At 44.0% G+C, this 144,179-nt stretch overlaps 2 protein-coding genes across 2 annotated transcripts; one reads left to right on the top strand and one right to left on the bottom strand.

Annotated features, from left to right (window-relative positions):
- Nucleotides 1-61,037: 61,037 nt before the first annotated feature.
- TSPAN2 (tetraspanin 2) lies at nucleotides 61,038-118,282 on the top strand. The gene is made up of 8 exons (XM_043575927.1): nucleotides 61,038-61,174; nucleotides 76,839-76,941; nucleotides 88,932-89,029; nucleotides 90,332-90,406; nucleotides 91,664-91,762; nucleotides 93,021-93,092; nucleotides 112,929-113,012; nucleotides 115,753-118,282. The coding sequence occupies exons 1-8, from the start codon at nucleotides 61,106-61,108 to the stop codon at nucleotides 115,816-115,818; spliced, it is 666 nt and encodes a 221-aa protein (XP_043431862.1). The 5' UTR covers nucleotides 61,038-61,105; the 3' UTR covers nucleotides 115,819-118,282.
- A 14,675-nt stretch (nucleotides 118,283-132,957) lies between these two features.
- Nucleotides 132,958-135,818, bottom strand: TSHB (thyroid stimulating hormone subunit beta). Its single transcript, XM_043573417.1, has 2 exons — nucleotides 133,710-135,818; nucleotides 132,958-133,295 (listed from the first exon to the last, which is right to left on the bottom strand). Exons 1-2 carry the CDS (start codon nucleotides 133,869-133,871, stop codon nucleotides 133,041-133,043), a joined length of 417 nt encoding a protein of 138 aa, XP_043429352.1. The 5' UTR covers nucleotides 133,872-135,818; the 3' UTR covers nucleotides 132,958-133,040.
- Between the last annotated feature and the right edge of the window lie 8,361 nt (nucleotides 135,819-144,179).

The raw sequence follows: 144,179 nt of genomic DNA, 5'->3' as shown, positions 1-144,179 counted from the left end.
CACACCTGTGAAATACTGGGAATGATTCTGATACAAATGGGGAAGGAAAGGCTACACCCAGTGGGAAAAAAACAAAAACCAAAACCAAAACAAAACACCAGGAGATGCAATTCAGAGATGGGGGTCTTGAGGTCCTAGAGCAGACACAGCAAGAATCCATGAGAAAGCTAGCCTTCAAGTCTTGACTTCTTCCTCCGAAAAAGCAAGGAAGAACAAAACTATGGGGAAAGACACACAGAAATTTTGAGATGGGAAGGAAGAAAAGTCTCAGTCATCTCTGAAGGAAGGACACGGAGCCATCTACAAAGACTGAAGAAGTAGAAATACTGTAGAAGGTTTAAAGAGAGAAGAAAGGATTGGGAAGAACTAGATTCCTTGAGGAAGCTTTGGTGATTCAGTAATGATTTTTTACATAATAGATAGCAAGGACCAGAGGATGACTAATGTGCATAATTTGGAGGAAAATGAAAGAGCACGCTCACTTCACTCTCCTCTCTCTATGAGCCATTCCTAGTGGGAGGAGGAAGGTCTCTGTTGGAGAAAGTTGCAGGAACAGTATCCGGGGAAAAGGCCACTTTCTGCTGTGATAAGGAGGCAGAAAGAAGGCTTTAAGAAAAGGTGAGGGAGGAGCTTGTCCTCAACAATACAAGGGTTCTCCTGGACTCAGTAGAAGAGTCCCATAGAAGCAAAGCAAAGGGGCCCTGGGTAGGCCTGGGACTGACCTGGATAGAAAAAGAGGAGGACAGGAGGCACTGCCTGAGGAGGTGAAGGCTGAAGATGGGCTGCAGATTCCCTATTGTAATGGGAGGACAGAGCAGATACCAGATACATTCACTGAATTAACTTGTCCCCATAATCTGAGTTAAATATTGATCCATCATCAACGTCCTTGGCTCCTCTAAGAGCAGGTCCAAGAAGAGGGCTGACAGTGCATGCCCCTCGCAGGGAGGCCTGCCTCTGAGATCTAGTTCAGGTCTCAGGAGAGCATTGAAACTGTCCAGACTCAAAATGTTTCAAGTCCTATATCTATTATTTACAACATCCCCACACATCTCATACAGGTACCTGCCTGTACTTAAACTGATAGGGAGGAAAGATCCCTAGGCTGAGGGTTTAGAGACCTGAGTCCTTGTCCCAGCTCCAGCCTGACAAGCTATGTGACCTGAAAAAGCTATTCACCTCTGACACCATTTGTAGAGTGGAGGGGGGCTGAACCAGATGTTCCCTCAACTCCTTTCCAGCTCCAACATTCTAGGAGCCCGAAAACACGCAAACCTAAACCAGGTCTAGGAATCATGTGGTTTCGTTTTTGGAAATTTAGCTTAAAAAAGAAAAAAAAAAAGGAAAAAGTTTTAGCCCTTATCTGTAAACCTCCTGGAGACTTTCTATCCATTGGTAGGATTCCCTGTGGGAGATGTTTTGAAATAGTGGACATTCCATGAAATGAAATTCTGGGGATTCATCTGCAATAGGGGCTGAAAATTTTCTGAGTGAGCTTTCCCAAATGTATGAGAAATCTTTATCCAATTGGATATGGGGCAGATTCTCCTCTGAAGCATCCTGTTTGCATTGTCAAGGCAGGGTTTGGTAGGAAAAAAGCACTGAGGCCCAGATATCTTGCCACTTACTCATAAAGCTGTAGGGGAAGATGCACTGACAATGATTGGTGAATCACGTCTGGGTCATCTCATGTCTAAGGTTTTAAAGCATCTCCAAGTATTGCCACACACACATCCACACACACCTCACACCACCAGAACCATAAGGCGGATTGTGAAAGAGCTTCCATCACATGGCAGAAGTGAAAGTGGGACTTTCTCCTGACCTCCAGCATCCCTGAGGAATGCTCTCTCTCGCCACCACTTAACTTCTCTGATGGAAACCCTGAGGTCATTTAGTTCCATCTTACATCTTGGAAACTCAGGATAACCCAATAGATGTCCCAACTCATATCCCCAAACTTTACATGAAAGAAGGGATGAAAAACAGACGTGGAAACTTCTTTTGATTTCCAAATGCAGGAATTTTGATTACCCTGGCCAGGCCCTTGGGACTCTGTTTACTTTTTCACAATATATTACCCGTAAAAATCAAAACACCCTTTACAATGGTACACTGCATTTTTTTTAAATATTTTATCCTTTTTTTTTCAATCATTCAACAAATACATATTTAGCACTGTGCTAGGTGCTGGGAGGGAACTCAGTATTGAAACTATGAATTAACTACAACGCAGTGAAATAAATTCTACAATAGTGGCATCTGAAAAGGGGTTTGTAACTAATTCTGCCTCAGGGCAGGGAAGCTGAGGAAGGCGAGTCTTAAACAGTGAGTAAGAATTTGAAGATGAGTCAGAACTAGCCAGGTGATGAATGAGACTGAAGGGCATTCAAGGCAAGAGAAATAGGGGGAAGAAAAAAAAAAAGACACAGAAGTGTGAGCCTACCTGAGCAGTGTTTGGAGACCTCCTACTAGTCTAATGTGGCTAAAGTGTAGGGTTCAAAGCAAGAACACAAAGGGATACAGAGGAAGATAAGCAGGTTTAGGCCAGCCTGTGAAGGAACAACAACAGACTAAGGGCTATGGTCTTCACTTTTTTAGGTAACAAAGAGACAAAGATAATACTGATCATGATCGAACTGTATATTAGAAAGGTCATTCTGATAGCAAGGAAGACAATGGATTGGGAGGGAGAGAATAAAGAGAAAGATCAAGATCTACTATAATAGCTAGCAGAGAAATGATAAATGTACAACATACCACATTTTACTGTCACTCGTTTTTGTCTCCTTCCCCAACCCCACATACAGATAAATCCCTGTGGATACCACGTCCTATTCGCGTTGTATCCCAGCCCAGAACACAATGCCTGGCATACATAGTGTAGGCAGGCAATAAATGCCATCCATAGATGAATGGATGAATGGGGACTTAAAGTAGGCAGCAACAGTGTGGATGTACAGAAAAGGACATATTCAAGAAATATTTTCTGGGGAAGATTCTAAAGAATTTGGTCTGAGGAAAATGGAAAAAATCCAAAGTTTCCATGTTGTCTGACTAATAAGGTCTTTAAGATTTTTTAAAATATAGGAGCCTGAGTAGATTGAGAGAGAAAGGCAATGAGTTAAGAACATGTTGAGTTAGGGGCACCTGGGTGGCTCAGTCGGTTGGGCATCCAGCTTCCACTCAGGTCATGATCCGGTGGTTCGTGGGTTCAAGCCCCGCGTTGGGCTCTGTGCTGACATCTCAGAGCCTGGAGCCTGCTTCAGATTCTGTGTCTCCCTGTCTCTCTGCCCCTCCCCTGCTCACACTCTGTCTCTCTCTGTCTCTCAAAAATAAATAAATGTAAAAAAAAAAAAACAACATGTTGAGTTGGAGGTATCTGTGGGCCAGGGTCCTAAAGTTCAGTAGACATTTGTAAATATACATCAGGACATGAGAAGAATTCATTGGCTGATTTATACTCATGACCACTCATAGACGCAGGTGAACCAAACTCTTAAAAATCTAGGTTTTTTTAAAGGTGTGCTGAAAACTTTGTTTCCAAAGAAAAAAGTAACTAAGAAAATGAAAAGTGTCTTCAAAGATCCCTGGTTCATTACTCATGAAACAAAAGCAAAGACGAGAGAAGCCAGAGGTAATCTTCCACCCTTTCATCTCTGAATTGGTCATAATAAAGTCCTCATATCTTCAGAATCCCAAGGGAAAGGTTCCCATGAACAGCAGTAGTCATCCAAACATTAGTTAGCTGGATTACTGCAGAGCATAAAAAACAATGAATGTTTCAGCAGAAAAGTCTAAGATTCTTCCCTTTGTTTTCTTCTCACGCACTGCCACTGAGAATTCTCAGATAGGAAATGCTTTCTTCAAGGCATGAACATGATAGAAACCTAAGGCTATATGGTACCTGGAATGTGCATTGAATAAAGAGTTGGAAGAAATGGATTTACTCCCTTCTCCACCACTAATTGGCCACGTGACCTTAGGCAAGTCTCTTTATCCTTCTGAATCACAGCTTCCTCACCTGTAAAATGAGTCCAGTCTTGATTTTCTCTCTGTGTGTGTGTGTGTGTGTGTGTGTGTATTTTCTTAAACATTTACTACCGATCTCGATCCTTCCATATGTGTTCATCATTAACTCAGCCCTACGTCCCTAGAGTTTTACACGTCCAACTCCAACTATTCAGGGTCTCAAGATGAACCCAGATGACCATTCCACTGAAAGAATCAGTGTATGCCAAGGCACTTCTCGATTACCATCCTTGGGTGTATTACACTGCCCCCAAGAAGCCCTAAAAATATGCACCTTCTAGTGGTTGAACTGGTGCAAATGTTGGTACCTGGAAATGAAGTGCTACCATAATAAAAACGTAAGATGTAGGAGCGGTGTGGAAACCACTCAATGGGCAGAGCTGGAATGGTTGTAAGGACGTTAGGAGAGCAGTACTGAAAGCCTAAATTACCTTGAACACACTTTGAGGAGGTAGCTGGTAAGGTGTTAAAGGAAAATGAGGAAAATCTTGTTGGAAGATTGAGACGGGGGGGGCGGGGGGAGATCCTTGTTATTCGTGGCAGAAAGTTTAGCAGCACTCTCTCCTGCAGTCAGTCATATGAAGGGGGATTTAGCTAAGAAGCTTTCCAGCCACAGTGTTGAAGGTGCCATTGGCTTCTTGTTACTGCTCATGTTAAAATGTGAGAGGTGACAGACGAGCTAAAGGGGACTGTTAAACCAAAAGAAGATGGGAATTGCTGATTCTGAAGATTCTGAGGCTCCCCAAATGGGAAACAATAGTAAACTTAAGAAATTGCTCCCACGCAAAGATCAAATCCAGGACATGCTCAGGAAACAATGTTCCAAAGGTAAAGCCAAGAATATGTCTGTAAAATCCTTTGTTAAGACCTCAGAAAGTTAAAAGGTGGATCTTCAGGGTTACATTCAGACAGACAAAAGGCCCTCTAAAGAGTTTAAAGATTTGCCTCACAGCACCTATAAATAAAATAATATGGATCCTCAGAAGCTTACGGGCTTTGTCCCTCATCCATCTTAGCAGAAGTCCAAAGTAGAGAGGATTTATCTCAAAGAGATTTGTAGGTGTGGATTTGTTGAATGGAGCAAACCTCAATGAGATTCACAGGAGGACCACAAAGTTTGAGAGAATTTTATGACCAGAAATACTGCCAGGTTGAACTGAAAGTGACAAAAATAGTATAAAATAAAAAAGAAGCCTTTGAACCCCCAAACTTCTACAAACAAGAAACAGGCTGAGAAAACCACTCAGCTGCAAACACATGGTAAGTTCCACGAAAAGAGAAGGATGATTCCAAAGGAGGACTAAGAGCCCAGAGAACAGAACCAAAAACTATGGAAAGTCATTTCCAGGCAGGCGTAGTGCTGAGTCCTAATCAAGAAACTTACAACATTTGTCTGGCTAGATTTCAGGGTGACTATGAACCAGTGTCTCCTTTGTGCCTCACTTGCCCCCTTTTTGAACAGGAATGTCTAGATAGGCTATCCTCTGCTGTGCCAACATTGTATGTTGTGAGGACAAGACACAGCCAACTTGGTTCCATCATGCACTGGTCTACAGATTGAGAGGAATTATGCTCATGAAGCTGTATTTAAGGGAATTATATCCAAGAACCTGGATCTGCTTCAGAAGATTAGATTCTGAACTTGGAGCTAATGCTATAATGGGATGAAACTTCTGTGGCCCTGGGGAAGGGATGAGTGTATTTTGTATGTGTAAGGCAGATGGGTTACCAGGGACTAGAGGACAGACTGTGGTAGGCAGAGTCCAAGATGGGTCTTGCATGATGAGCTGCACTTCCTGGTATTCACATCCCATGTTGTTCCCCTTGCACATTGCACAAAGGTTTGTCTGTGTGACCAATGACACGTGGCAGAAGTGATAGGATATTCTCTTGCTCTCTCAGATCATTCACTCAGGGGAAATTCAACTGCCATGTCATACACAATTTTATACAGAGGCCTATGTGGTAAGGAACTGACACTTCCTGCCAAGAGCCACTTGAGTGACCTTAGAAAATCATCTAGCCCCAGTTGAACCTTTGGATGACTGTAGCCTTAGCCAAGAGTTGACCGTAACTCATGATAGATTCTGAGCCATAATTACTCAACTAGGTCACTCCTGGATTTCTGACCCTCAGAAACAGTGCTTGTTTTTTTAATATGCTAAATTTGGGGGCAATCTGTTATACAACAATTGATAACTAATAAGGCCAATATATAAAAATCTGTTGTATTTCTTCTGTGTGGCTGGAAAGCAAATGGAAAATGAAATTTTTGAAATTTGATTCACAGTGGCATCAAAAAACATAATATATACTCAGGGATAAATCTGAAAACCTATGTAGAATATACATTGCTGAAAGAAAGTAATGAAGATCTAAGTAAATGGAGAGATATACCATGTTCATATCTGGGAAGAGTCAATATTTTTAAGATGTCAGTTTTTCTCAATTGATCTATATATCCAAAGTCCTTAAAAATTTCTTTGTAGTGGGGCGCCTGGGTGGCTCAGTCAGTTAAGCGTCCGACTTCGGCTCAGGTCATGATCTCGCGGTCCGTGAGTTCAAGCCCCGCGTCGGGCTCTGTGATGACAGCTCAGAGCCTGGAGCCTGTTTCAGATTCTGTGTCTCCCTCTCTCTGACCCTCCCCTGTTCATGCTCTGTCTCTCTCTGTTTCAAAAATAAATAAACGTTAAAAAAAAATTTTTTTTAATTTCTTTGTAGAAACTTATAAGCTGATTATAAAATTTATATGGAGACATTAGATAGCCAAAACATTCTTGAAAAAGAACAGACATGGAGAACTTATTCTACCTGATTTCAAGACTTATTATAATCAAGACAATGTGGAAATGGCATGAAGATAGACAAATAGATCAATGGACTAAACAGAGTCAAAAAATAGACCCATACTATATAGTCAGTTAGTATTTTACCAAGGTGTCAAAGCAAATGAATGGTGAGTGGAAAGTTGTTTTTTTTTTTAATGATGCTGGAAAAATTGCCTTTCCATGTCCGAAAAAAGAACCCATATGCAAAAATTAATTTTATATGGATATACCTAAGTGTAAAGCGAAAGCTGCAAAGCTTTTGGAGGACAAGATAGAAAGAAATATTTACAATATTTAGGTTTCTTAGACAGGACCCAGAAAACAGTAACCATAAAAGACAAAAACTGGAAGCGAAATTTTAGCAAAATTTAAAACCTTTGTTCATCAAAAGACACTGTGAAGAAAATGAAAAGCAAGACACAGACTGGAAGAAAAATTTCTAATATGTATATCTGACAAAAGACTTATAACAATAATATATAGGAACACATGGGGTGCCTAGGTGGCTCAGTGGGTCAAGTGTCCAACTCCTTTAATTTCAGCTCAGGTTATGATTTCACAGTTCATGAGTTTGAGCCCTGTATTGGGCTCTGTGCTGACAAGCGTGGAGCCTGTTTGGGATTCTCTGTCTCCCTCTCTCTCTGTCACTCCCCCACCCACTCTCTATCTTCTTCAAAACAAATAAATAAACATGTTTAAAGAATATATAGGAGTAGCGCGCCTGGGTGGCTCAGTCAGTTAAGCGTCCGACTTTGGCTCAGGTCATGATCTCATGGTTCATGAGTTCAAGCCTCACGTCAGGCTCTGTGCTGACAGCTCAGAGCCTGGAGCCTGCTTTGGGTTCTGTGTCTCCCTGTCTCTCTGTTCCTCCCCCTGCTCATGCTTTTCTCTCTCTCTCTCTCTCTCTCTCTCTCAAAAATAAAAAAACATTAAAAAAAAAGAATATATAGGAGTATATTTTCAACACACAACTCAACAATAAAAAGACAATCCATTTTTCTTTAAATGGGCAGGAGACTTGACAAATGACGATACATAAATGGCCAGCAAGTTCATGAAAAGATGCTCAAGATCATGAGTCATCAGAGAAATAAAATTAAAACCATAATAAGTTACAAATATATCCATTGGAGTGACTACAATTAAAATTGAATGGCAATACCAAATATTGGTGAAGATGTGTAGTAAGTGGAACTTCAAACATTGCTGATGGGACTGCCAAATGGCACATGCACTTTGGAACTAAGTCTAGCAGTTTCTCATAAAGTTAAACATAAACCTACCCTAAGACCCAGGTACTCCTCTTCTAGTATTTCCCCAACAGAAATGAAAACATATATTCACACAAAGACTTAAACAAGAATGTTCAGATCAGCTTTATTCATAATACCCCAAAACTAAAAATAGCCTAAATTTTCACCAACAGGAAAAAGGAAAATCAAATTGTGGTATGTCCATTCAGTGGAATACTACTTAGCAATATAAAAGAGAAAGAACTACTGGAACACACACCAATGTAGGTGAACCTCAAAATATATACTGAGTTAAAGAATCTGGATACAACAGAGTACATACTGTTTTATCCCACTTACATACCTTTTGAACAGGCAAAAGTAATCTACAGTGAAAGAAACATGAATAATAGAATAGTAGTTACCTCTGGTGGGGGAGGAGGGAAGGATTGACTCAAAGGGAGAAAGGGGGTCTCTCAGGGGTGAAAGAAGTGTTCCATATCTTGGGTTATACTGGGACATACAATTGTCAGAATCCATCTAACCATATGCTGAAAACCTATGCATTTTACTGTTTATAAATTAAACCTCAATTTTAAAAAGGGAATGTGATTTATTAAGCCATTAAACATATCAGATATCTGGAAATTATTCTAATGACAACTCTGTGAACCTTTCACAGAGAAGAAAATGTAAATCATCACTGAGATAAACTGAAGAAGACTTAAATAAATGAAAAGATATTCCATGTTCACAGCTTGGAAGAACCATGTAAAGTTATCAATTCTCCGTAACGGATCTTTAAATTCAACACAGTTCCAATAAAAATTCCAGTATGATAAAGGAAATTTTCAACTTATAACATTTGTGGGGCCTGTTCCTAGGCTCCCAGGGAAGCCATGCCTTCACATTTACCAAGGTCAAAATGATTCAGCAAAACCTCAAAGCATGGGCTCTATTTATGCCCCAAGAACACATTATACATCTGCTTCATTAATAAAAAAGAATCACTCTGAACACAAAAGATAAGAAAAAGTAAGAAACTTCCCTGGTTCCTATCAGATTAAAGGCATAGAGCCCTGCATATACTAGAAACTAAAGATAGGGTTTACAACTTCTGACATGTTCTTTGTCTAATAACCTGCAACTTTTTATTAAAAAAAATGTATATAACCCTACCCCAAATGTTCCCTTGCCAGAGTACTTTCTTCTTTGTGAAGATTGTATATCCTGGGTAGCTGTCCTAACTCAGTCTTGAATAAAGCTCTCATCCTTTTTTTTAGAAATTCTAAAAGTTTTGTCCATTTTGCATCAACAAGTAGGCTTTCTTTTTTCTTTCTTTCTTTCTTTCTTTCTTTCTTTCTTTCTTTCTTTCTTTCTTTCTTTTTTTGTGGAACTTAATAAGCTAATTCTAAAATAAGTATGGAAACTCAAAGGCCAAAAATAGCCAAGACACCCTTGACAGAGACAAAGAGGGAGGACATTTTTTCCAGATATCAAACTTATTCTAAAACCACAAAATTAAGAAAATGATTTTTGAGTAGGAATAAACAAACAGACCAATGGAATAACATAGCAATTTCAGAAATTCACACAAGAAAAACCACTTGATTTGTGACAAAAGTGATACTTCAGATAAGTGGGGAAAGTATGATATTTTTCTTTCTTTTTTTTTTTTAATTTTTTTTAATGTTTATTTATTTTTGAGACAGAGAGAGACAGAGCATGAACGGGGGAGGGTCAGAGAGAGGGAGACACAGGATCCGAAACAGGCTCCAGGCTCTGAGCTGTCAGCACAGAGCCCGACGCGGGGCTCGAACCCACGAACTGTGAGATCATGACCTGAGCCGAAGTCGGCCGCTTAACCGACTGAGCCACCCAGGCGCCCCTGATATTTTTCATAAATGGTGCTGAATTGATTGGATATTCATATGAAAAAAAAACTGAACTCCACATCACACCATACACAAAAATCCATTCCAAGAAGAATGTAGCTTTAAATGGAAAAGGCAACATCAAGTTTCTAGACATTAATATACAGAATATTTTCGTGACTGTGAGGGATATATTTCTTAAACAGGAGGTTAAAATGCATCAATCTTAAAGAAAAAGATTGATAAAATGGGATACATTAAAATTAAGAACATCTGTTCACCAAAAGACACAATTTAGAGACTAGAAAGGCAAGTCAAAAAGTAAAACAAGGTATCAGCAACTTAGGTAACTGAAAAGGTTTGCATTCAGAAAAAATATAAAGAATTCCTATATGTTAATAAGAAAAAGATATAGAGCCCAATAGAAAAATGTGAAAGAGATCTGAACAAGCACTCTACAAAATATAATACCCAAATGGCCAATAAATAGAAAAAGTTGTTCAACTTCATCAGTCCTCAAGAAAATGCAAAATAAATGAAAATGTAAAAATTTTAAGTTAAATAAAAAGAAAATGCGAAATAAAACACTAGCACTCTACATTGCCACCAGCATAGCTAACGTTTAAGAAATTAAAAATAATTAGTGTTGGTACAAATTTAGAACAACACAATTTCTCATTTGCATAAATTGGCATAGCCACTCGGGAAAACAGTTTGACATTAAGCAATAAAGGTAAAGACACTGCTATCCTATAACCCAGGCATAGATCCAACAGAAATGCATGCATCTGGGCACCAAGAGACATGGTCAAGAATGTTCACGGTAACTTTCTTTGTCATAGCGAAAACTGAAAACAACCCAAATGTCCATCAACAGTCAATACGTACAGGTAAATTACAGTGTATGTATACAATGTAGCATCATACAGCCACAAAACTTATAAACTCCAGGTACCTTTAACAACATAAATGAGCCACAGAAGGCCCCAGGCACAAAAGAAAAATTAGGGTGTAGTTCTAGTCAGATAATCTTTGAAACAGGCAAAAGTAAACTTTTTTTTTTTTAATTTTTTTTTCAACATTTATTTATTTTTGGGACAGAGAGAGACAGAGCATGAACGGGGGAGGGGCAGAGAGAGGGAGACACAGAATCGGAAGCAGGCTCCAGGCTCTGAGCCATCAGCCCAGAGCCTGACGCGGGGCTCAAACTCACGGACCGTGAGATCGTGACCTGGCTGAAGTCGGACGCTTAACCGACTGCGCCACCCAGGCGCCCCGGCAAAAGTAAACTTAAAGCATTAGACATCAATGGTTAATTTCAAGGAAGTTTCCAGTGTGCAAACAGAACAGTTTGTTTGGTGGTAACAGTGTTCTTTTTCTTGACCTGGTGGGGGTTACACAGGTATTTGCTTTGTTATAATTTATGGTGCACACTTATTGCTTTTTAAAATATATATGTAGTATATATATTGTATATATATATATATATATATATATATATATATATTTGTGTTATATTTCTTAATAAAGAAGTTAAAATAAAATTAATTAAAGTACCTGTAAGCACACAGTAAGCACACAGAAAATAGTTTCTACTACTATCCTCCCAGGACCCCTGTCACCCCTGAGCTAATACACAGACTTTGTTCTCCCAAAACAAAAAGCTGTCGCAGGCAAATATTGACCTTCCTCTCCCTCTCCGTTTGGGACCGGGTTCTAGATGATGGAAGGGGCCCAGAGGCAGATTCCTTCATTGTTCCAGCAGGCCCAAACTAAGGGGTGGGGGGCAGAGGGGGGCTCACAAGCGTCCTCACAAGCCTCTGCCTTCTGTTCCACAACTCTGTAAACTGGGCAACCAACCTGGAGGATGACTTAGCTCTGCTGGTAAAGCCGAAGATGCACATCTCCAGTGACCCCACAATTCCACTTCTAAGTATGTATCTCGGAGGATCTCTTGCCCAGTACCCAGGTACAAAGGTATGTCACGTGGCATTATTTGTCGTCGCAAAAACAAAAAAAAAAAAGAGAGAGAGAGAAAATATAAAAACACAAAACCTGGAACCACCTACATATCCACCAATCTAGGCACAGATCTATAAATCACAGAGCAGTCGCGGAGTGAGCAGTTGTTTCAGTGAGTGAACTGGATCTAATTTATTAACGGGAATAAATCTCAAAAATATATAGTGGAGTAAAAAAGGCAAGTTGTAGTAGGATGCCATTTATACACGTTGAAGCATTTCAAGAGGAGGCATGTTGCTTATGAAGATGTAGCAAAATTACAGAGAGAGGGAAAGAAAGTGGCCACTTATGAAAGGTCCTGGGACTTGGGGAAGATGGCTAGAGCTGAATCTCTAACGTTTTATTTCTTTCAATAAGTATCTGAAACAAACACGGGAAAATATTCACAATCTCTTAGATCTGATGGTGGGCGTATTGAGTGTCTATTGCATTATTGTGCAGTATCATGTTTGAAATATTGTCTAACTTAAGAAAAATGATGGATGTAGCTCACCACTCTGAAAACATTCTCCAGGCTCCTGCCTCCTTCACAAAGGATAAATTGTCTGATTCTGCCAGATTTTTCTGCTTCTTCAAGAAGCAAATGGAAATTTATGATGAACGAAAGTTGGCAGGAGGGTCGTCGACTCTCCTCCAGGCGGTTCCTGACACAGAAGCGTCTCTGACCCAGGCAGACCCCCCTCCACCCTGCTCTACACCCTGGGACGCTGACCTGTAAAGACAACCGGTCCCTGCCTTCTGGCTTCCGATGGCGCTTGGTAAACAGGAGGCAGAAACTGAGATGGCTAGACAGAAAGGAAAAAAAGGACTGGGTACTCACTCCCATCCTTACTTCTGTAGGCCTACCGGTTGGAAGCTGCCGTCTGTCTCTATTGAAGGCCGTATTTCCTAAATGTGGGCCTCTCCTGGGCTCTGCCATGGCTCTCACTAGGTTGCACCCACCCCCCACTTTCCCCTCTCTTCTTCTGACCTGGTGAGGGAGGCAATGGCTCCCTGCCAGCACCAGCCCCGGTGGCTTCACCATCCCTTTGATTTCCCTTCATTCTGACCACTTCTTTATAAACAGTCCCCTCCTTCAGCTCTCCTTCATTTCCCAGTTGGATGTGCCTTCTCTTCCCTACGGGCACCCTGACCTCACAGAGCACAAGTGAAACACGGGAAGCATGAAGGACCGTGAGAGGCCAAGCCTCACAGAAAGCTGCAGACATAAGGCTCATACCTGAGCAAAGGCTTGAAAGAGGGCCAGAAATTTGTCAGTTGGTCAAAGAATTATGACAGGGGTCGGGGAAGATGACAAAAGCAGCAAGAGTGAGGGAACAGCTTCGGGAAAGGCCTTATATATTAGGTTGACCACATGGAATTGCCAATATTAGACCATTTTTTGACATACCAAATCAAAAAGGCAATTTCATGTGGTTCAACCTTATAATAGGATTCAAGCGATGATGACCTCAATGATGGTCAGACTGTGATGAATATGGCACCCCCTTGTTGGGGGCCTACAGGAGCAGGAAGAATGAAAACTGACCCTGCCCCTACAAGGGTAGATGTCAGGAAGGGTGCAGATAACATTAATCTGAAGAGGGTGAAAATCATCTTTGCAAAGAGAGATAAAGTGTGCTCTCTGTGTTTTATTTTTTATTCAAACAGAACCTCTTTGTGTTCTCCTTATATCTGCATCTGCAGTCAAGTTCTTACAAAGAAGGTAAATGCATACAGGCTTCCACATCTTGAGCCATAGCCCTGAGACCAGATAGGCCCTTAATATTCTGCCGTCTCATTTCAAAGATTAAAAAAAATAATGAGGCACCAGAGTTAAGAGTCTTGCTCACTACCATACAACTATGTGATCGTCCAGTTGGTTGTCTTGATAATGGAAAACTTCCAGAAGGAATGCGTTTGGGAAGATTCCAATGACACACTTCTACGGAGAGGGGGTGAAGGTCATTACAGGGAAGAGTCAAACCCTGCCAGAGGTGAAGGAATACAACGTTGTCTGGGGAAAGAGGCAGCTAAGAGCCAATTAGCTTGGCTGGAAGAGCAAAGAATGCATATGGCGGATGATTTTATTAATCTTATCCTTGGACCCAAATTAATTTTTTTCCTAGACTTGTCAGGCTGACCAAATTTATTAACCTTTATAAACCTTCCCCACTTTGGGCTTTGGGAAGAATTAAAAGACGTATGATACATTTTTCCTGAGCTCGTTCCCAGGCCCATAGTGCTGCTCTTCAGAACTAATATTTTGACATTTAATAAGCCAGAGAAATTAGATGTTAGGCCATGTAGTTGACATTAGCCAATTAAAAAAATAATAAATGCTGGCAATATTTCAAGTTGGAGTTGTATTCATCTCATTATTTCTTTCCTGACATTTGAGTTAATATATACTCTGGAATGAGATTTTCAGAAGCCTGTGTTGAGGCTGAGAGCAGCCTTTCTGTATTCCACAGTTTGGCAACCTTAACTAGCCAAAGTCCCAGGCTTTATCTGAACATCCAGCATGGCGTAGTGCCTGGGCGTTTTGTTTTGTTTCGTTTTGTTTTGTTTTTATGAAGGCTTCCCATCCACCCTGAAGCGCCAAACAGAGCTTGAACTCACAACCCTGAGACCAATACCTGAGCTGAGATCAAGAGTCAGTGGTTTAACAAACTAAGCCCCAGGTGCCCCATGTCTGGGCCTTTTGAAGCGTTGCCCAGACCATTATAAGCAAGAACTGTAGTGGAACTTTGTGCTTTGAGAGTAAAGAAAGAATAAGGCGAACTCTTAGAGGAGCAGGGGGCAGGGATAGGGGCTGGTGGCTAAGTCCTACTCTACGCTGAGGAACTTGCAGACATACCTGTCTTGGTGGACAGCTACAAACATCGGCATTATTCCAAACCAGGAAGAAATGCAGATGAAAGTCCTCCAGGAGGATGTCACTTGTGTGCCTCCGTCTGTTAGCTCAACATAAACTGGCAGGCCTGTTGTGCTTATTATCTCTAGGACTTATATTTATAAATAAGCTACTGAGTTACTTATTTCAGAACTGAATCACCAATCATCTCCCCATTCCTAAGCCTTTGGGCTTAGCAGAGCTAGAAAATGACCACAAGTCAATAACACAATAAGAGAATTCTCCTCTAGAAGGGACCGTGGTGGTGATCTAGGTTTTAATTCTCACCCTGAAAATGAGGAAACACAGGCTCAGAGATAGGGAATGACTTGCTCAAGGTCCTATAACCAGTAAGTACAGTACTGTGCTTGGTAAGTATGGTACTGTGCTTGGTAACTAAGTACAGTACTGCACCTGGTAAGTATAGTATTGCACTTGGTTGCAAGTGCATGGACTACGATCTTATAGTGCCTAGAAAGTTCTTAATCCTTTTCTTTTATACAAATATTTGCCCCTCCTTTGTTCAGTGATTTGTTTTATGGCTTTGTACCTGGCTTTGTGATTACTTGGGGGTCTATGAGTGCACATATTAAGCGCTCAGTCAATACTTATTTAACTGGACTATATACGGGAAGCCATTCTAGGATGAGCGCACGGAAGAAGAGAAAATGTGGGGAGAGTAATAGGAAAGATAACCATGCTAGTGCACGCATCACAACATAATTTGGTCCTAAAAGAAAATCGTGGTGGTCATGATAGGAATAAAAATCATAGAAAAAAAAAGGTGGAATTCATTTCAGAGTAAAATTGGATGTCAGGAGAGGAATGATAAGAAAATTATATTTTACACATTTCAGATGTGAGGTACCAACTAGGCACACATTTGGAGAAGTCCCACAAACAGGGGGAAATGATTTAAGCAGTAGAAGCAAAGCTTGCCTTTCTGGAAGTTAGCACATCTCTCTGCTAAAATTCTCCTGCTGCTTTGAAATATGTGAATAGATCAAGAAATGGCAAAGATAGCAGAAATAGAGAAAATGAATAGGAAAAGACCAGCAGCCCGTGCAGGCTGCCCCAGACGCAAGGCCAACCTTTGCCCTTTGGCCCAGCCAATATTCTTTCTACCCATCATTCCAAACGCCTCATCTCCTCCAGGAAGCCCTCTTGTTTTGATAAGATGAGAACCACTAGCTTACCTGCCACTTTTCTTAGATTTGGGCATATCAGTCATCCCCATGTTACTATTAGTGGTATACTTGGGCACTTCATGCTAAATGATGTGATCTGGTGATATTGATGGTTACTACAGCAGCCACGTGCACAGTTCCCCTCCTTTAATTGTCCGTCCTCCCACTGTTGCCCCTGCTCCCAACGCCTTTCCCCTCCAGGCTCCTTGAAGCCCTCAAACTGACCCGTATCCCTGATAAGTTCCAGCGAAGAACGAGTTTCATAAAACAAAATTTAAAAAACTGATTTATGTCACACAGGAGAAACCTGCTTAAAATAGACTTTGGCTTTGCAAATATTCTGCATATGTTAGAACCTATATTCCCTGAATGTGGCAAAGATCTCCATTTGATAAACCTCGAACTCAATCTCATTTTAAATATTTGTAAAATTTCCACTAGAACATGCAACAATGACTGGTGGCAATGATGATCAAAATAGAAGCAAGGAAATTGGATAAAAACAGCAGACCACTAAGGCCACCCAAGTGGGGAAGCCAAACCACAGAGGAGCAGGAAACTTCAGGGACACAGCCCTCCGGGAAAACCTTCAGCTTCCTCTTCTCCAGAACAAAAATGTACTCATACGGTGGTTTATCTTATCATGAAAGGGGTGCCCGGCCCGAATACTGGAAGGGCAGGGGCTTTGTACCACGATCTACCACAAACAACCAGCAGTATGTTGGAATTCATCATACGTGGTCTTCTAGATCACTCAAACCTACAAAAACTTCACCAACAACATCCCATGACTGGGTCTTGATGAGGAAGAGCTTGAAATCTGAAATTCTCAAAGCCCGTGACTTGAGGAGGTGTCTTCCCATGCACTTAGCATTTCCTTGTTGATACAACACATCTTCGGTATACCAGAGTGTAACGAGCAATTTCACCATCTCAACCATTCCTTGGTTTGGAGCTGATATGAAGTCAAGGAGAGTTCCCCCACAGGACATTTCCCACCACCGCAGCTAACAATAGCATCTTGTCTCCGAAGGCAGCCCCTCCAGTAAGAGCCCAGGCCAGACCCCACCACACCCAGTAATGGGAACTTTGCGGACAAATGCTTCTCATCTGAACCCAATCAGTTTATAGGGCATTATACAGACCTACGAATGTATTCCATATGCGCTCCGTCTCTGAAATCCCGAGGCCTCGGCCCCAAACCAAAATCAGATTACTACCATTGTTGTTGTTATTTAACATTTGTTCTTTTTTACAAGTGCAAAGTGCAGCCCAATCATTTCATTAGTGTCTTATCATCTGGAGCCCAGCCCCTGTTCACTGCGGAGACTGGCAAAAGAGGTGAGCTGGAGAAATGTATTGGCCTTGTTGTAGCCTTAGTACTATTTCCCCACCCTACCCATCCGCCCACCATTACCTTCCAAAGGAAGGGCAGAAGCATGCCTGCGCTGCTCCAATCAAACATTAGCAGCTTTCCCAATGCACTAAAAAAATGTGAACATTGACAGACTTTTCTCAATTGTAGGCATTTCTCCCATAAATTTTTGTTCTGCCTTGCTGCCTGTTACCACTTGCCTATTAGCCAGAGCTAGCGTAAGACAAAATAAATGAATGAGCAGAAACTATTAATGAGAAACTCCAAAACAAATACCCTTGCATCCTTCAACAGCTTGCTTTCTTGTGGCCCTGGCTGCTGGTGTTTGTGGTTTAATACGATCATGTTTGCTGGGGGAAATCACCCCTTAATCATTTGAAGGAATTCGAGAGATCATATTTTATGGCATTCAGAAAAAAAAAAAAAAAAAAAACGGATAGACTCTATAACAAGACATGGGTGGAAGGGGAGTGTGAGCCTGGTCTGGTTCCCACCCAGGGCAAGCTCTTCAGTTGAACAGATCTCTTCCAGCTACGGTTTCCACATCAGTAAAATGGAAACAGAACCTTCTGAGGACTAAATGTAACCGTGTATTAATGTGCCTTGTGCGAGGTAGGCACTCAATAAATGTTAGTGATTGTTATTATCAGGATAAATGAATGTGCATTTTATTTTTTTTTTTTTAATTTTTTTTTTCAACGTTTTTATTTTTTTTTTTGGGACAGAGAGAGACAGAGCATGAACGGGGGAGGGGCAGAGAGAGAGGGAGACACAGAATCGGAAACAGGCTCCAGGCTCTGAGCCATCAGCCCAGAGCCCGACGCGGGGCTCGAACTCCCGGACTGCGAGATCGTGACCTGGCTGAAGTCGGACGCCTAACCGACTGCGCCACCCAGGCGCCCCTGAATGTGCATTTTAAATATGCGTAGCCCGGGGCGCCCGGGTGGCTCAGTCGATTTGGGCATCCAACTTCAGCTCAGGTCACGATCTCATGGTTTGTGGGTTTGAGCCCCACGTCGGGCTCTGTGCTGACAGCTCAGAGCCTGGAGCCTGCTTCGGATTCTGTGTCTCCCTCTCTCTGGCCCTCCCCCACTCACACTCTGTCTCACTCTCTCTCTCAAAAAATAAATAAGCATTAAAAAAAATTTTTTAACAAAAAAATTAAATATGCCTAGCCCAATTCCTCACACTTGCAAAGTGATCCTCAAATGCCACTCCTTTCCCTTCCCCACAGCCATAGGGCTGTCACCCCACAGCTGCTCTGCCCTCAGACCTCCCTAAGCTCTGGGAAATGCTTTACACCACTTGGTTTCCAGGCTGGTATGTGAGCCCAGAACCACCAACTCACAACAGCCACAAACAGCACCCCCGCCCCCCGGCAAAGAGCCCCAGGGAGCTGAGGCTCCAGCACACGTGAAGCCAGAGGGACAGAAAGTGTCTGCACACCTACAACCAAAGGGCTCCTGCTGTTTTCCTCAAAAGAGAGCCCAGAGCTTTCTCACATGTGGTCCACCCAGGCCCCAGGATCATCCTCTCACAGCTTTGCCTGGACCAGACCCAGGAGTCTGCCACTCCTGGAGTTTTAATCAAATGCAAAAAAAAAAAAAAAAAAAAAGTAAATAGTTCTCCCTTAAACAAAGAACAAGTACCATGCAGAAAGAGCTAACCCCTTGGAAATGCACAGCCCGGTGCTTCATCACAAGGTGTTAATCAGTTGGCAGAAGGGCACAGATGGAAATGGCTCTTCTCGAAGAGAAAAAAAGCTGGCTGGGCAGGAGTGCGGGCCCCCAGCCCCCTCCCCAAAGTGGTTCCATATTTGGCTTCCTTAAGATGAATCTAATTGTTTAAACAAGATTAAACAAGCATGGAATTTGGGAGGGAGAAGGAAGAAATTTAAAAAAAAAAAAAAAAGCGAGAGAATTTTTCTTATCAAAAGACCCAAAACAAATCTAAACTGTAAAAACAGCTTTAGCTCTTAGCAGCTAAAAAAAAACCAAACCAAACAAAAACAAAAACAAAAACAAAACTTCTAGGCTGAAAGTGTCAGTGTCCAAGGGAAATTAATTTCCTGGGGTCAGCATATTACAGAAGAATTACAAAGGCACAATGAACCCCGAGCCACCACGTTCCCTTTGCTTTAGAAAAAAAAAGACAAAGAAACACATAGAAAGCTTCCTAGCTCTAACATATTTCTACTTGGAACACCAGCTTCGGCCACTATAAAATAAGAAAACCATGTGCTGGGAGAGCCCTGAAAACTTCATAATAGAGCCCCACAAAAGGATTCAGGGTCAGACTCTTGATTCATACATGCATCAATTTCGTCATCCCACAGACATTTTCTGGACATCTACTCTGTGCTGGGTACCATGCTAGGCATTGGGGGCTATAACCAGGCACCACATGGAAATGATGCCTTCCTTCAAGAAGCTTCAAGACTCATGGGGCAGAAGACTTATAAACCTGCCATACTGAGCGCTGTGCTAACAGAAGTAATACAATTGATTCTGCCCAGAGGGGTCACTGAGGTAACATACTGCTTCAGATAAGAGGTGACCTCTACCCTGGACCTGAAAGAAAGAGTAAGGGTTCTTTAGGAAGAAGAGTATCAGGAGCTTTTTAAATGACACAACAGAGGTGTCCCTAGGCATGCTGTGTGCTGGGGTCCTCCCTGGGGAGGAAAGACGGCTGTGTCCAGACTGCCAAAGCTTTATCTACTATTCTCCAGAGCTCCAACTTTCCCCTGTGCATATTGGAGCTTCTCAGAAGGTAGAATGACATCATGAAGAGAACACTGGATTAAGAGCCAAGAAACCAAAGGCATTTCCCAGCTGTGTGACCTTGGGTAAGGGACTGTCCCACTCTGATCCCCAGTTGCCTTCTCCGTCAGTTGAGAGAATTGAGAGAAATAAAAAAAAATTTTTTTAATTTCATGAGAGGCAAGGGAAACAAATTAAGGACGGAAACAAATTAAGGACGGACAGTACATTGTCAGTCTGACCACTGGGAAGGCCCCCACATCCGTAGGCCTTTTGATTAGTGTCATCCCGACCATGTACATCCAGATATGTGCATTCCCACTCAATCGCACCTCTCTAAGGCGCCCTCCATTTGCTCACCAAACACTGACAGGATTAAGATGCTTCTGGGATCCAAAGCCCCAGTACGATAAAGCCAAAGTCCCTTAGCAAGGAAGAGAAAGACCTTTATAACCCCACAGTCTGACACCATGAACTTTGTAACTAGAAGTTCCAGCCTGGACGGGGCCTCTGCTTCCCTGGCCCCAAGGCCCCCAGTACATCATGTGGCCTCACATATCTGCTCCTTGGCCCATGGGACTTCATCTGTCTGGAATGCCCTTTCCCTACCTTTGCTCACTTGGTAAACCCTTGTTCACTCTTTAAAACTGGCTCAAGAATGATCTCCCCAGCAAAGCTTTTTGTCCTGCTCATCACCCCACCTTGTGCATACTTCTATCCATGCCCAGGACACTGAATGCAGCCACTGGCTTACGTGACTCTCCCCCCACAGAAGATGAACTCCTCTAGAACAAGGGTTGTGAGGAAATGCAAATCAAAACCACAGTGAGACACCACCTCACGCCGGTCAGAATGGCTGCTATCAAAAAGGTAGGGAATAATTAGTGTCGGTGAGGATATGGAGAGAAACTTCATGCATGTTGGTGGGAATATAAATTGGTGCGGCCACCATGGAAGACAGTATGGAGGTTCCTCAAAAATTTACATATAGAACCACCGGGGTGCCTGGATGGCTCAGTCAGTTAAGCATCTGACTCTTGATTTCGGCTCAATTCATGATCTCATGGTTCATGAGTTCAAGCCCTGCATCAGGCTCTGCACTGACAGCGCAAAGCCTGCTTGGGATGCTCGCTCTCTCTCTCTCTTAAAAATAAATAAGTAAACATTCTTTAAAATAAATATAGAATGATATATGATCCAGTAATTCTATGACTGTTTACCCAAAGAAAGTAAAAACATTAATTCAGATATGTGTGCCCCTATGTTCATAGCAGTAGTATTTACAATAGCCAAGAAACAGAAGCAATCCAAGTGCCGATCAACAGATGAATGGAGAAAGAAGATATTACATATACATATACATATACATATACATATACATACATATACATACATACATACACACACGATGGACTACTACTCAGCCATAAAAAAGAGTGAGATCTTGCCATTTTCAACAACAAGGATGGACCTAGAATATATTCTACTAAGTGAAATAAGTCAGAAAAAGACAAACACTATATGATTTCACTTGTATATGGGATATAAAACAAACAAAAGACAGGAACAGACTTATCAATACACAGAACAAATTAGTGGTTGCCAGAGGCGGGGGGGGGGGGGGGCATGGATGAAATAGGTGAAGAAGTTCAAGCTTCCAGTCGTAAAATAAGTAAGTCAAGGAGATGAAAGGCACAGCATAGGGACTATAGCCAACAATATTGTAATAACGTTGTATGGTGACGGACGGTGATTACACTTATCGTGGGGAGCACTGTGTAATGTACAGAAATGTCGAATCACTATGTTGTGCCCCTGAAAGTAATATACCACTGCATATCAACTATACTTCAATAATAACTTTTTTTAATAACTAAAATATTTTAAAGAAGGGAATGAGGACTGTATCTCAGTGACACACCCCTAGCTCCTAGGGCTGTCCTAGGAGCTAGAATGCATGCAGCAGACCTCTGTAGAGCTGATCACTTGCCTTTTATTTAACTGTTGTGATTGCATGCACAATAACACATGGTGATCCTTCAACGGTCTTTTGGGAACCGGGGTCTCTTAGAGCTAAATTAGAAACCAGAAAAAAACCGCCCAGCATAGCTTGGAGGCCCATCATCTCCATATATATTTCCACATACATATGTCAAGTATAAACTCCACATCAGAGTGGGGGAGGACAGGTAGGAAGGTGGGTCCCCCCACACTTGCCCAGCGATTCGTCATTTTCATGTCACTGTCATTTCCTAGAAGCTACTGCAACGTTCCCCACCCTCACCCCAGCAGAACACCTCTCTGCAGCACCCTGAAGTGCTGCTCATCCCAATTCAGCACGTCCCACCACATCATGAGGGAGCCTATCCTATTCTTGACCGATTATTAGAAAATGCTTGCTCTTGTCACCCATATAATAATCACAGACTTTCCTGCGCTCCAGTCGCAATAACATCGTATTGGAGTGAGACAGTCCAACAACCAACAATAGGTGAAGATACAATTCTAAACTGGCCTGGAATTTCTCAAAGATTTTATTAAAAGGCCATCAAGTAATCAACGACCATGTCTCACGGTCCTCTTTCTACATAATTCTCTTTCGATCTCCTACTCAGTGCAGAAACCCCCCAAACCCTCCCTTTGAACCATTCCCAGCAAGCCTGCCCGTGGACCTCAGCGCCCCTCCCCCAACTAACTGCCTTCTGATTGTACAACTCTCGTGGATAATGTTAGCTTCCCTAGCTCTCTTACTTTCTGTTGTTTTCTCTCCTACCCACCACCCAGATTCTGCACTACAAAAGAAGGCCCAGAAGCTTCCTTGATTTTGAAAACACTTGTTTTCTATTCCTCTGTAACATGTTGGTGGAAACAGAAGCACCCCCACGCCGGGAAGCTATCACATGTTCCCTACCTCTTTTCTTCTCCTGTCTACACAGCCCCCATGTCCCCATCGGACCCCCAAATGGCACAACCCCCAGAGCCTCCACCATTCTGATCACCCTCCTTTTGATACTATCCTTAAATAATCCCCATTGCCTTTAAAAAGAGGGGCTCGGAACAGAACGCAGTAATTGAAGTGGGCTTTCACAACGCAGAGCGCGGTGGAACTTTTCATGAAGAAGAAACTCCCTCAGTGAAGCTAAAGAATGCATTGCTTTCTCAACATCTTCTACGAATCCAAAGTACCGCCTGGTTCAAACCTGGATACTAACTGTCAGAGGTGGGCACAACTCTCCAGACGGCAGGCGTGCCGCGGCTGGTCCGTGGAGGCACGTGCGCCCTAGCACATCAGTGAGGATGGAGCACTGCGAAAGGCCGCCCTGTGGGTGACTGGAGGGGCTCTGAGAGCGTCCTGCCCACCCCCCCAAAATATGGCCACCACCAGGGCACCCACCATGTTACTCAAAGGCCTTGAAAGCAATTGTTAGGATGCAGCCACGTCACCAGGAGGATGCCCCCCTCCAACTTGTTACAATTAGGGTCTTAGCTGGGGTTACAGAAGATGCTACTGGCTACCGCCAAAGGAAGGAAGGACAGGTCCCCAATCTGCCACAGGTGAGGGTCGTCTACATCCAGGGGAGCAGGAGGTAAGGAAGGGTAGTACGCAAAATAAAGGATACATGTGACAGGAGTGACTGGAGGCTGGTAAGGGGCTGGCCCGAGCCCAGAGCCCCCGGGCCGATGGCACTCACCAAGACGCGCTGAGGCCATACTGCAGAGCCGAGCGGGGCCGGCGAGGCCGTCGGAGGCGGAGCCACACCCGCCCGGCTCCCAGCGAAGCGCACGGCGAGAGTGCCCTCTAGCGGGGGGAAGTAGCGCTCGCCACCCCTCAGGTCTGCGCGCCGCAGCGTGGATCTGACCTCCGTCACCTCCTCTCATCATTCATTCCGCAAACACTGCTTGCACCTCCGCTACGCGCTGAACACCACGGTAGACAGGCGAGCGGGACGTAATCACTCCCTCGAGAGGGCTTCGGGCTGGTTGGGGAAGCTGGACAAGTCGTGGTAGCTGAGTGTGTGTCGAGGCCATGGCCACGCAGAGGCAGAAGTGGGGGCACAGGAAGGGCTTCGCCAGAGAGGCGATCCTCGGGCTGTGACGTTTGCCAGATAAGTGAGTGGGAAACAGGCCTTCCAGACAGGATAGCACGGACTGGAGGTGTTCCAGTACCCCCCCCCCCGGGAGAAACAGAAGGTGGGGGCCACGGCCAGAGAAGAAGCTGGAGGGGGGGGTCAGATAATGGAGGGCTTGGCCTTCATCCCAAAGGTGATAGAAGCCAGAGCGACATCAGTCAATTTTACAGATTTGAAAGGATTTCTCTGGTAAAGGGGGCAGACGTTGAACGTCGAGCAAAAAACGAAAACAAAAAAACCAGGGCATAACTGAGGATGAAAATGGCACGGAAGAGGAGATGGGAAGGAAGGGAATCTACAGGAATTGGTTAGACGGGGTGCGGAGGGTAAAGGAAGCAGGTTAGCATGACCGTGACGTCATCTGTCAGACCCGAAACGAAAAGGAGCCGATCGGGAAGAAAGAAGGTGAGCTCAGTTCTGAACACCTAGAATTGGATGTGTCTGGAAATTCCGGAAGGTAGCTGTCAATTGCCTGGTTTAGTCTGGAGCTCCGGGAACTGATTTGGGGGTTGGCACTGGAAGGGAGTATGTCTGCAGGTGCACAGTCAACCCGAAGAGAGGAAGGACCTGAGGGCAGATCCTTAGGGAAGCTAACTTGTAAGAAGCACGCGGAGGAAAAGCTGCCCCGCCCCACCACCAGGAGACCAAGAGGAAGGACTGAAGTTGAAGGAGAACCAGAAAGGACTGAAGCCATGGGAGAGACAGCTTCAAGAGGCGTGCGATCAGTCTCCACCAATGACCACCAGGACCACAGGTCTTGTTGAAGAGTACCTGAAGCTGAGAGAGGGAGTGTGGTCTCACACTTGGCTTCCTGATCATTTCGATTTGCATTCTGAAAACATCAGTCTTGCCTCCTGCTACCACTCAGCATCCAGGAATACCCAGGTAAAATATTTCCAAGAGGATGCAAACCCTTGGCTTGATAACACCCCTCACAGGACCACCAGAATTCAATGAGATCATTTACATCGAGCACCTAGAAAATTGCCCCGCCTAGTAGTCACTCAAAGCTAGTTCCATCCCCCCCATACGCACTTGGATAAAACAATTAGGAAAATAAATCTAACAGAATACAGACCCACATTGGATTAGCTGGTGTCTAGGCCAACCAGGACATGACTCCCACTCCTGAACAGGGTAAGCGAGAGTGGGCTCAGCTCGGGTAGACGAACATCCACCAAGTGGGCATTGTGGTCAGATAGGGTCAGAAATTGGGTCCTGAGATTTAGATCCATTAGTGACCTCAATGGTGGTATGAGGTAAGTGTTACAATTATTCCCTTTTTATACATCAGGACATTAAATTTAAAGATTATGTAATTCTCCAAATGCCACACATTCTTTCTCATGGACTGGGGTCTGTTTTTAAACGATGTCACTTCCAATGTCCTTTTTGAAGATTTAGGAGGACCAGAGAGGAGCACGCGCGCGCAGACACACACACACACGTACACATGCACGTGCACACTGTCCTGGACAGCAGCCCCTCTGAGCAGGAGCCCAATTTTTTCTCAGCTCTGCAGCGAGCTCATTGCCTGGTCCTTAAACTCCTCCCATTCCTCGGTTTCTCCATCTGGAAATGGGATGAAACAGTCCTATGCCTCCCGCTTCCCCCCAGGGAGTGGCCCTGATGAGATCATGTCTGGATTCTTGGCTTGGACAGAGGGAAGGCCGGTCCTCCTCCTAACTTCCAGGGGATGTGCACATCCAGAAGTGCAGACCAATGTCACATGGCTGCCTGATCACACTGCTCCCTTCTGAGGCCTAGAACGAATGGGAATGAAGGGGGTTGACGATGAGGCTCCACAACAGCAGCAAGGAAATAAAAGCTCAATTTCAATGATAAACCTTCAAAAGGAAAGGTGCTAGGCCAACTGGCTGGGTCTCAGCCAAATTCTAGTAAGATCTGTAAATCATTGTATGGATCTTTGTACCCAGGTTCTTTACTCTGCCTTATCCCTGCTTCTGATTTTAATCTCACCCCAAGTCCAGGTTCTGAATCCAAACACAGAAGCCGGGACATCTTTATTAGACATAAAGATAGCTCTTGATGAGGTTCCTCTGAAATATCTCACACCTGGAGTTGATCAGTCTCACACTTTCTTCCTCACTCATCAATCTTTCTTCTCCCACCTCACAGTCTCACTGCCCTCCTCCTTGTCTGCTGCACACACGCACACACACACACACAGGCACACACGTGAGCACGCACACACACACACAGAAACACATACCTCTAGCCACTCCAAGGAGTCCAAAGGAGTGAACCACCCTAAGGGCATCTCAGCACCTCAGCCTGCGGAAACAACACTCATGTGCCTGGAATGTTCCCTGGCCACCTCTTCACCAAGCCTATCCCTTTCTCCAATCCATCTGCTCCTGAAGGCCCACTTCCTCTGGAAGGTCTTAGATTAATCACATAAGCAGTTTCCCCTGCCCCACCCTGCATCAATCTGTCTTAAAGTGGTTCCCGCAAGCTACTTTCTTACCTCAATTATTCACTCATCGCTTTTTCTGACCTCCAGAATGCACTTAACCTTTAGGTGTAACTGATGTATATTCTCTACTGGCGAGTTACATAACTTTCTGATGCCTTCCCATGGTCATGTGTGCATCCATATTCATATGTCAGCATCGCAGGGTGGGAGAGCTCTCTGTGCAGCACCAGATGGACACTAATAAGGAATCTGTGAAGATGACAACAACAATGACCACATTCAACAACTATCGATTGAGCTGCTCCTATCTGCTCGTCAGTATGCTAATTGTGTTGGGGTTGGGACTGTGATAGAGCCAGTAGAAACTATAAAGCAAAATCCTTACAAGGAGAACATAATACCAATCCTCGGATGTCTTTGTTCCCATTTTACAGATGGAGAAATCGAGGCTCAGACATGGTCACAGTTTGCCAGAGGTCCCACAGCACAGAGTGCCCCAGCAGGGACTCCTGAGCCCAGCCCCAAGGTTCAGGGAAGCAAAGAAAGCTTTCAACTTGCCAACACGAACACAAACCCCCATGGGCAACGAACCGCAGGTGGTGGGGGCCAAAAGGGTATGTAGAGACGACACATATTCAAGGTATTTGAAGAACTACAGTGAAGAGCAGTCCGCCACAGTGGAGGGTCTCAGGACAGCCGAGAGAAACACTGCCCACTGAGCTGCCGCCCTTCTGGCCACATGTCCCCTGCTCTGGGACACCATCACACTGCTGGGACACAGAGAACAGCGTTAGCATTCCCCAGTAAATCATTTGCTGGGCACAAGTATGAGGAAATAGTTTGACTTTAAATGACATCTACATCCTGAAGGAAACTAAAATTAGCAGTTTCTCCTGCCATGACCCATTTGTTCTTCCAACTGGACTATCCGGCCAGGGAGCCTTGCTTGCCTTGCTGATCCTGTCCATGCCCCATCACGGCTCCCCCGCCCCACACTTACAGCTTCCGGATCGCGACCAAGTCTGTAAATGTGTGTATATTCATGCACGTGTGTGCATGCATGTGTACGCGTGTTCGTATGTGCACGTGTGGACGTCCACTGAACTTCATTCTCCAGCTTGCTAGGAAGCTAGCTAGTGAGGCTAATGTATCTGTTGTTTGCATGAAGACTGAAACTGACCAGTGCTTCCTCTCATCATGGGGTTTTTTTTGACAGCTACATGGATGCAAGAACCCAGGAAAGCCAAGCATCAGGGGAGGAGCGGCACCCTGGGGTCGGTCCTGGATCTGCAGCAGCCCTCAACGGCAGAGTTTGTATCTCTTCCAGCTCATGGGCCACCACTGACATGATTTGGCCTCCTTCTGTGCCTTCCTGTCATTTCTCACCACCGAGTGGCTCCTGGTTACCTCTGCTCTTTGCAGCTGTTCCCCACCTCACAGCTTCTGCTTCTCAGAGCGTCTTTTTTTTTTTTAATGTCTATTTATTCTTGAGACAGAGACAGAGCATGAACAGGGAAGGGGCAGAGAGAGAGGGAGACACAGAATCTGAAACAGGCTCCAGGCTCTGAGCTGTCAGCACAGAGCCCGACGCGGGGCTTGAACCCACGAACTTTGAGATCATGACCTGAGCCGAAGTCAGACACAACTGACTGAGCCACCCAGGCGCCCCTCAGAATGTCTTGCATGTGTCCATCCTGGCCACTCTCCAGCCCCACGTCGTGATCTTGCAGCTTTGGCTCTCACGGCTAGCCCATTCTTCAGCATTTACTGGCTCAGAGCAGTTAGAGGGGAATCTCACTTGGCCTGGCTCATCATTTCAAACAAACCAAGGTATGGACAGGGGTAGGGGTTAGTTGCATTTAAGGCAGATGCCCTGTGTGATTGGGACCAGCTTTGTGTAAAAATGAAAGCCTTGAGCTATTTCCCAGAGCAAGGAGTTCCCAGAGCAAGGCCAGAAGAGCAACACAGTGATGGCCATGTCCAGTGCACTCAGACTCAGGTGACCCACAGCCAGACCCTTTGTCCTTCTCACCCAGGACTCCCCAGAAGCCTCTCAGCCCCCACACTGGGCCAGGATTCAAACCCTGGCTTTGAATTTTTTTTTCTCTCTGAGCCTTTAGATTATTCTCTGGTGCTTCCACTTGTCCATGTTCATTGTCTAGTTGACTCATCAACCGAACTGCAAAATCCTCAAGGCCAGGGAGGATCTCACCTTTCCTGCATATGACAAAGCACTGAATATAACATGCCATGCAGGCCAGAGGCATGAATGAATGAACACATTAATTTAGGGAGAGAAAAAAGACTGGCCAGATAACTTTCTAAAGCCAGTTAGCCTGGAGCTCCCTGGACAATGGCATGTTCCACTGGCCTGCTCTGGCCTTAGGCCCCTGCTCTGCTTCCCTGGGACCCTCAGGCTGCAGGCAACTGAGCCCTCACCTACCCCAGACACCCAAGCCTACAGGGTCCAAGGAAAAGGCTCCCTTGCCTTTCAGATCATGCTTAAAGCCCACGTGAAAAATTAGCCATCTAATTTGATTACTGGAACTCAGGCAAGTCCAGAAAGAAAAGGGCACAAGAAAAGAACGTCCGGTGGGGTGTGGGGACGAGTTGGGGGCAACGAGAAGGCCACCCTGGGGAGTCTTCAGCTCAGCCCACAAGCTAGGCCTGGTCTTGTTGCCACCCCAGCTGTGCACCCTCGGGAAGCCTCTCATCAGCAGTGCCGTTCGCCTCATTAGTCCTTCCTGCCTCCCAGGAGTGGCAGAGGGGGTGACTGGGGAAGTCAGGTGCAATCATAAATGTCAGATGTTCCTCTTAGCGTCACTGTCATCATCGTGAGGCAGATAATTGAGCCTGGTGTGGCCCTGAGTTCCTCCCACTCTGCCATCTAGGACAGACACACTCATCCAGACATACATGTGGGAAACACAGACAGTGGGGAGAAATCAAAACAAGATGCAAACACTCGTGTGCATGTGTATATATCGTGTATCAAATGAAGCTACGTGGCTGTTTTTTTTTTAAATGCAGGATCGTTTACAGTGTGAAGCCCGTACCTACTCCGAGCACCCAACTGACTTGAAGAGAAGAGGGGGAGTAATAGCAAACCACCATCCGAGTTTCAGGTGCCCTGTGTGCAAGGCTCCATTTATTTCTCAGAGCAGCCTTGATATTATTAGCTTCTCTCTTGCAGAGAAGGAAACCGAGTGTGTGGGAGAAGCGAGGCTTGAACCCAGGTCTGTTGGGCTGCAAAGCTGGCACCTGTCTACTCCAATGACTCCCCCGTAGAATCTCAGGTCAGGAAGCTCAGAGATTTTCCTGGCCAACCACCCTTCAGAGCAGTCAGTGAAAACCCCAGCAGGTTCCTCTGATGACAGTCAGCTCGCTGTGTCCTGGAGCAGCACAGACCACACTCGTGGACGCCTAGGGACCATTAGAAACATGGCTGTCCACCAGTACGGCACAGGGGCCACCTTCACCCGCAGGGAAAGGACAATGCTGTGGTCTTCCTCCACACTCTGTACAAAGGGACACGCATCAGTCCCCGGAGAAACCTTAACCATTTGATTTTCATGACTCCCAAGCAGCATGTTCTGTTTTATGAATGACCCTTGTTTTATTTCTAATTTTTTTTAACGTTTATTTATTTTTGAGACAGAGAGAGACAGAGCATGAACGGGGGAGGGGCAGAGAGAGAGGGAGACACAGAATCAGAAGCAGGCTCCAGGCTCTGAGCCATCAGCCCAGAACCCGACGCGGGGCTCGAACTCACAGACCGCGAGATCGTGACCTGAGCTGAAGTCGGATGCTTAACCGACTGAGCCACCCAGGCGCCCCATGAATGACCCTTGTTTTAAAGAATGAGAACACCAGTGATATAAACACTTAAAGAAAAAAAAAAAAACACCCAGGAAGGGAGGGACTCATGACCCAGTGTTACAGGATCTAATAGTCTCCCCAACAGCCAAAGGGGGGTTGGTTGGTGACTTGTGAATCAGTCTCCACGTCGGGGCCTTGGTGAAACACCCACATTCACAAACTGGCCCTTTTCATAGATCCTAGAGCCAAAGCCCTGCTCTTCTCCCCTCAGAATCAGGCATCTTGGGGCGGGAATGTGAGCCTAGTGGTGAGGAAGGTGCAAAGTCAGAGTCCAAGAGGAAGTTGGAAAGTTCAGACAAAGGAGCTTCTAAGGGGCAGCTGGAGGCACTTCACGCTGAGGCCCCAGGACTCTCGATCCAGACATGGCCCTGTGTGTTGTGTGTTCCTGATGTTTATCATCAGCAAATCCATTTTCATGGAGTGGGCTTGGTTTTGCTCAATCAACCAGCACCTCATACTTTTCAAATATGTGGAAAATAATGAAAATGGCTTTAATAACTGGGATGACTTTTTTTTCCCCACAGCTTCCCCTCAAAAAGATGTCTGGAACCCACAGAGAATGATGGTCAGATAGGAAACAAGTGGGGACCCATTCAGGACCAAGATGCAGGACAGCCGGTCCCCTCTCAGGATTTGGCAGGCCCACTCGGGCCCCCGGCCTGCTCCCCTCAAGTGACCCAGGCAGAGGAACTTTCCATCAAGACAGGACCTGACTCAACCTCTCCCAAACAAACCAGACACCAGCCACCAAACTGCCAGCACAAGAGTTTCCATAATGAGAAGCTTCCAGGAAAGCCCATAAAACCTTTACTGTAAATTCAATAAACTGGATTTCCAACATGGTGGTGGGGCTGGGGAAGCCTGGAGCCACACACCGCCCTCCACCCCCTCCACCATCCCTGCACACACAGAAGTAGGCCATTCCTGCTCTGACTGGGATGCTGCCCCACCCTTCTGTCCACCAGTCCCCCAGTCTGCTTCTCCATGCTTGCCCGCACCAGCCGCAGCACCAGAGCAGCTCGGGCCAGGCACGTGGAGGAACCACCCAGTAGAACATCCAAACAATGCTCAGCCACTCACGGTGTAAAACTCCTGCCCCTGGACTCCCTCGAGCACACCCGGGTGCGTCAAGGACTTAGCTCCGTGACACCTGTCAGAGCCCTGTGCCCACCTTTCCTGTGCCCCATACCATTAGCCCTGTCAAGAAGCCAGCCATCTGAGACCATAAAAAGGACATACAGTCCCCAAATCACTGAATCTAAATCCAAATGACACCTGGCCCAGGATGACCAAGTGACAGCCTCTCCCCCTGTTCTGCTCGAAAACCTCTCCCTTCACCATGATTCTCAGATGGGTGCCTCACACCACCCCCACACTGAGACCCCGATTTTCCTTTCCACACAGCTTTCACCCCAACCCAGCCTCACCCTGCCATCCCACGGGTCAGGCAAGAGATCTAACACTTGCGGAGTGGTGTGGGCAACCGGGCCAGGGCTCTGGGTGGACAGGCAGAGGCAAAAGCGGGCCTCGAGCCTCCAGCTCTGTGCTCAGCCCGCTTCACCAGGGCCAAGTGGGTACCAGGAAGGGTCACGGCAGAGTCTGTGTGGGACCAGTGACTGAATGGACTGGGGAGGTGATGGCTGCATTGGCAGGGGCTAGCCAGCGTGGGTTTGAAGCGTGGGTTTGATCGGGAAATTTAGCGCCTCAAAGCTTGATAATGGGAAGGAGCTCAGACTTCAGAGACTATCCCACTCCACACTTAACGTTGGGCAGATGAGGAAACTGAGGCACGGAGAGATTAAAGTGACTTGCCCAAGGTCACACATTCATTCTTTCACACAATCAAGAGGCCACCTATGGGCCAGGCACAGTGCCACAAAGGTCAGGCTCCTGACCCCAAAGCCCTCACCCCCCAGCACCTCCCACTTCTGAGATAATGCAGCAGGGACCCATAGGGTGTCTAAGGTGCAAGACTTAGGGGCAGCACACGCATGGTCTAGGAGAAAGGACACTGGACTCACGGGAGACTGAGGTCTATGTGGCCCTAAGCAGACACCTCCCCTCCTGAACCTGAGTCTCTCTTTTGTACAACAGACCCAGTAGTATCCTGGGTCTATACCTCACCTCCTCACTCACAGCAAGTGTCAAATGAGATCATGTGTAAAGCGGTGAATCACTGCATAAGGTAGGAAGTGAGGATTGGTCACAGAGAGTAGGTTTAGCACTGGGAGGCCAAGCAGTCCCAGCATCCTTGAGAAAATAGATGCATGTTCCAGGTCCCCACTGAGCATCTGGGGACCAGAGCAGGTATCCTGACTCACCCACCCACTGAACCCCTGCCGTCCGAGGCAGCCCCTCAGGAGGCAACAACTTCCCAGCATGACCCATGTCCCCCCTTGCCTCCAAGCGCAGGCAGAAAGTGAAAGGCACACTGTGCATTTTTCCCCCTTCGGGTGATAGGGTTTCACATTCCTTCCCTGCCTCTTCGCAAGAGGACCGCGGAATCTCCGGCTGCAAGCCCGTCTAGGAGACTTCCCGCCCCCGCTCTGCAGACACTTGGGGTGTGGATATTTTCCACATTTTTTTAAGCTGCTTTTTTGGGAAACTATTTTCCTCCAGCCCTGGACCAAGGACAAACGAGTCAGCGCTTGCAGTTGTGAGCGCAGAGGGCAGCCAGGCATTTGCCTGAAGGCCTGTACTTTTCCATGAATGGAGGAGACAGGGCAGCAGCCGGGGCGGTCGTCCTCCCGGGCAGCTGCCTGAGTGGCCTAGCACCCTGGGGGTTTTCCCAGTTGGTTTGGGGGAGGTTACTCTAACCTGATCCAGCTGTGGCCGAGGCTCCGATGGGCACGAGGATTCAGACTGTCAGGCCTGCTCTCCAAGCAGGAGGTGGTCCTGCCTCCCCCAACCAACTTTCTCTCCCTGCTGGACCTGCACGGTCCTCCCTGAGCCTGGGGTTCTGGCATTCGTCTATCTGCCTTCCAAACACCTACCCCTTGTTTGCACGTCTTAAATACCCACAGCGTTAGGGCTGGGTTCGGCCTCACCAGTAACCTGGGGTCATACCTCAGCCGGGCCCAATCCCCGAGTCAGATGGAGAGCGGGCACTTCTGCCACCAACAAAACAGGATGATAACAGAGTGCTCTTGGGCGACACAGTCCGTATGCAGAAGAGGTTAAACACATGGGAGTGTTTAACACATGGTTAAACCTTGTTTAACCACAACCTAAGGTTTGACATCCTTAGGTTCACTGGCTCCGCCACCTTTCCGGCTGTTGTTACATCTCTGAATGTCAGTTTCCTCAACAGTCAAAGGACTGATGCGACTTACCTCAGAGAAGTGTAGGTTGGAATAATTAACATGACACATATAAAAAGTACTTGCCACCATGCCTAGTACAAAACCGTGACATCCTGTAATTATGAGCAGGTGGGGTAGGCCGAGGTATGTGATGGGTAGCATCCTCTCACACCAGAATCGTGACCTAGGGAGCGCGGAAGAGAGGCCCGCAGAGCAGCACAGGACAATCTCCCACGTTATGAGTCGCACGGGACAGCTGGGTCTTTGTGGAGAAGGCCTGCAGCGAAAGAAAAGGTGTTGGCTCTCTACCTGTTCCCTGGAGAGCTCGGGGAGACTCAAATCTTCAGGGAGCTCACAGGTGTCTCTAAAGTGGAGCCCTAACCCCATGGCCCAGACCCTGACCCTGTCTTCCTGCTGGGAACACCACAGGCTTCTCTCCAGCCCCCAGCCAGCCCCTCAGGTTCTCGTCTGCTGGACCAAAACCACCAGGTGACATTCTCTGTTTCTTAAGGGCTGGTTGACAAAACAATGTGTATAGGGTGATCGTTCCAACTGGGCTACAGTTAGAATACAAACATTCATCGATGATTGGAAAGCTACGTGCCAAGGTAGGGGCGCCTGGGTGGCTCAGTCGGTTGGGCGTCCGACTTCAGCTCAGGTCACGATCTCGCAGTCTGTGAGTTTGAGCCCCACGTTGGGCTCTGGGCTGATGGCTCAGAGCCTGGAGCCTGCTTCTGATTCTGTCTCTCTCTCTCTCTCTCTGCCCCTCCCCCGTTCATGCTCTGTCTCTCTCTGTCTCAAAAATAAATAAACTTTAAAAAAAAAATAAAACTATGTGCCAAGGTTAACAGCAATTACCTCTTGTCTTCAGGCAGTGGGATTAAAGGTGATTTTTATTTTCCACTCTGTGCTTTTCTGTGCATTCCAAATGAACAATGTGTGGGTTTTACAGCCATAAAATGTAATTCGTGTATTTTTCAAAAATAATAAAATTCATCACTGGCTTTTCTGGGTTTTTTTTTAAGTTTTTAATTAAATTTCAGTTAGTTAACCCATGGTGTAATATCAGTTGCAGGTGTATGAAACAGTGATTTGGTGCTTCCCTACATCACCCTGTGCTCATCACAGCAAGAGCACTCCTAATCCCCCTCACGTATTACACCCCTCCCCACCCACCGGCTTGTTCTCTGTAATTAAGAGTCTATTTCTTAGTTTGTCTCTCTCTCTCTCTTTTTCCCTATGACCATTCGTTTTGCTTCCTAAATTCCACATATGAGTGAAATCATATGGTATTTGTCTTTGACTGACTTATTTTGCTTAGCATTATCCTCTTTGGATCCATCCGTATCGTTGCAAATGGCAAGATTTCGTTCTTTTTACAGCACAGTAATATTCCATCGTATATATACACACCACATCTTCTTTATCCATTCATGTCAGTGGACACTTGGGCTGTTTCCATAATTTGGCTATGGTCAACAATGCTAGTATAAGCATCAGGGTGCACATATACCTTTGCATTAGTATTCTTTGGGTTAATGCCTAGTAGTACAATTGCGGGATCATAGGGTAGTTCTATTTTTAACTTTTTGAGGAACCTGCATACTGTTTTCCAGAGTGGCTGCACCAGTTTGCACTCCCACCAACAGTGTAAGAGGGTTCCCCTTCCTCTGCATCCTCACCAACACCTGTTGTTTCTAGTGTTGTTGACGTTAGCCACTCTGACAGGTGTGAGGTGGTATCTGATTGTGGTTTTGATTTGTATTTCCCTGGTGATGAGTGGCATTGAACATCTTTTCATGTGTCTGTTGGCTATCTGGATGTCTTCTTCAGAAAAATGTCTATTCGTGCCTTCTACCCACTTTTTTAATTGGAGTACTCATTTTTGGGGTGTCGAGATTTATAAGTTCTTTATCTATTTTGGATCTAACCCTTTATTAGATATATCATTTGCAAATATCTTCTCCCATTCTGTAGGTTACCTTTTAGTTTTGTTGATTGTTTCCTTCACTGTGCAGAAGCCTTTTTATTTTGATAAATTCCTAACAGTTTATTTTTGCTTTTGTTTCCCTTGCCTGGGGAGACATATCTAGTAATTTCACTATGGCTGATGTCAAAGGGGTTACTACCTGTGTTCTCCTCTAGGATTTTAATGGTTTCCTGTCTCACATTTAGGTTTTTCATCCATTTTGAATGTATTTTTGTGTATGGTGTAAGAAAGTGGCCCAATTTCATTTTTTTGCATGTTGCTGTCCAGTTTTCTCAACATCATTTGCTAAAGATGCTGTCTTTTTTCCATTGGATGTTCTTTCCTGCTTTGTCGAAGATTAGTTGACCCTATGGTTGCGGGTCCATCTCTGAGTTTTCTATTCTGTTCTATTGACCTGTGTGTCTATTTTTGTGCCGGGACCATACTGTTTTGATCACTACTGTTTTGTAATGCATCTTGAAGTCCAGAATTGTGATGCTCCCAGCTTTGTTTTCCTTCTTCAAGGTTGCTTTGGCTATTTGGGGTCTTTTGTGGTTCCATCAAAATTTTAGGATTGTTTGTTCTAGCTCTGTGAAAAATGCTGTTGGTATTTTGATAGCGATTGCATTAAATATGTAGATTGCTTTCTGTAGTATAGACATTTTAACAACATTTGTTCTTCCAATCCATGAGCATGGGGTGTCTTTCCATTTCTTTGTGTCAATCAATTTCTTCCATCAGCGTTTCATAGTTTTCAGAGTACAGGTCTTTCACCTTTTTGGTCAGGTTTATTCCTAGGTACTTTATTATTTTTGGTGTAATTGCAAATGGGATCAATTCCTTAATTTCTCTTTCTGATATTTCATTACTGGTGTATAGAAATGTAACAGATTCCTGTGTATTGATGTTGTATCCTATGACTTTACTAGCTTTTCTACCTGTACATTACATCATGCACTCTCCTGCTTAAATCTTTTCAATAGTTTGTCATGACAGAATAAAATTTAAACTCCTTTTCCATGGCCTACAAGGCTGGACAGGACCCGGACTCTCTTCCGAGCCCCAGCCCAACCTCCTGTGGATCCTGTCCTCATTTTCCGGTTCCAACCTCAGGGGCCTCCTCCCGGGTAAGAATCACAGCTCTACCATTCACTGGCTGTGTGACCTTGGTCAGCTTCCTTAACCCTCTCTAGCCCTGGTTTCCAATTCTGAAAAGGAAAAAACAAAAACAAAAAAACCATAATACCAGTAACTACCTCACAGCATTGTTGTGAGAACTAACTTTTTTTTTTTACATTTTTAATGTTTATTTTTGAGAGAGAGAGACAGAGCATGAGTGGGAGGGGGCAGAGAGAGAGGGAGACACAGAATCCCAAGCGGGCTCCAGCCTCCGAGCTGTCAGCACAGAGCCCGATGTGGGGCTCGAACTCATAGACCACGAGATCCTGACCTCGGCCGAAGTCAAATACTCAACTGACGTACTTTGAGCCACCTAGGTGCCCCAAGGACTAATTTTAAGAACGCCTGGCACATAGTAAGCACCAGGTGTTTTTATTATTATCATTTTCTCCATTGCAGCAGCTCACATGGTCTTCCCCTGCCCAGATGCTCTCCATTCCATTCTTCACCTGGCTGACTCCTTTCCCCTCTTGGTCTTGGTTTATGTGTCCCTCCCCCAGAGATACCTTTCTGCTCACCTGCTCCCAAACCTGCCCCTCCTATTATTCTCTCATAACATCTTACCCTTTTTCTTCAGCACATTGATCAGAATTTATAATTACATAATTATATGTTGGCTAATTTCATGTAATGCTTGCCTCTCACCAGACTATGAAGCTTCATGACGGTTGGCATCATGGTGAGTTTATCCATCTATGAATAGCCAGAGCTTATAAAAGCCAGGCACACAGCAGGTACTCAATAGACGTTGGCTGAAAGAATGAATACAATGAATAAATGAATACTTGCCTTCAGGCCTCTCTGATGGACCTCAAAGGTTTACTTTTTTATTTAGAAATGCATTCGTACTTTGGTGCTCACTTTCAATCTGCATGCTGAAACATGGCTACGTGACATTCCTTAGTCACAAGGTGGATGTGTTCTCCCTAACCTTGTGAGGACAAGTGACAGAAGCCCAGCTGAAATGAGGCCAGGCCAAAAGGGAAAGTTATTGGGAGGATGCTGGAGTCACGTAACCAAAGGAAGGCTGCACACCACACCCAGGGGGGGCCAGCCTCAGGGGTGGCCGGCCGGGTCGCCATCCACTGTCTGCCCTGCTTTTCGCTGCCTGCTGCTTCATTCTCTCGCTGACTGCACGTCCCTCATGGGTGGCCTAGCGGCTGAGGGCCCAAAAGTTTCAAAACCTTTGGCTCCTACTACTAATTCCAGCTTGGAAACATTCTGAGGAATAACTACCAGGCCTGGCTTGGTCAGATGATCATCCAGGTGGTCAGAGCCAGGGTCTTATTCTCTGACAAGCACGGAGGGGTCAGGTGTTGACTTCTAGATCAGCCAGCCAGATCCTGGGCCTGAGACAGGGCCACCCGGACTCACCTCCGCTTGTCCCCAGAGAAGGAAGAATGGCTCTGAGTCGAGCAGCGCTCCCATGGATCTACCACAGTGAGGTATTCATGTCTCCAGAGAGCCCTTGTATATCAGGACTGCTCCCAGGAAGTGGCTCTGGGCTGCTCCCACAATGCTGTTGACTCTCTGACTGACTAAAACTTAGACTATTCTTTTCCCCTTTTTTATTTTGTGTATTTATTTTTTTCTTTTTGTGTATTCATTTTATATTATTTGTCGTTTTTATTATAATAACTTATATTAACATATAATAAACATCTGATTTGTGGGCCCACCCAGGGTTGCCATCTCGTACAACTCTGGAAATACCACTCACACTATGATTTGGAGTGGTTCAAAATCTGGTTAGTAGATGACCCTGCCTACCACCCAACCCAAGAGCTAGAGCATTAAGCCAAGTACACACATGTTCCTTCCTATTCCACCTTTCTGCCTCTTCTTTCCTAAAGAGCTAACATAACCTTCTTGTGTAATACACTTGAATATGTTTGCCGTGGCAGATTGTATTTTCCAAAGATGACCTCAACAATATTTCCCACTCACAAGCTGTTCTTACAAAGTGAGTTCGATACTTCTCCCATCAAAGTGGGGGGTCCATGTCCTCTCCTTGAACCTGGGCAGATCTTTGGGACTGCCTCGATCAGGAGAGTATGACACAAGCTGTGTTGTGTGACTTCACACAATGCTGTGGGCTTTGTCTTGCTCTGCTCAGTGCAGTCCAAACAAGCCCATGCTGAGTGATGGCCTAGAGGGTTCTTCAAACCACACAGAGAAAGGGAGACACTCAGCCACCTCGCATCCCCACCATCTCAGCGCCAGCCACCAGACGGCAACCTCACCAGAGACCCTGAGACAGAACTGCCAAGCCGCACCCTTTCTGCATCCAGAAGAGACAGAAAATGATTGTGATTTTAAGGCACTATGTTCGGGAGCAATTTTTTATGCAGCAGTGTTTAACCAGAACAGAGCTGGGTACCTGGAAGTGGGGTGCTGATCTCACAAAGCTAATTTTGCTCAGCAGTGGCTTTTTAACTGGGAAGTGGCTGGGGGTTGGAAGAACCTTGAAGATACTGTTTTCTGCGAAGCCTGATTGCCTCTAGAAGTCTGGCAGTGAGGGCTTAAAGGAAAACGCTACGGGCGCTGGGAGAAAGGGCACTGTTTGTCTGCTGTGGCACAAATTTTGGTAATACGTTCACCTGCAGTAGCATGGAAACTAGGACACATACCTAACGAGCTTGATGATCTGCAATTTCCAGGCAGAATATTGGTGGTGCCATCTGGCTGCTGCTCATTCCCAGCGATTAAATGTGAATGGAGAGAAAGGAAGTAAAGGATGAACTGCACATATAATGGAGCATTTGAAAATAAAACTTCCTCACTCCCAAACTCTCCACGGCCAATAATTCTCATAATAAGAAATGCATCAGGGGTGCCTGGGTGGCTCAGTCGGATAAGCAGCTAACTCTTACTTTCAGCTCAGGTCATGATCTCAGCGTTGATGGGTTTGAGCCCCACGTTGGGCTCTGTGCTAACAGCTCTGAGCCTGCTTGAGACTCTCTCTCTCCCTCTTTCTCTGTTCCTCCCCCACAAGCATTCATGATTTCTCTCTCTCTCTCTCTCTCTCTCTCTCTCTCTCTCTCTCTCAAAATAAGTGAGCAAATATTAAAAAAGGAGGAGGAGGAGGAGGAGGAGGAGGAGGAGAAGGAGAAAGAAATGCATCAAATCCAGGAGGAGGCTGTAAGGTCCTTTGTCAAAACTTCAGGAAGGAGCAAGATGGTGCCATGAGACCAGTGTCTCTCCACCAGGGGCTTTTTTGTCCCCCAAGGCACATATGACAATGCTTAGAAACATTTTTGGTTGTCACAACTGGGGGATGCCACTCGCCTTGACTGGGTCGCAGCCAAGGATATCACTGCACCCCCCTCCAATGCACAGGACCAGCCACCATAACAAAGGATTCTTTGGCCCAAAACATCAATGCTGCTGAGTTTGAGAAACCCACCATAGACAGAAGAAAGAGCTTCTAAGGTTAATTTTTTTGAAGTATCGTTGACACACATTGTCACATTAGCTTCAGGTGCCCAGTGTAGTGATCGGACAATCTATACCTGATTGGACAATCTATGCATTTATACCCACAAGTGCAGCAACAAGGATACTTTTTTTCATCCCACCAAACTTTCAGACCCTCCCACTGTACTAGGCACTGGAGATACAACAGAGAGTGTAAGCGGGAGACTTACACTGCCCTCAGGAGACTAGCACTCAAGTTGGGTAAGAAAAAAAGACAAAAAACAAAAACCAAAAAAAAACGCTCTAAAGACTATAATAGGAGAAGAAATCCAATATTGGTGAGAGTGACAACGGTCATATGCTTGGCCTCACACTGCCCTCACTGTCACCCATGAGTTTGGGTGTATTGTATCTTCATTTTCATTCATCTCAAAGCAGTTTTGTGATTTCTTCTTGGACCCACTGGTTACTTAATAGTATGTTACTCTATTTCCATTTATTTATAAATTTCCCAACTTGGCCTCTGTGATTGACTTCTGATTTAATTCCATTATGGTCAGACAACAGATTTTATATTATTTCAATTGTATTAAGTTCATTGAATTTTGATTATTTCCAAGAGCCAAATTATGGAAGCAGCCCAAGTGTCCACTGACAGATGAATGGACAGAGAGGATACATATACGTATACAATGGAATATTATTTAGCCATAAAAAGAATGAATTTGCAATGTCATTTGCAATGACATGGATGGATCTAAAGAGTATTATGCTAAACAAAGTAAGTCAGTCAGAGAAAGACAAATACCATACGATTTCACTCACATATGGAATTTAAGAAACAAACAAAAATAAACAAAGAAAAAAAAGAGAGAGAGAATCAAACCAAGAAACAGACTCTTAACTATACAGAAAAAACTGATGGTTACTGGGGGTGAGGTGGGAGATGGGCTAAATTGGTGATAGGGATTAAGGAGTGCACTTGTTGTGATGAGCATTGGTTGTATGGGAGTGTTGAATCACTATATTGTACACCTGTTAATATAATACTGTATGCTAATTATACTGGAAATAAAATAAAATAAAATAAAATAAAATAAAATAAAATAAAAATTTGTTGACTATGATTTTTTGGTCTTATTTTTATTTTTTTTTTAATTTTTTTTTAAACATTTATTTATTTTTGAGACAGAGAGAGACAGAGCATGAACAGGGGAGGGGCAGAGAGAGAGGGAGACACAGAATCTGAAACAGGCTCCAGGCTCTGAGCTGTCAGCACAGAGCCCGACGCGGGGCTCGAACTCACGGACCGCGAGATCGTGACCTGAGCTGAAGTCGGCCGCTTAACCGACTGAGCCACCCAGGCGCCTCAGGTCTTATTTTTAAATTAAAACCATATTACTTTATGGTCTTATGATCTATCCTGGAGAATATACTGTGTGAACTTGAGAAGAATGTGAATTCTGCTATTATTAGGTGTAGTGTTCTACAGATGTCTGTGAGATCATGTGGATCTATAGACTCTCCAAGTCCCTTCAAATCTTTCTCAAATGTCACTTTCTCAATGAGATGTACCCTGACCTACTCCATTTAAATTGAAACTTACCCCGCCAACCTTGCCAACCTGCTCCATCGCCCTTACCTTCCTCTATATCTCCCTTGATACTAGACAACTAGCTAATTATTACTTTTATCGTTCATTGTCCCTCTCCCCCCAGAAGAATGTAAGCCACGGCAAAAACTGCCATTTTTATCTTTGTGTTCACTGTTACAGCCTAAACACCTAAAAAAAGGACCTCGTGCAAAGTAGGGTTGAAGGAGTTTTATTGAATAAATGAGTACCTGGATCTTTTCCAATTCCCTGTATTAACAGACTTCGTAATTGTTGCCAATTAAACAGATAAGTGTTAACCCACCATTGCCTTAATTTATTTTTCCTTGATAACTAAAAATGTTGACTACCTCTTCATGTGTGCATTAGCCATAGGTATTTCCTTTTCTGTGAAACCCCTATTCATGTGACTTCTCTATTTTTCTCTTGAGTTGTTTGTTCTGTTTGTATTGAATTGTAGGAATTCTATATAATCTTGATACCACTCTCTTGCAAGTATATGCACCCCAAGTATCTTCTCCCAGTATGCAACTTCTCGTTAAGATGTCTAATAAATGGAAATTCTTTATTTTAATCTAATCAATGGTGTCGTAAATTCTTTTTACGTCTTATTTAAAAATAAACTATTCTTCTCACACCAGAGCATCAGGGCTGAGGGCCAGTCATTTCTAAAATTTTCTTTTTAATTAAAAGCTTACTTTATTGACCACAGAGGGGTCCCATGCGTGAAACTCAAGATGTTACAAAGGACTCCGGTCGGGCCCCTCCAAAGAGACAAGCCCACGCACTCCCAAACCCAGGCCCCCCCTCTCTCATTTAGCATCATCTTCTCCCCTCTAGCAATGAAGCGAGAGACAACGCCATTAATCACTCTCTACGAGCTGCCAGGTGGGCAAGAGGTGGGGGAAAGTGGGAAAGAGCCCAAGGGAAGGGGCTGCAGTTGAAAAATACCAACCAGCACAGTAGCCCTCCCCCTGCCAGAGGAACTGGGCAAGTCCCAACACAGGATTCTAGGGGGGGGGGGGCACTTAGGGATTTGAAACATAGCAAAAAAAAAAAAAGATGATAATAAAGGAGGGTGGGGGGTAACACACTAAGGAAAGCTCAGGAGAAAGCGGGAGAGGCTATGCTTCTACAGAAAGAGGTACCCTTTCAGATGGGCCCCATTGAGGCAGAGGACAGTTGGGGTGACCTCCATGCCTGTAAGAGAACCAGCATCGGGGTGATCTGCACATTGGCACAGGTTCCTGAAAATGAGTGGACATCACAGGCAGAGGGGAAAGAGGGAATGGGGTTGTCTGAGTCCAAAGGCTATCAGTACTGCTCAGACCTGGACGTTGTCACTCACCCACCACAGGTTTCCAGAGGCTTCCTCAACTTCCCACCTAAGGATAACAGTCATTTTTCCTGCAGGGAGGAGAAAAGGAGAAATTTCAAAACGTAAGCACCAGAAAATGCCCCTGTCCATCTTCCTAAGATTAGCCGAGCGATCAGTGTATAACCTGCAGGGATTCTCAGAGTCCTGAGTTGCCCACGACCGATGAGTCACTAAATCTTATTTGAAGTGTTCAGACTTTGCCTCCAGTGAATATTTGGCTTTGACACCTTCTGTCATCTCTGCTGAGAAGAGAAGCAATCACCAGTCAGCGCTGCCAGAGCCTGGGCCTCGGGTAAACCTCCCCCGCTCAGGTCAGCCTCCTCGGACTCCCCGTCCCCAGCACCCCAGTGAGACAGCCTCGTGCTGTGCACCGGACCGAGAGCCACCAGAGCCAGATCCTGGTCGAGCTACTTCCTCTCGTCCATATAAAGAGATTTTGAAATGAAGCACAAGCCAAGAAATTGAAAGGTCACCAGGCAAAGAACAAAGACTGGGCCTGATATTTATCCTACACCAGCTGCCACAGACGAGTGTAAAGGGAAGCTGTGAGCCCTGCCAAAATGACATGAGGCACCTAGAGGATGCTCGCTTAGCTCAGAGCTGTATCTCCCAGCCGGCGGGCATCACCAGACCTGTGATGGGGGGGCCTCTCCCCTCCAGGCTTCCCTGCTGCTCACCAGCCCACGACCGTTTCAGGAAAAGTGGTCCCTCGAGCAGGCAGAACGCGTGTGGGCTTAGCTCCGATGGGTAACTCTGCAGGAAAGGGAGCCCCACACCGAAATTGCTCACAATGAGCCAAGCCCTCAGACCCTAGCTGGAGATCCTGTACACATAGCAGGGCTAACCTGGAGCCTCTCAAGGGTGGGAGTGGGAGACAGGGGCACAAGTCCTTTCTCCAGGGAATCCCCCCGTCTAAGGAAGACATCATGGGTGACAAGTCTCTTAATCTAAAGGTTGAGATGAAGCCCCTGCTGTCAGGAGCGGAGCCTCCCCCAGAAAGTTCCCAAGCCCCTAGAGGACCCCGATGGGGCAGACAAGAACAGAGTTGCGAGACTTGGCCAATAAAAATACAAGGCATCCAGTTAAACTTCAATTTCAGATAAACAGGGGATCTTTTTTTAGTATAAGTATGTCCATGCAATATATAGGCCACACTTAAACTAAAAAAAAAAAAAAAAAGATTCCTTGCCTATTCAAAATTTAAATTTAACCGGACACTGCGTATTTTATCTGGCAACTCTAGAACAGAAGCAAGTCACAAGGCCCATACCTAAGTCTACGTATGTGGCGACAAGCCAGCAGGTAGAAACTAACCAGCCACAGGGTCGTAATGCTGTGAGGACAGAAAAGAAAGGGTGGCTCAGAGTCAGTAGGGTGCTGCTGGGTCTGTGGGCTGCCCGGGAAGGCGTCAGACTCCGACCCGTCACCACGGGCGGCTGCCGGCTGCGTCCCTGCGCGGTCGGCTGCTCGGGACCCAGAGAAAGAAGGCCAGGCAGGGGCCTTGCACGCAGCTGTGTCCGCTCAAGCCAGAGACGAGGCCAAGCACACTGGGAGAGAGATCGTGGGCGGGCCCCGGGGGAAAGAGCGCCAAGATCTGGGGGAATGCAGCTGAGTGCCCAAGGGACAGTGTGTGCTTTCAAAATGAAGAATGATGGGAAGTCTTCTACATCGCCAGGAAAGAAGCCTCCAGGAGACGGCTGCTGCAAGGGGTGCTGGTATCACGGGAACCTGACAATGGGGGAAGCTGGAGAACAGGAAACGGGCACCATCCAGAGCTGACACCACAGAGCCCGAAGGTCTGAGCTCCCTGAGATGCTAGGCGACCAAGTCCCTGGGATCCCGGCCCCAGGAAGCCCCCAGGCAGGTGTCTGCACCCACACCCACAGCTCCCCAGCACCCACCGCGTGGGGCCCACACAGTGAGGCAGAAAAGCAGTTCACCCAGGCAAGAGCTAGTTTGAAATATCTAACCTCTGTTCTCCATTAATCAGTTAACTCGGCATGCCTCCATCTAAGGAGGCCAGGGGTCCCGTCTTGTCAGAGAGGACCCAGGTGCAACCTTCAGAAAGGCAGAGGTAGTTAGAGCAACCTCAGCTCCCAGGGCTGAGGCCTGAGAATCACCAATACTAAACAGTTAACAGACCAGATGCTAATGTCCAGGGAGCTGCCTGGCACTCACCAGCCCAGCCTTCCTCCTCCTCTCCTCCTCCTTGGTGTTGGGCACCAGGCTCCTGGCTCCTGGTGCACTCCGGTGAGGAGGGCTGAGAACGTCTAGAATGTCCCCAGAACATCTGGAGTCAGGCCATCTCTCCCCACCACTGGAAATGCCACCTAGGGCTGCCTCCTTTGAGGAGCTTTGAGAAGGATTGCTACTGTTATTACTACTTACCAATCACTAACTGCATACTAGACAACACTAAGAACTTTATTTCCTTCCTCGAAGAATGCACAACCTGCAAAATGGGCACTGTTGATGCTATTTCACAGATGAGGACCTGACAGCCACGGTCGTCAACCAATCTAGACAGTTAACACTCAGGGGTGGAGAAGACCAGTGAGACAAAATCCTCAGACTTGGGAACTGATCATCAGGGCTAAAACCCCCAATTCTTGAGAGAACACTGTCCAGACAGAAGATGCTAAGGGCAGGCTCCAAGTCCTTGCAACACCCATCGCTGACAGCAGGGGGCGACAATGTCTGTGAAAAGCTACTTGCCACAGAAAATGTAGGCCCAGTTGGTGCAGAGGAATACAGATACCAAATGGAAGAAGGGGGAATGATCCCCTGATCCCCATGGGTCCCAGGAAAGAAACTTGAAACAGCTGGCCTGTGCTGCAGGCCCAGATTTAGAGAGTGCTAGATTCCAGGGTTACTGAGACTTCTCATAAGCTTCCCCACAGCTCAGCAAATGCTCCACAGAGAAAACCAGCCTTGCCTTTGGGGCCCCTCTGGTTTCTCTGTCCTGCCAGCCTATCGAGATGGCCACAACCTCTGTGGTTTCCCTTTCCTTCAGTAGAGTCTCAGCCCACTCAGGTCAAGTACATGCCTGTGCTCAGACCAGGCAGATGCCCCCGGGGAAGAAAATGAGGCAGGATCAGCGGGCCAAAAGGTTCTTTTCTAGATTAATCGTTCCCGCTCATGGCTTCCAAGGCTCTCCACTGTCTCTCGCAGATGTTTTGTACAATGCATCCAGTTTTCTTCCAGTTACTGCAATAGTTGTGGTGGCCTGTTGTAACTCTCTCTCCTACCCGGAAGCAGATGTCCAAGTTCTCTCTCTCTCTCTCTCTCTCTCTCTCTCTCAGCCACCGCTCCCTCAATTGTGAAATGATGATGACGGTGTGAACTTTAAATGAACAGAAAGTATGTCATGGTGGGCACTTGGCAGAGTATGACCCGGGGTCAGCCATCTGAGAGATTTGCAGGGGAGAGGCCCTATAGGTCCTGGGGAAGGGCACTAGCTTTGGAGTCCATGGGCTCAGCTCCCCAATTTATAAGCTGTGTGACCTTGAGTAAGTGGCTAAAGCTCTCCTAGCTTTTGTTTTCTCCTCAGCCAAATGAGGGAAACTAATGTCCACCTCACATTCTTGTACACAGTAAATGAAGCCCTTAGCTCTGCATGTGCTGCTCTCGGTGGGCATTCAGCGGGAAACAGTAGTATATCTCGTTTCACTTACTAGGTGAAGTAAGGGCAGGCAGATGAAGGCATTCTAGTATCTGGAGAGTGCCTAGAAAAGACTAAATATTATCACGTATATCAGAAAGATATAAGGCAATGATAAACATTTCTCACATTTTGTATCCATTTAGCAATTGTTCTAAGTGCTTTGACATTATCTCTTCATGTTCTCACCACCACCAGGCATTGTATAGTAGGACAGATATTATTATCCCCATCTTAAAGATGAGGAAACTACGCTTCGATGAGATTAATTGAATTAGCTACTCAAGCACAGAACCATAAAAGAATTAGTGTTCACATTCCTAATCGATGCCTTCAAGGATATAATAATCCTACCATCAAATGGGTCTCTCGAGGAGAATATAATCAGGTGGTATAAGGTGAACATTAGGCAGGGGTATGATAGAAGGTCAAAGAAAGGAGAGCTGCGGGAAAGCTTGCTAGCAAAGACTGTGTTTATGTGTGTGATGAAACCACTCCGGCCATCATTGCCCAGTGCAGACCAGAGCCCTAAAGAGAACAGATGAAGCCAAGAAATCCTGATAAGTGGGAGACTGGAAGCAAATTCATACCTCGGGTGGTCTGGCAAGGTCAGATTGCATGTTTTTTATGTATTCATTCCACAAAAATGTTTTGGACTCTTATCGCCTAGCAAGTGCCACGTTAGACACTAAAATACAGTCAGGGACAAATGTATAGTTCCTGTCCTCATGGAGCTTATGGTCTAGCGAAGGAGATAAACAATGATAAAAATATATGATTACACAATGCATGTTATGATGAGAAAGTATCACGTATGTTGAGAGCCCCTACCAGGCAAGGGTTGGTAAGGGCACTCAAAAAGCCAACTCCAAGAGCCCCGCAGGCAGAAGGCAGCTTGGGAGATCCCCACACAGGAGTGCACGGAACACTCAAAGAAGGAGAGAAGGTGAGGGGGGCCCAAGAGAGAGTGCTCCCCAAGAAGGCAGGCAGAGAGGCCCCCAGAGCGGTGTGGGCTTGGCCTGCAGGCCACTCTGGGAGCTGGGTTTTGCTCTCATAGAAATGTGAAGCCCCCAGAGCTGTAAGCAGTGGGGCGAGCTACAAGAGACAGAGAAAAGGGAGCAGAGGGTGGCCTCTTCGGGGTTCTTTGATCATAAACAACAGCAACGGAGTCTGGCTTGCTTCAGAAAAAGCTAATTTATTGGAAGCAGATGCTGCGGCATCAAAGGCAAGGCTGAACCACAGGGCCTTGAAAAGGACGGGAACAAAGGAAGTGCCACGGATCCCAGAAGCAGGGATTATAGACAGTCACCACTGTCCCAAAGTAGCTGCCCGACCGCTTTCCAGCTCTTAGGCTATGTTGCTCACATTCCGATTCCCCAGGGACAGACTGACAAGCTCAGCTTGGGTCACAGCCTCACTTCTTGGCCACAACACACAACACCTACCCTGACAGACTCAACAAGACAGCTTCCAAGGGGAGGGGTGTTCCTCCAAAGAAAAATAGCAGAGGAACTGGGGTGACATTCCCAAAGAACTGAGAAGGGGGTTCTGGACAAAAAAAAAATGAGGTGTCTACTACAGATCCTGAAAAAACAGCTGAAGGATCATTAAGGACAAAGTGCATTTTCCCGGGGTTTTGCCTAGGAAACAAAGTCAGGCAGCATCCTGTCAAGGAGTGGGCCGGCAGAGGAGGTTTGGGAGATGGGAGGTTGAGAAAGAAGGTACCAGATGGCACCTCATATCAGGTTGCACGCCACAGAGTCCTCCCCTGGCCTCATTCGCTGACTCATCCATAGCCTTCAGAGAGATAAGGTAACCAACCACTAAGTAAATAAGCCACCAAGCTAGTGAGAAGTGACAGAGGAAACCGAAAAGAAATGTATTCATTCCACCAACAGTTATGTATAAATACATTCATCTAAGGAAGAAGAAGGCTGACTGAAGCATCCCCCTGCTTTGGGAGGATGAAGGAAGGGGTAAGTGATAACCCATCGATGAGATTCCGGACGTCAGAAGAGAAAGCCAGGAAAATAAGCTGACAGACTACAGGCAGGAAGCAGCCAGAGCCCTGCCAGAGTCACTTCTCCGGCTCCTGAAGATCTATCCCTTAGAATAGCACTGTAGGTTCCTTCCTGGACAGGCAACTTCCTTCACCGTATGCTAATTCAATGCTTCATTTCTTACAGGAAGAATATTTCAATGTGGGTTGCAGTGTCTTAAGAAATCCACAGTGCCTCGAAGAATGTAGACATCGCAAACAAAAGAACTGAAGATTAAAAAAGTGCACAGAGCTGGACTTGGGGGGTGGGGGATGCGGATGGAAAGCCTTTGCTTGCCTCCTTGCAACTTTGTTTCACTGGAATAGAACTCAAGATTCTCTGCGCAATTTCAAGGCGTCAGCCTGACAGTTTCCGAAGGTCTTACTCCCCCTCCCCCTTCCCCACCCCCAGCTTTTTCACGCAAGACTTCTTTCCTTGCGCTGAGATGAAAATTTTTGGTGCAAAGAAGAGTGGCGTTGACTCTAAGGAAAGGAGCTCAGACATGGAACTGCGACGTGTAATGTGTCAAAGCTTCAAAACGCCCCTGCCAGAACCCAGGGATGTCTGTTTGCAGAGAGGCAGTGGGGAAAATTGCGGCCACTTCCAGCTGCACGTGTTGCTTCCACGTGAAGCAAGCTGATGAATTTACAATAAGAACTTGAGCAAATATAGGAACGTGTGAAGGAAAAGCAGCAGCATGTTCCTTAAAGAGGAAACTCTTACTACTACCGCGTTACAATACTTTCCTTACTGGTCTCTGCCACCTAGATCACTTTTTCCACCTTAGTCCATTTCACACCCGCTCTCAGATGGATCTACCAAAGCCCCACCCTAAACACTTAGCGTGCCTACCCTCCTAAATCATTCTAAACTGAGCCCAATCTCCCTGCATTTTTCCTTGATGATTTTTGTCATGTCTGTGCACCATCCAAGTTATTACTTCCTTCTTTCTTTAACGATTTTTTAATTTATTTTGAGAAGGGAGAGGGGCAGAGAGAGGGAGCGAGAGAGAATCCCTAGCAGGCTCCGCACTGTCAGCACGGAGCCCGACACAGGGCTCGATCTCACCAACCACGAGATCGTGACCTGAACTGAAATCAAGAGTCAGGCGTTTCACCAACTGAGTCACCCGGCCGCCCCCAAATTACTGCTTCCTGAATATTAAGTTGCCTCATTTTCTTCACTTTGCCTCATCGTGAGGAATATTATCATTACCGTTTAAATATTTCCAAGGTGCGTTAATATAAATGCCTAAGTGATAAACTCTACAATGGCCATCACATGCCACCAAAGACCATCGCATGCATCCCCTAGCGGCACCGCACTGTCCTGGGCTGCTCCTAAGCACCCTTCATTCACACCCCCTGCACTCAGGCCGAAGCGGGCAATTGGCCGTTTCCCCCACACGCATCACTTGCTCTGATGTTTGTCCCACCATCTAACTCTACCTCTCTCATCACACTAATCATTCAAGCCCCAGCCCTCCACAGCCACCCCCCTCTTGAGATTTTCCCAGACTCCCACAGCCTGAAAGGATCTTGGCCCCCTGAGCTCTCTCGCTGCACTTGGAGCACCTAGGACTTCTCACTTCGGACTCTAGGTTGGCCTCTTCGAAATACGACATTTTGGTAGACACCTTTTCTTTTAGAACATCCACAGGCTTCCTTAGACCAGAGGTCATATAAGCTGATGAATTTACAATAGACCAGAGGTTTGTCAGTGTATTTTTAGGCTTCTTCTTCTTTTTTTTTTTTTAATTTTTTTGTTTTAATGTTTATTTATTCTTTGAGAGAGAAAGAGAGCATGAGCAGGGAGGGGCAGAGAGAGACACAGAATCTGAAACAGGCTCCAGGCTCTGAGCTGTCAGCACAGAGCCAGACATGGAGCTCAAACTCACAAACTGCGAGATCATGACCTGAGCCAAAGTTGGATGCTTAACCAAGGGGGCCACCTGCCAAGGCGATAGGGTAGCCCGTGGCTACCAGAACTGGGTTCTAGTTCTATGCACGTCCTGCAAAGACAGTGTGATGGTTAATTTCATTGTGTCAACCAGACCAGGAACAGGGTACCCACACATTTGGCCAAACATTATCCTGAGTATGTCTTGAGGGTGTTCTGTAAGGAATTAACATTTCAGTTGGCAGACTGAGTAAAGCAGATTACCCCCCTAATGCGGGTGGGCCTCATCCAAGCAGTTGAAGATCTGACTAGAACAAAAGGCTGGAGTAAGAGAGACCTCCTCTCACCTGCCTGCCTTGAGCTGAGACACCGGTCTTTCCTCGCCTTCAGATTTCACCTGAAAAATCAGCTCTGTTTCCATCTTAAGCCTGCCAGCTTTCAGAATGGAACTACATCATTGACTTTGCGACTGCAGACTACAGATCCTGAGACTTGTCAACCTCCACAATCACGCAGGCCGATTCCTTATAATATATATAGATGTACATCCCTTTGTTCTGCTTTAGAATGTAAAGGTTCTAAAGATTTTGTTCCCCGTCTTTGAGGTCCCTGTCAAAATTTAGAAGCAACAAGAAAAGTCACATTAAAATTATGCCAGATTAGGGGCATCTGGGTGGCTCAGTCTGTGGAGCATCTGACTCTTGATTTCAGCTCAGGTCACGATTCCATGGTCGTGAGATCAACCTGCACAGGGCTTCATGCTGAGTGTGAGCCTGCTTAAGATTCTCAATCTCTCTCTCTCTCTCTCTCTCTCTCTCTCTCTCTCTCAAAAAAAAAAAAAAACATTATGCCAGATTATTATTCTGTAATTTTAAAAAATTTTCCCTAATTCAGGTGATGAAAATGGGGATCATCTATGAGATACGATAAATATTCGGACTCATAAATTAGACCTGAATGGGTTATGTTCTCTCCTTTCCCGACCCCCTAGAAAAGTGAAAACAAAAATGAGTAGGCTATTCCAACAGGGCCCTATGGAAACAATCAATTATCCTTTGTGTTTGCCCCCTCCTCCTGTGTCACGGTCCCTTCTCTTGCACTATACATGTCTACACAAGCAGGTGTGCATGGCTTCCTCTCACCAGCAAACACCAGGAGCTAAAAAATGATGAAAGGAAGCTACTACTGCCTGAATGCTGGAGATAAAACATTGAAAGCAGAGAGCCCAGCAACCTGTGACCATGGAGATGAGTTGTAATCAGCAAACCAAGGCCTCGCCTTCCATCTTTCTCTGGGCATCCAAGAAACGGTTGGTTTAGAAACCCTGAGCCCACACGCTATTTTCCAGCAACAACCACATAGCAACAGAATTAATACATCACAAACTCAGCAGTCAAACACTGCTCACGACCTGCTTATCAAAACCAAAGTTTAGATAGCAGGTACACCACAGTTCTTTTTCCAACACTAGGGCAGACTTGATGCCCCGAAGTACTTCCTCCACTGAAACTAAAGCACAGGATAAAATATATAAGCATCTTTTTAAAAACAGGTTGCTTAGCTCGCACAAAAGAAAAAGAGTCGACAAAGGCCAAAATGAAGTGAATTCAAGAACCCTGGGAAATAAAGATGCCAAGACCATCTCTGGCCCCGAGTTTCTGTTTCAACAGCTGCAAAGTCTCAAAGTTGATGAAGTAAAGCATGAAATCCCACTAAGGTAAAGAGTGTATGAGGATACCCTTACCCAAACCTGCTGTCCCTTCCCAAGGGCTGCACTCTCAAGGTAGGACTAGAGAGGAAATAAACCCATCATAAGAAAGGGGCAACAAGGAAATGGACATGTTTGTTTTGTTTTGTTTTGTTTTTAATTTTTTTTTTCAACGTTTATTTTTATTTTTGGGACAGAGAGAGACAGAGCATGAACGGGGGAGAGGCAGAGAGAGAGGGAGACACAGAATCGGAAACAGGCTCCAGGCTCTGAGCCATCAGCCCAGAGCCCGACGCAGGGCTCGAACTCCCGGACCGCGAGATCGTGACCTGGCTGAAGTCGGACGCTTAACCGACTGCGCCACTCAGGCGCCCCGGAAATGGACATGTTTTGATCTTGGGGGGGGGGGGGCTCCAGGTGGAATCTCCCCTGGGAACTTGTAAAGCCAGCCTTGAAATGGGTTTGCTGTCTGAATTAATACTCTGCGGTGGTGCCTTGAGATGATTGATTTGCAGACGTCAAAGTAAACCCTCGCCGGAGAAACAAAACCTCAACTCAGGACACAAGGCATTTCCACAATTTTCCATGGGAAATGAGCAGCTTACGGTAAGAAAAGAGAAAGAAATCACACAACACACAAGGAAACAAGACACTAAAACAAATAGGCAGAGAGTTCCACAGGTAGCAAAATCAGATCACAGAGAGTTCAAGGACTGAGATTAGGCAACACAGAATGCAAGCTTTTTCGATGCCAACGTCCCTTGCCTGCTTTCTCCCGTCTCCGTACGTAAACCCCCGTCAGTGTTCTGTCTCTCCGCACCTTTCTACTTCTTCCGAGTCTCTACTCTTGCTTTTCATCTTTTTCGACCTCTCTTTCTCCACAGGCACTGGAAGGACACAAAGCACTACTACGAACATGTCCAAATCTTTCCACGAAGGAAGAAAGGAAAGAGAAAAGAAAATTCGTCCCCCCCACGCCACCACTTTTCCTCTACCACTCTTGTAGGTGGGCTTCCTGAAGAGCAGCTACAGTGACTCCCCCACTGCCCAGTCACCCCTAAACTGCAGCCCAGCTTCCACATGCCCCCCCCTACCACTCTAATGAAACAGCCCTTACCCTGATGTCCTGAGTTACCACATCACCAAATGCAATCAACTTTTATCTTACCTGCTCCTGCTGAGGTATGTGCACTTTGACTAAGTCCTTCCTTTCAGAAACTTTCTTCCTTCTCCAGCCTCTATGACATCACTTTCTTCTGATTTTTCTCTCACCTCTCTGGTCATGTCCGACTAGTCTCCTTTGAGTGTTACGTCTCCTCTGCTCCCTTCTTAAAATGTAGCTGTTTTAAAGTTTTCATTCTTGGGGTGCCTGGGTGGCCTAGTCAGTTGAGCATTTGACTCTTGATTTTGGCTTAGGTCATGATCCCAGGGTCGTGGGATCGGAGCTCCGCTCAGCGTGGAGCCTGCTTAAGATTCTCTCTCTCCCTCTGCCCCCCTCCCCCACTTGTGCACTCTCTCTCAAAAAAAATAAATAAAAATAAAAATAAAATAAAGTTTCCATTCTCAACACTTTTCACATCCTCCCTGGCCATATCATCCACTCTCAGGGCTCAAAACAGCAGTCCATCTCTGGGACACGCATAACCTGGCAATATAAGACATCTTTCCAGAAGACGTTCCAACATGAATAGTTTCAAGAGGATCCATTTCCAGATCCTCAATTGCCATGTGTTTTCCTTCCTAGAATCAATCTGCCTGAGAATATGTGACACCTTGATGACAGGCGTCTTCCTTCATAAGTTCCTTCTTGCTCATCCTAAATCTGATAAGGGCACATTTCTTCAGAGTTTATGTAAAAATCTCTGGGCCAGCAACTTGAAAAGTTGCTGTAGGAAAGAACAACCTGATGGCTGCCAGAGGGGAAGGGGTTGGGGGATAGGTAAAATGGGTGAAGGGGAGTGGGAGGTATAGGCTTCCAGTTATGGAATGAATAAGTCACAGCATGAAAGGTACAGCAGAGGGAATATAGTCAGTCAATGGTATTGTAATAACGTTGTATGGTGACAGACAGTAGCTACACTTGCGGTGAGCATGGCATCATGGTTACACTTGTCACATCACTATGTTGTACACCTGAAAGCAATATAAGATTGTGTGTCGACTAAACTTCAATTAAAAAAAAATGCCATAGGTACTGAGACTACCTACAAGGACTATAATATAGTGAATGATTATAATATGGGTAATAAATGCTCTTGTAAGTTAGAAGGGTTCCAATCCTGCTTTCAATAAAATTGAACAGGGGCTCCTGGGTGGCTCAGTCAGCTCAGGTCATGATCTTGTGGTTCGTTGGTTTGAGCCCCCTGTGGGGCTTTGTGATTACAGCTCAGAGCCTGGAGCCTGCTTCAGATTCTGTGTCTCCCTCCCTCTCTCTCTCTCTGCCTGTCCCCCGTTCATGCTCTATCTCTCTCAAAAATAAATAAACATTAAAAAATAAAATAAAAATATTGGGGCACCTGGGTGGCTCAGTCGGTTAAGCATCCGACTCTTGATTTCGTCTCAGGTCATGATCTCACAGTTTGTGAGTTCAAGCCCTTCACTGGGCTCTGCACTGACAGTGTGGAGCCTGTTTGATATTCTCTCTCTCTCTCCCTCTCTCTCTGCCCTGCTCTCTCTCTCTCTCTCAAAAGTAAATAAACATCTAAAAAAGTAAAATAATGGGGTGCCTGGGTGGCTCGGTCGGTTAAGCGGCCGACTTCGGCTCAGGTCATGATCTCGCGGTCTGTGAGTTCGAGCCCGGCGTCGGGCTCTGTGCTGACCGCTCAGAGCCTGGAGCCTGTTTCCGATTCTGTGTCTCCCTCTCTCTGACCCTCCCCTGTTCATGCTCTGTCTCTGTCTGTCTCAAAAATAAACATTAAAAAAAAAAAAAAACCTCTTCATTTCAAATAAATAAATAAATAAATAAATAAAATAAAAAATAAAAAAGTAAAATAATAATAAAATAAATAAAATTGAAGAAAGACCAAATGGAGTTGTCAGCATATTGATCATTTGATGATAGTTTTTGATGATACATCTATATGTGAATTGGGGCTTATAATTCAGAAGGGGGTTGAAGAACTAATTGGCGGTTGCTATAACAACTTCTTCCATCCTCATTCACTTATTTACCCAACCAGTGTTTCTCAGCATTAATATCAAAGCAAGGAAAAATACTAAGACAATTTATGCTGAGCCCTGTGTTGTTCTAGCAATAAGGAATATTCATCCGTGGATAGGTAAACTAGTAGGAGAAAAATCCCAGCCCCCCCCCCCAACCTCATTAAAAGATGCGGTTCCAGTAATACTTTACGTTTGTGCTTAATGACTGTGTATTTAAACTATAATTGTGTGTTAATCAGTAATCAATTGTGTACTAAGAATAATTAATGATAGCTCAAGCGAGAATAAATTAATTAACACTTAGAGCCTTAGGGTCTCAGGAGGCAAAATTCCTTTTAATAAACATATAGTAATATTTGCTCAGACAAGTATAAAAGCACATTCAAGACAAATCTTTCAAGCATAAAAATTACTTTAGGATTACATCGCATGGAAAGATAGAATGGAAATACAAGTTCAAGGAGAAAAAGGAAAGTTGTGAAACCTTTACTCTGTTGAAGATGAGCTTGTTTACACATTTTTAAATGGATGATGAATATGTAAAAATATTGAATCTTTATGTTGTATACTTGAAACTCATATAATGTATGTCAATTGCACCTCAATAAAAATTTATCTTGAATTAAGTCTTCTGAATTAATTTAAAAATTGAGAGATTGTCATGCACTAGACCTGATGAAACATTTCATATTGTCATTTCAAGTGTTAAACCTGAGACATAAAAAGAAATGGGTGATGGTCGGTAGCAAATGACACTGGCACTAAGTTTCTAGTGGATGCATTAAAATGAGGGATGTGACCGTTTTTTATGTAGATATTTAAAATACATGAGAAATGACATCTTTTGCAAATATTCTAACTTATAATAAAGAAATTTATATGTCAACTTAAAAATATGTGAGGGTATGGGACACCTGGGTGGCTCAGTCTGTTAGGCGTCCGACTTCAGGTCAGGTCATGATCTCACAGTTCGTGAGTTCGAGCCCTGCGTCAGGCTCTGTGCTGACAGCTCAGAGCCTGGAACCTGCTTCGGATTCTGTGTCTCCTTCTCTCTCTGCTCCTCCCCTACTCGCGCTCTGTCTCTCTCTCTCAAAAGTAAATAAACATTTAAAATACTAATAAAATTTTGGGGCGCCTGGGTGGCACAGTCGGTTAAGCGCCCGACTTCAGCCAGGTCACGATCTCGCGGTCCGTGAGTTCGAGCCCCGCGTCAGGCTCTGGGCTGATGGCTCAGAGCCTGGAGCCTGTTTCCGATTCTGTGTCTCCCTCTCTCTCTGCCCCACCCCCGTTCATGCTCTGTCTCTCTCTGTCCCAAAAATAAATAAACGTTGAAAAAAAAATTAAAAAAAAATAAATAAATAACATACTAATAAAATTTTAAAAATGTGAGGGTAAATACTGTAAAATTCCATTTATATGATGTTACAGAAGAGGGAAAATTAATCTATCATGAAAAAATCAGAACAGCGGTTGCCTCTGGAAGGGACGGGGGCACAGACTGACTGCAAAAGAGTTCAAGGGAACTCTTTGTTATAAAAGCAAAAGCATTTGTCAAATATCATCGAATGGGGTACTTAAAAATGTGTACATTTCACTGAGGCTAATTTTACTTCAAGCAAAAAAGAAAAACTACTAATATAGGTAGTGTCATGCATGCCAAAAAATTTAGAGGTGAAATGTATTGGTGTCAAACATGTATTTGGAAATGTACAAAAAATAAAATGGATTGAAAATGGACAGATGTAGAGATAAGTAATGTAACTAAAGCAAAATGTTTATGGGAGAATCTAGGTGGTGTGTGTATGTTGCTCACTGCTCAAGTATTTCAACTTTTCTGTATGTTGAAAATATTCACAGTAAAATATTGGGCAAAGTGCACAAATGAGAATATTTTTTTCATAATTCTTTGAGGGACATGTGGGCAAAAGTTTGAGACCATTGGTTTCCATTATCACCATTTGCTAATGAATCTCTAACTTCAACAGCCTGAACCTCTAACTTCAACAGCCCAAACCTCTCTCCAGAATCCCAATAATCTTTCCATCTTCTCCTGGACCACTCCATCTTCTCCTGGACCACTCCATCTGGATTTCCCATCAGATCTAAAACTCAACAAATCCAAATATGAATTTACTGTCTTCCTGTGTCAGTTAGAAATATCATCAAGTGACAGAATGTAACAAACAAAACGAGGGCGATTTTTCTTACATAACAAGAGATCTGGAGGTGGACGGCTGCTGGCGTTGGCTCAGCAACTCAACGATCTCCTGGCAGGTCTGCCATTCACTTGGCCTTTCCTCATAGCCACAAAGTGTTCTACTGTTCCAGGCATCATGTCTGAGTTCAAGATAGGAAAAAGGGGAAGGAAGCAATGCCAGTGACAATTGAACTTTTATTAGCACAACTTCAGATTTTCCAGAAGCCTCCAGCAGCCTTCCACATAAATACCATTAATCAGAACTGCAAAGGAAACCAGGAGGCAGGTACCCAGCTTCCCTGTCCTCTAAATTGGATGTAGGATTGGGTGACAGGAAAGCCCAGCTACAGTATATATAACATTCTCCCCCAAACCTGTTCCACCTCCTATACTCCCTCTCTGAATTAATGGTCCCTGGACCTGATTAATTACCCAAGTAAGGAGGCCAGGAATCATCCTTACCTTTCTTTCCTCTCTACTCCTCATATTCACAGTCTGGATCTTTTCTCAGTCTTTGAGTCTCTCTCAGATCTGAGCCTCCTTCCTATATCCACTGCCACTGTCTTGGTTCAAGTTCTCATTTCTTCCCTGAACTGCTTAGTCTCAAGTCTTAACTTTAAACCATCTTCCATGTGGCCCCAGCTTGACCATTCTAAAAATAGACATCTAACCATCTTATCGCCTGCCTAGATCTTGTCTGTGGCTTTGCATGACACCTAGTTTAAAAGCTAACTTCCTGAGTATGTCATGTATTGTAGCCCCCCATTTTCATATAATAATGGATTCTTGCAAATGTGTTATCAGTCAGGGTGCCCCAGTCCTGTCAAGGGTCAGCTCCCCTAAGACACAACTTTATAGATGGGGAGGGGGGAGCTGGGAAAGTCGATATTCAAAATCTAAACCTGTTTTGCTAGGTAGGGAGCCATCTGTCTCTAATACATGTGAGCTAAAATCGTGGTATGAAGGAATAATACATTTACATGTTATTAGAAGGGTTCTGTTCTCAAGAGTTTTGAATATATCATCTCTAAATGCATTTTGTCTTAGAGACTTAAAATTCAACAATATATTTAAAATATAATATCGTTGCCATTCATTCAGTTCAGATTTATTGAATGCCCACTGAGTACGAGACCCTACCCTTTAGTTCTTTTCCTTCATAATAGAGCGGAAATAAGAGACCTAGAACAGTGTTTGATGGAAGCTATTTGCCTCTTTCTGCATACCTAATGACTCACATCTTTGTCTCTATTGCACTATTTGAGACTTATTACCAGAATCAGCACTTTTATTTTTCTGGCTTCTTACTCATTTCCATAAATAAAATTCACTATTCAAACAAATGTCCAAAGACACAGATGGAGGCAAAGATGGCAACATGGTAGAAACCGGTTGATTGATAAGAGTGTGATGTGGTGATAGCTTAGCTTTAGAGAGTACTTACTCTGTGCCAGGCACTGTTCTAGGCACTTTACAAAGAGTAACTGAATCCTCACAACTCTACGAAGCAGGTGCTATGATCTCCATGTTGCAAATGAAGAAACTGGGATACTTTTGGACCTTTGTCAGCTGAGAGCTATGCCCACCACCTCCCAGATTCACCTCCTGTCTGTTCCACTTGAGCTAACTACATTTCTAGTAGTTGGAGGTCGTGTGTGTGGGGGGAGGGACTTTGGTCTCTCCAGCCCTGTGGTTTTGTACATGCTGTCCCATCTGCCCGGAAGGCTCTTCCTTTGTGCTCACCTCATTCTTGGGAGACCAGGTCAGGCCCACTCTCCTCTGTAAAGTCTTCCCTGTCTAATGAGGTGAGGTCCAGATCTGCTGGCCAGCACCTTGCCCAACCTCCCCATCTTGCTGTAACTATGTGCTTACAGATGTCTCTCTACCACCAGAGAAGATACTGCCAGGCCTGGCTGTCTCATTGTTGAGTCCCTGGGGCTTGCTACTATGCCTAGCCTATAATTGGCACTTCAAGTTTTGCTGAATTGATGCACAGGATTCCTGGATTTTACACTTTCTTGTCGCCCCCATACCGTCTGGCACCACATATTGCAGACTCTTAGTCAATGGGAGCGGGAGCCTGGTTTCCCTGCCAGCAGCCTAACTTAATAAAACAGCAACACAAAACCCGCCCCCCCCTTTTTCTCCCGTGTCCCCATCACAATTAATACCCCAGGATCTGAATTCCTTTCGAAGCCCTCCCACCAGTCGAATCCAGCGGGACCCGAGGGGTCTGACTGACTCCCCCGCTCAGTGCAGAAGGGGCAGGGTGGGGAGCCATCAGGGCGCAGGGTAACCGCATCCCGCGCCTTCTGCCAGTTCTTGCCTATTAAGGTAAGAGTTCTCGGAGGAGTGCGGGAGCGACCGAAGCGGGGGGATCCCCAGAAGGGGCCCCGCGGCCGGTGCGCTCGCCCGGCGCCGGGGGGAGCACAGCCCGGGTACTGCCAGCTTCAGGGAGGCCCCGGGTCCTACTTTTCTCTTCTGCCCGAGGCCACCTTCCTAGGTTTCCACAGCCACCGGGGCCGCGTCCTCATTCTCAACCGTCACCGCAGGCCTCAAATGAGTCTCTGCACAGGGCGCTGATTAAATGGGTCTCCGGTCCCCAGCGGACGCTCCTACCCGTCAGATGCCCGCAGAAGCACCGAGAGCGCTGCGCCCGCGGGGCCCCGCAACCGAGGGACGATCCCGCGCAGCGGGGGCACAGCGGAGGACGCGTCCTTCCGGCCTTCGGCTCTCCGCCCCCTCTGCGCCCCCACCCCACGCCAGTCTCTCGGGGTCCCCTAGGGCCCGCTCCAGCCCCGCGCCGGGCGCAGGCCCCGCCCCGCCGCCCCGCCCCCCCGCAGGCCCCGCCCACGGCCCCTCGCGCTCCGCCCCCTCCCCGCCGGCTCCCGCCGCTCCCGGCGCTCCGAGCGCGGGCCTGGGGACTCGGGATCCCGCCGCCGGGGCCGCAGCATGGGGCGCTTCCGCGGGGGCCTGCGATGCATCAAGTACCTGCTGCTCGGCTTCAACCTGCTCTTCTGGGTGAGACCCGGAGCCCGGAGGGCCGGGCAGGGGAGGGGCCGGGCGGGGGCGCGGGGCCAGGGTCCCCGGGGAGCTGGCCTTTGCGGCGTCCGAGCCGGGCTCCTGAAGGCTGGGTGTTCAAACAGGCGGAGGTGTGGAAGAGGCAGACAAAGAGGGAGGGGGGAATAAAAGGGGAGGGATGGAGGGGAAGGAAGCACAGAGGGAGGGAGAGGTTGAGCAACAAGAAACGGTGAGAAGGGGGGGGACACCTTGTGGATCTTACCTTTGAGGAACCTCTGCCTCAGCTGGTGACTCCAGATGCGGGGACACCAGCCCCTCCTCACCTCACCTCCTGAGGAGTGGGTCCCCCCAGCCTTCAGGGCACTCACCCCTTCTTGCTCTCCCTTTCTACCGCAGCGGGGGCCTGGCCAGGGAGCTGGAAGAGAACCCCCCCCCCCTCCGGGCCCAGGAGGGGGCTGCCGGGGGTGGTGCCCCAAAGGGCGTGTGTGGAGACACCACCTGGCGAGGACGGTTTTGTTTAGGAAATTGGGGGTAGGAGTGAAAATGGTATGGGGGGGGTCGTCCTTATTCTGGGTGTTAGAAGAGGGTACCACGGACTGGGAGGGGGTGGTGGTGCTCTTCTGCGAAGCGTATGGACGGAAGAGAGGGGCTTGCAAAGGGCATCGGCATCTCCCCACAACCCCTCGCCCGCAGCCTCTGCTAAATACCACAGATGATCTCATTCAACTTTGCATTGAACCAGCATTCCCCGGATTAGTGGTTCACAGAGAGATAGGGCCATGCCCCTGGTCTCCTATATTATTGGAACGGGTCAGGGCCAGACCATCCCTAGATCCCCGGCTATCCTGTCTCAGGCCCTGGAGGACAAGGTCTAAAAATTGTTTTCTCTGCACGTTCCTGCTTGGGCTTTCTCAAGAAACTGTCAGTCAGTATAACTGCTCAGTTAGACCCTGGGGGAAAATAAAAATCTTGTTTTGGGTGAACAGGTTCTTAAAGCTGGGGTGGTGGGTTGGGGGGGGGGGGGTGAGCAGCAGTGGCCTGGGTGCTTTGAAACAGCCAGGAAGGAAGAGGATGGTGATTGTCCTATGGGCTCTGGGGAGTCGGTCTTCCCATGGCTGCAACTAATTAATTATTGAGTGATGGGCTCTGCTCATGTCTGCCAACCCATTAGCCCAGATGGCTGGGTGACTTCAGCAACTGCAGCCTCTCAGAAGACAAGTTACCAGGCTCAGCATCCTGCAGCAGGGGAAGGTGTGAAGGAGGCACCCCAAAGACAGCCCCTGAATTTTAAAAATACACATGGTTTTTGTATCCCAGGCATTTACACTCAGCCTACTGTAGGGAGGGACATTTCTAAAGGCCCTTTATGTTGTGCTTTTTAATAGTGTGGCTTAATTTCAAAAGCTGTTAATTATAGATGTCATGCTTGGGTGACACCCTTCGCTCTCGCTGCTTACAAATTCAAAACAAGTTTCATATCAGCCTTAGAAGGAATTCTCGGGCTGGGCTCAGTGCTTACTTAGTGCCTGATGTTATGCCAGCCCTTCCAGGGATAAGAGGAAGCATTTCTTGAATGTTTTCTGTGTGTCAGGGACAGTGCTAAGCACATTGCATTCATTATTACACCTAATCCTCACAACAGTCCTCACGTGTATAATATTGCTATCCCCATTTTTACAGTTGAAGAAAGAGGCTCAAATAGTTGACTTGCCCAAGGTCAAATAGCTAGTGAGTGGCAGAGGCAGGACTCGAACTCCTAAACACTGTGGTACATCACACTCCTAAGCAGGGGTTCTCAGAGAGTGGTTCCTAGACCAGCAGCATCAGCATTTCCTTAGAACTTGTCAGAAATGCACTTTCTCAGCTCCATTCTAGGCCTGCTGAAGCAGGAACTCTGGGGGAGGGACCCAGCAATCTATTTTAGCAAGCCTTCTAGGTAATTCTGATGCATGCTTGAGTTTGAGAACCACTGTTAAACAATTATTAAATAAGTATTATAAAGCTCATTTATCACATATAAATATAAATTAATATGTATAATTTGTCAATATAAAATGCTGTTCCCTAAGTTTGCTAATGTTGTTAAGGAAACAAGCCCAATGCATATAGAACAACAAGTTAATAAGTATATAATCAAGCGAAAAGTTCACACTTCTGGCCATAAGCACAGTAAAGAAGGGAAGTAGGAACGAAGTGATGTTTGAGCGTCTACCATGTGTTAGCTACTGGGGTTAGTCGTGACCTTTTATATGTATGATCTAATTAAGGAGTTCAGAGAAAGGATCACAGCAATAGTGAGGAGTCAGGACTCTTGTCCTGAAGAATAGGGTGCTTAAGCTGAACCCCGAAGGACTGTTGAATGAAGGTAGGCAAGGCAAGGGAGCGATGCCACCATCCAGTCTGACAAAGCGGTCAGGCTTGAGTGCAGAGATCCCAGGCAGAGTGTGCTTGAGTAAGCTATTCTCATCTCTAAGAGTCTGTTTTCTCGTCCATACTATTGAGGTAACGGGGTTGTCAGGAGGATTAAAAGGAAATGTGTAAAGCGCCTGACCTCCTCTTCCTATGAGTCTAGTACGTAGTAAGTGCTCAAAAAGCGTTGTTATTAGTGCAGACAGGAAGCATTCGATAAAAATTAGCTCTCTTTCCCGAGTCCCGTGATTTGGGGGAATAGCCTGTCTGTTTGCCAAATGGCTTGCAGCTTGTCTTTGTTTTAGGATAACTACATGTTATCTTCTCAATTCGTACTCACGAATTTGGAGCGCTAGAACTCGGAGTGCTCAGAGAGCAGGAGTTTTTTGTTTGTTTTGTTTTTATGTCTTGTTCACAGTTGCACCTCCAGTGCCTAGAACAGAACCCAGCACGCAGGAGCCGCTCGATGAATAGTCTGTAGAATGAATTCATGAATCTGCAGGTTAGAGGACGTGGTACAAATAACCTTTCCAGTTTGCACAGATAATCAATGATCGACTTTATCTGGATGACTGAGCCTATCTCTTCCCGCTCATTACCTGCTAATTTGTTCTCTCTTGGGCAGATTGAGCCCAGGACAGGGGCAGGGATGGGTGCGGGTGGTATGGGGTCTTCCTCTCTCCCAACTCCATGGGAGGGTGGGGACTGTGGGTCTCGGAGCAGCAGCAGTTACAAGAGGCCTTCCCAGGTCCTCTACACGCACAACCACAGGGAAACGGCCAGCTGAAACCAGTACATAATGATTTAGGGGAAAATGAGTGTTTGGGATAAATTATCTAGATGTCTACCTTCACTGTAACTGAGGGAACCTGATTCCAGAAAAGCCCCACCCTCGTTTCTGAAGTTGGAGGGGCTTGTGGGGAGGTTGGGGAATGGGCAGAGGGTGGGGGCCAGTTTTCCTGGAAGGCTGGGCTTTAACTGTGATATTCAAGTGTAATATTGCCACACACTGTTGGATGTTTGGGTGGCTGCCCCTCTGAGATAGAAGGTCCCCCTCGGGGACTACACTGTCTTTCCTATCAGGCCTTCAACAGAAGGCAGGCGAGGAGGTAGGGGTGGGTGTGTTCTGTGATCTGCAATTTGACAAATCAATTTGCAGCCTCCTCTGGCAGTTTGGTTTAAGTAAGCCTCCCCAGGCTGTGCTCCTGATTTTATAAACATTCAGCTAGATCCTGCCAGAGCCAGCACAGCACTGCCTGGCCCAGGGCCGCTGACTGTATTCACCACTGAATTTTTAAAAACAGAAGTACAGCCTAGCCATGAACCCCACCAAATTCATGTCTGTTATCATGGTCGATGTCTAACATGGAACCCCTCCCAACATCTGTCATGTCTAAATTCGGACACTGCAATCAGATAGCACAGTATATTCCCATGCCTTTCACTGAAATCACCTTTATTTTTTTCTTCTGTTGCATAGCAATATAAACAAAACACCACAGTCCACCACACTGCATATGTTGGTTTCAAGAAAAACCTGGGCGCTGTTTATTCCTTGGTTTATTGTTGTACGCTCAGCGTTTTCCTATCATTGTGCTATACCGAGCAACTTGGTGTTAGCGACCGACAGGAAGCAGGACTGCTCATTGTTGAAAGTCACATGCCATATATGGCTTGTCTGAAGTTTCTCTCCTTTCCTTCTCACCACTATTCATGCAGCGTTGGGGTTTCAGTCGGTGATGTCTAGCAGGTGCTGTTGGGAAAGACTGTGTCCCGTGGGCTGGGGAGTAAAACATATTTGACCCTACTGAAGCTTACACAGGTTGCCTCCTCCACTTTGTCAAATTGAATTCAAACAGCGACTTCAGAGCTACCACCTGTTCAGAACACTGGTTTAGAAAAATACCTGAAGAAAGTATTCTTTGGCGTCCACCCAAAAGCTAGACCACCCCAGAAGGCAGACAGGAATTTCCTTGGCCTTCTTGTAGGATAGTCTTTGTTTCTGATTTCTGTCTGGGGGGGAAGATAGCAGTGGAGGCCAGCCTCCCCTAACGTGGACAAGAGGGGCCTAGCGTTGCTGGAGGGGGCAAGGAGTCTATGACAGGGCCAGTGCGTGGAGGCTAGAGGTATAGTGCCAGTAGTCGGGTAGACCTCGGACAGGTCCAGGCAGTATGGTCATTCAAATCCAGGAACTCAAAGCCAGGAAGGTGGATACTGGCATCACACTGCCTGGGGTTGTTCTTGCCTGTATTATTTACTAACTAGGGGACCTTGGACAAGTTGTTCAACCTCTTTGAGCCTCAGTTTTCTCGTCTATAAAATAGACATAATTGAGTACCAACATCCATCTGTGATTTTTGTGCAGATAAAATGAGTTACTATAGGCAAAATAGTAAGTATAGTACGTGTGCATAGGTAACACTCAATAACGTAAGCTATTAGCAGCAGTCATATTTAAGCATTAGAAGTACAAGTAGAAACCAGAATCCAAGAGGTTCATAAAGGTAAAGAGAAGTGACAGATAGGTGGCCTAGGTCCAACCTGACCAACTAAAAGGGCAAGAGTTTCATAGCTTCCGAAAGGCACGGAGTCCAAAGGTCAGATGTCCTCCTCTGTAGTTACTCAGGAGACATATGCTGACGACCTACTGTGTGCCCGGCACCCTGCCAAGTGCTTGGGCATTCAAAAATGATTAAGACACAGTCCTTGACCTTGAGACGCTCATGCCTCTATGTTAGCACTCCATTTTCCCTTTCACTGTGGCTTATTTCCTCTCTAGTGTCTTTGCTCCTCGAGGGCAGTGACTGTTTCTTGCTGGGATCCTCCTTTGTCTCTCCGCACCTAGAAGAGGTTCAGCGGTCACTGGCAAAGCTCTGGCCAACAGGACTACGTTCACTGATGGCAGCACAAGAGCTGCCTGTTTGTGCCCTGCTCTCCCTCTCTACTACCAAGGGGAAGGCTTTGAGAAGCGATGGGAAAGCCTTTGGTGATTGCCGCCCCTCTAACTTCAGTGTGTCTGCGAATCATTGGAAGATCTTGTCCAAATATCCACTTTGCTCAGTAGGTCTGCATCTCTAACAAGCCTCCCAGTGATGCTGATGCTGCTGGTCTAGGGAATACACTTTGGTTTAGATGTGGCCTGAAGAGGTCAAAGACCTCCTGGTGGTTGTCATTTCTGAACGGGGCAGAGAGTACCCTTTGTTTTGGCTTCCTTATGGCATTTCTCTTAAAAGACTTTTTTTTTTTTTTTCACATTAAGACTTGATGGTTTCTGGAATTACCCAGTGACCCTGTGTCCATTGTTCACTTCATTTCACTGTGCAATTCTAGAACATGCATGCAATATCCTTATGTCTCCAACCATGTGTGACAAAAAAGAACATAACCTCCATCCCCTACGTTAATATTGACCATTAGCATCACAACAGGGCTGTTCTCCTGAAGTAAGTGATGCTGTACTGACCACTGAGGCAAATCACATCATGGTTGCTAAAGAATTCAGAGAAGGAATTGAGGAAGAAGCAGGTAAAATGAGAATATCCGGTTGGCTGAGAGCATATCTTACAGATGAGTAAGGGTTACCTTGGCCGGCCTTTTTCATCCTTTTTGGATTTAATTGGACACAAAAATAATAATGCTAATTAACATTCATATGATGTTTTAGTTTACAAAATGCTTTCACATGCCTTGTCCCATTTGATCACAAATTGCAGCGGGCCCATGACAAAATGTAATTATCCCCATTTTACAGATGTGGAAGCCGAGAGTCAGGTCCAGTATATGAGAGGCCGGAGAGAGGTTGAGAACATGACTGATCAGTTTAAGACAGAGGAAAAGCAAGATGGGAATCGAGAAAGGGTATATATGTATCAAGAGACAGTTTTTAAACTTAATTTAAATTAATTAAACTTAATTTAAACTTAATATATGTATCAAGAGACAGTTTTTAAACTTAAATTATTGAGGAAGAATAGTAAGCATTATATAAATGTAAGCTGTGTGCCGCTGCTTTCCTGAGCGCATTTTCTACATCAGCTCCTTAAATCCTCACTCCAATCTCCGAAATAGCAGCTCTTGTTACCCCTAGTTTGCACAGGAGGAGACAGAGGTGCAGACACTTTAAGAGACTTGGCGGGGACTCCGAGCCAGCCAGCGACAGAGCTAGGTTTCCGTGTGTGGCCCCAGACTCTCTGGTGTCAACCACTCTAAGTCTGCAGACCAGCAGGAGAGAAGGTTGGAGCTGTGATGAACGTGTGCATTCCAATATGGTGACCGTGCTACTAACCATATGTGGCGACTCAGATTTAAATTAGTTAGTATTAAAAGAGACTTAATATTCAGCTCCCCAGTCACAGTAGCCCCATGTCAAGTGCTTGATAACCATAGGGGGCTAGTGGCTACAATACTGGACAGCACAGAGAGGGAACATCTATATTCACATCACTGGGAAAAGTTCTATTGGATAGCTCTAGCCTAAGTATAGTTATTCTTTCTCTCTACACCATTTTTTCTGTTTATCTCTCATTAGGTCTTATAAAACTAAAGAGAGAGGGGAAGTATAGTTTTTAGAAAGGGGCACTGACGTCTGGAGTATCGGATGATTGAGAAAACTCAAGGGGATTCTAGCTATCCTGGAAAGAGCATAGAGCTAAAATAAAAGTGAGGGGAGACAGGTAGCAGAAGACTTAGCTATTGGTACTATGGGACTGGTGTTTCCTACCTTGAGTAGGATTCAGTTTTCAGTTTGACTGTATGTAGTAACATTAGCACGTCTACCACCATAATGACACTAAGTGCCACTCCCACTCCTAACACTCACTCCCTCTCCTAAGTGTGAACCATGAACTCATTTAACCTCTTAGGGAGGAACTGTTATTACCTCCACTTTGCAGATGAGGAAGCTGAGGGTTAGAGGGATCAGGTGTCTTGCTCAAGATCACAGACTAGTAAGTGACAGAGCCTGATTCCAATCTAGGATGCCTAGAACCTCCGCCTGTCGACACCGCAGCACTATATGGTGGATGTTTTTGTTATGATCCAGCCTGAGGGCATCGCTATGCAGTCAGAATACTCAGAAGCGGTAGAATTTTCAAGAAGAATCGTTGGCAGTGTTCCCAAGTGCGTGCCAAGCCCCGTCCTCCCCATTGTAATGGTGGTTGGGAAAGAGTCAGCTTATAAACTGGGGCACGGAAGTTGGGCGAGGATGGCAAAGCCCCCTGTGGAGCAGGGCCTGGTGCCCTGAAAGTTGCTGTCACTCGGCCAGGAAGCCCATTTGCTCTCCCTGCACACGCTCGAATCTGTCCGGTCCCCTGTTAATGCCCCAGCGCTGTCTGCCTTCACGGCACAAATGGCTTCTGGCAAAATTGCTGTTAAGTAAAAGCTCTCTAGAACACCAAGCTGGACTTTCAGGATTTCTCCGGGATTCCATCCAAGCTAACTTTTTAATAAACCAGAGCTTTTAGGCTTGTTCCAGTCTGACCTGAGTTCTACCTGAAACATTTATTTCCTCCTGTTGTTTCTCTGTACCATCTAAAACTGGATGGAGAGCATTATCATTGATTGATATTTAAGAATCCTATGTATCTCAAGAATAATTCTTGAGATACCTTGAAAGATATTAGGCTCTAAAACAAATATTGCTTCATGCCCAGTCTTTGCTCATATAAAGCTTGATACAGATGAGATATCACAGTAGGCATTGGAGCCCTCAAGGTATATGTCTACTCAGAGGGTGAGCCTGGGATAAGAGCCAGCCAGGTGTTGTAAGGAGGAAGTCAGAGGATGTAGAAAAGGCCATTACTGTGCTCCTGGGAAGTCATCCGCTAGGTGAGCTAAGGCAGACAGAGGATTTCATTCACTTCAGTGACTTGGTTGGATGTTAGTTCTGTATTTGATCTTCCCTTGATGAAGCCATCTGCTCACTGGAATCATTAGCCAGCAGTCTGTGATATTTGTGTTGCTGTCAAAGACAACTATACAGCCATCACCTTTCTCCTAATCCTTGCTGATCCTTCCCCTCCTCCTCCTTTGCCCTGTATCTCTTTAGAGACAAGGCGTTGTGTAGAACCACTGAGTCAATGCAACACACTTTCCAGCACCTGTCTTGTATCTGCTTTGGGGTGGAGGAAAGCTCCACCCCAGGTTAGTTTCCTTCTCCTGTCCCCGGGGTGACCCAGCACTTCCACACTGCCTCCCACGCAATGCCATGCCGGTTGAGCCACACAAGTTAACTTCCTAATGACCTAAACAAGCACAAGAAGGTGTGTTTGGCTCAAATCTATAACCCGGCATTCTTTCCAGAGAGGACATGCTCCTGACTCTGTCGCGATGTTGATTACAAAACATTACCATCAGTGCAGAGAATTCAACATGGATTGGTTTTAAAATATATCCTTACCCGGAGGCAGTCTTTCGGGAATTTCTGAAGCACGAGCTTGTTCTAATGAAACCGTTATGAGAAAAATAATAGGGAAAATCAGAAACCCTGGTATCTAACCGGCACGTTTCCAAGCTAACATACACTGCTGCAGCCCTGCCTCCCCGTTACACCTCACCTGCTCCGGATGTCAGGGCAAAGGCAGCGAGCTTCCTCAGGTCTCCTGTGGCCTTTGGCTCTTGGGCTTCTTCTGACAAAATCCTCGATTTTGAGAAAGTGCTGCCTGCCTCCTGTCACTGAATAAGGGGATGAAAATCTTGGGAGCTGGCTTTGCTCCTTGAGAAAATTAGTGTCACCGTCCAGAGCAAATGTGCTTCTGACGCTTGCCTGCTGAAAGGATGAAACTCCATTACCCTTATGGTATTATAATGTGGTTTGCAATCACATCAAAACTGTGAGTGCTCATTACGTGATTCCATCCGGGATGAGAACTGCCCCCGAGCTTAAAAGCTTTTAATGGAAACTCTGGGGTTCAAGTGTCATTTCCAGCTTTGCGTGACTTCATCCCAAAGAAGAGATTTGCAGATGAGTTGGGTTGTGGGCGCACATGGGGTTCACCCTGGAGAAGCAAGAATACAAAATTGCTTTGGTTCGGTCTTTCATTCGAGTCCTTGATTGCTGCTCTAATTGCATTCATATGTCCCTGCCTGTAAAAGGCGTGTGGAGATGTACCCTGTGTCCACGCATGAGGGGACAGCACACATCCGCACAGGCTTAGGAAACACGGAAGTCGATAACTACCTGCGCTGGTTTTGTTTTGGTTTTCTGTGGGAAAGTGTTTTGCTGAGTATATTCAGCAGTGTGCTCACACAGTGCCTTCCAAGGTGTCTGCACAGTGTTTCCCAGGCTCAGATGTTTTTGAAAATAGTATTTTGCAAAGTATTCCCTTGGGGGGCAATCATTCCTGTCAGCCTGTCTTAGTCAAGTCAGGTTGCCGTAAAAAAATACCATAGATTGGCTTAAACAACAGAAATTTATTTCTTACGATTCTGGAGGCTTGGAAAGTCAAGATCAAGGTATTGGCCGATTGGGCTCTTGGTGAAAGCTTTTTCTTCCTGGAAATCAGATGGCTGCCTTCTCACTGTGTCCTCACATGGCAGAGAGAGAGAGAGAGACAGAGAGGGAGAGTGCAGGCTCTAGGGTCTCTTATAAAGGAATCCCATCATGGGACTCTCACCATCATGACCCCATCTAAACCTGATCTTCCCTCAAAGGCCGCACCTCCAAATATCATCACACTGCGGGTAGGGCTTCAGCATATGAATCTGGGTGGTGGTGGAGGACACAGTTTAGTCCACAGCACAGCCTAAATGGTAACCTTGTGAAGGCCCTCCACTCTTGCACTTAACAGATGTCTGTTGGGAGCCTGCTCTACAAGGCTGAGGGGTAAATCAACATACACCCTGTCCCTACCCTCATGCAGCTCAGGCCTTAGTTTTTTTCAATGCCAGAAATATTTACAACGGATTATGTTTTTAATGTTTATTTATTTTGAGAGAGACAGAGCGGGGACGGGCAGAGAGAGAGAGGGAGAGAGACAGAGAATCCCAAGCAGGCCCCGCCATGTCAGCAGAGACCACACGCGAGGCTCGATCCCAAGACTGTGAGATCATTGACTTGAGCCAAAATCAAGAGTCAGGCACTTAACCAACTGAGCTACCCAGGCACCTCTGAATTCCAGAAATATTTACATAGAAGTGGTTACATGAGACATGAAGGAAAATACATACGCAGGCCAGCGTAGGTTTCCCAGAGGAAGTGACAAGAGAGCTGATAGCTGGGGGGTGGGGACGGGGGGGGGGGGCAAGTTGGGGAGCTCAGGGGAGGGGGAGGGGAGGAGAAGGGGGGAGAGGGGAGGAGAGGGGAGGAGAGCTTTCTAAGCTAAAGAAACAGCAAGAGAGTAAGCGGAGGCCCTCAAGTGTGAGGAGGAATTGAAACTGTGTCTCCCATATAGGTGAAAAAATATGTACTGAGAACTTCCCCAAGTGAAGCTTTTTTTACCCAAATAGGGGGCTTTCTGCTGGGTTTAGTTATCAGATAGCAGAGTAGCATGTATTTGCTTTTTATGATCAAGGTTTGGCTGGCTGCCTCTGGGTGTGGGTGTGGGTGCGGGTGGGGGTGGGAAGCTGGGCAGCCCCGGGCACCAGGGTCTGGGGAGTGATCTTTGCATTTTCGCATCTCAGCACAGCCCGCTTTCCAACTTAGTGCCTTCCAAAGAACCGTGTTTGTGATCCATGAAATCTTTATTTTCTTTAAGTGAAAAAAAAAAATGTCCTCAAGATGGAACATTTCATCAGCAATCCTAGGAAAGTAGAAATAAATACAGCAAAATAAAATTGAAATCCTTTGACAAGTTCTGCTTTGTGCCAGATGATCTGTTTCTGACAGATAGCCATTCCTTAAAGGAAACTTTTTGCTCGTCCACTTTCTTAAATGCTTTCTGAGCAGGTCTGGAGACCTCTCCGCTGCTACTTCAGTTTTAGAACACAAACTGCCTTCTCTAAAGACATATGCTTACAATTTGCAACTTTGTGTCCTGCAAACGCTCTGGACTATGGTTAGATACTGAAACCACTTGCCTGTGAAGATGCATAATATAGTTGTATCTGGTGACCCCCGATTTAATGACATGGATGTATATATGTCACTGTTCTCTTCACTGTTACCTTTTTTCCCCTATTTGATTCCTGTCCTCTTTTTAAATGGTGGGCACACTTTTGCCCTCAAAATTCTGTTTCATCACATTCTCTGAGTTCGTAATGCACAGTTGGTCCTCAGAAAAGAAATGTGACACAAAGGATAATGATATCTGGCATGTCTCATGGGCTGGTTCTGTGATTGAATTCTTACCTGCAAGGTTTGTGTCTGTTGTGGACCACCCGGGAACCAGCTTCTCCATGAGCCCCTGAGATCCTCCGGAGAAGGAACTGGGTCTTCCTTTCCTATGAATCTTTGGCTCCTGGCTCACAATAGATGTTCAATAAATGTTTAAGTGACCAACATCAAAGTCCCACTCATGCTGCTGTAGGAAAACATCTATTCCTAGAAAAAACAACATCTCTAGTGAGAATTACTCCAGAGGCATGAGGATTGGTACGAGTCCTGGACACAGGGGCAGCCCTCAGAAAAGTTCTTTAGTTAGGAGAGTGGATCCTTTGTGGTCCTCACCACTCAACTACATCCACTCTCTAGTGTCCCTGCTCCCTCCTTCAGCCTTCGGGTCTTTATCTCTGGCTTCTCACTGTCTGGCATGAGGAAGCACTCATGCTCCTGATTGTTCCATCAAAATGAGTAGCTCCCATCTCCCCTCCCCTCAAGGCCCTGCCATGGGCTTTCCAAGATGGCAGCAAGCTAAGTAGAAGCCATGGGCCATGCATGGTCTGCCCCAATGTGCTTTTCCAGCCCCAGATTTCTCTCTCTGCCCAACACAGGTTCCAGGTAAGGAAGGAAAGCCTTACCCATGCTGTTCCCTCTGCCTGATATTTGCTCCCCTCTTCCAGTCCTCCCTGGCTCAGTGACTTCCAGCTCATTCTTCAAGTTGTAAATCAAAATGCCTTCTGCAGAACACCGGTTGTCACGCTTTGCTCTGACCCCCCAGGGCAGTGTGACACTCTCCCATGAGCACACTTCCTGCATTACGTTGCATGTGTCCATTCATGGGATTATCTTCCATGTGAGACTGTGAGTCCTGTCTTTCAGCATTGATTTCCTAAAGCCTAGCACATCCCACTGGGACCGCAGTTGATTCCTTGAAAGATGGGAGGAAGGGGAAGGAGGTGAGGGCAGGGGCAAGAGAAGGAAAGGGCGGCCTCATTCCTTGTTTGTTCCAACACTGGCTGAGGTGCATGTTGTGGCTGAGATTAAAAGGAGAAGAGCGGGAAAACGGAGGGTTTGGGCCTAGAAGGGGTTAAAATTTAAGCTTAGTGGGCCTGAAGTCTTCTCCCACATCATTTAGTGAGATGTCTCTTCCTGGGTTTGGGACACACAGAGCAAGGGGACTCACTGACACCTGCCTTGCTCTCTTTGCCCCTGGCTGCACTGTAATTGGGGTGAAGTTTTTCCAATTTAATTCAGTTTGTAGCATGAGTTAGACCAGTCAGAGTCCAGTGATCGGAGTATTACAAGAGCCTTACCGGAATGGTGAGTCTGAAAAAACCAAAGGGCTACGTGGTCTGTGTTGATGTCACTTTCCAAAGCAGCGATCACTGTTGTCACGAGCAACCTCAGGCCTGACTGGTCCTCACCCACGTATTCCTGACACAGCCAGTGGCTATGTGCTGGGAGGATTCCCTCCACACAGTGATGACATTCAGTTAAGCCACAGTTTCCTTGACCCGGGAGGAAACCCGTGTGGTTTGGGGTTGGGGGCGTGGATGAGCAAGCCCAGATTTTTTTCTCCTTGCCCCGTGGCTTTAAATTGCAACTTCTCTTTTAATTTTCCATTATGCAGTGAATACATGTGTGCCAGAAGTGGACAAATGTGTTCCGTCTGAGAGGGTGATCCCAGACAGCAATAAATTAAAGTCTGTGTACAGACATGCCAAAAATGTGGCCGCGTGGTGGGGTGTCCCTGGGACCAGTCACCTCCTCCACAGTCTGCTTGGTGGCTGCAGGCCTTTGGCCTGACGCCTCTGTCAATAGATTTTGCTTTGTATTTGGAAACTGTCTTTCCATCAAGTCGCCGCAGAGGCAAGATGGGAGGGTTGCCTGTGAGGCTTTGCTGGGCACGTCTGTCCCAGGCAGCCTCGGGGAGCTTCTAGGACGGTGTCCTCCCAAGGGCATCATTCTCTTTCCTACACCAGAACAGCAATGACCTCAAAGCTGGTTCCCTCCCAAACTAAAGCACGGCCCAAGAAAAGCCTCCCCGCTCTTTCAGGGTTGAGCAGATAAACTACCCTATAATGCTTAAAAAAAAAAGAAAGAAAGAAAAGAAACAACATTTTTAAGCTTACGAGAGTCATACATGCTTAATGCACACAACTTAGACAGTAGAGTGGGAAAAAAAAGCCACCCATAATCCCACCTTCAAAGATACATACTGTGACTGTTTTAGCATGACTTCTTTCAATATTTTTCCATGCCATGCTACCCTTTTAAACATGCAAAACCCCTTTTAAAGCTGTCAGACTCCGGGGTGGCTCAGTCCGTTAAGCGTCCGACTTCAGCTCAGGTCATGATCTCTTTCTTGGTCTTGGGAGTTGGAGCCCCACATCGGGCTCTGTGCTGACAGCTCAGAGCCTGGAGCCCGCTTGGGATCTTATGTCTCCCTCTCTCTCTGCCCCTCCCCTGCTCACGGTCTGTCTTTCTCCGTCTTCCAAAAATGAATAAATGCTATAAAAAAAAAACAAAAAGCTGGCAGACTCCAGCTCCCTTAGCTGTCCCTCACATTATCCAATTAGTGCTTTCCCCTAAGTACTGGAAACTTTTACTTATTCCACATGAGAGAGTCCAGCTGGTGGAGCGCTAGCGCCTCTGACTCCCCATGCTCTTCTGAAGAAGCCAGCCACAGAGGGAAGTGGCCTGGAGACAAGGGAAGGACAAAGTCCTTACGTAAGTCCAGCCAGAAAGCCCCAAACGGGAGCACCAGGTCCTTTAGCAGCAGCCCTGCGAATGGAGGGATGCTGCATCCAAAGGGCTCTGGTCTGACCCTGACTTGATGCCCTTTTCCTTCGGAAAACCTCTACTGCCCTGACCGCATCCTGTCCTGTTGCTAGCATGTGTGTGTGCTCTTCCCTGTCAGGCCAGAAGCAGCCTCTGAACTGCTCATGTGATGATGGGCTCCGGCGCCCCCACACCAATGAGAGGGGTTGGCCGACCCAGGAGGCGATCTTGACATCTGCTTGCTTCCCCGCGAGCCTCCGAGCCCAGCAGGTGCCCAGCGAGTATCTGTTGATTGACTGATAGGACGCAATTTGAGATGGGTGTTTGTGGCAGGAGTTGTGACAGTCCTGCGACGGGAGGAAAGACTCCCAGCGTTGATGCAGAGCCTCACAGAAGCCCTCAGAGTGGCCGAGAGGAAGCAGGCGATGAGTCTACCAGCCGCTGCCTGCGCCAGCCACACGGCCTCTCCATGAGCTGCACAGTACACAGACCGTGCTTTTCCAGAAAATTATTTTTTCCTTTCTCACTTTCCATGGAAACTCAAAATAGCAACCAAAAAGAAAAAAAAAAAAACCCAAAACAAAACAAAACAAAAAAACAGCCGAGCTCCCTCTCTGCCTGCAAAACCATCCCCAGGGCGTACTGTGATCATAGAGGCCCTGGTGGAGACAGGGTTCTAGATCCCTCTAAAAGAGCTTTCTAACTGGGCACTGCACACTCATGAGGTGAAAGCGGGTTCTGAGATGGTGTGCTTTCTTCCAGTTGAGAAAAGTGGGTTTCTTCCAGGTCTTAGAGCTCAGCTTGCTGTTGTGGTGACGGTCCCCTTTCACTGTGATGTCGGTGAGGAGGTGCGGACTGCCCAGCAAGGGACGATGTGGCAGAGGGTAGATGCCTTCCAGGGGGACTTTGATTGGAACATTCTTTTTGAGATGCCTCCCAGGCTGTGCTGTTATGCCCAGTCACCGCAGGGCAGCCTGGCAGAATGGGGAAAACTCTGGGCTTGGAATCAGGAAATCCCAGTTCTGGTTTCACATCAGGTACCTGAGAGGCTTTGAGCACATTGTTTCACCTTCCCTAGGAAACGTGAAGGGCGGACAGGCTGGTTTCTGAAGGGATATCCTCATCCAGCCTCAGCACTCTGTGCCCCCAGCCCACTCCCAGATTATGTGTACACCGTCCCTTTCCATTCCCTGAAAAACCAGGTTGTTTCCCTTTCAGCTGGCAGGGTCGGCCGTCATTGGTTTTGGACTATGGTTTCGGTTTGGAGGCACCATGAAGGACTTCTCATCAGAGGACAAGTCCCCGGAGTATTTCTACATGGGTGAGTGACCCCAGCTTGCTTCTCTAAGCTTTACCAGAGCTGACCTGGAGGCTTAGGGCAGAACCCGCACCTGGACTTATGGAGGGGAAGTGAGGACGCAAAACCTGACCCCTGTAGACTCCACCTGGCCCCGAGGGTGCAGGGGCCACATGGCCATGGCAGGCGAGGACCCTGCACCCCTACCCTGCCTGTTCCTCACATGGATCAGGAAAGACCAGTGTGGGAGGACCAGGACCGACCCACTGTGCTTCTCTCAGCCACATCTCATTTCCAAAGAGTTAGAAGGTTGCCTCTTGCCCTCCGAATGAGGTGGGTGTGCCACAAAATCAGTCATCCTCTTGTCCGTCTGGGCTGATGGGGTACCTGCCGAGTCAGGTTTTTTTGTGTGTGATCTGCTATTTTAAATTGTCATAAGAGAGACACAATTCAAAGTGAGGAGACATCTCAAAGTTTGGAGGTGCTCAGTCCATCCCTAACTAGGGCCTGCAAAAGGCAGGGCTCCCTACCCAGGGAAGAGGCTGCCTCCCCCGCCCAGCAGGAGGAAAGGGATGAGGGCTGCGAGGGCAGCCTGCAGTTCTGAGACAGTGTGGTCAGTAATAGGGGCTGAGCATTTCCCCGGGTTTAGTCCCTCTGATCTACTCCTCGTCCTCTTCTGCGAATGTCCTCACTCTCCAGCCACGTGCACCCAGACTCTAGACTTCAAAAAGCTCCAGACCGTTGTCACTGCAGGTCACAGCCCCGTGTGACTGGCCATTTCACGGTCTGTAGCAGCCACACGGTCCGCGTCAGTTGCTGGGGGAGAAGCAGGGCCCTGTGCAAGTCCTTCGCTCCCAGCACGGAGAAGAGCAACGTTCACTGCCGGGCCGGGGGGACTGAGCACCCAGGCTCAGTCCACACCAGGAAGGGCCACCCACAGCTGTGTCACCTCCTGTTCCTGGCACCTTTCGCACACTGCCTCCTCCTGCAGAGAGCAGCCAGATCGGCGAGGATACTTCCAGGAGCAAGTACCAAGAAAACCTACTACAAGACGGGTAACTGTAAGGACACTCCACATTCATCAAATCTTAGATGCAGTCTTTTGTAAAACACACAATTATTTTAAGTTCCACCTCGAGGTGGGAAAGAAGAAATGCTGCCAATTCAGCCATGACCGCCCCTAAAATATGCATGCTAATTTTAGAAACATTAAAGTGTAAATATGTAAAATGTATATCGAAATTGATGAAACGTGGGGAGGGAAGAGTGGCGGTGGGGAGTCTCGTCTCCAGAGCTAGTTCTGGGTCCAGCAAAGTCATCAAGGAGTCAGGGTTTTTCCGTCTTTCCACCGGCAGTCCTTGGGATAACCTCAGACACCTCCCCTCGGGTTTAAAAGACAGCCGTTGTGGCTCCACGTCTCATGTCCTCATACGGCAACCTCCAAAAGAGAAAAAAAAGAAGTTTCACCTCGCGTGGCCCCTTTTAGGGATGAATACCACCTTTGTCAGAAGACCCCCAGCAGACCTCTCCTCGCAGCTTATTGGCCAGGACTGTACCGTGTGTTCCAGCCTAAGCCAATCACAGCCGAGAAGAGAACTGTGACTGGCTCTCTGACTAATGGAGAGGCACCCTGGGCTTGGGAAGGGGCCCAGGCTCCCCGGAGGGCCTCTGACCCTTGGACAAAGTCAGGGTTTTGTGCCAAGGACGGAGCGGAGGAATCTGCCATCGTGCTTAGCACCGAAACGCTCTTTTCCGCTCACGTGGTTTCCAGGGAGTGCACACCCTTCCGTCCAGAGCCAGCACGCACACTTAACATATTTCTCCTTGAGGCACTCCTGGCTCTGAAAACCTCGTCTCCATCCCAGGGCAGGCCCCAGTGCCCCAAGACAAAGCTCGGCCTGTCCTTGTCCTGCGCCACCTCCCCGGGGATGCGCAGAAACAGTCAGGGGAGGGGAGCAGAAGGAATGAATCTCCCTGCCTCCCCCCTCCCCAGCCCCCATATGCTGCTGGTAGTCCAGGACCTGCTTATTTCATACTTGTTCCCCGCGATGTCTGACTCGGTTCAGCATAGTCACACCTCAGCACCCGCTGGATTAGCCGGCGTGGTTTGATCCTGTTGTCCTGGGATTCTTGCCTCTTAGACATGTGCAGTAATAAACAGCAGACAACAAGCAAAAGCAAACTAACGAGTGGCACAAGCATAACCGCTGAATTAGGAAGTAGAAGGAGCACCTGCCTGGCTGGCTCAGTCAGGGGAGCATGCAACCCTTGATCTCGGGGTCATGGGTTCAAACCCCATATTGGGCATAGAGCCTACTAAAAAAAAGACGAAAAAAAGAGAAAAGATTGTGTGCGAACAGTGGTGGTGTATGTGCCTGTGACTTTAGCAGTCACATGAAATCAGCGTCACAGATTTAGGAGACACTTCTAATAGCCACCTGGCCGACCCAGTCAGAAGAACATGCTACTCTTGATCTCAGGCTCATGAGTGTGTGCTCCACGTTGGGCCTAGAGCTTACATTAAAAAAGGAGGAGAAGAAGAAGAAGTGAGAGAAAGCACTAGGGGCCGGCAGGACAGTCTCAGGTGGAGGGGGGCTTGAGCGAGGCCTTGGAAGACAGGTGGGTTTCAGACAGACTGAATGAGTTGGGGAGAGCCTTACTCATGACTCGGAATTAGCACTGGCAAACATAAGGCAAGCAGTTACCCATCATTTCCCTCTCCTGGGGAAGTGATGGCTAATTGTTCAGGCTGCTCTCTTACCACAGTCTTCCTAACCTAGCCCCTCCAACCAACTATAGCTGATGCCCAGGGTCAACGATATTTTCTCTCCCTACTCTGAAGCCAGTAGTTACCCGATGGCGTAACATGACATCCGTCCCAATAAAACAGCGGAAATCTTTTGCTCCTGAAATCCAGGCACGCAGTGGTGCAGGGTTATTAACATTCAGTCTGTCTTCTCTTCACATGCTGTTGGCTTCGCACTGGCACCCTATTTATCCCCTCTTCCTCGGGAGGGACTCTCAAGACTTTCCATCAAAAGCTGCATTTCTGCCTTCAGGTGGAAGCTGGGGGGAGCCTGCCCTTTGCTTGAACCAAACCATGGGAAACATCAACCAGTTCACTTACAGGCAGACCTTCTCCTTCAAGGTGTTTGGCAATAAGTAACTGCCTAATGCCCAGCCACCTACCCACCTCCTCACCAAGTTTGAGGTTGACAGATGTAAATCTCTATAATGCAGTTTCTGAGCTTGAACTGGAAATTTTCAGCACCAGTGAAGAAAACCCATTTTAAAAGGTCACGGAGGCCTGGGTTATGTGAAACACATGTACGAAAAGCTGTCTCCCTTTCAGTGATGATAAGCGTCTGGTTGTCTAGTGATCTCTTCCTGGCTGTTTTCATTTGGGGATTTCATCAACTGTGGGTTTATGCAAACATAGGTATTCATTCAAGCAGGGGTGCCTCTATTCTTTCCATTTTTTTTAGAGGTTTCTCCATTTGGGAAAAAAATATAACCTATTCATGGATGCATCACCCAGCATCCATGTAGACTGTAGAGTCGTGGGCACTGGAGTCACACAAAAAAGGATGAGAACGCTGTACTTTCTCCCACGTATCTTTGCAACCTATTCGAAAAGACTCACGAAGTTAACAACTCAAATTCTAATGGAAACTAGCACAGAAATGCCAGCTAAGTGGTATTTGCAGTGGGTGAATCAGGGGTCATTCTAAACTGGTGAGGCAAGGATCTGATGTAGGTTTGAAAGACCAGACTGTAATCAGTAAGTGGAAGCAAAATGAAGACGGTGAAGGTTGTAGGGCAAGACTGCACAAGGCGTGTCCACAGGACAGTGACCAGTGAACCCAGGCTGGGCAGAGAACTCTAGTTGGAGTGTAACAGGTGGGGCAAGGTGGGAAGTAGGACTCGAAGGGCCAGGGAGGGGGCACCTGGGTCACTCGGTGGGTTAAGCATCTGACTCTTGATTTCAGCTCCGGTTATGTTCTCATGGTCTGTGAGATTGAGCCCCACGATGGGCTTTGCACTGACAGTGAGGAGCCTTCTTGGGATTCTCTCTCTGCCCCTCCCCTGCTCATGCGCTTGCTCTCTCTCTCTCCCCTCCTCAAAATAAATAAATAAACGTTAAACAAGCAAACAAAAAAAGAAGTGCCAGAGAGGGAGGAGGACAATCACAGAGGACCCTGAATGTCAAAACTTGTTAATTTGGTAAGCAGTAGAGGAATAATTCAGGGTTTGGGGGAGGCATGATCAGTGCTGCGTTTGTTTTTAAGTTTATTTATCTTGAGAGAGAGAGAGAGAGAGAGAGAGCACAGGCAGGGGAGGGGCAGAGAGGGAGGGAGAGAATCCCAAGCAGACTCCGTGCGCAGAGCCCAGCACAGGTCTCAAACCCATGAACTGTGAGGTAATGCCCTGAGCCGAGATCAAGAGCTGGACGCTCCACCAACTGAGCCACCCAGGTACCCTGGCAGTTCATTTCAAAGAGATTATTCTGGCAGCGGCAGAATGAGAGGGGAGATAGCCCATGCTAGGTTATTGACATAGGCAGACATAGGACATAACCGTTGGGGGTTGTCAATAGTAGGGACTGTGAAGAAAGAGACAGGCAGATAAGAAATGTTATTAAACGTTATTATTAAACATTATTAAAGTCAGGAATAGAAAGAATCAAAATGACAAAAGATATCAGTGATAGAAGAGTCAAGCCTAGAAGTAATAATTAATGATTTTCAGTGGAACCTTGAGTTGCAGAAGGAAGGAATCCTGCTCAGAGAGAGGGGGAGGGATGTGGACCTGAGGTGAAAGCCAGTCTCGGGGAGCAGCCTGTGTATGTTGTCCCGGAAACAAAGTGCTGATAGCAATTTCACAGGTGTACATTTGGGGCCAACAGAAGAGAACCTTTTTAATGATTTTGTAAACCAAAGAAGCTGAGCAGATTTCCACAGATAGAAGTGAGCTTTCCTCTACATCAGTATTTAACCACGAACGTGGCAAAAATCATAATGGAGTGATTATCAATTCGGGAGATTTCCTGTGCTGAGTAAGAGGGTGAAGAGGCTCCATACAAGACATTCCTGATCCTATTTTTGAAACGAAAGCAAAATGAACTGCTCAAGATGCAAGAAATGTCATATCTTTATGGACGTATCTGTCAGGACCCTTTTCAAATCCAGTCACAGAAACTTGACTCCCACTGTCTTGAGCAAAACAGAAATTTCTTGACTCACAAAACTGAAAAGTCCAGGATCAGTACTCATCTCAGGGGTGCAGTGGTGTGGTCGGAGCCCAGCCTGTACCCATCTCTTAGCCCTGCTCCCCTTTGGCTCCATTCTTGGGCGGGTTCCCATTAGACATGACAGCATGGCTGCTCCCAGCTCCAGGTGCCATCTCCTGAGCAACACTGGCAACGGAGGTACATACTTCTTTCATTCCAGCAGCTCCAACCAAAGTCCTGAGCCTCACTCTTACTGGCAATCTTGGGTCCAGTGCCTGTTCCCACACCAGTTAACTGGAATGGGCTTTTTGGCCGAGGCCTGGGCTTCATGCCTGCCTTAGAGGTTGAGATGAGGCAGACCACAGGGACTGAGTGGAGAAGGTTTGTGTCTCTCACAGAGATGAGGAGGAAGTGAATTCAGGTTAGGGAAAACAACAGGCTATAAACCGGGCCTGAGGTCCGTCTTGTGTGTTTTTAGTGGCCTGGGGCATGGATGTGGGTCTGCCCACCCTTAGTTCTTCCTCAGCCACACTTCCCTTCCCTGTGTCTTCCCTTGAGTGGCTGGCGAAACGCTCACGGTCAGTGATTGAAGTTCAGCGAAATGTGTTATCAAGAAACTAGAAACCAGTGGGTAAAGCAGCGGGGGTTGGCAGTCAGCCATGGTTTTCCAGCTCTTCGTGATGGGGCCCAGCCCACAACCCAGGTCTCCTTGTTTGTTTCCCCAAGCTGCCTCTCTGGTTAGAGGCAACAATAAAAAGTCCTGTGAAGTCAGAGATCTTTTCTTCACTTTAAATATTCCTTCTAAGTGAAGCAATATAACCCGCATTTATAGAAGGCGATAACTTCCTTCCTCAATAAATAATTTTCCAAATCGGAAAGATACCTGCTCTCTGGCAATCAAATGAGGAGAAAAATACACCCAGACACCATTTATGGACTTGCATAGCAAACAGTGTGAGGTAATAGGACTTTAAAAAAGAAGCAGGCCCAGCTTTTGGAAAATCTCACTTCATGTCACAGGGTACCAGTCACTAATCTGTGTGTTTTCTTTGCAGAGTAAGTTCCAGAGCAATCAGCCCACCAAACTCTTATCACCCCTTTGTTAAAGAGCGTCGGTGAATGGGCTTGGCACATTCAAGTGGTTCTGAAAGAAACAGGGCCTCACAGCCTAGAGTCCGTCCCCTCTGAGAGGGACCTCGGGAGGACACGTGGTCTAGCTGCCTGCTTCTGGGCAAATGACTGCCATGCTTTGTAGGAGAACTTCCTCCATCTTTGGGAGGATGCTTTCCTGTCTGGGATCCTTAGTTCTTTCTCCTTGTGATGGAAAGAGGCTCCCTTCCTGTGATGAAGATCTACCCTGATGTGAGCTGGGGACAGGGTGGAAAGGATCCAGCCGCAAGCCCTGGGGGGAACTGGCGCTGAGGGCAGGGCGTGAGGGTGGTCAGACTGTCTCCTGCCGCCCCTTCTCCAGGTCCTCTGAGTCCAGGCCGGGGTCTGGAGGCTGACACAGGAAGTCTGTGTCCCCTGAGTGCTAACATGGACAAAGGAGAGCCTGGCAAGAGAGGCTTGGGTGGCTTGGGGCTTCCTGCACTCTCTCCACTGTAGTCTCTCTCAGTGAGCTCCAAGGGGAAGCTCTCCCACCCCCGTGTCTTCCAAACTCTACCCATCTGCCCCCCTGACTTCCTGTCAGTCTGTCTCTAGGGCTGCAGGGGGCTTCTTGGGGGGCAGGGAAGCCTCCCCTAAGCCCTTGGAAGCCTGGACAGATGGCATGTGCTGGAGAGCCTGAAGTCGTGTCCCGTGAGCAGAGGACGTTGGCAGGTTTTCTCCACGAAGGGGCTGCCCACACAAACAGCAGTCCTTTGGCCCTTTGGGGTCACAGGCTGACTGCCTACAGCTGTGTCTCCCTGTTGAATTCAGAGTCCGGGAGCCTGGCTCTGATTGCGGGCTGGACGCAGTGCTGAACGCTGAGGAGCCGGCCTGCCTTTTCTCAAAACTCTGACTCACCCCGCTAATATTTTTTTTTTCACTTCTTGGTTTTCAGTTGTACATGACGGTCATAGTGGCTGCAGAAGAGATGTGCCGTAGCTCACGTTGTTGAGACAATTTCCCTGAAGCCTTTTTTACAAGTTAGATTGTTATCCATACTGCAGATGACAAAACTGAGGACTAAGGGGAGGTACCTAAAGCTCAGTTGACAGGCATGGGTCTCTGGCTCCCAGCCCTGTATTTTCAGAGGAAAACCCAGACATCATCCACTAGAGACTCCTCAAGCCCTTGTCTCAAGGAAGAAGAAAGAACCCTCCTGACATTTATAAGTTACAAAGTTAACAGACTTCCAGCAGTGAGCCTTTGTTCTTCTGCATTCCTACCGGAATTGCCCTGTAGGAACTTGGGGGGGGGGGTGCCCTTTGGAATAGACTCCCTAGTTCAGTTCCAGTTTTGCACCGTCCATGAGCTGTGCAGTTGCAGGGAAGTGACTTAAACTGTGTCTCCGATTCCCCAGCTGTGAAATGGGAGTACCAGCACCACAGACGTCATAGCATGAGATGATTTAACACGTGAGCGTGCTTACATGCAGTACCTGTCGTGTGGCTTTGTTGTTTTGTGTAGGTTAGGTTACCGTGTTCCTCAACCAAGGAAGGAGCCGGCCCACAGCCCACGGGACGCGTGATTCCATGGGACGAAAAGAGAAGGAAAGAGAGAGAAAGGAATGGTTTAGGTGCCGGTAGTCAGTGAGAGAAGAGTTGCCAGCATTGAGGCTTGTCAGGCGGCAGGTTCCCGAGATGATGCCTGTCAAGGTCATAGTGCAGAGTCCGCACAGAGCAGGCTGAGGTTCCAGGAAGTGGCACCTGTTACTCTAGCCCTGAATGACTCCACGACTAATACATGTTACACTACTTAGAGCACGACTCGATAACCGATAGCTGTTGTTGTTTAGCTAGAGCCCGAGTCTTTACTGTCCCCATAAGCCAACTCCCATCCAATATTCCAGACGACAAATGGTCATTAGCCGAGTGCGTAAAACCATCTGCTGCCAGAAAGCCACTATAATTGATGACCAGGCCACTCTCCAGTCCCTAAAAGGGGAGGTGTTTTGAAATGAGTTGATGCCGACAAGGCTTTTTGGTGGTTGCTGTCTCCTTTCCATGTTAACTAAATGGTGCTTCTGGCTTAAAAAGAAGAGTCTGGAATGTAAGAAACGAGCGATGGAATCGTCAGGGATTTGGTGATAGTGTGTCACGTGAAGATCACTTGCATCACAAGGCCCAGCTATTAATGATAAAAATGCGTTTTCAAGGTGTTTACTCTTTTTTTTTTTTTTTTCAAATCGAGGGAAATAGGACTTGGAAGGCATAGGGGATTTTAAGAAATCGGTAATACACTTGTCACACCAGCCGCCTGAGAGGGAAAGGGTTCTACAGAAACCATCTTGGAATTCAAATGTGACTGTCAATTAACGTATTCATTCAACAGCTATTTTTTTAATGTTTATTTTTTGAGAGGGAGAGAAAAAGAGACCAGGCATGAGCAGAGGAGGGGCAGAGGGAGAGGGAGACACAGAATCCGAAGCAGGCTCCAGGCTCCGAGCTGTCAGCACAGAGCCTGATGCGGGGCTCGAACTCACAAACTTTGAGATAGTGACCTGAGCCAAAGTTGGATGCTCAACCCACTGAGCCACCCAGGTGGCCAACAGCTATTTTTTGAGGGCCAGATCAGAAAAAGGATAAGGTGTCCTTGGAAGCCACAGGTGGCCTTATGGTGTGCAGTTTTATAACCAGACTGGGAACTGCTTTCCAGAGGCCTAAGGAATTCATCTGATTTTCCCTTAAGCTCCAACAAGCAGTGCTCATTTGGCACTGGGCTGAGTCATGTGGCCCACGCGTACACAGACTGAGGTTTGCTGGGGAGAGGCCTCTGAATTTGGAGCTGCCGGGTCAGTTCCAGGGTGTTTTTGCTCTGAGCTCTGGACTCTGACAGCCTAAGAATGGACTACTACACCAATCAGCAGATTTTCTTGGCGAGCTCGTATTATTTCAGAAGGGAGAGGATTGTTGCCCGAGGAACCGAGTGAGCCTGTTTGCAGTGGGGAACAACTGTGTCCTCCTCAGGCCCCTGTGCCTCTGTCCACTGCACCCCCGCTTCCTCAGGGGCACCCCTCTTTCCTACATCCCAGACTCTCAGGAACCCTTTCTCAGAGTGTGCAGCCATGCATTCATCTGCCCGACCTTGAGAGAGCCCACCCTGTGGCAGCTTCCTGGAGGTTGGTTGAGATGTATTCCTAGCGTGTATCTCTAAGCAAAGATGGGCGATGGCAGACAGCCAGTCCAGAACTTCAGATTTGATATGTTCTTTCTTTATCCCCTCATCCAACAAACACTGATCAAGAATCCCGCTTTGTGTCGGCGTAGTCTAGATAGGGTGAATAAGGGTTGTTTGTGGACTTAAAATCTACAGAAGACAGACAAATAGGACAGCCTGCAAAAGCACAAAATGGAAAAGAGCTGGCCGGGTCAGATCACGATAAACTCCCCTGTGGCCAGAGCATGGGCTAGATAAGGATCAAGGTGAGCCCAGTCCCTAGGCTGTTACTGTAAGCGGAACCTGTAGACCAGATCTTGTAGCAGTGGGAGACCATGACTGTTAAAAAAAATTTTCTAATGTTTATTTATGTTTTGAGAGAGAGAGCTCAAGGGGGGCGGGGGCGGAGAGAGGGGGACAGAGGATCCAAAGCAGACTCTGTGCTGACAGCAGACCTGGGGCTCGAACCCACGAACTTTGAGATCATGACCTGAGCCCAAGTAGGATGCTCAGCCGACAGAACCACCCAGGTGCCCCCACAGTGACCATTTTAAATGGGAAATCAATATATTAAGGTAGCCCAACCATGAGATCTTCTGTGAGGGAACTGAGTACGGTGTTGCTGCCTTCCTGCAGCCTGTTCCAGTAGGGTGGGGATCAGGTCTCCAGTCCCGGGTGTCCCGCCTGGAGCCACCTTGCCTCTCTGACCCCCGTCGGCAAAACAGAAATAGAACACTCGCCTTACCTTACAGGCTTGTTTGAGAAACCAGTAAGAGGATGAAAGTGAAAGAGCTTTGAAAAATAAAATTTTTAAAGCAATAAGGTGTGTAGGCAGTGGAGCCAACAACAGTATTGTCTTTAACATGGTGTCGTTTCTCATTCCCACGTCCGTTCCACACTAAGTCAATTCTTCTAGCGAAAAGGGAAGGGGAGGGAGTGGCAGATCTGGCGTAGCAGGAAGTAAATAAATAACCTGCCACAGGACCGCAGCACGGCAGGGCTTCCCCGTCCCAGGGGCCCCAAGAAGAGCTGGGGTGCTACAGGAAGCGGAGCTGCCTGGGTGTCACCCTGTCTGTGTCAGGGACCAGACAGATCTGCCCACAAACAACCGTCAGCACTGAGAGGGGCCCCCCGGAGGCACCCGGCTCAGGCTTTCCCCACGGAGGTGGGACACCGGCTGGCTCCCACCCTTTCGGTGACTGGGAGTGGTTTCCAGGTGACTCAGACGAATACAATGCAAAAAAATAAAATAGGGGCAATTAGCATTACTCTAAGCAAGTCAAGTGCCAGGCCCCCACATTGTGTTCTGACTTATCTCCGGATCAGAAAAGGAAATAAGAAAGGGCTTGGCTTTATTTGTCTCTGAACAAGAACATTTCTGTCCTTTTCTTTCTCTGTGAGAACAGTGGTTCCTGTGGCTTGACTTCAGGACTAAGTGGGATTAGCGCCAGCAATGAGGCTGCTGGTATTACCGACGAGACAGGGCAGGGTAGGCTAACCATGATGAGCTAGCTTTAGAGGCACATGGGTATTTTTATCCCAGCTCTATCTTCTTGAGCAAATCACTTAACCATTTGGGGACTAGTTTCTCTAGAAAATGGATATAATGGTACCTGCCTCAGGAAGATAAAATTAATCAATCTGTGCCAGGTGCTTAAAACAGTGCCTGGAAAAAATAAGTCCTTAATAAATGTAGCTACTATGGTATTAGGCATAGTATTGGGTGTGTATTAGCCTGTCACCTCCTCTCATTGGCTATTTTCTTGGAACATTGCCACCTCCCATGTGTCCAGTGTTCGTGGTGATGCCCTCTACAGTTGGTGATTCTCAACCAAACTTGACTGCCTTATTCCTGTGTCTTCCTGCCCCTCTTGGTAACCAAAGACCCCCTGTTCTGCCCCACCCTGTCCCTGCTTCCCCATCTGTGCCTGGGCAGACCATCAGCCCTTTTCCCTTCCAGACACTTTGTCCTCGCAGCCTCTCCTGTGATGGAGACAGCCATTAATTCCAGAGTGCCGTGACGGCCCAAGGGTCTCCTGGAAAGGTGTGGGTTTGGGTCCCAGCTCCAGCACTGACTCCTGACCACCCCTGGACTCACTGTACTACTTTCCCGCAAGTTATAGTGATACCCACTTTCCAGGGAAGGTAGAAATCTGAAAGGTAAAGTGCCCGGCATGTAGGAGGCACCTGGAGGGGATTAAGAGCATGAGCCGTGGAATTTGGACTAGTCACTGCCGCTCAAGTGACAGTGAGTAGGTCCCTTCACCTCTGTAGGTGTCAGCTTTCTCTGTCCACCGGGGATAATCGTACCCCCTACCTCCCAGGACCCTGGTGCGGGTTCTGTCAGATGCACACTCAGCAAGCATTCAGCAAGTGCTCCCCATTATACTGTCAGCAGCCATGCTCTGCTCTGCAGGGACACCTGGCGCAGCAGGCGAGCAAGCGGGCTAGGTGCTCAGTGTCCCCTCTGACCTCTTCCCTGCAGGACTGTATGTACTGGTTGGAGCAGGGGCCCTGATGATGGCTGTGGGCTTCTTCGGGTGCTGCGGAGCCATGCGGGAGTCGCAGTGTGTGCTCGGATCTGTAAGTGGGGCATGTGGGAGGGGACTGGTCTGAAGGGCACTGGAGATCGGGCCTCCAGCGCCAGCTCCTCGGGCCCACTGAGACCTTGGCACTCGCTCCCTCTCCCTGAGTCTCCGTTTTCTCCATCTCTTGCTTAAGAATAATATTATCTTTGTCCCTGCCTCATATGGAAAATATGAAAAAAAAAATGAGGTCATTAGTGTGAAGATGTTTTGGAAGGAAAGGTGCCTAATAATTGTAGGGGGTAATTATGATTGTTCTTTCAAAAGTACTTGCCAGTGAGGCAGCTAAGATTCCTATAGCCTGGGAAGTGCTGTTATCTACAAGAAAAGAATTGCTGTTTGAGATCAATAAGTTAGCCAAACATCTCTCTTGTGGATTATTTTAACAAGCAGCCTCTGTCAAAAAAAAAAAAAAAAAAAAAAAAAAAAAGAACGAATTTCAGTTACTGCTATACACATCCAATGCCAGAGCGACCTAAGAGAAACGGGGAGAAGGAAGAGGGGTCAGAAGAGAGAAGGATTTCGTATTTCTCCATGAGGGGTCAGAAACAGCAATTTCAGAGGGCAGTCTCTCCTTACTCGTTGCAATCTTTGATTTTTAAACCGTGCCTGCTGCTTCTGATCTCTTGCTGTGTAAAATCTCTTAACTCATTTCCTCAGTCCTGCATTCTGCCTGTCTTTCCCCCGTTGCTGAGCATCTCTCTCATTTATCTCTTAACATAGAGCCGACCCAAGAGACCGGAACAGAAATCTGTCCGGAAGGCCACCCCTCACCACCACCCCCACTCCCCAGAGAAGCCCTCACAGGACCCAGACCCCACCAGTTGCTCCCTATCTCCTGGCCTTGTTTTAGATCTTCGTAGTATCTCTTTTATTCAAGAATTCGTTCAGCGCATAGGTGCCAGGCACTATTCTGAATGGTGGGGTTTCTTTATCAGTGTCTGAAATTATCCAACTCACCTTTTTTTAGTGCTTTACTCCTTTATCATATTTACCATTTTCCAAGATGAGGCCCATGATCGCAGAGACGTTAGGATCTTACCTTATTCACCATTGAATACCCAGTGCCAAGGACAGTGCCTGGTGCAGAGTAGATGCTCAATAAACAATCACTGAATGAATCAATGAGCAAATGAACGCATAAACAAGCTCCAGGGGAGGGGGGGACAAATACTTCCTACTAGATCAATTCGAACGAATAATCTTGCTTCATGTTTTCCAAATGGAACTAGAATTAAAGAGGCCGAATACATTGAAAAGGTATTGAGTTAATGAAGTGAATGTTTTCTCTCCTCTATAGTTCTTCACCTGCCTACTGGTGATCTTTGCTGCTGAAGTAACCACTGGAGTATTTGCTTTTATAGGCAAGGGTGTAGTAAGTAGAAATTACATGCAATTTCTTTTTATGATGGTTAAAGGGTCTCTTTATGGCAAAGGATATGAGAATATTACACCCACCATGGCATTACAAAACTAAATAACCCCCACGTTTCTCATTGGCGCAGAATGTCTTAACCTGGATATATCGTGCAGACCTATGTGGGTGTATATACGTATGTGCACACATTTTTCTGAGGAGATAGTTCATAACTTTCATTAGATTTATGAAAGGGGCTATGATTTTTTAAAGGATATTTATCTTAAGATTATCCTATTTGTAATGGGGAAAGGGGATAAATTGCATTCATGAGAAAGAGGGATCAAGAGGAACATGCATTTTCATCCCTTGTTGGACTAATATTTGTCCGTAGGGCTCGGCCTGGAAAGAGGCCACATCATCCTTGAAGACTAAAGCCTGACCTGCTGTGTGCTGGTGAAGCCAGTCTCTTTAGATTTGTGCTCAAACTATAGGTGTCCAAAATAGGTTATCAGAAGAACCCACAGAGGAAATGTCCTTTTTAGAAGGTTAAAACACACTGTGGGAAAGAGGGGAGTGAAAAGGAGGAAGAATGGAGTCTTAAATGTACTGGATTTCATGTAAATTCATGTGCTATCAATATTGTGTTTATGAACTTACTTTAGATGTAAAAAAAAATGGTGAACATGTAGAATAAGTAAATATCACCTCCTTTGGAATGTTTCTGAAGTAGCTGGCTATATTTGCAGGTTGGAGGAATTGGATCTAATGACTTTTTGAGATCTTTATGGATGTCAGATCACATGCCTTTATATCAGAAAAAGCATTCTCTATGTTTTCTACGATATTTATATGCTGAAACAGCGTTCCTCAATCATGAACATCTTTCAAACCATGTCATGAATAGACTTGAATACTTTTAACCAGTGGGGTACCAAGAATGCCTAAGTCCCCACTCCCTGTATGTCAGAATCTCGTGGGGAGGCCCCAGAGTCTGGGGCTCGGTGGATGCTGATGTCCATTCAAGTTTGAGAACCTCCACTTAAAGAAATCTTTCTAGTCTATGAAAGTTATTCTTGGTTAGTCTGTCCTCCCATCTCCAGAAGTATCTATGAAACTCCAGAATCTATAATCTATTCCATAAATGCAGAATTGACTTAAAATACAGATAAACACAGGGACAGGCTGTATTTTCCAAGGGTAAGGAAGAGCGGGTTTTCCTTGATGAAAGGAGAATGTTTGGAACTTCCCACAGTTTTCCTGGTATTTTTTCAGGCTATACGGCATGTTCAGACCATGTATGAAGAGGCTTATAATGATTACCTGAAAGACAGGGAAAAGGGAAATGGGACCCTCATTACCTTCCACTCAACAGTAAGTAACTTTGCTTCTTCTTTAACATCATATCTTCTGAAGACCATGCGTTAGTCAGGACCTCTGTCTTCACTTGGCTTAAAGATCAGAATAACTTTGGTGAAGCCATGCCGCAGCTGTATTTCAGCCCTCACAGGAGCCGCCATTGGCATTACGCGTAGAACCTAGAAGAGTAAGGGGCCTACCTGGCACCCAGCGTTCACAAGAGGAAGTCAGGGCATGTGCCCCAGAGAGACAAAAGAGCACAAAGAAGAGCGCCCAGAAAGCAGCCCAAATCAGTTCCAAGCTGTCTCGGAAGGTGGCATGGTGGTGTAATAGAAGCGACCATGACCTTCAAGTCAAGAAAGCTCTTTCTAGCTGCAGCTCTGCCACTCAGCCTCTTTGCGACTTGAGCCACTTCCTTGCCTCCCTGATAATCACTCAGCTCCCCCATTTGTAACACAAAAGGGCACGGAGACAGTTATGCTCCCTTTGTCCTAGAATGTTCTGTGGGACTGTGCCGTCAGTGCAGTGCTGAGGGCTGCACACAGCTAACCAACAAGGGCTTATGGATGATGGGCCAGGTCAGAGTCATCTTGATTTATTAACCACTGCCATATGGAGAAGTATCTCTGAACCCCTGGGCCAATTGCTTCCGTGTAGCCCCATTCCTGTTTGTCACAGGAATGTCCTGGAAGGTGCCAACCATTTATCCTGTTCAGCCTCAGCTGCCCCAGGGACATCAAGCAACACACAGTCTCCTTTGTCCTTGAAGAGCCAGCCCTAAGGCAGGACACCTATTTGCTGGCCTGACTTCATGCCCTGGCCTTTCAGCCCCTGGGGTTTATTTACTGTGGCCACTTCTCCTCTCTGTCCCAGACTGTCCCCAGTTAATGAGCCCTTCCTGAAGCTCATAAAACTTGAGCTACTCAGCAGGGTAAGTTACTCCCAGGCTGAAATAAAGAATCTAAGGACCCAATTCCTGTCTAAAAAACAGCAATTTACACAAGACACTGTCATTGGCTTCTTGCTTTGTTTGGATTGCCTTGAGTCACTTCCCATCGTAAAACTCAGACAACTTTACCGAAGTTCTCTTCTTGTTTTGCTAGCATGGTTATGTGACTCTTCACTATCTTCCTAGAAATGGCAGTTTGGGTTGCAGAGATTGGCCCCATAGCTGCTTTGCTGCCTCAGTGCCCCAGTCCTCCGCCGTGATGCCCAGACTTATAGCTCCCACTCCTCTTTCCTGTGCCCTAAAAGCTGTTCTCTGACTCTCTAGTTTCAGTGCTGTGGAAAAGAAACCTCTGAACAGGTCCAACCCACATGCCCAAAGGAACTTCTAGGGCACAAGGTAAGCTTCTCTACTAGGGTTCCCATCCTATCTATACTGTAAGATGGCTCTTGCCCTTGGGTATGATTCTAGAAGGCCATCTCCCAGTGGCTTCTGAGCCTCAGCTTTATTCTATGTAAAATACATGAAGCAATGCTGAGTCCTAGTCTCCCGGTCCCCTGGGAAATGATGGTAAGCTGACCTGCCCATAATGGTGTAAATGCCATGGCATTAATTAAATTCACCAGGGCCAGAGGTGTGCACCCTGAGAACGTTGCCCCACCCACCTCTCCCTGGAAGTCACTGATGAATGCTTCATTTAGCAAGTGAAGGTGCCAGGTTCTGAAAACCTGTTCCAGGTTTTATGCCAGGTTCTGAAAACTCTGAGATGAAACATGGCTCCTGCCTCAGTGGCCTTGTAGAGTAGTCAAGGGAGATGGTGTATGCGCAAAGCCTGTAAAGAATACAATGTAGACACAAAGCTTCACCGAAGTTGAGATCCTTGAGCTGCATTTTGACAAAGGAAGGTCATTCTGGGCCCATAAAGCAGCAGGAACAGAGGCATGGCAGTAGGGAAGTCCAGGACTGCAGGACAGTAGGGAGTCCAGAGGGGATGGTGAGGGACATTCTTGGGCAAGTCAGACAAAGGCGTGATTTTACACCTGGAAGTTTGGGAAAGGTGTTGCTTTTAGCAGAGAATTATCATAGTCTGTTTTGCATTGTAGAAACAGTACTCAGGCTGCTGGGTGTGACAGGTGGAATAGAAGGTTGGGGAGTGTTGGAGGCCACGTAGGTGCCACTTGTGGTCACCTTGGTAAGAGAGGATGAGGAGCTAATGCAAGTCACGAGCAGTAGGGATGGAGAGGAGGCAGCCGATTCAGAGATGTTCGGAGGGTAGAATCAACAGGCCTGGCCAATCTCTTGTGTGTGAGTGGGGAGTGGGAGGAGGAAGCTAAGACCTCAGACTTCTGCTTGAGCAGAATGGGTGGATGGAGGCTCTGCTCCCCTTGAGAGGTGCATGGAGGGAAAAGAGCACATTCCGGGATAGTTTTGGCCAAGTTTGCACTTCAGGTGCCTGTGGGACTTACATGTAATCTGAGCTGAAGACGGGTGTAGGAATCCCAGCATAGTGGTGGTAGCTGAAGCCGTAGGAGTGGCCTTACCCAGGGAGAGTGTGTGGAATAAGGCAGAGGTGGGCTGAAAACCCTGTCATTTAAGAGTAAGCAAAGGACAAGAAGCCAGAAGAAGACTGTGAAGGAGGAGTCGAACTGGAGAGAGTCCAAAGACAGTGGCGCCTGGGAGGCGAGGGAGGAGATGGTTGGTCCATAAAGTTCAATGCTGGGAAGAAGACAAGGCAATGAAGGCTGGAAATAATGTGTTGGATTTGGTCTTAATCATTAATGATGTTTGCTCTGCAGTTTCAGCGAAGGGGGTGGGGGGAGCACAGATGCGATGTGGGACATTAGGGGAGAAATATGAGAATATGGGGACAATGACATGGATGCTTCTAAGTATGCAGCTGTGAGGAGACTGATGAGATCTTAGCTCCAGCCTGTGTCCTGAGTCCTGCATTGGACACTTAGTGACTCCCTTTGAGTTGGAGGACGTGAACAAGGCACAGCCACTGCCCTCAAAGTGCTCAGCGGCTGCCGGAGAGACCCGCAGGGGAGCCGGCACCACCACTCGGTAGTACAAGAGTAAGGCTGCGTGAGAGGGGCGTGCGATTGAAGGGTTGCGGGAGACCCTCCTGATGTGTGATTCTTTTTTGTTGGTGTTCAAGTATCATTAACATAACAGTCTTCACTTAGTTTCAAGTGTACAATATAATGATTCAACAATTCTGTTCATTACTCGGTGCTCGTCACAGGTGTACCTCTTGGGGCACCTGGGTGGTTTAGTCGGTTAAGCGTCCGACTTAAGCTCAGGTCATGATTTTGTGGTTCGTGGGTTCGAGCCCCGTGTCGGGCTCTGTGCTGACAACTTAGAGCCTAGAACCTGCTTCGGATTCTGTGTCTCCCTCTTTCTCTCTGTCCTTTCCCTGCCCATGCTCGCTCACTCTTTCTCCCTCTCTTTCTCCCTCTCTTAAAAATAAATTTAAAACGTCTAAAAAAATTCTAGGGGCAACTGGGTGGTTCAGTCAGTTAAGCATCCGACTCTTGTTTTCAGCTCAGGTCATGATCTCACGGTTTCGTGAGTTAGAGCCCCACCTCTGGCTCTGCACTGACAGTGTGGAGCCTGCTGGGGATTCTCTCTCTCCCTCTCTATCTGCCCCTCCCCTAGGTGTGCTGTCTCTCTCTCTTAAAATAAATAAATAAACTTAAAAATTAGTTTTTAAAAATTTCAACAAGTGTACATCTTAATCCCTGTTATCTATTTCCCCCATCTCCCTACCCACCTCCCCTCTGGCAACCACCAGTTTGTTCTCTGTATTTAAGAGTCTGGTTTTTGTCTTTTTGTTGTTGTTGTTGCTTGCTCATCTGCTTTGTTTCTTAAATTCTATACATGAGTGAAAGCGTATGGTATTTGTCTTTCTCTGACTGTGTTTCTCTTTTTCACTTAGCATTATACCCTCTAGGTCCATCCACGTTGTTGCAGATGGCAAGATTTCATTCTTTTTTATGGCCGAGTAATATTCCATTGTGTATCTATACCACATCTTCTGTATCCATTCATCTGTCGATGGACACTTGGGCTCCTTCTATATCTTGGCTATTGTAGGTAATACTGCAATAAACATAGAGGTGCATATATCTTCTTGAATTAGTTTTCCTTGGGTAAATATCCAATAGTGGAATTACTGGATTATAGGGTAATACTTCATATTGTTTCCACAGTGGCTGCACCAACTTACATTCCCACCAACAGTGCGTGAGTGTTCTCTTTCTCCACGTCCTCATCAGCATTTGTTTCTCGTGTTTTTGATTTTAGCCATTCTGACAGATGTAAGATGATATTTCATTGTGGTTTTGATTTGCATCTCCCTGATGATGAGTGATGTTCAGTTCTTGTATGTCTTCTTTGGAGAAATGTCTATTCAAGTCCTCTGCCCATTTTTTAATTGGATTATTTGGGTTTTTTTGGTGTTGAGTTCTCCAATTTCTTTATATAGTTGAGGTATTAACCCTTTATCAACTATGTCATTTATAAATATCTCCTCCCATTTGGTAAGTTGCCTTTTCATTCTGTGATTGTTTTCTTTGCTGTGCAGAGGCTTTTTATTTTGATGTAGTCTCCATAGTTTAATTTTGCTTTTATTTCCCTTGCCAGAGGAGAAATATCTGGAAAAATGTTTCTATAGCCAATGTCAAACAGATTCCTGCCGTGTTTTCTTCTCGGAATTTTATTTTTCAGGTCTCACTAAGTCTTTAATCCATTTTGAGTTTATTTTTGTGTGCGGTGTAAGAAAGTGGCCCCATTCCATTCTTTTGAAAATGCAGCTGTCCAGTTTTCCAGTTTTCCCAGCACTGTTTGTTGAAGAGATGTCTTTTTTCCATTTTGTATCCTTGCCTCCTTTGTCATAGATTAGTTGACCACAAAAGCGTGGGTTTATTTTTGGATTCTATTCCGTTCCATTGATCTGTGTGTCTGTTATTGTGCCAGTACCATACTGTTTTGATTCCTACAGCTTTGGAGCGTATCTTAAAATCTGGGATTCTTTCTTCAAATCGCTTTGGCTATTTAGGGTCTTTTGTGGTTACAAACAAATTCCAGGATTATTTGTTCTAGTTCTGTGACAAATACTGTCGGCATTTTGGTAGGGATTGTATTAAATCTGTAGATTGCTTTGGAGAGTATAGACATTTTAACAATATTTGTTCTTCCAATCCATGAGTATGGAGTATCTTTTCATTTGTTTGTCATCTTGTATTTATTTCATCGGTGTTATATAGTTTTTGGAATATAGATTTTTCACCTCCTTGGTTAGGTTTATCCCCAAGTATTTTATTATGGGTGCAATTGTAAATGGGATTCTTTTAATTTATCCTTCTGTCACTTCATTATTAGTGTGTATAAATGCAACAGATTTCTATATATTGACTTTGTATCCTGCAACCTTACTGAATTCATTTATCCATTCTGGTAGTTTTCCAGTGGAGCCTTCAGGGTTTTCTGTGTATGGTATTGCGTCATCTGTAAATAGTGAAAGTTTTACTTCTTCCTGACAAATTCAGATGCCTTTATATATTTTTGTCTTCTAATTGCTGTGGCTAAGACTTCCAGTACTATGTTGAATAAAAGTGGTGAGAGTAGGTCATAAAGAAAACAATGGTAGGAGTGGATATCCTTATCTCGTTCCTGATCTCAGAGGAAAAGCTCTCAGTTTCACCATTGAGCATGATGTTAGCTGTGGACTTTATTAGGGACATATGGACTTTATTATGTTGAGGTATGTTCCCTTTAAACCTACTTTGTTGAGGGTATTTATCATGAATGGATGTTATACCTTGTCAAATGCTTTTTCTGCATCTATTGAGGTGATCATATGGTTTTTATCCTTTCTCTTACTGATGTGATGTATCACATTGATTGATTTGCAAATATTGAATCACTCTTGCATGACAAGAATAAATCCCACTTGATCGTAGTGAATGATTTTTTTAATGTATTGTTGGATTTTGTTGCTAGTATTTTGTTGAGGATTTTTGCATCTTTGTTCAACAGAAACATTGGCCTGTAGTTCTTTTATTTTGTAGTGTCTTTGTCTGGATTTGGTATCAGGGTAGTGCTAGCCTTATAGAATGAATCTGGAAGCTTTCCTTCCTCTCCTATTTTTTGGAATAGCTTAGGAAGAATAAATGTTAACTCTTCTTTAAACAATTGATAGAATTCACCTGTGAAGCCATCTGGTCGCATATGTTTGTTTATTGGGAATTTTTTATTACTGATTCAATTTCATTTTTAGTATTTAGTCTGTTCAAATTTTTTATCTCTTCTTGATTCAATTGTGGGAGTTTATATGTTTCTAGGAATTTATCCATTTCTTCTAGGTTGTCCAATTTGTTGGCATGTAATTTTTCATAATATTCTCTTATAAGTGTGTTTCTGTTGTGTCAGTTTTTTCTCCTCCTTTGTTTCTGATTTTATTTGAGTTCTCACTCTTCCTTTTTTGATGAGTCTGGCTAAAGTTTTACTGATTTTTTTAGTCTCTATTTCATGTATTTCTCCTCTAATGTTTATTATTTCCTTCCTCTACTGGCTTTGCTTAGTTTTTTTTCTTTTCTAGCTCCTCTCAGTGTAAGTTTAGGTTGCTTGAGATTTTTCTTGCTTGTTGAGGTAGTCCTGTATTGCTATAATCTTCACTCTTAGGATAGATTTTGCTGCATCCTAAAGATTTTGAAACCTAGTTTCATAGTGTTCTGGTCAGAAAATATGCATGATATGATTTCAGTCTTTTTGAATTTATTGAGATGTGTTTTGTGGCCTAACATATGATCTATTCTAGAGAATGTTCCATGTGCACTTGAAAAGAACGTGTATTCCGCTCTTATTGGATTGAATGTTCTGAATATATCAGTTAAGTCCATCTGGTCCAATGTATCATTCAAAGCCACTATTTCCTTGTTGATTTTCTGCCTGGATGATCTATCCATTGATGTAAATGGGGTGTTAAAGTCCCCTACTATTATTGTATGACTATCAATTTCTTCTTTTATGTGTGCTAATATTTACTTTATGCATTTAGGTGCTTTCTTGTTGGGTGCATAAATATTTACAATTCTTAATGGATTGTTCCCTTTATCATTATGCTGTGATCTTCTCTGTCTCTTATTATAGTCTGTCTTTTAAAGTCTATTTGTTCAATGTAAGTATTGTTACCTCTGCTTTCTTTTTGCTTCCATTTGCATGGTAAAGGTTTTTCCACCCCTTCACTTTGAATCTGCCTGTGTCTTTAAGTCTGAAGTGAGTCTGTTTTAGGCAGCATGTAGATGGCTCTTGTTTTTTATCCATCCAGTCACCCTATGTCTTTTGATTGGAGCATTTAGTTCATTTACATTCAGACGAGATCGGGCGTGCGTTCAGGGTGGTATGGCCTTAGACAGTTCATTTACATTCAAAGTAGTTATTGATAGGTATGTATTTATTGCCATTTTGTTACTTGTTTTACATTGCTTTGGTAGCTTTTCTTTGTTCCTTTCTCCTCTTGCTCTTTTCCCTTGTGGTTTGATGGCTTTCTTTAGTGATATGCTTGGATTCCTTTCTCTTTATGTTTTGTGTATTACTGCAGGTTTCTTATTTGTGGTTACTATTAGATTACTATTGTGGTTACTATTAGGCTCATATACAACATCTTATACATATGGCAGTCTATATTAAGCTGATGGTTGCTTAAATTTGAAACCATTCTAAAAGCACTAAATTTTTGGGGCGCCTGGGTGGCGCAGTCGGTTAAGCGTCCGACTTCAGCCAGGTCACGATCTCGCGGTCCGGGAGTTCGAGCCCCGCATCGGGCTCTGGGCTGATGGCTCAGAGCCTGGAGCCTGCTTCCGATTCTGTGTCTCCCTCTCTCTCTGCCCCTCCCCCGTTCATGCTCTGTCTCTCTCTGTCCCAAAAATAAATAAACGTTGAAAAAAAAATTTTTTTTAAATAAATAAATAAAATAAAAGCACTAAATTTTTACTGCCCCCCCCATTTCATGTAATGATGTCATACTTCATATTCTTTTATTTTTTAATTCTTTGACTGGTTTTTATAGATATAATTGATTTTACTGCTTTTGTGCTTTAATCTCTGTATTGCTTTTATGAGTGATTAATCTACAACCTTTATTGTATTTGTATTTACCTGTGAAATCTTTTCCTTTCATAATTTTATTACTCCTGATTATGGCCTTTTCTTTCCATGTGAAGAAGTCCCTTTAATGTTTCTTGTAAGGCTGGTTTAGTGGTAATGAACTCCCTTAACTTTTTTTTTTTATCTGGGAAACCCTTTCTCTCTCTTTCCATTCTGATGCTAGCCTTGCTGGATAGAATATTCTTAGTTGCAGGTTTTTTCCTTTCAGCACTTTGACTGTATCATAGGGGCCTTCTGGCCCTCAAAGTTTTTGCTGAAAAATCCACGGGTTTACCTTGTCTGTAACTATTTACTTTTCTCTTGCTACTTTTAAAATTCTCTCTTTATCACTATTTTTTTTTTCTTTTGCCTGGTGTGTCCTGGGATGTATCTTTGTGGGTTCATCTCGTTAGGGGCTCTCTCTGCTACTTGGGCTTGTTTCTTTCCCCAGGTGATTAGGGAGGTTTTCAGCTATGATTTCTTCAAATAAATTTTCTACCCCCTTTTTATTTTTTTCTCTGGTATTCTTATAATGTGAATGTTACTGCATTTGAATATGTCATTGAGGGGTGCCTGGGTGGCGCAGTCGGTTAAGCGTCCGACTTCAGCCAGGTCACGATCTCGCGGTCCGTGAGTTCGAGCCCCACGTCGGGCTCTGGGCTGATGGCTCAGAGCCTGGAGCCTGCTTCCGATTCTGTGTCTCCCTCTCTCTCTGCCCCTCCCCCGTTCATGCTCTGTCTCTCTCTGTCCCAAAATTAAATAAACGTTGAAAAAAAAAATTAAAAAAAATGATAATGAATATGTCATTGAGTTCTCTTAACCTATTCTCATTTTTTATTGTTCTTTTTTCTTTTTGCTGTTCAGTGTGGTTGCTTTCCATTACCCTGTGTTCCAGCTCCCTGATCCATTTTTCTGTTTCTCTAATCTACTATTGATTCCCTCTAGTGTATTTTTAATTTCAATTATTGAATTCTTCATCTTTGATTGGTCCTTTTTTATATTTTCTCTTTCTTGAAGGTCTCAGTGAGATCCTCCACTCTTTTTCTCAAGTCCAGTGAATATCTTTAGGACCATTGCTTTGAATTCTTCATCAGGAATATTGCTTACCTCTGTTTTATTTAGTTGTTTTGCTGTGTTTTTACCCTATTCTTTCATTTAGGACATATTCCTCTGTTTCCTCATGTTGTCTAATTCTCTGTGTTTCTGTGTATTCGTAATGTCAATTATGTCTCCTGCTCTTGACAGTAGTTACCTATGAGGAAGAGGTCTTACGGTGCCCTGCAGTGCAATGTCCCCTGTTCCCCAGGACCAGGAGCTTCAGGGGTGTCTTCTATGTGAGTTGCACAGGCCCTACTGTTGTGGCTGAGCCTTGTTTACCTTCAGTCCAGGTGACTGCAGTGGTCCACTTTGCCTGTTGTGGGCAGGGTTTGGTCCCTGTGCCAGTCTGGGGCCACAGTGGGCTTGTCGTTAGGCAGTATCAGCAGTCAGACCAGGTGTCTGCCCTCATCCCATCTGCTGGGGCTGGGGTCATACCAAAATGCAGGGCACTGTCTCTTCCCTGTCCCCTGAGAGGCTTTCATTGGTGGCTTGGGCCTCCAGTCCATCTGCTGAGGCTGCAGTGACCCCAGACTGCAGGACTCTCTTCCTGTGCTGTCTTTGAGAGGTTTCTGTCGGTGGGCAGAGCCAGTAGTGAGATCAGATGTCTGCCCCCAGTCTATCTGCTGGAGCTATAGATGCACCGATTGTCAGGGCACTCCCTCTGCACTGCCACTTACAAGGTTCAGCTACTAGAGCTGCAGCGAAACTGGTGTGTATGGTTATCTTCCCTTCTTCCCAAGGCAGATGTCACTTTGGAGTGGCAGGGTCCCTGCCTGGGCTGATTGCAGGGTGAGATGTGGCCGGAGCCATTCTGGAAGGACTCCTGCCAAGTGGGGCTGGTTGGATGGAGTGGACCCAGATCCATAGGAGAACACAGGGGCAGGCAATGTGGTGTTAGCAAGCTAAGTGGCAGGTGTTCTCACTGGTTCCCGCAGGTCTCTAGCTGTCTAGGCTGGAGAGCAGGGAGAGAGAAATGGTGCCCATAAGCTCTTTTGTTCTTAGAAAAGTCTCCTAAAGACCCCTGCCCCTCCAGCACATGTTCTGCGGTTAATAAATAAATCTCCTTCCCATATACCCCAGCCACTTTTCAAACTGCTGCTTCTGTGTTATATCTCCGCAGGCCTGTTTGTTATGCTGGCTCTTTAAGGATAGCAGCTGAGTTTCCTACCACCCTCTGGCTCTCCCAGAGCGGAGCATGCTGATTTTTAAATTTCCTGGTGTTAAGCCCCACAAATTGTAAAACCTCTCAAAATTAAGCCCCTCTGGTTTTCAAAACAAAATGTTATGGGGACTTATCTTCCCAGTGCCAGTCCCCTGTGAGTGGGATGACTGGTGTGGGGTCTGTCTCTCTCCCTTCCCCATGCTTGTGGTTCCCCTCCTGTTCGTGGTTAGTCTCACCAAGAGTTTGGTTCCCAACTGCCTCTCTGCCCTCCCTGCCCTTTTCCGTGTGGCCTCCTTTCTATGATTAAGTGTGGAAAATCTATCCTGCTAGTCTTAGGGGTTTCTGGGTTGGCTGCACTGATGTCACGGTTCTCTAGGTGTGCCCATGGGAGGAGGTGACTTGAAGATCATCTACTCTGCCATCTTTCCGGAAATCCTCTCCCCTGATATAATTCTTAGGATGCGTTTTAAAGGATGAATCAGAGCCTAGCAAACAGACAAAAGAGAAGGGTATTCCAGGTAGAAGGGATACGGGGTAAAGACAATGAAAACAAGGGAATATAATTGTATCCAGAGAAGTGCCAGTAGTGGGTTTTGGCTCACGTACCTGTGGGGATGAGTCCTTCAAGGAGGAGGGACCTGTTCTTGAAGGGCCTTGAATACTTTCATGAAGCCAAAAGTCTACATCTCCTGCTGTATGCTTAGGAAAGTACTAATGTTAGAATCTGGGATAGGATTTACATTTTCCTGAGTTTCCTATAGTAGCAGTTTGGAGGATTGATGGGAAATGAAAATCTGGAGCCAAGAAGGCCAGTTGGGAAGGCTGCTGTCCTCGTTGTCGTCCAAGAGACGTTAACTGGTAACAAGCTGGACTGAGCACCAGGAATGGAGAGAAAGCCATTTAGAAAGGAAAATCTACAGGATCTGGTGACCAGTTCAATATGAGAGAAGAGGGAGGAATCCATTGCTGCTTTTGGCTTTACTAGCTGGATAGATGGTATCATTTAATGAACTGAGAAATAGAGAAAAAGGAACATATTTTGGAGGAAAGAAAGCGAGTTCGGTGCTTAACCTGGTAATTTTGAGGAGCTAGTGGAACTTCCAACTGGAAACGTCCAATAGACGGTTGCAAAATCTGGCTTGCGGCTCAGGAGAGAGGTTCGGGTGTCAGGACTTCATGGGAGTCTTAAAGCTGTAGATAAGAATTTAATCCATTAGGTTTAGACGAGAAAATGGCAAGGATAGAATTCCAGGGAACAACAACATTTAAGGACGGGAAGAAGAAGAGTTGCCAAATAAGAAAAGTAGAAAAACTAGACAGACACATGTGAGGAGATGCATGGGGGGAGGAGGGAATAGTTACCAGGGTCAGGTGCTGCCATTGAGGTCAGCTCAGCATTTATCCATCCCTACCCTATGCCTGGCCCTGCAGGTAAAAAGATGAACGACACAAAGTCGCTGCTCTCAAGGAATGTGTAGTCTAACAGGACAGATGGACACAGAAGTGGACAAAGTGCAGTAACAGAGGTAGGCACAGAGGGTGCAAGTGCTTTGAAAGCACAAAGGGTTACTTAGTGAGGCCAGAGGCTGGAAGGGTCGCGGGAAAGCTGACCGGAGCAGTGATGTCTCAGCTAACTCTTCAGGTGTGAGAAGTAACTTTGGAAGCATTAGGCAGGAGGAAAGAGGAAAGCAGAGGAAAGAGCATAAGCAGAGGCACAGAAGCAGAAAATATGAATGGGGAAGTAAAAGTCCAAGGAGGTCCACTGAGATAACTACTGCAATGTTGACAGGATTGAGCATTTTTTTTAAAATTTTTTTTAACATTTATTTTTGAGACAGAGAGAGACAGAGCATGAACAGGGGAGGGGCAGAGAGAGAGGGAGACACAGAATCCGAAACAGGCTCCAGGCTCTGAGCTGTCAGCACAGAGCCTGGCGTGGGGCTCGAACCCACGGACCGTGAGATCACGACCTGAGCCGAAGTCGGACGCCCAACCGACTGAGCCACCCAGGCGCCCCAGGATGGAGCATTTTAAAACGATAACTTGATGTCAGAGGGAGTGAGGACAGACCCCATCCTGCATGACATGAGATGTAAAGAGGGAGGGTGTCCTTTCAAGTAGTCTAGTTTGGGGCAAAGGACAGGAAGAAAGAGTTCAGAAAAGACGAAATCCAGGGGCACCTGGCTGGCTCAGTTGGAAGAGCATCCAACTCTCATTTTGGGATGAGTTCGAGCTCCACGTTGGGTGCAGAAATTACATAAGTAAGTTTTTAACAACTTAAAAGACAAAATCCAAATTACCATTAAACACATAAAAAATACAGGCAGTTAATAGCAATGGTAAAATATTGCAAATTAAAGAGTTGACGTCGTTTAACCTATGAAATTGACCAAGTTCTTTCTTCCTTAATAGTTATATACAGGGTTGACAAAAATGATACGAAGTGAGCATTTTCAGAGAAATCAGTACAAAATGTTTAGAGGTAGTATGACTGTAGAATACTGGTGAGTTAAAAGAGCTTAGGAATGTTGGGGCGCCTGGGTGGCGCAGTCGGTTAAGCGTCCGACTTCAGCCAGGTCACGATCTCGCGGTCCGTGAGTTCGAGCCCCGCGTCGGGCTCTGGGCTGATGGCTCAGAGCCTGGAGCCTGTTTCCGATTCTGTGTCTCCCTCTCTCTCTGCCCCTCCCCCGTTCATGCTCTGTCTCTCTCTGTCCCAAAAATAAATAAACGTTGAAAAAAAAAATTAAAAAAAAAAAAAGAGCTTAGGAATGTGGTAGAGTAGGAGGACGCTGACCTCACCCCATCCCATGTTTACAACTAGATATCACCCACATCCAAATCAATAAACTAGAGAGAAATCCAAAGGCTTAGAAAACAAACGTCACAACTAAATGTAGAGAAGAAGCTGCATCTGGAAGGCTAGGAAGGTCAGAAAAGCAAAGGGAGGCTGCCTGGAGGAGGGAGGGAGCCGCCCACGTGGAGAGGACAGAGAAATGGGCCTTTGCACCAGGGAACTTACGCAGGAAAAACTAATCCCCATAATGTTTGGCGTTAAAAACCAGAGAGGCTGAATTCTGGGGGACTTGGAATCTGGAACTTTAAAAGTCAGCTGACTCAGCACAGGGCAAGCTGGGAAGGTGAGTGATAGCCGGGTCACTGCCCTTAAACAGCAGCCTGTATGAAGAGGCAACGTGAAAAAGGCGGTTTACACAATGCCAGGGGCAACAGGAGACAGATCTGTTCATACTGATTTCAGAGCACGTTGGAGGACTTCAAACTAAGGGAGCTGGCAGGTGCCGTCTTCTTCCTCCACCCCCCAGCATAAACACAGAGCCACTTGTAGGAGGCAGGACTGCACAGACACTTGCTGCCTAACCTGCTAGCAGTTCAGGTGCATGCCCGTGAGATCTCCTGAGGACTCACCCACTCCAAGCCTGCTAACCTTGGCCCTGGGCTCAGGGAAAATTTTGTGAAAGCCGCCCATGCACCCCGCCCAGCCTCTGAGTGCCCAGTTGCCACCATGTTCATGCCTAGCCACTGCACCAGGCCCAGCTGAAAACTCCCAGCCGCCAACACATGCTAAGCACAGCTGGATGCCAAGTTCAGCCTCACACCCCCAGCCATCCTGGCACAGCCTCCAGCCACCACATGGGACGAGTAGCACAATGCGAATTTTGCTAACACTGCCACCCTGCTCCCAAGTTCCCTGGCAGGCACACCCACTCAGAGCTGGCCTGAGTGGGACCCGGGGGTCCCACTAACACCACAGAGAGCAAGCACAACCCACACCAGGCAGAGAGTTAGTGCAGAGCACTGCATGGAAAGGAAAAGTGACCCAGACACAATAACAGAGCATAAGCCACACACATAAGATACTATCCTGAACTGCCAGGACCTCTTTGTTGTGAAGTCCCCATTTTCAAGAGCAGAAGACATAGCTGACTTTGTTAACACAGAGAGACAGAGAAGCAGACAAAAGGGAGACAGAGAAATTTATCCCAAATGAAAGGACTGGACAAGGTCACAGCCAGAGATCTGAGCAAAACAGATATAAGTAACATGCCTGATGGAGTGTTTAAGGCAATGATCATAGGACACTCATTGGGCTTGAGAAAAGAGTAGAAGACATGAGAGAAATACTTAACAGAGATAAGGAGTAACATAACAGAGGTAAAGGTTCAATAAAGGAAATGGAAAACATGCTTGATGGATTGAACAGCAGGATGAAAGAAGCAGAGAAGTTAATTAGTGACCTAGAACACACACTATTTGAAAGTAATCAAGTTGAACAAAAGGGAAAAGAATTATGCAAAATAAGAATAGACTTAGGAAATTCAACGACTCCATCAAAAATAATAACATTTGTATTATAGGAGTCCCAGAAGAAAAGGGGGCAGAAAAGTCATTTGAAGAAATAATAGCAGATAACTTCCCTAATCTGGGGAAGGAAACAGATACCCAGATCTAGTAGACACAGAAAACTCCCATCAAGATCAACAAAAGCAGGGGTGCCTGGGTGGCTTGGCTGGTTAAGCATCCAACTTCAGCTCAGGTCTGAATCTCAGGGTTCTTGGGTTCGAGCTCCACATTGGCTCTGTGCTGACAGCTCAGAGCCTGGAGCCTGCTTCAGATTCTGTGTGTGTGTGTGTGTGTGTGTGTGTGTGTCTGCCCCTCCCAAACTCATGCACATGCTCTCTCTCTCTCTCTCAAAAATAAACATTAAAAAAAAAATACTTTTAAAAGAATCTACAAAAGCAGATCCACACCAAGACATATTGTAATTAAATTGGCAAAATGTAGGGGCGCCTGGGTGGCGCAGTCGGTTAAGCGTCTGACTTCAGCCAGGTCACGATCTCGCGGTCCGTGAGTTCGAGCTCCGCGTCAGGCTCTGGGCTGATGGCTCAGAGCCTGGAGCCTGTTTCCGATTCTGTGTCTCCCTCTCTCTCTGCCCCTCCCCCGTTCATGCTCTGTCTCTCTCTGTCCCAAAAATAAATAAAAAAAACATTGAAAAAAAAATTTTTTTAAAAAGTGGTTCTAAGAGCAAAGTTTATAGCAATTCAGGCCTACCTCAAGAAGCAAGAGAAATCTCAAGTAAACAACCTAACCTTACACCTAAAGGAGCTAGAAGAAAACAAACAAAACCTAAAGCCAGCAGAAGGAAGGAAATAATAAAGATTAGAGTAGAAATAAATGATACAGAAACTAAAAAAACAAGAGAACAAATCAATGAATCCAGGAGATGGTTCTTTGAAAAATCAATAAAATTGATAAACCTCTTGGCAGACTTATTTAGAAGAGAAATGACTCAAATAAATCTCAAATGAGAGAGGAAAAATAATAACCAACACCACAGATATACAAACTCATAAGATAATATTATGAAAAACTGTATGCTAACAAATTGGGCAACCTAAAAGAAATGGATAAATTCCTAGACACCTATAAACTCCCACAGCTGAATCAGGAAGAAATAAAAAATTGAAGACTGAATACTAACAATGAAATTGAATCAGTAATTTTAAAACTCCCAAAAACCAAAAGTCCGGGACCAGATGGCTTTACAGGCAAATTCTACCAAACGTTTAAAGAGTTAATACCTGTTCTTCTCAAACTATTCCAAAAAATAGAAAAGGAAGGAAAACTTCCAGATTCATTCTATAGGGCCAACATTACCCTGATACCAAAACCAAATGAAACGCCACTAAGAAAGAGAACTGCAGGACAATAAACCCTGATGAACTTGGATGCAAAATTTCTAAACAAAATACTAGTAAACTGAAACAATACATGTAAAAAATCACCATGATCAAGTGGGATCTGTTCTTGGTTTGCAAGGATGGTTCAATATTGGCTAATCAATCAGCATGATACATCACATCAATAAGAGAAAGGATAAGAGCCATATGATCATTTCAATAGATGCTGATAAAGCATCTGACAAAGTACAACATCCATTCCTGATAAAAATCCCCAAAAAAGTAGGGTTAGAGAGAACGTACCTCAACATAATAAAGGCCATCTATGAAAAACCCACAGCTAACATCATCCTCAATGACTAAACACTGAGAGATGTTCCCCTAAGGTCAGGAAGAAGACAAGGATGTCCACTCTCACCACTTTTATTCATCATGGTGCTGGAAGTTCTAACCACAGCAATCAGACAACAAAAAGAAATAATAGGCCTCCAAATCGGCAAGGAAGAAATCAAACTTTGACTATTTGTAGATGACATGAAACTATACGTGGAAAACCCAAAAGACTCCACCAATAGATAGGTAGGTAGAATGAAAAACTGCCAGAACTGATAAACGAATTCACCAAAGTCAAAGGATACAAAATCAGTGTACAGAAATTTGTTACATTTCTATACACCAATGATGAAGCAGCAGAAAGAGAAATGAAAATGCAATTTCTATCAAAATACCAGCAGCATTTTTCACAGGGCTAGAACAAACAATCCTAAAATTTGTATGGAACCACAAAAGACCCCAAATAGTCAAAGCAATCTTGAAAAAGAAAAGCAAAGCTGGAGGCATCATAATTCCAGACTTCAAGTTATATTACAAAGCTGTAGTCATCAAAACAGTATGCTACTGGCACAAAAATAGACAACGCAGATCAATGGAACACAATAGAAAATCCAGAAATAAACCCACAGCTATAAGGTCGATTAATCTTCAACAAAGCAGGAAAGAATATCTGGTGGAAAAAGACAGTCTCTTCAACAAATGATGTTGGGAAAACTGGGTAGCAACATGCAAGAGAATGAAACTGGACCACTTTCTTACGCCAAACACAAAAATAAGTTCGAAATAGATGAAAGACCTAAATGGGAGACATGAAACCATCAAAATCCTAGAAGAGAGCACAAGCAGTAACTTCTTTGATATGGCCATAGCAACATTTTTCTAGATATGTCTCCTGAGGCAGGGAAACAAAAGCAAAAACAAACTATTTGGACTACATCAAAATGAAAAGCTCTGCACAGCGAAGAAACAACAAAACTGAAAGGCAACCTACCGAGTGGGAGATGATATTTGCAAGTGACAACTCTGATAAAGGGTTAGTATCCAAAATATATAAAGAATTTACAAAAACTCAACATCGCAAACACAAATAACCCAATTGAAAAATGGGCAGAAGGTGTGGACATTTGTCAAAGAAGACATACAGATAGATGGCCAAAAGGCACATGAAAAAATGTCCAACATTACTTATTATGAGGAGAATGCAAATCAAAACTACAATGAGATATCACCTTATACCTGTAAGAATGACTAAAATCAACAATGCAAGAAAGAACAGGTGTTGGCAAGGATGTGGAGAAAAAGGAATTCTCATGCATGGTTGGTTGGAAGGCAAACTGGTATAGTCACTGTGGAAAACAGTATGGAGCTTCCTCAAAAAGTTAAAATAGAACTACCTTATGACCCAGCAATCCCATTACTGGTATTTACCCAAAGAATACAAGAACACTAATTCAAAGTGATATATCCACCCTTCTGTTTATCGCAGCATTATCAACAGTAGCCAAAATATGGAAACAGCCCAAGTGTCCACTGATACTTACATATATATCATATATATATATATGTATGTATGTGTGTGTATATATATATATATATATACACACACACATATATACATGTCATATATATACATGTATATACATATATATACATGTCATATATATACATATATGTCACTTTATATATATATATACATATATGTGTATATATATATACATTATATATATATACATATATAAAAATAGAATGAAACCTTGCCATTTGCAATGACATGGATGCAGCTGGAGAGTATAATGCTAAGCAAAATAAGTCAGACAGAGACAAATACCATATGATTTCAATCATATGTGGAATTTAAGAAACAAAACAAGCAAAGAAGAAAAATAAGAGAGACAAATCAAGAAACAGACTCTTAATTGTAGAGAACAAACTGATGGTTACCAGAGGGGAGGTGGGGGGGGGGGGGATGGGTGAAATAGGTAAAGAGAATTAAAGAGTGCACTTGTAGTGATGAGCACAAGGTGATGTATGGAAGTGTTGAATTACTCTATTGTATACCTAAAACTAATACAACACTCTATGTTAAGCAATTGGAATTAAAATAAAAACTTAAATTTAAAAAGAAATTTAAATAGACTAACGAGTTGAGTATGTCCATGCCCTTTATCCAGAAATTCCACTCGTCAATTTATTTTAAGGAAAATAAATCAGAGATAGGGAGAGAGGTATGGTATCACTGCAGTGTTATTCATGAGAACAAAATACTGAATAGGCCATTAATGTGTAACAAGAGGGGACTGTCTAAATTATGTACTCTCATATTATAAATTATAGCCACTAAAACCACTATTGCAAAGAATTTTTGATGAAAGTAGTTTTGAAGTCCTAATGGTAAGTTTAAAAAGCACATAGTTGTATATAAAGAATTACCTAAGTGTGTGTTTGAGTTTAAAAATACACCACCTGAGTCATCTGGCTGGTTCTGTGGGTAGAGCATGCGACTCGATCTTGGGGTTATGTGTTTGAGCCCCACGCTGGGTGTGGAGATTACTTAAAAAAAATAAATATTTAAAAAAGGAATATACTCACAGTGTTGATGATTATCTTTAGTGTAGTAATACAAGTATGTCTTATTCTCTTTATTTTTTAATCTCCAGTATTTCCCCCTTACCCACAGGGGATATGTTGCAAGACTCCCAGTGGGTGGCTGAAACACAAGTAACACCAAACCCTGCATAAAGGGTCTTTATATAAACCCTATATATGTGGTATCATACATACCTGTGATAAAGTTTAATGTATAAATGAGGCACAGTAAGACGTTAACAATAATAATAAAATAAAACAATAATAATAATGTAATGTAATAAAAGGTATGTGACTAGTCTCTTTCTCACTCAAAACATCTTACTGTGCTGTACTTACCTTGTTCTTGTGATGTGAGATGATAAAATACCCATGTGATGAGATAAACGAGGTGAATGACAGACGTTGTGATGTAGCATTAGTCTACTAATGACCTAATGGTATATCACGGGAAGGATCATCTGCTCCCAGACCCATGGAACCATGGGTAACCAACTGCAAAAGCGAAACCACAGATAAGGGGGAACTACTGTATTTCCCAAATTTCAACAGGAAGCACCTATTTCTTTTATAAGGAAGTAAACCAGTACAAGTTACTTTTCCAAAAAGAAGCTGGCTTTGAAAGCAAGGATGGAATATGGGTAGTGCTAGAGGAGGACAGTCGTGGAGGGGATTGTTTTGTTTTAGACTGAGGAACACGGGCATGGTGTCATAACGATGAGTGGGAATGTCAATGGAGAAGTAGAGGCAAAATAAGAAAGATAACGGACAGCACAGGCTTCCTGAGGAGATGACCGGGAAAGAGATCCGGCTCCAGTAAAGGGATTAACTTTCAACAGAGATGTGTACTTGGCTTTGATGAGATAGAAATAAGAGCAGTGTTGCCTTGTTCACTCTGCGTGCTCACTGCCTACAACAGTGCCTGGCACTGAGTGAATGGAGCGTGTAAGTCTTATAGGTGAAGGAGGGGAAGGTTGAGGAATTTTCTCCAACAGGTGCAGTCGTGTATTATAATGTATTATTTTTTCTGTGGGTCTGTATCCTTCTCTAAACTGTGAGCTCCCTGGGGTACCTGGGTGGCCCAGTTGATTAAACGACTGACCCTTGATTTCGGCTCAGGTCATGCATGATCTCACAGTTCATGAGTTTGAGCCCCAAATCTGCACTCAAACTGCAGAGCCTGCTTGGGATTCTCTCTTTCCCTCTCTCTCTGCCCTTCCCCTGCTCGCTTGCTCTCTTCCTCTCTCATAAAATATATCAATAAACTAAATAAACTGCCAGCTCCCTAAGGGCAGAAGAAATCATGTCTTATTATCTCCATATCTACCACACCATTCCAGTGACTGACTGATGAAGGTAGATTGCTCAAGAAATGTTTGTTGAATGAATGAATGATGAATGAATACGGTATGATAGGAGACCTGAAGATTGTGGTAAGGGTTTCATATAACTTATGTGGGTATTAGAGGCAACTAACCAGTGACAAGTAAAAGGACCTGGGCAGCCTAAAGACAAAATTGAATAGAGAGCATACCTCTGTACTTAAAAGGATTCCAGAGAGAAGCTGGAGACACTAATTATAAGTGATCTGTTCTTTTCCCTGTCCAATTATCCCCCTTTCTTTTAACCTGCCCTGCACAAGTCTCTGTGGGCACAGATGAAAGGATAGAGACCCACCCAGCCCAGCCATCATTGAAAAGAGTTGGTCCTCTAACTGCTAACATTTGGTTTCCCTTTGTTTAATTCGAACCTGTACAGTCTTTTAAGCCTCTTACTAAGTAATCCCTACCTTGCATAGTAAATTGGACCAAGTATGTAGAAAGTCTTTTAAACTATTAATGGCAATAAGAAAAAAGCAAGGAGCTATTATCTGGGGGATATTTTACTTATTTTTATATGCTGAAAGTGAGAAGATGCCCCAAATTTTTAAATGCTTCAGGTCCTAGAATCGCTTCCCCCAGCCAGGTTTCAGGGTTCTGAAGCAGCCATTGGCCTAAATAGGAACATTTTACCAAAAGGAGAGGATTATATGTTTTCTCCAGTATACATTTTTGCTTTAAGGTTATCAGAATGATGCTAAGAGGAGTGGTTTGGATGTGAGCAGAAGCTGACATGGAAAAAATGCTCTGTAGAGAAGGAAAGGGTTGGACCAGAGTGATGATTCACAGATACAATCATTTGTTATTCCTTTTTTTTTTTTTCCCAAAACAGAATTGCATTGATGAAATTGAGGCCATAATCAGCGTTAAACTCCAGCTCATCGGAATCGTTGGCATTGGAATCGCAGGTCTCACGGTGAGAAAGTTCCAGAACTTACCTCTTTTGCGCTCTAAGAAGCCTTTGTATGTTGTTTGTCTTCCAGTGTGATATGGCAATACCTTAGGAGAGATTTCTCATAAAAGACAGACACTGTTGACAGGACCTCTTCTAAGAACAAAGCTTATTAGATATATCAAGACTTCATTCTCTAAAATATGATACAGGTTTTTTTTTAACATTTATTTATTTTTGAGAGACAGAGAGAGACAGACCATGAGCAGGGAGAGGCAGGGAGAGAGGGAGACACAGAATCTGAAGGAGGTTCCAGGCTCCGAGCTGTCAGCACAGAGCCTGATGTGGGGCTCGAACCCACACACCGCGAGTTTATGACCTGAGCCGAAGTCGGACGCTCGACCGACTGAGCCACCCAGGCGCCCCAACACAGATGTTAACTTTAACCAAATTATGACCTTGAGTTTATCATTGTAATAACTTGCTGCTTTAAGGCCACCAAACTTATACTAGACAAGTGATTTTCAATTCTGGTCTCTTCTTACTCTTAGAAATTTATAAGAGCATACCACATTAATCCCTCTCACTTATGATTTGCAGATGTGGTGATTAATAGTGTAAACTCTGGCGTCACCCTGTCTGGATTCAGCTCCTAGCTCCACTACCTGTGAACCCTGGGATCATGGGGTAGTTTCTTGATGTCTCTATTCTTCAATTCCCTCATCTGTGAAATGAGAATTTTAATGTACCAACCTAACGTATTCTTCCAAATTAACCCCTATAAAGTGTCTGGAACATAACACTCATAGATGCTCCCTCTATACATAGTCTGAGGGTTCCCAAGCCCAGAATCCAGGCAAAGGGAGTAACACACGCAGAGTGTGAAGCCGAGTGCAACCAGCACCTGCAGGCAGCTCAGTGCCTCGAAAGTATGTGTGTGCAAGAATTGAGAGGCCAGAGGATGTGAGAGGAGCAGCAAGAGATGACACTGAAGGGCGTGTGAGGGTCCACACAACTGTAGTCTCTTTGTGCCCTTTAGAAAGGCTGGGCTTCATCCTTAAGGTAGAAGGAAGCCACCGAGGGTTAGAAGGGCCTGTGGTTGCCAAGTGGAGACAAGTTGGAGGGAAATGAGGTTGGAATCAGGCCAGTAAAGAGGTGATTTCCACTGTCCAGGAGTTGAGTGATATTCGCTAATGCCAAGGCAGTACTTACCCTCTGGCTCTCTATGTAGATTAATTCATGGCATGAGCATAAGGGAATTACGAGGAAAATCAATGAATTGGCGGTTTTTCAGGACACACCGGCATCTGCCCTCTTTTCTGTATTTCGAGCGCAGAGGGGTGGGACGTGTGGGTGAAATACTATGCTGAGGACCCCCCAGTCCAGGGCCGTCTCTCAGGCCCTCCTCACCTGCTCTGGGGCTAGCCCGGTTGCTACTCTGTGGCTTCCTGAGGACAATTTTTAGGCAGAAGACTTGAAAATGCACTGCATCACAGAGGTATCAGATAGATGCTCCTAACAACTCTACAGTCTCAGTGAGCGAGCATCCTACAGGCAGTCACCCCTGACTCGTGACAGTGGCAGGACAAGGCTGAAAAAGTTCTTTAGAGTACAGCCAGGATGAAGCAGGGGTTGTAGCCAACCTTCACAACCACACTCAAAGGGGAACGCCTTCTACTGGTCGTCTTGAATCAGCACCCCCGGAGTTTCTTCCTAAATTCCTTTCTTCTTAAGTGTAATCAGTTAACCGGATGTCCATTAGGTGTCTCCCCTGCCATGCGCCGGTACCATCAGCGAGAAGCTTGGAGCCCTGCTGCTGGCTCTTCTCCTACTAAAGCCTACCCCTTCCCTTCCAAAAGAACAGATAATACGTGTCTTTTTAAACTTAGCATTTATAGATTCTGGTCCGATGTAGGGTAGGATCAAGGAGGGAATGGTATGGATTTCTTGAAACAAACATTGACAGTCATTTATCAACATTGCACCCACAGATAACATTCCATAGGCTCTGCAAAACTGTAGGGGAAATGACTGAGAACAAGAAAGATCTTTTTTTTTTTTTTTTGATTTCGAATTAATTTTTATTTTTTATTTTTTATTTATTTATTTTTTTTAATATATGAAATTTATTGTTAAATTGGTTTCCATACAACACCCAGTGCTCATCCCAAAAGGTGCCCTCCTCAATACCCATCACCCACCCTCCCCTCCCTCCCACCCCCCATCAACCCTCCGTTTGTTCTCAGTTTTTAACAGTCTCTTATGCTTTGGCTGTCTCCCACTCTAACCTAAGAAAGATCTTTTGGCATCCTTCTATTCAAACCATACCAGTGGCTGTTGGTTTGGCCAAGTGTTTGGCTTTTCCCAGAATTATCCAAGAGGTAGAAGTAATACTAGAATTCCAACACCTCAGTTTATGCTTTGGGGAAACTGTGGAGTTAAATAGTGAAGCATCATTTGTACCTTAAAATGGACCAAGAATGAAGAGACGCTTCACTTTGTCATATGTGGTCAAAGCTGCAAAAATTCGAGACTTTTCCAATGACGGAAAACTCTTTAGACCAAAGTGTAAACAACTAATAAATAGTTGATATGTTAATATGGAACCCTTCAACCTGCAGCCATAAATAAGTATTATATATAAAAGTGCCATTTATAGCCAGTAGTGGTTGTAATTATTTGTTAGACACCCAGGCAGTTTGCTGACCTTTTCATCAATTTTTATCATTCGAAAGTCATTAACAAGTGGTTCCTTCTTTTTCAGATCTTTGGCATGATATTCAGCATGGTCCTTTGCTGTGCAATCCGAAACTCACGAGATGTGATATGAAGCTACTTCGACATGAAAACTGCAATCGAGAGCTTTCATACAGCTGTCACAGGACCTGGCTCCTGGCTCATTTTTAATACTCAAAGGACATTAGGATCTTAAAATAATTTGCTGTCAATTGTACATTTGCACATGTATGTATGTTTGGCTCATTCCTCGTTTACCCCTTGAGTGAATGCTCTGTGTGTTGACTGACAGCATATTCATGTGTGATCTGTGTGTTTCTGGTATACGCATTATACAGAATGAAATCTGTTGGCTGAAAATTCCTGGTTCTTGTTATGTTAGAGGAACAATCTATTTAACTCTCAGAAAAAAGATCATAAAACTTTGATACACTTTAAAAACTTGGCTATTCAGAAGAAGTGATAATGGGTCATTCTCTCAGATTCTAGCCATAGAAAGCTAGATACAGAGAATTCAGGGGTTTCTAGTTAACAGAAGCAGTTAAGTTATGGGAATTGAGAGATCGTGGCGGGGTGCTAAAATTGACTGCCTCTGAGTTGGGTGTCAGGGTTTCCTGGGATTTTTTTATATACATACTCTCCCCAGAACACAGTAAGCCACAGTTTTAGAACTAAACACATCTGTAAAACTAAATATAGCATGGAAAATCTTATTTGAATAACTCATACTTTCCTAGTATTTAAAAACAAAAAACTCCCTCTGGAAAGAGTGGTCACACAGACAATCATGTGCCCTATAAAAGTGAGTGTTTTTAGGACTTCAAAAAAAAAAAATCTTTTAATAACTTTTTGAAGACATTTTTTTTCTTATGTAAGTACATTTAAACATTGCTTTATTACTTACGTTCCTTTTCTGACTCTGTTCTGAACTACAGCAACCCTCACACAAACAAAAGGGCTTTTATCTCAAATTTTTCCGTGTTTCTCCAAATGTAAAGATAGAAAGACTAAAGCCAGAGATCTGGCAGTTGCAATTAGTGGGAAAGAGAATTTTCATGGGCACTGTATCCTTGAAATACCTCATAACTTGAGTTTACATATTTTCCTAATTTTTTCTATTTTTCTTACTCACCTAGAGAATTCTTCTTCATAGATTATGAACTATAGATTCCACCACTTAGGAAAACAAAACCCTTCCTAATTCAAATATTATAAGCATCCTTGGCCAAACAAAAATAGAGAAAGAAAAGCATCTACTAGTTGTGTGCACACAGCAGAGACAAGCTAAGGAAATTAAAATATTTAAACACACAGAACAGAAATATGTTTTTTCTGTGTTAAGTCGCCTATAAAAATAAAATTTTCGTATTCTTTATGATCTTGATGCTTTCATTTTGGTATGTAAACCCAAAGATAAGATCTAAACTGACATTATTTGTCCATTTTTAACAACTTGGTACCTTTAGTAGATTATGGAGGGGTTTTTTTAATTATTATTATTACATTTGAAAAGGCCACCCAAAAGCAAAAGTGCTGGGGACTTTGGAAGCCCCTGAGTAAGTCCACAGGCCTGTGAGAACACAGTCTTTGGGTGCACACTAAAGCAAAGTGCTCAGTCCCAAGAAACTTTTACAAAACGATTTGCTGAAAAGACCTAATTGCTACAAATAGTCTCAATCACATAGAGAACCACTCTTCCACCCTACTTGCTACTGCTACTAACTTGGTAGGAAGCTTTTCTAGAAAAAAAGACTGGAAGCAAGCTAATTTAATCGTATGTGGCTACTTTACAGTGTTTATAGCTGATGCAAAGATGATTTTAAGAAAGTCACTTTAAAGATTATTTTAAGAAAGTCACGTGTAAACGTGAAATAGATGTTTATACCCCAGTAGGTGACAAATACAACCTTTGAGGCAAAGAACAAACAGTCCATCTCTCTTGCTGGCTTTAGTTCATCCGTCTACCTGAAGACAGGCCCAAGTGCATACTCGGGTTTCTTGCAGTTCAGAATCGTCTCTGATTCAACAAAACTGAGTTTCACTCCATATCTGAATTAACAACCTTAAAGAAGACTACAGTGGTTAAAAGAGGAAGAGTAGAGATCTGTTCCATAAATGATTAATGTACCCCTTTGGGGAGTAATTTTTCAGAAATATGTGCCATGAGTAAAACTAGAGAATTCCACCTCTGAGTGAGGGTAGATTTATATATATCCTGAATCTATATATATCTTGAATTCCTATATATCTTGAATCTATATATGTCTTGAATCTATATATCTTGAATATATAACTCTTGGATACATACATATGTAACTTGAATATATGTATACATGCATGTATGTATAGACATATATACATGCATGTATATATATATATGTGCATATATATATATATATACACACACATATATAAATTTTTGGTTATGTCTGTTTACCTGAACTGATTTGAGATCAGACTCAAACATATTCTTAAGCATCTGGTGCCAAGTCACTGAATTAAAATTTCTTGATGAACTATTTTAAGTTATTTCAAATTAAATTTTCTACGTACTGGAATTGTTTGTTTGATTTTATCTTAAAATTCTATTCTATCTGTATACACCCCTTTACACAACCTTTCCAAATGTCCAACTACCAAAACAATACGGTTAAAAAAGGCAGGAGTAGCAATCCTTCTATAGTTTATTGTGAGGAGCTGGACGTAAAAGCAACACCCTAAGGACGTTCAAGCAAATAGCACTATTTCCTTTAACGTTGTTTCATCTCTTCCCCAGAGTCGCTCCTTTGTTGTCCATGGTTCAATCTGGGAAGCCAGACACTGCTCCTGGGGCCATCACAGTCCCCCCCCGCGCAGTCATGGAGATAGTTCTTTGCCCGTGTGCCTTGCTAATAGGTTTGCTTGATGAGAATAAGGCTGGTGGGAAGACAGCAGTGAAGGAGATCTCTTCCCTTCTGAAGTAAGTATCAAAGGTTAAAAGGAAGAGGCACCCTTGGAAATTCAGGCAGTGCACCCCAACTTCCCTGGTTCACTGCTCCGTTGGCATCCCTTTGAGGGAGCATTTGTGGGCCCTCGAAGCTAGTCACTTAACTACACCATCTTAGTTTGGACTCATCAAAATCAAATTTGTATTAAGGTATATTTTAAGGGGAACAAACGTTTTCTACTTTCTCTCAACATGATTTTATTTTTTCCTATAAAATGTACCTGTAAATTATTATATGTAGGTGTCCACTGAAAGGTAAAAAGGACTACACTACTACCAAATATTATTAATCATTCTGTTGGTAGCCTCATTGCTAACAAAAGTTAAATGCATTCCAGGAAACCACTATTCCAATGGCTATCTCCTGGGGACACAGAAAGCATGACATAGAGAAGCAGTATGTCGCAAAGCAAACTCTATGTTGATTTCATAAAGTTTTTAGCCAGAAACCCATCTGAAGCTTTGGTATTTGTTTTTTGGGGTTTTTTTTCGTGTATAATTTAATGATGGTTTTACTTACATTAAACAGAAGAAATTTAAATTAAAAGAAATAACCAACCAAATGCTTAGCAAACCTGGCAACTAATGAGTATTACCTAAATTGTTATATTTATTACATTGATCAGGACTTTCTGTTAATTACAAATCAAATATGCATCATTGTGCACAACTGAATATAACTTCTGCATGATACCAAATACCTATCTGAACACATTCATTTGTTGAATTAATCAATAGTCTTTGATCTAGTTCCCCATTCTATTTTAATTCAAAGACTTGTTATTAGTAGCCAGAGCCAGAGTCCCTCTATATTCCCCTCGGCCTGCTCTGCCTTACAAGATGCAACCCACTCTAATATTAGAATTTTTTTCTTTACTTTATTTGGAGGCTACTATTTTATATATTTGAAAATCTCTTTGCAACATACTGATATGCTAAGATGAACAAGAGAAGTCTCTGCCTTCAAGAAGCTTAGGGTGGAAAAAAGGCAGGCAAATAGAACCCCCGTGAGGTTAAGTGCTGTGATAATCGTTAACCACGTGTGGGCCTTCTTGACCTTGGAGAGGATGGTCAGGGAAGAGAGGTTTCCTAAGTTCTGAGGTCTCTAAACTGAGTCCTGAAGAACTCCTAACACATTAGCCAAGTAAAAAGTAATAGGAGTCGAGAAGAAAAGGGGATCTTTGGTGGAACAATATACAAGAAGACCCTGAAACAGAGAGCATGGAAGCTTTCCAAGAGGGCATGTCAAGAAGACATGAAGAGATGAAGGGCCCCGTTAAACTGTACCAAAGTGTCTTATCTCTGTACAGAGATCATAGGAAATACTTTATTTTCACATATTGTGATCTTTATTTTTTCTTTTAATTTAAATTTGAGTTAACATAGAGTGCACTATTGGTTTCAGTGCAATTCAGTGATTCATCACTTACACTCCATGCTAATCACAAGTGCCCTCCTTAGTACCCACCATCCATCTAGCCCATCCCCCACCCACCTCCCTCCATCAACCCATAGTTTGTTCTCTATCATTAAGAGTCTCTTGTGGTTTGTTCCCTTCTCTTCTCTTTTCCCCCCTTCCCATGCGTACATCTCTTTTGTTTCTTAAATTCCACATATGAGTGAAATCATTTGGTATCATTTGGTATAGGTCTTTCTCTGACCTATTTCGCTTAGCATTATAATTATACTCTTTAGATCAATCCATATCGTTGCAAATGGCAAGATTTCCTTCTTTTTATGGCAGAATAATATTCCATTGTATATGTACACATCACATCTTCTTTATCCAGTCATCTGTCAGTGGACACTTGGGCTGTTCCATAATTTGGCTATTGTAAATAATGCTAGTATAAGCATCAGGGTGCACATATCCCTTTGCATTAGTATTTTTGTATTCTTTGGGTAAATACCTAGTAATGTAATTGCTGGCTCATAGAGTAGTTCTATTTTTAACTTTCTGAGGAAGCTCCATACTATTTTCCAGAGTGGCTGCGCCAGCTTGCATTGCCACCAACAATGCAAAAGAGATCCTCTTTCTCCGCATCCTTGCCAACACCTGTTGTTTCTTGTTAATTTTAGCCATTCTGAGAGATGTGAGGTGGTATCTCATAATGGTTTTGATTTGTGTTTCCCTGATGAGTAGCATTGAGCATCTTTTCATGTGTCTGTTAGCCATCTGGATGTCTTCTTTGGAAAAGTGTCTATTCGTGCCTTCTGCCTCTTTCTTCACTGGGTTGTTTTCGAGGTGTTAAGTGTGATAAGTTCTTCATAGATTTTGGATACTAACCCTTTATCAGATAGGTCATTGGCAAATATCTTCTCCCACTCCATAGGCTGCCTTTTAGTTTTGTTGATTGTTTCTTTCACTGTGCAGAAGCTTTTTATCTTGATGAGGTCCCAGTAGTTCATTTTTGCTTTTGTTTCCCTTATCTTCAGCAATGTGCCTAGTAAGAAGTTGCTCCAACCAAGGTCAAAGAGGTTCCTGCCTGTGTTCTCTGGATTTTGATGGTTTCCTGTCTTAAATTAAGGTGTTTCATCCATTTTGAATTTATTTTTGTGTATGGTGCAAGAATGTGGTCCAGTTTCATTTTTCTGCATGTTGCTGTCTGGTTTTCCCAACACCATTTGTTGAAGAGATTGCCTTTTTTCCATTGGATATTCTTTCCTGCTTTGTTGAAGATAAATTAACCATATAGTTGTGGGTCAATTTCTGGGTTTTCTATTCTGTTCCATTGATGCATGTGTCTGTTTTTGTGCCAGGACCATACTGTCTTGATCACTAGCTCTGTAACGTAGCTTGAAGTCTGGACTCGTGATGCCTTCAGTTTTGTTTTTCTTTTTCAGGACTACTTTGGCTGTTCAGGGTCTTTTGTGGTTCCATACAAATTTTAGGATTGTTTGTTCTAGCCCTGTGAAGAATGCTGGTGGTGTGATGAGAGGGATTGCATTAAATGTGTAGATTGCTTTGGGTAGTATTGACATTTTAACAATATTTGTTCTTCCTATCCAGAAGCATGGAATGCCTTTCCGTTTGGGTCTTCTTCAATTTCTTTCATAAGTGTTCTATAGTTTTCAAAGTATAGATCTTTTACCACTTTAGTTAGGTTTATTCCTAGGTGTCTTACTGTTTTTGGTGCAGTTGAAAATGGGATCGATTCCTTGATTTATTTTTCTGTTGCTTCATTACTGGTATATAGTAATGCCACAGATTTCTGCACGTTGATTTTATATCCTGCTACTTTGCTGAATCATGTGTTCTAGCAATTTTTTGGTGCGGTCTTTCAGATTTTCTTTTTTTATTATTTTTTTAATGTTTATTCTTGAGAGAGAGACAGAGCATGAACAGGGGAGGAGCAGAGAGAGACAGACAGACAGACAGACAGAATCCAAAGCAGGCTCCAGGCTCTGAGTTGTCAGCATAGAGCTGAACTTGGGGCCTGAGCCCACACACTGTGAGATCATGACCTGAGCCGAAGTCAGACACGCAACCAAGTGAGCCACCCAGGTGCCCCCAGATTTTCTACATAGAGTATCATGTCGTCTGCAAAAAGTGAAAGTTTGACTTCTTCTTTCCTTTCTTTTTGTTGTCTGATTGCTGAGGCTACGATTTCCAGTACATGTTAATAGTAGTGGTGAGAGTGGAAATCCTGTCTTCTCCTCACTGTAAGGGAAAGGCTCTCAATTTTTCCCCACTGAGGATGATATTAGCTGTGGGTCTTTCATATATGGACTTTGTGATGTTAAGGTATGTTCCATCTATCCATACTTTATTGAGGGGTTTCATCAAGAATGGATTCTGTATTTTGTCAAATGCTTTCTCTGCATCTATTGACAGGATCCTATGGTTCTTTTATCCTTTTTTTAAGTTAAAGTGGTGTATCAAGTTAATTGATTTGTGGATACTGAACCAGCCCTGCAGCCCAGGAATAAATCCCACTTGATCATGGTGAATGATTTTTTCAGTGTACTGTTGAATTCGGTTTGCCAGTATCTTCTTGAGAATTTTTGAATCCACGTTCATCAGGGATATTGGCCTGTAATTCTCCTTTTTTAGTGGAGTCTTTGTCTGGTTTTGGAATCAAGGTAATGCTGGCTTCATAGAATGACTTTGGAAGTTTTCCTTCTATTTCTGTTTTTTGGAACAGTTTGAGAAAATAGATGTTAACTCTTTAAGTGTTTGGTAGAATTCCCCTGGGAAGCCATCTGGCCCGGGTCTTTTGTTTGTTGGGAGATTTTTGATTACTGATTCAATTTCTATACTGATTATGTGTCTGTTCAAATTTTCTGTTTCCTCCTGTTTCAGTTTTGGTAGTTTGTGAGTTATTAGGAATTTGTCCATCTCTTCCAGATTGTCCACTTTGTTGGCATATAATTTTTCATAGTATTCTCTTACAATTGTTTGTATTTCCGTGGTGTTGTGATTTCTCCTCTTTAATTTGTGATTTTTTTTTAATTTTTTTTTTAATTTTTTTTTAACATTTATTTATTTTTGAGACAGAGAGAGACAGAGCATGAACGGGGGAGGGGCAGAGAGAGAGGGAGACACAGAATCAGAAACAGGCTCCAGGCTCTGAGCCATCAGCCCAGAGCCCGACGCGGGGCTCGAACTCACGGACCGCGAGATCGTGACCTGGCTGAAGTCGGACGCTTAACCGACTGCGCCACCCAGGCGCCCCTTTAATTTGTGATTTTATCTATTTGGGTCCTCTTTTCTTTTTGATAAGTCTGGCTAGAGGTTTATCAATTTTGTTAATTCTTTCGAAGAACCGGCTCTTAGTTTCATTGATGTGTTCTACTGGTTTTTTTCGTGTGTTTGTTTCTATATCATTTCTATTCTTTATTATTTCCCTTCTTCTGCTGGCTTTAGGCTTTATTTGCTGTTCCTTTTCTAGATCCTCTAGGTGTAAGTTTAGTTTGTGTATTTGGGACCTTTCTTACTTTTTGAGATAAGCCTGAATTGCAATATACTTCCCTCTTAGGACTGCCTTTGCTGCATCCCAAGGGTTTGGGATTGTCATGTTTTTATTTTCATTTGCTTCCATGTATTTCTTTAATTTCTTCTTTAATTTACTGGTTAACCCATTCATTCTTCAGTAGGATGTTCTTTAACCTCCCTGTATTTGAGGGCTTTCCAAATTTTTTCTTGTGGTTGACCTCAAGTTTCAGTGTTGTGATCTGAAAACGTGCATGGTATGATCTCAGTCTTTTGTACTTGTTGAGGGCTTATTTGTGACCCAGTATGTGATCTATTCTGGAGAATATTCCATGTACCCTCAAAAAGAATGTTCATTCTGTTGATTTGAGATGAAATGTTCTGAGTAATATCTGTTAAGTCCATCCAGTCCAGTGTGTCATTCAAAGCCATTGTTTCCTTGTTGATTTTCTGCTTAGATGATCTGTCCATTGTTGTAAGTGGGGTGTTAAAGTCCCCTACTATTATTTTATTGTTATCCGTGAGTTTATGTTTATTATTAATTGATTTATATATCTGGGTGCTTACAAGTTGGAGGCATATTACAATTATTTGATCTTCTTGATGGATAAGCCCATTTTATTATGATATAATGTCCTTCATCCTTTGTTACAGTCTTGTCTTAAAATCTAGTTTGTCTGATATAAGTATGGCTACTCCAGTTTTCTTTTGACATCCAGTAGCATGATAGATGGTTCTCCATCCCTTCACTTCCAATCTTCAAGTGTCTTTAGGTCTAAAATGAGTCTCTTGTAGGCAGTGTATAGATGGATCTTTTTTTTTTATCCATTCTGATACCCTATGTCTTTTGATTGACCCTATGTCACTTAGTCCATTTACATTCAGAATGATTATTGAATGATTGGACTTTAGTGCCATCATGTAACCTGTAGATTTGATGTTTCTGGTGATGTTCTCTGGTCCTTTCTAGTCTTTGTTGCTTTTGGTCTTTTTTTTTCTTTTTTCTCCAAAGAGTCCCCCTTAAAGTTTCTTGTATGGTCACAAATTCCTTTAGTTTTTGTCTGGGAAACTCTTTATCTCTCCTATGTTGAATGACAGCCTTTCTGGATAGAGCATTCTTGGCTGCACAATGTTTCCATTCAACATGTTGAATGTATCTTGCCACTCCTTTCTGGCCTGCCAAGTTTCTGTGGACAGATCTGCTGTGAACCTGATCTATCTTCCCTTGTAGGTTAAGGACTTTTTTTCCCCATGTTGCTTTCGGGATTCTTTCCTTGTCTGTGTACTTTGTGAATTTTACTATGCTATGTCTTGGTGATGACTGGCTTTTGTTGAATTTAATGGGAGTCCTCTGTGCTTCTTGGATTTTGATGTCTGTGTCCTTTCCCAGATTAGGGAAGTTTTCCACTATAATTTGCTCACATAAACCTTCCTTTTTCTCCCTCTTCATCTTCTGGGACTCCTCTGATACAAATGTTATTACATTTTAATAAAACACTGAGTTCCCTAAGTCTGCCTTCATGATCCCTGACCTTTGTTTCCCTGTTCTTTCCAGATCCATTATTTTTTATAATTTTATCTTCTGTATTGTTAATTCACTCCTCTGCCTCATCTATACTTGTTTTTATGCACTCAATTTGGGTTTTTGCATCTTAGTTTTAGCATTTTTAATTTCGGCCTGACTAGATTTTAGTTCTTTTATCTCTGCAGAAAGAGATTCTTTTGTGTCTTCTATGCTTTTTCAAGCCCAGCTAGTATCCTTATAATTGTTTTAAATTATAGTTCAGAAATCTTATTTATATCTGCATTGACTAAATGCCTGGCCATCATTTCTTCCTGTCCTTTTTTCTTTTAAAAAAAAATTTTAATATTCATTTTTTTTTTTAATTTTTTTTTCAACGTTTATTTTTGGGACAGAGAGACACAGAGCATGAACGGGGGAGGGGCAGAGAGAGAGGGAGACACAGAATCGGAAACAGGCTCCAGGCTCTGAGCCATCAGCCCAGAGCCCAACGCGGGGCTTGAACTCACGGACCGCGAGATGGTGTCCTGGCTGAAGTCAGACGCTTAACCGACTGCGCCACCCAGGCGCCCCAATATTCATTTATTTTTAACGGAGACAGACAGACAGATTGTGAGTGGGGTTGGGGCAGAGAGAGAGGGAGACACAGAATCTGAAGCATGCTCCAGGCTCTGAGCTCTCAGCACAGAACCCAACACAGGGCTCAAACTCACAGGCCATGAGATCATGACCTGAGCCAAAGTCAGATGCTTAACCAACTGAATCACCCAGGCACCCATCTTCATGTTCTTTCTTTTGAGGTGAATTCCTCAATCTTGTAATTTTGGATGAATATAAAACAACAACAATAATAATAGAATAAAATAAAATAAAAATTAATTTAAAAAAATCAAGTAAAGGAAGCTAGATCCTAGGTGTGTTTTGGTCTGCATGTTAAGAGAAGCTTGATAGAAAAAAGAGGAGAGAAAAAGAATAAAAATTACAGAAATTAAAAAAATGAAAATAAAAATGAAATAAAATTTGAAAATAAAAAATTTTGCTCTTTCCGTAACCAAGAAACAAAAGAAAAACAACAAAAACAACAGAAGCAACAAAAACAAAAAAAGCAAACAAATGAACAAAAAAAACCCAAATGAAGCTAGATCCAGTTTTCCCTAGAGCTGAAACTTCGCAGCAGTATGGTCAGTAGACTAATCTCGTGGAAGGGACTTGTGCTGGTCTCCTAGAGGAGGGGAATGCTGCTCTCTCAGGCTGACTTGCCCTAGCGGAGATGTGCCTGGAGGACACAATGGGGAGGGGCTTGCCGTAATGACTCAGTTCTCCACTTGGTGGCACTATTTAGCTCACTGGGGTCCATCAGTGTTGGTGGGCTAATGGTGAAAATGGCTTCACCCCACTCTGTATTCTCCAGCGTGGGAAGTTTGGGCCATCACCCTTCCTGTGTCCCCTGCTTCCATCACCTCCCTGCCTTCCCCCTGTGTCCAAGCTGTCCACCTACTAGGCAGTGACTCTCTCCAGAGTTTTAGGCATTGCTGTGTTTCAAAATCCACATTTCAGAGACCTCCATGGTTCAGACCCACAGTGATCTGGAGGAGTCTCGTGGAACTGTAGCCTGCTTGTTCCAGGAAACAGTTGCACCACCACACAGTGACTTAGAGTTTATGGTGAATCAAACACAGCCGGTACCAGGGTTTGTTGCCCTCAGCTGGGGTCTTTGTTCCTATATGGGTGAATATGGCAGCTTGATCATGCCCACCAGGTCTTTTGCCCGCGGAGAGGCCATATCACCTCTATTAAATGCACTGCAAGTTGGGGAACCACTTTTCCCTGTAGGACCCAGGGGATCCTCAGACCGGGCTTCCTGCTCCTGGGCCTCCGCCTTGCTTCCTCACCAGAGCACCACCAGGGGCTGACCTCTGACTCTGTGCTCCACTGTTTATTAAAAACTGGCAGTATTGAAACCCTGCCCTTTTTCTCCTATCAGTGGTTTTGGGGAACAGTTTTCTTGTGTAGTCCCCTGTGCCTGTTTTCACTCTTCCTTTCTAGCTGCTTTCAGGGGGATTGCTTTCTTGCACAAACCCAATGCATTGCCTTCTCCCTTGAAGTGAAGGTAGCTGATAGAGACTCTCCAGCCTGAGATTAAGGAATGGATGGGGAATATGAACTGTTTTGGGCTTTAAACATTACTGAATTCTGGATTGTAGTTAGAAACCTTACTGGATTCTAGTTTTTGCAGCTTTCTCACTGAGGTCTTTGATGTGAAAGGCTACTCATATTGTTCAAATATGGGCACTACTACTTGTATGTTGCAGATTCCTAAACTATAGTTCTCGTGAGACTCCCTCCTTGAGCTTCAGGAATGTATATATCCTTCACATGTATTCAGTGCCTGTTTATGTTTCCTCTTGGATGTCCTATAGTCATTTCCAACTTGCTTCATCACTGTAGTCTGCTTTCCTGCCTGTGTGCCACCATCTTCTAGCTGTCAGGAAACCTGGGAATGATTCTAGTTTCCTATTTCCCTCAATTCCCTCTCTCTGTCTACTTCTTGGTAGGAATTCCAGTATATTAGAAATCCTCATGAAGGGGCGCCTGGGTGGCTCAGTCGGTGAAGCATCCGACTTCGGCTCAAGTCATGATCTCACGGTTCGTGAGTTCGAGCCCCATGTCGGGCTCTGTGCTGACAGCTCAGAGCCTGGAGCCTGCTTCTGATTCTGTGTCTCCCTCCCTCTCTGCCCCTCCCCTGCTCATGCTCTGTCTCACTCTCTCTCTCCAAAATAAATAAACATGAAAAAAAAATTTTTTTTAATCTTCATGAAATCCTCTGACTTTGGCCTCCAGTCACTTCATACTAAAGCTAAGTGATCTTGAAAGGGTTCAAATTTGATTTTGTAACTCGTTCAAAATTTTTTCAGTGTGGGGAGGAGTTAAGATGGCAGAGTAGTAAGGGGACCCTGAGCTTGTGTCATTCCTTGGACACAGATCAACATCAACCCCTTTTGAACACCTATGAAATTGATCTGAGGATTAACAGAACAACCTGCATAATTTGAGGCAGAGAACACAGCAGGTGTGTGCCAAGAGGTGAACTAGGGGAGTGAAGAGCTGCAGTGCCACAGAGCGGAGGGAGGGAAGGAGAGAGGGAGGGAGGGAGGGAGGGAGGAAGGAAGGAAACAAACATGGGGAGAAGCCCAAAGGAAAATTGAGGTGCACCGACCAGAAGGGACATGAATGCTAGGCAGACAAAAACAGCAGGTGGAAGGAGGGTAACAGAAGTAGAGAATGTGAGCCAGAGTTCTTTGAAAAGATAACTAGGAATTAGCCAGGAGAGATGAGAGGGTAGGAAAGAATCCAACATTGAGCAATAGGGGGTTAGAGTGGAAGTTACCTTGATAAAAAAAATTTTTACTGTACTTAGACTTGCTACTGAGAAGTGGGAGAGGGGCAATTTCTTATATAAATGAGAACTTTTTTTTTTCCTGAGGAGATACTGTATAATAGACATACAACATTAGTTTCAGATGTACATTATATTTGTATATATCCTGACATGATCACCACAATAAGTCTAACATCCATCACCGTACATAGTTACAGAATTTTTTTTCTTATGATGAGAACGTGTAAGATTTACCTTCACTTAGCAACTTTCCACTATGCAATACAGCATTAACTATAGATGCCATGCTGTACATAACATCCCCATGACTTAGTTATTTCATAACTGGAAGTTTGTACCTTTTGACTCTCTTCACCTATTTCACTCGCCTCCAACTCCCCACCTCTGGCAAGCACCACTCTGTTCTCTGTATCTCTAGCTTATTTTTCTTTTTCTTCAAGATTCAACATATAAGTGAGATCATACAGTATTTGCATTCCTCTGACTGACTTATTTTGCTTAATATAATCCCCTCAGGGTCCATTCATGTTGTCATACATGGCAAGATTTTACTTCTTTTTTATGGCAAAACAAAAAATAAGTGTTGATGAAAATGTGAAGAAAAGGGAACCCTTGTATGTTGTTGGTGGCAATGTAAATTGGTGTAGCCACTATGGGAAACAGTATGGAAGTTCCTCAAAAAATTAAAAATATTACTCTCATATTATCCAGCAATTCCACTTCTGTATATTTATCCAAAGCAAATGAAAACACCAAGTTGAAGAGATATATGCACCCCTATGTTCCTTGCTGCATTATTTACAATAGCCAAGATACGGAAGCAACCCAAATGTCCATCAATGGATGAATGGATGTATATATATATATATATATATATGCAATAGACTATTACTCGGCCATAAAAAAGAATAAGATCTTGCCATTTGCAACAACATGGATGGACCTAGAGGGTATTGTGCTGAGTGAAATAAGTCAGACAGAAAAAGACAAATACCACATGATTTCACAAGATGTGAAGTCTAAAAACAAAGAAAAAAAAAACACAGCAAGCAAAATAAAACAGACTCATAAATACAGAGAATAAACTGGTAGTTGCCAGAGTGGAGGGGAGTGGCAGGATGGGTGAAGTAGATGAAGGGGATTAAGAGGAACAAACTTCCAGTTATAAAATAAATAACTCATGGGGATGAAAAGTACAGCATACAAAATATAGTCAATATATTGAATAACATTGTATGATGACAGATGATGACTACACTTATTGTGGTAAGCGCTGAGTAATATATATTGTAGTGTATACAACATATGTCATATACATATATATTATACTTTGTTGTATGTATAGTGAGAATTGTTGAATCGCTGTGTTGTACATCGGAAACTAATATACTATCATATGTCAATTACACTTCCATAATAAAACAAAAATATTTTTTAAGGTTGCTTTGGTTATTCAGGGACTGTGGTGGTTCCACACAAATTTTAAGTTTTAGAATTATTTGCTCTGGTTCTGTGAAAAATGCCACTTGCATCTTAATAAGGATTGCACTGAATCTACATGTAGATTGCTTTGGCTAGTATGGATTTTAACAATATTCATTTTTCCAATCCATGAGCAGAATATCTTCCCATTTGTGTCTTCTTCAATTTCTTTCATCAATGTCTTAGAGTTTTCAGTGTCTTTCACTTCCTTTGTTAAACTTATTCCTAAATACTTTCTTCTTTTTGATAGAATTGAAAATAGGATTGTTTTCTTAATCTCTTTCTGACAATTTTGTGGGGTTTTTTAGTGTTTTTTTTCAGTGCAACAGGTTTCTGTAGATTGATTTTGTACCCTGCAATTTTACTGAATTTATTTATTAGTTCTAACAGGTTTTTGGTGGAGTCTGTAAGGTATTCTATATGCAGTATCATGTCATCTGCAAATAGTGACAGTGTTACTTGCAATTTGGATGCCTTTTATTTCTCTTTCTTACATACTTCTGAGGAGTTTGGCTATTAGAAAAGCAGAGATGGCGGCTGCACTGATCCCAGATCCATTTACTTATGAAAAAACTCTTTATATTTCAGAGTCAAATGAGGAACAAAAGGGTTTTTTACAGACCTGAGTCTCAAACTTCTGTCAAGAACTGACTCCTTTAAACTTTAGGTTGAATTAAAAACCACTTCAGAAGATGTTCCAAAGTCTCCATCTTTCCCTTATTCCACCAGCAATGATTCTTTATTTCCCATTTCTGAGCTCTCTATTCATTCCGCCTCTCTTAAACCCAAAGAACATCGATACCCTCCGAAAGAGCATTTCCATATACACGTGTTTCTAGATCCAGTTGAGGCAAATTGTTGATCATGCCAATCCCAAACCCTTCTCCTAAGGATTGTCTTAGACTACTTCACTTTTAAAAATAGTTCAGTATAACTTATACGTGCCCCTATTCTAAGTGGATTGCCTTCAGTGGGTGGAGACAAGTTGTCTCTGATATGCCATTCTAGGGTTCTGTGGCCCATGATGGTATAGGCCCACCACAGCCATGTCCAGGCCTAGCCTCCTCCCTACAGGTATAGGAAGCTAATTTATGCAATGTCTTCTGAGTGGAAGTCTGTTTAAGGGGCCTCCCTAAATCTCTCAGCGTAGTCACAGTTCAAGTCGCTGGAAAATATCTTTCAGATTCCATGAAAGCCATGGAATCACGTGATTAGTACCAGTTAGGTTTGAACATTAAAGAGTTTACTCATTAATCAGAGATCTATGTTTGATACACAGTTTTCAGAGGGGATGTTATAATCCTGCAGCTTTAACGTGTTCATGTTATCAAGTGATATAAGAACCCAAAGCCCCAGATTAATACTTGGAAACTGTACTGTCAACCTCAAACACAGTAAGGTAAGCATAATGTGGATTCCTGACTTTGTCTATAAGTGTGCAACTATTCCCTCCCCATTGACAGAGCACGGGCTTGGTGGTAATCCATCTATGCCACCCGAACACTTGCACACATGCGCACTCGCACACACACGCATGCGCACTCGCCCAGCTCTCCCGTGACTGGATGCGGGCATTTACAAGAATGCCCAGCTGAATGTAGCCGGTGACTGTGGGATACAGCAAAGGTAACCATCCCTGCTGATAATTGATTTTTACCCTGAGGGTAGCAGTTTAGATGGAGAGAAATGGGCAAATACAGGATAAATCATCTTTTTGAGGTCAAGTCTTTTTGAGGTCAGACTAGGTCTGTCTCTCATCACAGGTGTGTTGAAACCAAACTCATGAAAGAGTACCTAAGGAAGGAAAAGAAAAATAAATGGCCACTTACCAAGTGCATTTTCCAGATAACAGTGTTTCAATATTGATGAATGTTTAGAATTTAGGATGATTCTATGTTATTGAATCCCTTAGCATTCTCCCCCCTCCCTGAAATCTTTCAAAATCCTTCTAGTTTTTCAGGACATCAAAAGCCAAAGCAGCACAAGTTACTCTTGGTATAAATGCTGAAAAGTGTCTCCTATTACTTGAAAGAATACAAAGGATTTAGACTTCCACATGTAAAATGATCATGGCCTCTTTTCTAGGCTTTTGGGCGTATAACTTTCATAAGTCAGTTGGCCCATCAGAGTAATTAAATTAAAGAGAACAGTTTTTAGAATGGAATATACTGTCCTCTGAGTTTTGGTGAAGTTTTATCATATGCATTTGAGTAGCCTAGAATAAAAGGCTATATTGCAGATTTCACATATTCTTTACCCACCATTTCCACTCCAGTCCTGCTTCTAGCCTTTGGAAGTCAGTGTCTCCAGTACCCTGTTGCCATATATTCCTTCACTTTCTGATCACATAACCCTCTACTTATAACTCTGCAGCATCCCCACATTCATTTTCTATATCAAGACAAACCTCATGGCCTTCTGTTAAGAAAGCCTGCTCAGGGGGCGCCTGGGTGGCTCAGTCATTTGAGCGTCCAACTTCGGCTCAGGTCATAATCTCACGACTTCGGCTCAGGTCACAATCTCACGGCCTCGGCTCAGGTTATGATCTCACGGCTCATGAGTTCGAGCCCCACGTCAGGCTCTGTGCTGACAGCTCAGAGCCTGGAGTCTGCTTCGGATTCTGTGTCCCTCTCTTGGCTGTGCCCCTCCCTCACTCACGCTCTCTCTTTCTCTCAAGAATACATAAAACATTTAAAAAAAAATTTTTAAAGCCTGCTCAAGGCTGGCTTTCATCAGTGTCTGATATCCCTGCTCGCCATTTTACCTGCTCTCTGCCCTTCCATGTGGAAACCATCCTTTATGTGAGCTCAAAAGGCTGTTTCATTGACCTTTTCTTCTAAATCCCCTAAGCTCTCTAATGCATATGTGGGTATAGGTTTGGATGAAAGAGTACTCAAAATGTACACAGTGTGTTGTGAAACATATTGGTATTTTATTAATTGTATTCCAGGTAAACACATTGAACTGAACCGCAAGTGACCTTGCTATTGAAGTTAGATAGAAACTCCTACCACATCGGACTTCCGGGGTTTGGTACAATCATTTGTCTTGATGGCCTCATGTATGCAGTCGCTATAGTCAGTATTACACTTGCCACATTTACAGCTTACAGCTACCGGGTAGGAGAAATAGGGAGTAACATGGTGTGGGCATCCTGGTATTTCTACAGTCTTGTACAGGAAGTCTCTGTAGGTGCAAACATCTTGGGACAGAGCATATTTGGGAAGAAACAGTTTGCCATTGATATCCTGAGGGAAGAACAGAAGAGGAAGCAAAATGTTAATTCACTTACATCCCATAGATACAAATAGGACTGGGGGAGGATTCCTTAGTCCCATTCCCCAATACCAATTCAGCATATCCTCACTGAATCCTATAGAGACAAAAATGACATACACACACACCTCTCTTTTATCCTTGATCGTGGGAACAAGATAAGGTTTAAATAAACTTTGGGAGTAAAACTATTGTAAAAATTATCTGTACCAACTGTATGGAATAGGTCTGTATATTATAACCTAGGGACTCTACCTCTAAGGAGCCAATGACTGTTAGGTCTGCGAAATGAGGTTGTGATTTATCTCATTTCCTTTCTGGATAGAAATGGACTGAGTCTAGGTTTATCTAACTTTCAGCTAAAAGAAGTGAGATGAACTACATACCCGTGTCATACAATATCCAGCACAGATGGTGGTGTTGATGGTTAGGCAATAAGCACACTCTTTCCTTTCGACATGCATCATATACTCAGTTGGAAAACAAAAAGACATCGCTTGTCCACATGCCAGGCCAAAAAGCACGGACATCATGTAGATTGCAGTCATGCTAAATCAAAGACAAAATTAAAGAATCTATTACATGAATCCTTTAGGACATTCAGAAGGGACATTTAGAAAGAGCTACAGTGCGTGTGCATATGTGTGTGCATGTGTGTGTGTGTAAATATATATATTTATCGAATGCCTACTTTGTCCTAGGCCCTATATTAGGTGTTTTTACATACTTAGTACTCTCAATAACCTTTCTTTATAATGTGGCCATGAGCCATATACGTCATAGTGTAGGAACTCACATAGCAAATGTCCTGCTCGCAAGTGCCACTTAACAACACTGGGCAGTGAAATGGAAGGCCTGAAACATCACAACAGAAAAGTGACAGACACATAAGGTTAACTCAGCGTAAAACAATTCATTCAGTAGAAACAGTTTAAATACCTGCCTCTAATTATAAGAAGTGACTTAACAGGCCTCAGTAGGGGCTTTTCAAAACAGGAGTTTTCTAAAATCTTTGGTTCGATAGTTTAAAAGGCCAACAGACTAGTCGTAATTAGAAAGCATATAGAAACCAAGAAAATGTATAATCAAACTGTAGTGCCATCTCAATGCAAATAAGCTTGCATACAATTCTATCCAATGTCTGTCAAGGAAGATGAAGCTAGAGAAAGCCTAGAATGGGCCAACTATTCTAGTGTTATTCTAACCGGTGTTAAAGGGTTAACCCAGAAATCTAGAACCCCCCCTTTCCAACCCTGAGAATATTCTCTGATGGTTGAAAGAAGTGGAGTTGGACAAATAAAAATTATTTTACTAAAAAAATGTATGGAGCACACTATCTTAAAACAAATTATAGAAACAAAAAATATAGGTTGACATAGTGAGAGTAATACCATTCAAGGACAGATCTACTGTGGGTTAGCTGGGAAAATAAAATGAGGTTTGACTACCTGGAAGATAACAGAGGGTCCACTGTGCCTCAAGTAGAAGGAGAATATGTATCTCAATAGAACCTGTTTAATGGAGAGTCTGTTCAATATTGATGGGTCATTCTAAGCAGATGGATAATATTATTATGACTTATAGCAGATAAATTAGATAAACATATACTGAGCATTTGAACCAGACGATGAGAAATACAAAATGGATAAGCTATGGTCCATGACTTCAAGGGCTAACAGTCTAAGGAGAGAAGTATGAACACTAATAATAAAAGCATTGTTCTAAGTGCTCTGAAAGAGTCCAAATCATGACTCCAAGATACAAAATTATATAAAACGTCTTCTGTATAAACAAGGAAGTGAAGTAACCCATTTAAAGGGGTTTTCTGGTTAACTCTTTTGGATAAAATGTTGCATATTCAAGTATTCTTTGGAATTTTTTGGTATTTCAGTTAAGGAGTGAAAATATAAGAATTTCTGGCTCATGGGTCTGGTTTTCTCAAGTGCTTCACAAATGTGAGCTCCATCTATGGTAGAGAATTGGTTCCATTATTTTAAAACCACAGATTTACGAGGATTCTCTAAGAATGATATAAAATATTCAGCCATCATGATCATATGGTTCTTGCCTGTCTAGCCAACTACTGGGTTTTTGCATAAAAAATAATTAACTCAGATATTTTAACTATTAGCTCTGTCTGTGATTCTATATAAAATAGATCTGTGGTGATCTGGTGAGAATATTGGTCCTGGAGTTAGGAAACAGAATGCTATTTGAAGATCTCCCATAGATCTATGAGAAATTGACTAAAATATTTAATCTATCTGGGCCTTATTTTCTCATCTGGAAAACATAAAGAGACAAGTAAACCTAACCTTTTTTTTTTAATTGTAGGATAAAACACTGTTTTAGAACTTTTATCCACTGTTGCCATATTCATTATGGATACTGTATATGTTTTGAGAGTTCCTCTTATAAATGTAAAACTCTGAACTAACAAAAGGAAAAATTAAAAGTGCTGAGTTACTGGGTGGCTCAGTCGGTTAAGCATCAGACTTCATTCAGCTCAGGCTGTGATCTCATGGTTCCTGAGTTCGAGCCCTACATCTGACTCTCTCCTGTCAGCACAGGGCCCACTTTGGATTCTCTGTCCCCTTCTCTCTGCACCTCCCCCATTTGCATTCCTTCTCTCTCAAAAATGAATAAAAACATTTTTAGGGGCTCCTGGGTGGTTCAGTTGGTTAAGTGTCCGACTTCAGCTCGGGTCATGATCTCATGGGTTCATGGGTTCGAGCCCCAGGTCAGGCTCTGCACTGACAGCGTGGAGCTTGGAACCTACTTCAGATTCTGTTTCCATCTCTCTGCCCCCACCCCCTCCCTCGCTCACATTTTGTCTCTCTCTCTCTCTTGCAAATATAAAATAAAATGAAAAAAATTTTTTTAATAAATAATTTTTTAAGTGCTGAATTACAAGCAATAGTAGCTGTATAATTTTGTGAGTGTAAAAAAAAGTAAGAATTGTTCTTTCCCCTTCATTGCAAATAGTAAAACTTCACCCACAGAATCTTTCTGAGCCTGTTTCTTCATCTATAAAAGGAAGGCTTAGAACTAGAAGATGATCAGGAAGGTCTTTTCAGCACAAATAGATTGTGATTCTATGTGATAAATTAGTGTCAGTTCCCTGAGCTATAAGAGTTAGTGATCTAGAATTCTGCTTCCAGATTTCATTATAATTATGAGTAACTGAGCAATTTAATATCATTTGCCTTCATTTTTCCACATGCTCCTTCCTAAAAATCATAAAAAGAATAAAACAATATGTGTGAAGCTCTTGGAATGCTATGGAACAAAGACTAATAACTATATAACACTATATAAATCACTATTAGTTAATACCTCCCTATATGATCTGCCATAATTTCTCCTTTATTGTCACCTGGATTCTCATCTCTGCAACTTAAATGCCTCTTTAAAGTCATCATAAGTGATTTATTAAGCACCTAAAAATAGAAGGCATGATTTCAGGTCCTAATAATGAGAGATGCCTCTTTCAGTGGTATGACCATCTGTCTACACTTTCAACATTTTTTCTTACATAAAGTAACTTCTTTCCTTTGCCATTTACCCCACCTTTTTCCTCCCTCCCTCTTTTTTTGCTCTCACTACCTTCATTCTTAATAAACACATTGCTCTCTACTCTGCTAAATTCCTTTGCCTATCTTTTGTCTCCAAATTCCTTACTATGCCATAAAAAAAATCAATTGCCCACCCTATGAGCAATCCAGAACTTCGCTAAAGCAATATTTTTCTGGAAACCAAAATATACTATAAGGCAGGTGTGTACATTAGACACTATCCAAAGTGAATTTACTGTAAGTTTTCCCAGAAGTATATGATCATGAAACATAACCATTAGTAATTGACAGGATCTAATACACTGATAAAAATGTTTAAATCAAAATGTAACTAGAGAAAGCCATGAACATCAATCAGCCTTCATTAGAGAACTGACCAGTTGTTCCTCTTACTTTAAGTCAATGTAGTTTTTCATATCTTTATATATGTCATTCACTCACCTCCACCACCATTGAACAATTTTGGAGCAGTAATTAGAATTCTTGGAGTCTATTGAAGCAAATTATCACTTAGCACTTGCCATTTTTGAGTATTGGCTAAAATCATGAAAATGAAGAAAGAATTCAAGTAAGAACATTTCATTTCACAAAGCCTTTTCAGTGTAGACACCTACCTTACTTTGCATTGGTGAGCTGATGGTATAATGACCCAGACTAAAAGCTCTTGGTTCATTTTATACCCTTCAGGATAATTCCTCTCTGATCTTCTTGTTTATATAATTGCGTTTGAATTACTGCTTTCTTATCTGAAAAAACATCTATTGAAAATTCATACTGAACCCCAAATAAAATGTGTTTAGACAAACAATTTCACAACATATTCTCCTGGAAACTCTGACATTATTGCAGCATGAATTTTCCTCTCTCCAATTTCAAAATAAAATTACCCTTTTAAATACATCCTTTATTAATATTTACTAATATTAACAAAGGATACACACAGAAGGAGAAAAAACATAACAAGAAAGAAAAACCCTCAACATCATCTAAGTAAATTTTGGGAATAAATTTATTTGGGGCTTGAGTGTCCCAAATTTTGCCTGAATGCTCCTTTACAGATAATAGAAAATTTTGCTCATCTACAAAACAAAGGCACCTTTTTTATGGAAATCCAGAGCAATTCGCATATGTGTTGTGGATTAAAAGAAAAAAAATATTTAATTAGTTAAAATATTTTAGTTCAAAATATTTTAGGGGCGCCTGGGTGGCGCAGTCGGTTAAGCGTCCGACTTCAGCCAGGTCACGATCTCGCGGTCCGTGAGTTCGAGCCCCGCGTCGGGCTCTGGGCTGATGGCTCAGAGCCTGGAGCTTGCTTCCGATTCTGTGCCTCCCTCTCTCTCTGCCCCTCCCCCGTTCATGCTGTGTCTCTCTCTGTCTCAAAAATAAATAAAACGTTAAAAAAAAAAATTCAAAATATTTTATTGTTCTATCTTTGGATTTGAAAAAATAATAAACAAAATTTACATGTGTGAAAGAACAGTCATTTAAGTAAATGACCAAATCTGACAAGATGTCAAACTGATCTGAGATCAAATCCTGACTCTGCCATTTACTATGACATTAGCATGCTTGAGCTTTAGTTGTTTCATCACGTACTTAAAGGTAGTATCAGTGTTTATGTAAAGCACTTAACACAGTATCTGCCATATAATAAGTGCTCGATAAATGATAGCTAACTTACGATAATTCAATACTCACTTGTTTAATAACTATTTAGTCAGAATGCCTGGTATATAGCAGGCAGTCGTTATATGTGTTTAATGTATAAATGGCTGAGGAAGGGCATGAAAAAATAATTATTGAATTTTTGAAACCGACATACGCTTTTCTCCATCTACAGAGCTGTAATTCAATTCTACTTCTTTTAACCCATTTGCCTCTGTGTAACAAGGTAATATGCCAAAAGTTCAATGAGAATTTTCTACTGCCCTCAGGAAAAAAAAGTCCAAACTCCTTAGTATCATTTACAAATCCGTGGCAATCTATTTTACCTCTCTGGTTTTATCTGTCACCCCTCACCCTGACTTCCCCACCCTGTCTGCACTTTCTATGTCCTTCAGCCAATCTAAATGGAATTCTCAAATTAGTCACATTCTTTCTTGCCTCCAAGTCGTTTCATATACCATTCTCTATCTCTGGAACATCTGCCTGATCCCCCACTGCGTGCCTCATCCCACCTAATTCCTACTCATCCTTCAATACTTAACTGAGTAAGCAGCCCTTCTGTAAGCCCTGATTCCCCAAGGCCTTCATCATGGTTAGTGGTTTTAAAAGAATTTGAGAAAATAATAGAACATCTGGCACATGGTAGATATTCAATAAATTATAGATACTATTCTTGATTATTGACAATCCCATTGATCTTCATTTATCCTAGTCTTTCTTGTTAATAAAAGTTAATGCAAAAAAATGAGTCCTGTTATAGGTGAGTCGCTCTGGAGGTAGGATGGAGAGGTCAAGGCAGAATCTGGTATGTATACCAGGAATAGCTAGGCCAGAGGCCTCTAAATATCAGGAATATAAGTTACCGTGTATTAAGAGAAAAACTCTGAAAACAGGAAAAGTTGAAATGAAGATACCAAACTTAACCTGTTTCATGTGATTCCAAGCAAGATGTTAAGACAAGAGTATGGTAACTGTGAGAAGATTTGATGTTTGTTTCTAGTGGAAGTAATACCTCTGTTGTATAAATTACTGATTCAGGAACTCAGTTTCTAGCACACTTGTATACATATTCCTGGGAAATATATTCGTATAATAGATACACTTGGCCTATTACTTAAAAACTATTAAAAATATCATATATTTGGGTAATGATTTTCTTTTCAGAGGGAATATCATGTATATGATCTGAATCCAGGCAGACTGAACTTTCACTTCTGGCCCAGATTTACCCTCCCATCTAAAATTACTGTAAACAGGACAAAATATATGAAATAATGCTTTGCATACAGTGGACCTTAGGCAATAGGAAAAAAGTGATCCCGGAGAGATGGGAAACAAACAAGAGAATGAGCTTAGTGCCTGGGGAAAGTTTCTGGCAGATGGTACAGTGAGAGGTACCAAGGCTGAGGCCAGTGTTCCCAAATTGAGAATATGGACTTGGGAGTCCATGGAATCTGGAGAGGAATACTGGAGAGGAGAGAAATGCACAGAGGGAGAATTCTTGAGATCTACAGATCTCTTTGAGTATTCAGCTGAAAACAATAAACTCATGCATGTGAAGAAATTAGATGAGGCTAGGAAAAGAAATATCTGGAAGGATTAAAGAGAACAGTCCTGGAACTCACACAGGGATAGGCATAGTGTTTGTACCCACCAGCAACAGTGGAAAATCGCCTAATTCATGGGAAATCAAGTAGTATACTTAGAATGGTTTTGCCTCAATTATGGGAAAAATTAGCCCTAAACTAATCCTGTTTTGATCCTGCAAAAAAAAAAAAAAAAAAAAAAAAGCTTAAAAAGCAAGACCTAAAAGGATCAACTGTTTGCAAGTAACATAATTGAGTCAATGAACAAAGCCAAAGAATATTTATAGGAATGAAATGATATTTGGTACCCAAGAAGGTATAATCCACAATATGTGGAATTTAATAAAAAAAAATAAGTAGTAATGCAAAGAAGCAGGAAAATACATGGGCCCCTGTGTGGTTCAGCCGGTTAAATGTCCAACTCTTGATTTTGGCTCAGGGTATGATCTCATGGTTTGTGAGTTTGAGCCCCACATCAGGATCTGCAGTCACAGTGTGGAGCCTGCTTGGAATTCTGTCTTTCCCCCTTTCTCTCTCCATCCCTACCCCACTCATGCACATGTGTGCACTCTCCCTCTCTCAAAATAAATAAATAAACTTTTTTTAAAAAGTAGTAAAATACAATTCATAATGAAAAGGAAATTAATCAATTGAAACTGACCCAGAAATGGTATAGAATTAGTAGACAAAGAACATCAAAACTTGACATCACCAAAAGAACACAAAATCTTTCCAGTAAATAATCCCAAAGAAACAGAAATTTGAGTTACCTGAAAAACAATCCAAAATAATTATTTTAAGGAAGCTCAGAGAGATTCAAGGGAATGTAGACAAGTCAATGAACTCAGGAAAACAATCATGAAAAAACAAGAAGTTCAACAACAAGATAAAAATAATAAAAAATAACCGAACAGAAGTTCTGGAACTGAAAAATATGTAAACCACATTGAACTCTAGTATGTAAGTTAAAAGACAGAACTGTTGAAAAAAATATCTGTTAATTTATATTGTGTGGATACACCATATAAAAAGATGTAAATTGGGCACCAAAAACATAAAATGGGGGAGGCAAATAAATGTGTAGAACTTTTTTATGCAAATGAAGTAAAGCTGTCAGCTTAAAATAGACTGTTATAAACATTACATGTTTTATATAAGCTTCATAGTAATCACAAAGAAAAACCCATAGTAGATACACAAATAATAGAAGAGAATCATTATTAAAAAATCATCAATTCACAAAGAGAGATGAGAAGAAGAAAAAGAACTACAAAATAATTGAAAACAATTAACAAAATGGTGATAGTAAGTGCTTTCATATCAATAATCATTCCAAATGTAAATGGTTTAAATTCTCTAATTAAAAGACACAGAGTGGCTGAATGCAAAAAAAAAATAAAATAAAAGACCCATTGATATGCTGCCTGTAAGAGACTCACTTAAGCTTTAAGGACACTCATAGCCAAAAAGTGAAGGAATGGAAAAAGATAGCCCATGCAAACGGAAACCAAAAAAGAGCAGGGGTAGCTATACTTGTATCAGACAAAATAGACTTTAAGTTAAAAGTTGTAACAAGAAACAAAGAAGGTCGTTATGTGATGATAAAGGGGCAAATCATCAAAAGGATGTAACAATTATAAAATACATGCATCCTATATCAGAGTACCTAACTACATTCAACAATAATAAACAAATCTGAAGGCAAAAACAAACAGCAATGCAATAATAATAGGGAACTTAAATACCCCACTTTCAAAAATTGATAGATCATCCAGACAGAAAATCAATATGGAAATAATGGACTTAAACTACAAGTTGGACCCAACAGATATATACACAAGATTCCATCCAACAGCAGCAGAATACACATTCTTCTCAACCATATGCAGAACATTCTCCAGGATATGGAGAGGTCACAAAAAAGTGATAACTAATTTAAGATGACCAAAATCATACCAAACGTCTTTTCTGCCCACTAGAAATCAATAACAGAAGGAAAACTGGAGAATTTCCAACATGTAGAAATTAAGCAAAAACAATCCTGACCTGCCAACTAGTCAAAAAAGAAATGAAAAAAAATCTTCAAACAAATGAAAATGGAAACACAACATATCAAAACTTATGGGGTATAGCAAAAGCAGTTCTAAGAGGAAAGTTTATAGTGATTAATACCTACATTAAGAAACAAAAAAGATACTAAATATACAACCTCACTTATACCTCAAGGAACTAGAAAAAGAAGAACAAAGCCCAAAGTTAGAAGGAAGAAAATAATAAAATTAGAGCAGAAATAAATGAAGTAGAGACTAGAAAAATAGAAATCAATGAAACTAAACGTCGGGTTTTTGAAAACATAAACAAAATTGACAAACCCTTAGCTAGGCTCACCATGGAATAAAAAAGACATGACATAAATAATAATTATAAATGAAAGAGGAGACATTACACTGACAACAGAAATACAAAAGACCATAAGAGACACTATGAACAATTACCAACAACAAATTAGATAACCTAGAAGAAAAGGATAAATTTCTGGGAACATACAAGCTACCAAGATTGAACCATGCAATGATAGAAAACCTGAATAGGCCAATAACAAGGAAGGAGACTGAGTCAGTAATCAAAAATCTCCCAATGATAAAAGCCCAAATGGTTCACTGGTGAATTCTCCAATTAAAATATATATTTAAAGAAGAATTAATACCAATCCTTCTCAAACTCTTCCCAAATAATTGAAGAGGAAGAAACATTTCCAAATTAATTTTATAAGGTCAGCATTACCCTGATACTAAGTCAGACAAGGACCTACAAGACAAGAAAATTATAAGCCAATATCCCTGATAAACATAGATGCAAAAATCCTCAATGAAATGGTAGCAAACCAAATTTAAGAGCACATTAAAAGGATTATACACCATGATCAAGTGGGATTTATCTCAAGGATGTAAGGATGGTTTAACACATGCAAATAAGTCAATGTGATACACCATATTAGCAAAATGAGGAATAAAAATCACATGATTGTCTTAATAGAAGCAGAAAAAGCATTTAAAAAATTCAACATTCTTTTATGATACAAACTCTCAACAAATTAGGTACAGTAGGAATGTACCTCAGCATAATAAAGGCCATATATGACAAGCCCACAGCCAACATCATGCTCAATGGTAAAAAGAGAGACACACATATATACTCATACAACTAAATAGCAAAAAAGTAAATAACATAATTAAAAAATAGACAAATGGGGGCGCCTGGGTGGCGCAGTCGGTTAAGCATCCGACTTCAGCCAGGTCACGATCTCACGGTCCGTGAGTTCGAGCCCCGCGTCAGGCTCTGGGCTGATGGCTCAGAGCCTGGAGCCTGTTTCCGATTCTGTGTCTCCCTCTCTCTGCCCCCTCCCCCATTCATGCTCTGTCTCTCTCTGTCCCAAAAATAAATAAACGTTGAAAAAAAATTTAAAAAAAAATAGACAAATGACCTGAATTGACATTTTTCCAACGATGGCCCAATAATACAGTATTCCATATACTTGAAAGTTGCTGAGAGTAGATGTTAAGTATTCTCACTACATAACAAAAAAAAAAAGACTCAACTATGTTAGAAGATGGTGTATTAATTATCTTGATTTTGGTTATTATTCCACTGTGTGTGTATGTGTGTGTGTGTATAAAATCATCATGTTGTATAATTTTAATATATACAATTATTTTGTCAATTATCCCTCAATAAATAAAGTTAGGGAAAAGGTATTATAACTAGTTTCCATATATTAGAGGAAAGATTAAGTATGTAGAGACATGGAGATATAAAAGACCAAAATTGAACTTCTAAAGATGAAAACAACAATGGTTGTGAAGAAAAATACATTTAAATGAGTTGACAATAGAGGAGACATTGCAGAGAAAAAGATTAGTAAACCTAAAGACATAGCAATACAAATTATTCTAAATAAAATACACAGAGGAAAAAAAATTAACAGTAAATGATTGAGTTGTGGAACAACTTCGAGATCCCAAACATATAT

This window comes from Prionailurus bengalensis, chromosome C1 (genome assembly GCF_016509475.1).
Source record: "Prionailurus bengalensis isolate Pbe53 chromosome C1, Fcat_Pben_1.1_paternal_pri, whole genome shotgun sequence".
NCBI classification, from domain to species: domain Eukaryota; kingdom Metazoa; phylum Chordata; class Mammalia; order Carnivora; family Felidae; genus Prionailurus; species Prionailurus bengalensis.
Note: the sequence above shows the minus strand (reverse complement) of the source record. Positions and strands in the feature narration are given on the sequence as shown.

Coding starts and splice junctions, on each gene's coding strand:
- TSPAN2 (XM_043575927.1), top strand. CDS start 61,106: ATGGGGCGCTTCCGCGGGGGCCTGCGATGCATCAAGTACCTGCTGCTC. Junction 89,030..90,331: donor CGCAGTGTGTGCTCGGATCT/GTAAGTGGGGCA, acceptor TCTCCTCTATAG/TTCTTCACCTGCCTACTGGT. Junction 90,407..91,663: donor CTTTTATAGGCAAGGGTGTA/GTAAGTAGAAAT, acceptor GTATTTTTTCAG/GCTATACGGCATGTTCAGAC.
- TSHB (XM_043573417.1), bottom strand. CDS start 133,871: ATGACTGCAATCTACATGATGTCCGTGCTTTTTGGCCTGGCATGTGGA. Junction 133,296..133,709: donor CTGGATATTGTATGACACGG/GTATGTAGTTCA, acceptor TTCTTCCCTCAG/GATATCAATGGCAAACTGTT.